General features: G+C 36.9%; 1 long non-coding RNA gene and 2 pseudogenes across 1 annotated transcript; 2 read left to right on the top strand and 1 right to left on the bottom strand.

The window, feature by feature from the left end:
• The first annotated feature begins 11,909 nt into the window (after positions 1–11,909).
• LOC125834527 (uncharacterized) lies at positions 11,910–77,644 on the top strand (annotated as a pseudogene).
• LOC125834606 (uncharacterized) lies at positions 16,157–17,987 on the top strand. The gene is made up of 4 exons (XR_007443368.1): positions 16,157–16,449; positions 16,596–16,665; positions 17,445–17,516; positions 17,824–17,987. It is a non-coding gene; the product is annotated as an uncharacterized LOC125834606 (long non-coding RNA).
• A 1,578-nt stretch (positions 77,645–79,222) lies between the features above and the next one.
• On the bottom strand, positions 79,223–82,894 carry LOC125834526 (histone H2B.3-like; annotated as a pseudogene).
• Positions 82,895–119,020: the final 36,126 nt, after the last annotated feature.

The following is a 119,020-nucleotide window of genomic DNA, read 5'->3' as shown; positions in this document are numbered from 1 at the left end:
TAAGACTCGAACCGTTCTTCGTAGTGAGTGAGATTTTACCAAGGAGATTAAAATTTCTTAAGTGTTAAGGTCACTAGATGTAGCACCTTGAGTTCCAAAAAGAATTAAATTGGAAATAGCAAAATCTGAAATTTTGCAAGTTAAGCTAAGTATGAGTTTTGGGTCGACTTCAGACGACCATAACTCATAGCTCAGGATGATTTAGGTGTACTACCAGATACCGTAGGAAAGATATTTGAATTATCTTTCCAACGCCGCTGAGTTTGCTAAGTTTCGAGGTCGGATGAGTGAGATATGACCTTTTGAAGATAGGCTGTCCAGTTAAGGAAAGTTAGCCGAAAATAAAGAGGGGTATTTTGGTCTTTTCCTTACCCAACCAGATTTAATTCGTTTTTAATAATATTTTAAGGGTCTAATCCTATTAGGTTCAGTTTTATAATCCTAAAATACGCCTAGGGTTGAGAATTCAAGAAGAGAAAAGAGGAGAAAAGAGCGTTCGTCGAGATTCTTGCATCTTGTTGCGGATTTTCGCCATGGGTTTGATCCCTAAGAGGTATGTAAGCTTCCATAGTGTTGGGTTCTTTCACCCACATGCCAATCATGATTTATTCAGCGTAATTTCGTTCTTGAAATTTAAAGATTAGAGTTTTTGATGAGTTCTTGATAAGTGTTCTTGAAGTTTCATAAAGTTTTGAAGTAAGATTCTGCTTAGGTCAACTTTAAACGACCATATCTCTTAGAATATTAAGAGTTACGTGAGCCATAACCTATCCAATTAAAGGTAATTGAATCTACTTTCCAACCCCACCAATTTCACGTCAATCCAATATCTGAGTAAAGAGTTATGACTATTTTAGTAACCAATACAGTGCTGTTACGAATTGGCCGACGGGAAAACATTAAAAAGGGTTGTTTTTTTGTTTTTTTACCTTCAATAAAACCCTAAACGAATTTCTTGACTAATAAAAGGCTCAAAACAATCAGATTTTCATCTTCACTAATGAAAATCATAATTCTTGGCCATAGAGATTTCAAAAACTAATTCAAGAATCTCAAGAAAGGTTTTCTTGATTGTTTACCTTCAAGCTGGGGTTTCAAGGCTTCTAATCAAGTTCTTCTTCAAGATTCTTCAAGAATCTTGTTCTTCTAGGTATGTAAGGCTATCATAGTGTTGGACTAGTTCATCCTCACACCCTACATCTACTTTCAGATCAGTAAAGAGTAATCTAGGATATTTTCCCTAGATTTGAGTATTCTTGAGATAAGTTAATTTTGAGTTCTTGAATTCATAATTCTTTTAAAAGTTGTATTCCTAATTATCGAATAGCTATATTGTTATTGAGATCCTTCATATCATGAATCATAACTCTTGAATTCATAATTCAAATTCAAGAGAGAGTTAAGAGTAGAGTTCAAGGAAGCCTTTGAGTTCAATTGTGAATCCTTTGAGATCAACTATCGATTTGAACTAAGTTTTGAGGAAGTAAGTCAGAGAATGAGAAGAGACACATACATGAGTTTCATAATGTTATGTAGACCTACGAGTCAAGTCGTTCATGCCCATAAATTCCGCATGAACTCCAGAAGTTGAGTATCTTTGAGAGGAGTAGTATCTTCAAGTTCTAAGTCTTGAATATTGAGTTCCTAATCCCCTTTGAGATTATATTTCTAAGCATGGGACTATTACATGTTACCCATAAAGTCTTTGAGTTGAATTGTTCATGCCCATAATTCCGCATGAATCCTATAAGTTGAGCAGTCTTGAGAAGAGAAGTATCTTTGAGTCCTTGAGTTGAGTCGTTCATGCTCATAATTCCGCACGAACCCTCTGACTTGAGCATTCTTGAAATTAGTAGTATCATTGAAGTTCTTGAGTTCCAAGTATTTGAGTTCTATCTATGGTTATTGAAAACCTTGCATTGAGTAGTTCATGTCCATAATTTGGTATGAACCATATTTTAAGAAGTCTTTTACAAACGTTTTAACTTTGTTTTAAGACTTAAGTTTTGAGTTCAGTAAAGAGTAAAGAGTAAAGTTTGAAGTCCTTTTCTTCAAAAGTATATGGGGACTAAGTATTCCCAAAGAGTTTATAAATGTTTTCACATTTAAATAAGAACGGAAACTGAGATTTCCAAAGGGCCTTCGGGCTAGTTTTCAGAAAAGAGTAATAGCTTTCTAAATGAAGCAAACAGGGAAACTGAGATTTCCAAGATAGCCTTTGAGCTATGTTTTTGAGCAATTATCTCAAATCAGCAGAAAAAAGTATGTTTTTAAAACATAAGAGCTAGTATATTTTGGGAGTAGTATTGAGCACCGATATGGGGGAGAGTTCAGACAACTCACAGCCCCCATAAACCATGTAGCTATCATGGGTAGAAAAGGGTCATACTTTTTAGATGAACCCTTTTCACATAGACTAGTGGATCCATTAGTAGTTCAGGTCCTATACCTTTGGCCGGGTATAGGATGCGCTGGCAGCGTGAGGTAGATCGTTGTATCATCACTATAGCTCTTATGTGATGGTTGTCGGTTAGAGAAACTCCCACAGAAGTTATTGTATTTTTATATACATCAGTTTATTGTATTTTTATATACATTTCAGAGTTATGTTGTATCCTTGCATACACACAGATTTGACAGCATGTTTTTAAACAGTTTGTTTCTTTATATTGCACTTGTTTTAAATTGCTTTATATTAAAATGAGTTCAATCATATTTAGTTGAGTATTCAAAGTTGAGTATCCAGAGTTGAGTATCCAGAGTCGAATATCATATCTTTGAGTCGAATATCATATCCTTGAGTTGAGTATCTAATCTCTGAGTTGAGTATCTTATCCTTGAGTACTTCTGAGTTGAGTAAGTTTGAGTAGTTTGGAGTATTCCTTGAGTTGAGTAAGATTGAAAACAGGCAAGTATGTTTCCTTTTTATCAAGTTTCAAGCTTATGTTTGTGTTTTAGAATTCCCCTTACATGCTCGTACATTCCACGTACTGAGCCATTTGGCCTGCATCTTTTCATGATGCAGACACAGGTATTCAGGACCATCAACAGGAGCTTCGTTGATACATCCGAGAGTTCGAGTTAGCTATGGTGAGCCTCCTTGGTTTCGGAGGATTTCATTTACCTTTCAGTTATATCAATTGTTAGGATGTCGTGGGTCTTGTCCCGACTTCCATCTTTATCAGTTAGAGGCTTCATAGATAGTCAGTACAGTTGAGAAGTCTGTATCATTTATTTTATTAAATGTTTTAAAGACTAAAGTTGCCTTTTTATGGCGAGTTGTATATATTTTATTATACAGAGTTTTCTTTGGACTTAAAGTTTGTATTTAAGTTTTACGAACTTTTATTTCAATTTTTAAGCTGTGTATGCTTGAATCAGTTTTCCGCTTGTAGTCAGCCAGGATGAGGGTTCGCTTGGGGACCAGCAATGGTCTTCGAGTGCCGGCCACGTCCAGGGTGTAGGCTCGGGTCGTGACAGGGATGGGACGGGACGGGGGATTTTTTATTTTTTATATACTTATTTATTTGTATTGAAATTATATGTTATTGAATAACATTTTTAGTTTATTTGATTTTTTTTTCAATAGCATTTTTAGCTAATAAATAATGCTTAAGTTTTCAAATTTCAATTTCAAACTTCAAATTTCAATTTCAAACTTCAAATTTCAAACTTCAAATTTCAAATTTCAAATTTCAAATTTCAAATTTCAAATTTCAAATTTCAAATTTCAAATTCAACTTTCAAATTTCAAATTTCAAATTCAACTTTCAAATTTCAAACTTCAATTTTCAATTTTCAATTTTGAAATTACAAATTTGAGAAGTTCAAATTTGTCTTTTAAATATTTTAAAGTAATTTAAACTTGAAATTTTGATTTTTAAATGAAGAAAAGGCCCCAAAAAAGAAGGACGTTATGTGCAATACTTTGAATTTTCCTTCTTTTTTTAATAATCTAGGTGTTAGTTGATGTATTAAAGTTCCATTTTTTAACATTTGTTCCTTATTATAAAATTTTGTAATAGCTAGTTCTCTTTTTATTATGTTCAACTATTTTCAAACAAATTAGTATATATGTAAATATGTATGAATATATTAAAATTAAAATGCAAGACAATAGTTATATAAAAAAGAATTAATAAGGCCTTCAAATTTATTCAATAAAATCTAATTGCAACTTAGAACTTAAAAGTTACAATTTACAAATATTAGTGGAGTAACTAATCTACGCAGCCACCTTCTTGGAAGGGTTCTGTTTCAATAAGTTCTCATATGTAAAACTAATATTTGTTACAAATATTAGATGAGTAACTAATTTACGCAGCCACCTTCTAGGAAGGGTTCTGTTTCAATTAGTTCTCGGATGTAATCTAATATTTGTATTTTCCTTTAAAATCCAATTCTAATTGTCGCATCATATCGACGGTAACATCCTCCGGTGTTGGCAAACTTGCTAGAAACTCTTGTGACTCTAATTCATCATCACTAGATCCAAGTACCGCATTAATCCAAGCTTCTTGTTTGGAACTTAACTTTGGCAAATTATCATTTCTCCTTTCGGCGTTGACCCAATCTCTAAATAAAACTGATATTTCCAAACTGTCTTCCGCCAATGAATGTCTATGATCGCCAAGTTGAAACCTTGCCGCACTAAAAGCAGCCTCTGATGCAACTGATGAAGCTTGAATAGCTAGAACATCACGAACCATTTTGCTTAAAATTGGAAATGCAATGCTCCGCCTCCTCCACCATGCTAATAAATCTTCATTGCCATCTTCGTCTTCCACTGTTTCTAAAGATTGATTAAGATATTCTTCAAAATCATCACGGTTAGTAGAATTAAGACCAAGAAAATCTCGCATATAACTTGAAATTCGAGCTTTACTCTGAGGATTAGAAGTTTGACCAACTTCTTGAGTATTTCCTGTAGTTCTATATTTTTCATACAAAATTTTTGCTTCTACTTTTATGCTACACTTACACAGTTGACTAGTTGGATTTATTTCCGGTGAAATTTCTAAGGTATCATAAAAAGTGTCAACAAGTCCCTGCACACCTTGTAATTTATAGTCAGGATGAAGTAAAGTAGCAGTTTAAAAAAATTGAGGAATAGGAAAAAAATATTTTAAAATTTTTTCATTCATACCTTCAATTGCAACTCTAAATTTTTCAATTTTTTTGTATTTAGAAAATTGAATTGAAATAGCACAAATATTTATTAATACTGATGAAATAGTAGGATAATAAATTCCAGAAAACATGGTTGTTGCATCATAAAAAAGTCTTAAAAATTCTAATAGTTCATTACTTTCTTCCCAATCTTCTTCACAAATTCTGTCTAATGGGTCAGCATTATGAGCATTAAACACCATTTGTATGGGTCCTCTATATTCGTAAGCAACTGAAAGCATTTCGTAAAAAGAATTTCACCTTGTTTTAATATGTCTTGGAATTTTTCTTGGTGGCAAATCACATAGTACACAACGCTCATAAAATTCCCTAATTCTAGCAGCTCTATTAGCATAAAAAATCTAGGCAACAACATATTCAATTTTCATACAACCACATTCAAATAATGAAATACCATCTTGTACAACTAAATTTAATACATGTGCAACACATCTAACATGAAAATAATTATCATCAATTGGACATAATCTAGTTTTTAACATACTAGCAGCGTTTACATTATTAGATGCATTATCTAATGCGACAGACATTACTTTATCTATAAGCATGTAATAATCTATAACACTCAAAATATTTGAAGCTAAATATGCACCAGTTTTTTTTTCTACACATTCTTTATAACTTAAGATTCTTTATTGCAAATTCCAGTTATGATCAATCCAATGTGCTGTAACAGTTAAATAATCACGTCCATTAACACTACGACCCATGTCCGAAGTTATAGACACTCTACAATCTAATATGCTAAACACACAACGAAGATATTGACAATGTTTACCTTGATATACAAAAACATCAGATTTAACAGTATTTCTTGAAAAACCTCTATAATTAGGATTATAAGTTTGTTGAATATATTCAATAAAACCGGGATGTGAAGGAAAACTATAAGGTAAACCACAAACAGAAACCATTTTAGCTAAATTTTCACGATCTCTTTCCTTATTATATTTACGTTGTGTTAGTGGACCACCGGGGTTAGAAGGATCTAATGTTCCTTGAACCATGTTAGAAGCCCCTACCGATTCATTAGCATTAATATCAAAATCATTAACTGGAATTCCTTTTTTTCTATTGGCTAATGATTTAGCTTCTTTATATTGAATCGGCACACAAGATAACAAATGTCTATTTAAGCCCCCCGTCCCACCTTGACCTCCACCTTGTTTATGTTTAAAAGGTTGCTTACATTTATTACAAATAGCAATAGAATTTTCCTTATCTAAAGTCATAAATTGCCACACAACAGAAGTTTTAGGGTGTTGATACTTCACCTTCTCCCTTGTAGGAGGTATAAGGGGTGGGCGTCTAGAATTTTGCTCCGTTGAATTTGTAGTTTCATTTGGAACATTTGTCACCGGACTAGTATGTGTATCTTCTAATTCATCTTCTCTCGAACCAACTTCTACTTCTTCACCTGAATTTTCATCAAGATAAGGATTAATATCACCATAAATTTGTTGTAAAAGTTCATGATCGAGTTGAGCATTTGAATCAATATCATAAGAAGTATCATCAACATAAGTAGAATCATTTGTATTAAATCTAACTCTAGAAGTACCACCACATTTACTCTTATTTTTTTCCTTACTACTTTTTTTAGTAAAATTAAATAATCTACTAATGCCACTTGGTTCCTTCTCTTTTCCTTTACCGGTATCTTTTTTGTTAGAACTCATATTTAATTATATGTAAAGTATAATATAAAAATAATAATAACACAAAAATTAATGACGAAAAATAAAATATAAATATTATGAAACGAATGTACCAAACGTCTGCGTTAATAGCAGACGTTATAACCGATTCTTGAAGCTTGTAGTTTGTTGTAACTTGTAATTTGGAACTCCAATATTTGATAGCAAATATGAGAATTATATATATTATGATATATAATATGAAAACTTAGAATTGAAATATATGTATTATGATATAATATGAGACTTAAATGAAATAAAATAGTGAGATTTGAGACTTAAGATTGAGAGTTGAGACTTGAAAGAATATAAAAAATAGATGAGAGAATATATGATTTTGTAAGAAATAATAAGGAATAGAGGGGTATTTATAATATTAAAAGTGGGTTTAAAGTGTATTTATAATAACTTGAGGGTTTAAAGTAAATTATTAAAAGTAGGGGTGGTAGGGGGTGTTGGTTGGGGGAAAAAACTGTCTAAATATCCGTTGCCCAACGGATAGATTTTTTTTTTTTTAAAAAAAATTGTTAGGGGATCCTGCGAACCGGCCGGTTCATCCGGGCCGGGACCGGGCCGGGTCGACGGGACCAACGGGTGAACCGGACCGGTACCGGTCCCCTAATCCCGAAGGGCCCATCCCGCTAGATTCAAACGGGACCGGGTCCGGTGAGCCGGTTCTCGGACCGGTCGCGGGCCGGGGCGGGCCGACCCGGTCCCCCTGCCACCACTACCCAAATCCCAGAGACACACCTTAACTAAACTAAGGTCATATTAACCCCTTGAACTATTTTTTTTTTGTAATTTATACACCTTTTTGACTTACGTGGCATCCAAATATATCCCACGCGCCTCAACTGTGGGAGTCACGGAGTGTGCCACATAAGCCAAAAGGTGTACAATATTATACATAAAATGAGTTCAGGGGGTACTAGGACCTTAGTTTAGTTAATGTGTGTATCTGGGATTTCGGTCATAGTCTAGGGGGTACTTGTGCCTTCTCCCATAAAAAAAAATGACATGTGTCCAATTTGTGCACTTATCACTTGCCATGTCAGCGTTTATGGTGTATTTATTTCATTTTAAATTAGTTTAGAGGGTAATAGGACCCTAGTTAAGTTTAGGCGTGTCTCTGAGATTTCAGTCATAGTCTAAGGGGTAGTTGTGTCTTATTCTTGAATTGGGGTGTTTTAACTTTTAATACAAGGACTAGAAAATGGTAATTTATTCATTTTGGGGTTGACTAGTGATTAGTTTTTGATGATTTCTTGCGCATAAACTCCTGAAACTAAGGATAAACTAGTTTTGTTGTCAATTTACTATTTTGACGTTGCATGCTTAGGGTTGACTTTTTGCGTCTGAAATAGAAGTATAACAATATGAGTCTATAGATTCATATGGTTATGTTGGTTATGTATTTGATCAGATTAGAATCACTCGGAGGCATCGTGGAAGGGTAGGTTTATAATTTGACTATTAAATATTTGATTAAGGTAAATTAAAAGAATTTCTTTGATTCTTATGAAGTGCTAGTCAGGAATAAACCAGAAATACAAAAGGAATGACACTTTAAACCTATTGAGAAAAACATTTATGAGTCCTATGTGGCATAATACACGTAGGACTCAAATTGTCATGTAGGACACGTGTGTTTATTTGTACAACTTTATACAAGTTTAAGTGTTTATTTGTACACATTCAAAATTGGAGACCATAAATATAAAATGAGATCCAGTTAAATGGTATAATTATGTATTATGCCTCGAAAAAAAAGAAGATGAAACACGAAACAAGCACTGGACTTATATTTTGAGATTGAGGTCTTCTATTCTCATTCTTCTTATTTTCTTTTGGACAACATAGTTTCAAGTAGAGTGTTCTAAAGTCATTTCACAAAATAATATCTTGTGCATGCTGATTGATTTTTTCAACACTTCTTCAGTTTTTTTTAAAAAAAAATTGGAGGCAGGAGAAGGGAATTACAAGATGAGGAAACCAAACATGTACTAACGGACCCGGCTCCCATCCAGTAACTCTTTCCTCCAGTTTCTCCAGTACCCCTTTTGATTTGTGACATGTGTGATCTAACAAAATAAATGACTAAGATTTCTTTTTCCAAATATGACTCTATACACATCTCCAATAATAGGTATAAGCGATTTGCATTAAATTAATGGAGTATTATAAATTAATAGAGTATTACATAAAAATAAATAGGTATTTACGGTGGGCATTAAATTAATGGAGTATTACATAAATTATAGTTTAAAATAATATAAAATTTAAATAAATAACATTTTTAATATTTTGACCTTAATTAAATTAATTATTTTGTATTTCCTATATCTAAATATATTTTTATAGGTATTATTCTATGCTTTTCACTTGTATAAATAAATATTAGAGTTTTGATTATTCTGAACAAAATTAATTTTCTCATTATGCTAATTTACTTCATTATAAAGTATCATTAGTTTATATACTTAATTAGTATTTCTCACTTTTTCGTATAAAAGATAATATTTATGTTTTTATGAAAAATTTGTTACATCAAATTCAAAATAACGAAGATATCATGATTCTTAATAAAGTAAAAAATATAATGAAATGATATAATATGCATTAGAAATAATTTAATTAGAATAAAAGGGAAAATTAATTATTGTTGAAAGTTGAAAAAGGGGTTTGATTTTAAAAAGAAAGTTGGATGAAAATAAATTTTGTCCATAAAATAAATGACTCAGTTTTCTAAATGAAAAACGAAAGGTTGTAGATGTCAATCAAAGTAAAGCTACTTCTTTAGATTAACAATTGGTTTTTGTCACTTTTGAGCAAAACTGTGTACACTCAATGGATGTTGTTACAAGTAATATTGGTGTTCAAACAACTACCGAAAACAAAGGGGGAACGCCAAGAGTTGAGGTTGATGCGCCATGAGTTGGTTCAGGCAAAAAAATAATGGGTTCAGGACACAAACTAATGGATACATCTGATGTTGAAGATGCTGAAAATTCTGGGCAGCATGTTTTGCAAGTTGAAACCAAGAATGCAACTAAAAATTGGACACTAGTTGCACACAAAAATTCAACTAGTAATCGGAGCCTTTCCCCGACTAGTCAAAATAATTCTCCATGTAGTGAAAAGGGTGCGACTGGAAATTTTCATGACAGTGAGAAGAGGCAAGATATTAGTAATGCCTCAAGATACCTATTATGTTCGAATAGCTTTGATGTTTTATCGAAGACTACTGGAAAACAAGTAAAGTTAACAGAGAATGACAACGATTTGATCCAAGAAAAGCAGGTCTCACCACCTACTTTGAATAGCAAATTAAGTCCAGAAGCTTCCGTATTTGTGCCTAAATATGTGATTGCAAAGAAGAATGAGTCAAGGACCTCAGTGTCAAATACAATTGATTTGGGTGAGGATTCTCTTGATGAAGATGAGGAAGACAATATGCTTGATTTGGGCGAGGATTCTCTTGATGAAGATGAGGAAGATATGTTGGACATATGCTTTGATAGAGTGGCTAGGGAAGGAGATATATCAGCTAGGCAGCAAAGAAGTGAAAGCAACAAAAGCAAAAAGAAGACACACGGAAGGCAACATAGTTGGGACGGTAAAATGATTGAGGAGTTTGTTTCAAGGTACCTACCGATGCCAGAACCATTTGACAGTAGCAATAGGTTCAACAAGATCCAATAAATCCATAAAGAAAGTATGAATTATCAAGTGTTGTTGGATAGGTTTGAAGAAGAAGACAAGAGAAAAATACTTCAAGTTACTTTGATGGGCAATCAATCTTTTTTAATTCATGCGTTTGTAATAGAAAGTTTGAGACTGATAACTCAACTTTCTTCTTGATTGGCATATTTTTACATTATTTAAGCATCCTCATTTGTAATATCATCATGAAGTGTATTACAAACTCTTTGGTGATTAGAAAATACTTAGTTCTCTCTAGCTCTTATTTTCTTCATGCTTGTTAGGTAGTAGACGTTAGGTACTTCATTAGGATTAGTAAGGTAATGCCTAACCCCCCTTGCTTGTACTTATCCCTATTGATATTTTTTATGTTTAATAAAAGGCCACTAGACACTATCTAGTGGTAAATTTGTGGGAAAAAAAAATAACTCAGTTTTTTTTTAATAATTAAATATATTATTATTGGTGAGATTCGAGAGTACATTATAAGAAAATTGAGTTTGCTTCTCTATGGAGATGTGTATAGAGTCGTATTTGGAAAAGAGAATCTTAGTCATATATTTTGTTAGATGACACATATCACCAATCAAGAGGGGTACCGGAGGAACTGGAGGAAAGAGTTATTGGAGGGGAGTCGGATCCTGTACATAGTAAAAATTTAGATAGCCAACTAACTAAGCTATTAGTTATTCTCCAATTAATTTTTTAAACGTATTGGCTTAGGGATTGTTTCTTACAAAAGGAACCAACTGATTTTGCATTATTTACACAATCTCAATACTAAAATATAATGAACCTACAAGATTTTTCCTCAACTATGATTGGTTTGTCGATTACCCCATTAATAAAAAACCCTTTATCATTATAGAAGCCATAATTCAAAGAGTTTTGTTTTATAACCATTAAACCAATAATCTATTACTGATAAATCAATAACATTTTCTTCAATTTGAATTATTGATTTTATTTCAAATTTAAACAACCTTAGTATGTGATCTGACCTAAGAATATACATAGATACCAATAACATTCGTGGCTTGCTATGGGAGATTATAATGATTGGTAGTAGAATATATATATAAAAGTAAATAATATGAGATTTTAAGCTTAAAACGTTACGAGTGAAAAAAGAGAATACAAAAACTATTAGGGGTGTCAGGGTAATTTCCTTAAATAGTAAAATGAAGCAAGTGTGATCCATCAGAATACACTTAAAAACATAATTTCCCACCCAAAAGTTGTAAACCATAACCGCCATATCTTACAGAATTTGCAGTTTGCAGTTGAGCTTCATCAGCCTTCCAAAATCCACCATTGAAGATGAGCACTCCAATTGAAGAAGTTTCTGCTCATCTAAAAGAATTCAACTACGAGGATTGGATTTCAGAGTTATCTAAACTGACGGAAATGGGTCTACAGTTTTGGCAACCAGCATTTCCCGTCAAGTAAACAACAGAGGATCTCTGACATCGAGCATCAAGTTTGTTTGTGCATCGAAGTTCTCGAATCAGTTCCTCAAGGTATGGATTATCCAGAAGAAGAAAAAAAAACTCATTCAATTTAATTTATCAAGTGAGTTTAAGTGGTACGAATTCGTGCAGAGAAGAGGGAATTAAATCATGAACGTGCAATATTCGAGTATCTAAAAGGAAGGTTTTATAATGCAATTCCTGATGTTTATAAGGAGGAAGCAGAGCGTCATCTCGTGAATGCTGTAAGTGAAAGAAGGATTGCATATTTAGTGTGTTGAATTTGCGTTTGGTTTCCTTCTTACTGTGTCTTCATTTTATCTACCAGACTCGATTAAATCCGCGTTTGCGGGATGCTTGGCATTGCCTCGGCAGTTGCTTTGTCAAGAAAGGGCATATACATAGAGCTAAAAGATGCTATCAGACTGTCCTTGAAATGGTTATAATTCGCTGCGTCTTTAGTACTTAAGTTTTCCATTATCTAAACTTCAAACGCTCCCTTCATTTAACGGATTCTTCATCTTTTATTTGATTTAGGGTGAAGAAAGTAGCATAATTTTACATAAACTTGCAGACCTTGAACTGAAGTTTGCACGAGGTGAATGTAATTCTTTTGTTTATTTCAATCCAGTTCTCATGGTCAGTGTATTTTTCCCATTATTTTTTTCTCTACAGCTGTTTTTATGGACTGGAAGCTCTGTCTTTGAAGTTCTAATTCCATCCCTAATTAGATACTTTACATATTTTTGTTAGTCTGGGATTCTGATTTTTAATTGAATATGATTTCTACAATTTTCAGTTTAGAATCTTCATTTAACAAATCAAAGCAAATGTATAATACATTTCTCCAGTCTCTTATTAAGTTAATAATAGTTACTCAGGGAGAAAATTCAGAAATCTATATTTGCTTTTTTTTCTTAATGGCTGCTGCTGATCTATTCATCTGATTGTATATCTATTTCATAGTTTCTGAAAATCCAGCCAAGCACATTGAACAAAGCATCAAATATGCCCAAAGGATGCTCGTTCTGGATGACAAGGATGGAATTTGTTTATGTAAGACTGCAAACAGAATCTAGTTAAAAGAGGAACTACTTTAAATTTTAGTCACTTACCTCTGAGATTCTCTGATATTGTGTCATAAACATTCTGTGCTTCGGCACTCTCAGCTTTGCCAATTTGCTAAATGTTTACTTGGTGTTTGTCAATGATTGTCTTCACCCTTCACATATTGTTTAGCTATAGTTAAGAAATAACAATTAAGACAGATTAAGGTGCAGAAATTATATACTTTGGTACATGGAACCATGAAGTACCATATGCGCGGTACGTGGAATTTTATAAAGTGTATGTTATACTTATGAAAACATCCAAGTGTCCTGCTTTACTATAAAGTGTATGTTATACTTAGATCTTTAACTAGTATCTGCACACAGTTTTAGATATAATAAACATTTTGATAAATCCAATTTTCAACTCCTTCACTGAACTTCATTTGGTTGGTAGATATATTAGGATGTGCACATTTCACTTCCTTTCTTCTGACTGGAGGACGGGATCACAATAATCTTCAACTGGCATTAGAGGCATACGAAAAAGCTGTAAGTAGTTCTTACAATCTTGTCTCTGTATATTTATTTCCCCTTATTTTAACATGAAATATATGTGTACAGTATTAACTCCCCGCGAACCTGGTTATTTTAGATACTTGGAAGTTTCTTATGATTTCCTACCCTATTTCAGAAAAAAATTGTTGCATCGAAGGCAAACCCACATCTTGAATACGACTGTAGCATGGTAAGTTGTTAAAAAACAACAACTGATTTTCACTTATGAACTGTTGTATCATATATAGGATCTTTCAAAACACAAGGTTCTCAATTGTTGCTAATTATCACCTCGTACTTTTATGATGGTGTTCTTAAAGAACAAGAGTTAGAAAAACTAAAAATAAAGAAAAAGAAACAAAGACAAGAGACCATGTATCAAGTTGTACACTGCACAGTGCAGCAAGGAAAGGATATAAGTTTGCAACTTCTTGTGTGGATCACAGATAGACCTTCTTTCATCATCTTAAAGGTTGCAGAGAATGCCTCTAAATAAGCTTGGCTCTCTCAGAGTTTGAATAAAACCATAAAATAGAAGCATTCTCTCATAAAATAGGACATGTACACAGGTTGTACTTGAAAGTTGAAACACACATGAGGATACAGGTTATAATATGACAAGGAAGCACTGTCAACTTTACAGAGAAAAAGAAAGTCGTACGTGAAAACAGAATCTGATAATAACTCATTGAATTAGTTACCTCTTTCTGGTAGTTAAGCATCCTGTCTGACTATTACAAGTGTTTATATAGAGAATTGAGTTTGGTACGAAAAGATCAGTAAATGACTATTACAAGATCTGCAGATATCAGTGACTTGTTGAATTGTGTTTGGTACGAAATAATCTATCTAGAAGAACAAGAGTGTATAGAGAAGTACAACTTCGAATTAGAAAAACAGTCTGATTTAAAAGAATTGGCTTCAGCAAGCTTGAAAGTTTTATGCTTAGTGAAGAAAGAACCAATAGTCTCTAAAAAACCTCACTCTTATTCATCTTCAAATTCTATGTTTGCATATATCATGATATCTTAAATATAGACTTCACTTTCCCCCTTTCTAAAATTCAATGCCATGTCGGGAAAATTTGATATTTGTTTTCTCAGGTGAATAGATATCTGGAGAACTACAAGATGTCGCTAATTGGATTTTCAGATGCTGCATCAATGAATCCTACTAGTGATGCTTTACATCAAATGAAACTGACGCTCCAGCTTCTTGACAAATTAGAAGGATTACTTCAGGTAAGATTACGACATTATGGTTATTTTATATAAAGCATCCATAAGTGATATTATAATCCATTGCATTAAGAACGCCTTAGTTGATGACATTAGAATCAAGGGAAATAAGAATGATCAAAGGTTCATTGTTTCCAGCATATATGCAAATGCAGGTCAGTGATAACTACTTACAAGAGGTATTCAAGGAGTCACACTCCCTTCAATTGCTCATCTGACCTGTCCAACTCCCAACATGTCACAGTGGAGTGGTTTGATGTGTTCACACATACCTGTCACTAGTACGGAACTCTGACCTGTTTAAACACTGATTTCATTGTCAGAGTTACCAAGGAAAGCTTTCCGTTTCCTGCTATAACATAATGTATGATGAGGTAGTCCTTTAAGATAGCTTCCGAGATAACCAGTCAATATCTACAAAGTTCTGCTCTGACAACCTTTAGGTAACAAGTACTAATGATAGCTAGGTGGGGACATATATAAACATGAAATTGGGTTTTATGGTATGACAGGAAAAATACCAAAACTTAGTCATGCTTTTCTATGATTTCTCAAAATTGTCTTAATGTGTAGGTTTGAGGCACAGCTGATGGATGAATCTTGGAATATAGCCAAACAAGTAGAGGCTAAGAAACTACGATAGGCAGAAAAGATTATGTGGAATTAAGAGTTGTTCGGATAGAAATATTCTAGTTGGTTGCTAAGTTAGCAACACTATTTGTATTAACTTGGTAACTCTACTATGGCTACCCTAGAAACCTTGGTTAAGTTTCTCCTACTCGGCGAATTTTTTTCTGAATCCTTTTCACTTACTACAACAATAGTAACATGCTCAGTGAAATCCCACTAAGTGGCGTCTAGGGAGGGTAGAGTGTACGCAGACCTTACCACTACAAATAGTTGCAAAAGGTACTCATTAAGCATTAGAAGTATCTAAAAGAAAAGGAGATGAGGTACTGACTGATGCTTGTGTCCTTAAATAGTCCAATTTAATTGTTCAATGAGTTAATTGAGCCCTTCCTGTATTGACTGAACGGTGCCTGGGGTAATATTTTAGTTGTTTCTTCTTTTTTCATTTCTTGATTTTTTTCAAGAAACAGGAAAGTTATGATGTAGTCTTTAAAATATAATGTCTTAAGATTCTCAGTTGTTAAATGCTTTCTTCTTTTAAAGGTGTTAAGACATTATGAATGAGCTTGTAAAAGATGCATTTAAATTATGTGATCCTGCTTTTCAGTGTAAGCGTAATGACAAGAATAAAGGGAAGAGTAAGGGAAAGAGTACGGAAACAAACTTGCTTGCCCTGATCGAATCACTTGCTAATATTGATCGTAAGGCTTTACATTCTTCTTAGATATTGAACTGTAAACAATGAGGTATATGATTTACCTATTTATCTATTAGTTGAGGTAATAGAGTGCTTTCTGGCAGTGAATCCTCTGTACAACAGAGCAACCATGGATCTCTGAGCTGAAGGCCCTAACAAACGGATTGCAGTTATAGCGGCAGTATGGTGCTTAGTTAAATATGAGTATAAAGCTCCAGTGTAAGTTACTTCATTTTCTTAACTGAAGGCCCTAACACACGAGTTGATCATTTTCAGCATTTCCTTTACAAGTGAAAGTTACTTGTCTGTGCAGCCCTACTTTATGCTTAAATACTTATTTCTCAATGTGTACTCTTATTCTACAGATACTATATGCTCTGTGACTCTGATGAGAATAGTTTTGTACTTATAGCGTTCGGCATACTGAAGGAAGCAGTAAGCACTACTTTATGCTGTTTTAATGTTTCTTGGTACACTTATCCATTAAGATCTTAATTCCTAGAAAAAAGTGGTCTAGTGAAGTAGAGTATCTTAGAGAAACTGAGATAAGAAAATCAACAAATTAATTTCAGGTATTGACACGTTAGTTTGCTGCTAAACTGCTGCAGCACGAAGTGCCTTAAAAATAAGCGAAGGATCTTTCCTCCCTTTTGTCACTTCCTGGATGAAAAATTAGATGAAAGGGAGGCACCTTACTTCTTTAATAAGTAGCCAAATACTAAAGATAAAAAGAGAGAATAGTAAAGTGAGTTAGCATTTCAAAAGATTTCTGTAAATTGGAATAGTTTGTTTCCTATATCATTTTATCGAACGCCATTTTTATATTGATTTTCTCATTCGTCCACACTTCAAGAAAAGAATATTTCATTTGCCGCTTCAATAATCCATAAGTGAGCCTGAATATCTCTTTGTAATGGTGATCATCTCATTCAAAATCAGTGGTGATCATCTCATTCACAATCTGATTTTCCCCACCAAATTATTATTTAGTGAATAAATGTCATATATTTGAATATTTATCCTACTTCAGATTTTCCTGATGACATATAGCCTACCATATTCCTACTAAAATGGAATAAGAAGATGAAAATAATATAAACGAAGCTTCTTTTAGGAAACACATGCTCTATGAAAAGTTGATACTGCAAGCATTTCGGATCCAACTGCCGATTAGATTTTCACATCATTACCTAACAAACTACTCTTGTTGACAGATTAAACAAGGAGATCAGGTCACAGTATTGGAGCCCATTTGCAAATTTATTGATTTTGAATGGGAAGGAAAGGTAAGCACCACATATTAGTTTATATCCCTTTATTTCAGGTATTGACTCCACCTTATAACACTTCAGGGCAGGGTGGACTTGAGCCTCTAGCAGTGGTAATTTGGTGTCAATGGTTTGGAAAAATTGACAAGTTACTACCAATAGGGAGTTAATCTGGTCACTTTTCTTGGTTGTAACTGATTGGAAGTCATTTCTTGCTATTGCTGAAGTCATGTCAATCATTTGCCTTGCTCGTGTGATTTATAATAATCTGACAGCCAAATTTTGTCACTTCTCACTAACTAATATATTGTTATTTTTACTGCAGCACTATCAATTCAAGTCTGTGCGAGTTAATCTTCTGGAATAAGTCCTTGTAAATGGAAATGCCCTGCCTCCTAATTCTGTCATTCGTGAACCAATATCATACCCATAACTGAGGGCAAAATACTCTTGTCTATTACATGCAGATGTGTGAACTTGTAATGAGATAAAATCTACCGCCCGTGAATTTTTTTTTTCAATTGACATTTGACATATTGTGTTCACTTTGTAGTGATTAGGTTTTGATTAGTGATTAATTTTGATGATTTCTTGCGCATAAGCTCCTGAAATTGTGGGTACACTAATTTCGTTGTCAGTTTACTATTTTGACCTTGCTGGCTCAGTATTGACTTTTTGAGTTTGGGATAAAAATATAACAATATGAGTGTCTATAGATTCATATGGTTACGCATTTGATCAGATTAGAATCACTAGGAGGCATCGTGGAAGGCCAGGTTGATAATTTGACTATTAAGTCTTTAATTAAGGCAAGTTGAGACTTTCTTGACTCTTATGAAGTGCTAGTCAAGAATAAACCGGAAATACAAAAGGAATGTCACTTTAAACCTATTGAGAAGAACAATGAACACCTTTCAAATATAAATACAACACCTATACCTAAATTGATTTCACTCTAGTCTATTGAGAATACAATGAGTAGAAAACTGATCACAAGGAAAACAAATGGAAAATATTTTGCATTAATTATCAAGTAATTAGCATAAAAAAAATCAAGTTTTACTAAATGCAATATAATCTACCACTTCAGATTAAGTGTTCCAAGTACCGAATGTTGAGAAGATTAATTGAAAGTAGAAAATAGCAAACATAACATTTAATCGACAATTTTTAGCAATATCTTCAAAGTACCTTAAATGAAAAAAAAAAATGATGAAACACGAAAACAAACAGTGAACTTGTTGTTTGCGATAAATTTTAATCTGATAGAAAATAAATTGCAATTACAAATAAATATGAAGAAACATAACTTTATTGATCAATATGGAGGTATAATTATGTTCCTCCCTTGATTCCTCTCTCATAAGATTTATCCATTTGAAGAGTTGTTAGTGGCGTATTTCTCGAATTCGAATTATTAATTTTGATCTAAATATTCCATGAATTTGTGGAATATTCGAGATGGCTTTTCAAGGAAATTTAGTACCCTTAATATAGGCATGAATTAGGCTATTGGAAAAATCTTAACTGGAATCGAATACTGTTGGGTTTTAAAAGGTGTGAATGGAAAATGAAGAGTTGCGACTTCTATGAAGAGTTGTGATTTTTATGAAAAGTTGCGACTTTTATGAAGAGTTGTGACTTTTATGAAGAGTTGTGACTTTTATGAAAAGTTGCGACTTTTATGAAGAGTTGTGATTATGAAAAGTTGCGACTTTTATGAAGAGTTGTGACTTTTATGAAAAGTTGTGACTTTTATGAAAAGTTGTGACTTTTATGAAATGTTGTGACCTTTCTGAAAGATTGTGACTTTTCCAAAGGTTTGTGACCTTTCTGGTAAGGCACAATAAGAATGTCACGCCCCGAGCCTACACCCTGGGCGGGACCGGCACCCGGAGACCATTTCTGGCCCCAAGCGAACCCTTGGCCTGGCTTTCTTAACTCAGCGGAAACCTCAACAGAATAACTCAATGCAATGCAATATTACAAAACAACTTAACTTAACATGAAACTCTTAACTTTTGACTTGACTTGAAACTCAATACTTAACTTGGAACTTGAGCCTTAGAATGAAGTTAAAACGTTCAATGAAGACTCTTGGAAAACCTTAAAGACTTGCTTTGACTTACTTACTTCTAAGCTTGACTTCACTTGACTTGGAAACTAACTTCACTTGAATTGGAAACTAACTTCACTTGACTTGGAAACTAACTTCACTTGACTTGTAGTTTTACTTGACTTTTGGAAGTACCTTGGAGTGTTGGAAACAACTAGGAAACATAGGTATAATACCTAGGAACATGTATGAAAAAAAAAATGGTGAATGAAAGGGAAGGATTGGTGTCCTTGGCACTAGGAGAGGTGCAACAGCCCAGCCCCTTTTTCCCCAAAAATCCGACTTTTTCCCCTTGTTTCTTTCCAATTCTAAACCCTCTCAACCTCAAGGTTTCAGCAGCAACACTTAGAATCATAAAGACCCTTATTATACAATAGATTCAACTCAAAAATCACAGCCAGAAATCTGTACTAAATCAGCAAGAACTTCAACACAACACCACTACAACTTCAACAACCAATAAATCTTCTCTTGAAATTAAAAACGAGTTGGTGTGTGGGGGTATGAACCAACCAACACTAAGGATCATTAATCTCTCAACATACAATAGATCACAACTCAAATACACAGCCCAATCCTGTCCCACAACCAACAATAACTTCAACAACACAACTAACAACATCAACCACAACTAACAACTTCAACAACAAATCCAATCTCTTCTCAAATCATAAAAACGAGCTTGGTATGTGGGGGGAAAGGATAAACCCACACTAAAGACTCACATACCTTGATAGGGATCACCCCCGACGAAAATCCACAATGATCTTGACAAATCTTGTTGATCTCCTCTTTCTTCTCTTCTTCTTCTCCTTCTTCTCTTCTTCTTCTCTTGAACCCTAACTCTTTCTCTTTCAAAATGGGACAAAATGATCCAAATATCAGCCTAATACAACAATATAAGCTCAAAAGAAATGATTTGTGAAAAGACTAAAATGCCCTTAAATTTCCGGAACGGAATCCTTGCCAACTGCCCAACTTTCAAAGATCATAACTCGCTCATACGAACTCGGAATCGAGCAAAATCAGTGGCGTTGGAAAGATCGTTCCACAAGCTTCGAAACCATAACTGGAAATACTCCTAACTCATCCTGAGCTAGGAGTTATGACTGCTCAAAGTTGGCCAAAAACTCACTGATTTCCACACTTAGCCAAATTTCCAGATTTTAAATTTTTCAAAAAAATGACTATTTCCAAATTTCAAGCTTCTTCATATTCATTTTTAAATTGTCGGATGTTACAAAGAACCTTTTCAAACTACCCTTTGTTTTCTATAAATTGAGGGATTTCCTCTCATTTTAGTTGAGCCAATATCTGGACTTCTTCTTCTACTACTACATCTAGTATTCTAAGTGTACTTTACTGCCGTTGAGTGGCTCGCTGACACCAGCGTTTTGGGTATCAATACACTGGTGATTGAGATCATTCTATCCTGGGAGGACATATTCCAAATCAAACCTCGGATACTAGAGGGGAATAATTTCCTTAAGGGGATACTGTGCATTCAGTGGGCTTGATCTTCTTTCTGTTTTTCCAGATTCTGGTATGTGTTACAGATTTTAGATTTGTGAATTAATTTATGTTCTTCTGTTCTTCACTGGTTCATTAAACTTTGGTAACTTCATGTTTCTACAAAGTTTGTTGGAATCAGTAAGATTCTTTAAACACAGATTGACAACAATTCTTCTTTAAGAAAAAATATTTCGTATATTTTTTCTAATCTGTTTCTGATTCTAGTTTCTCTACTAGTTTTAATTTTCTAGTTGTGAAAATGTTCTTAAACTTTATTGTGTCTTACCAAGTTCTTCAAAGTTTTGTTCTAAGTATCTTAGGAATACAAGATGAACAACAATCTTAAGGAAATTATTATACTGTTGGTATTTCTTGTATTCTACTGATTGAGAGAAATAGATCATGTAAGTAGAAGATTAATGCATTACTTCTCCAGAATTCGGTACTTTGTTTAGCAAGGTCGAAGTGAGAATGTACAAAATTTTTTTTCGGTGCTATTCCGGTTAAAGATTACACCAGGTAACCTTCTTATTATTTATCCAAGGAGGAAAATAGTTTCTAAGAGTTAACAAATTTGATTTTTTTATCATGTCTATCTTTGGAAAAAGATCTGCAAACCATTTGTTGTGGAATGAATTTTTCTTGGCAAATAGTGTTGCCTTTAAAATTCTTTAGTTTGCAAAATGAGAGATGCACATTTTTTTTTGATTAAATAGTATGTCAAAATGTTATAGTTGGAAGACTATTTGAAAAGAAAACATTTCTATGATAAAGAATATGTTTATTTCTGTTTGGAGACTAAAAAAAAAAAAGTTTTGTACTCAATGTGAAATTTGATTGTGTATGATTTTTGTAAGCTAAAAACTTTTGTAGTTTACTACTCTGGATAAATCAGACTATACAATTGGTTTGAAAAATATGAAAACTTCACATAATAAGTCAATGTTGTACTTTTGACTTTCTATAAACTTCATTGTTATATAGAAATAAATTATACAAAATTTTGTCTTTATTGTTAGTATTCTAAATACTAAGTGGTATGTCTATTTGTGCTAGATGGAAAAATACCAGTGACTTAGAGTTTGTGATTTTGTGCCTCTATGGAATGTACTTTGACACTATGTAAAGATTGTCAGAGAGAATTGAAGCAATATAATTCTTTTTGTAGAATAATATTTCCAAAAGAGGTTTCATAGTGCCAATGACATTTTGATAGTCTGGGAAAATATGTGGAAAAACTATTTTCAACTACATGAAAAATATTTTTGAGATCACATTTAAAATGTGGGGGTTCTTTGCTTATCATAAAGATAAAATTAGACTTGGTGTCTAATTTAATTTTGGAGCAAAAGATATGAAATTCAATGATACTTTTGTATTATGTTAGACCCACAATATTCTTAGAGTCTATTTGATATTGTGGTTATTGAGTTTCTCTATTACTAGTATATGGTGTGACTAGTATGAAGCTACCAAATTCTATATATACTTGTTCAAAATAATTGTATTCTTTTATGAAAAAGTGTCACTTAAAATGTTGTGATTTTTCATGAAAAGATATGTCTATTATAATAAAAGTATTTGCATAGACATGAATATTGGTGAATACTAATTTGTTATGTTCTGTAAAAGAAACATTTAGACTATATTGCCTTTATTGGACCTGATGAAACTTTGTTCATGGGTAGTTCTATAACAATCAAATTGAAAGTTATGAAAAGTTCCTTCTGAAAAGGACAATTGACAAGGTGATGATGACTCTAAACAATGTTTGTATCACACAAAATTGTAAGAAATAAGAACAAAATATTAGTGAGGAAAAGCTACCTCGCGGAGAGCTTTTCGAACTCAATATTTTTATTTGTTCTTACTTGCTTGAGTCAAACTGTTTGTGACATGAACACTTGGGACATGTCAATTACAAAACCTTGTAAGGAAAACTGATCAACATAGAAGTTTTGTCTAACTTGGAGTGCAATAAATAAAAATGTGAAGTTTGTGTGAAATCTAAGTATGCTAAGCATTCTTATAAATCTGTTGAAAGGAATTTTAATTCCTTAGAGTTGATTTACACTTACATTTGTGATATGAAGTCAACTCCATCTCGTGGTGGGAAAAAGTATCTCATAACTTTTATTGACAATTGCATTTGAAACGGTTATGTATATTTGCTGATGGTAAGGATGAAGCAATAGAAACGTCTAGGCAAATATAAAATTGAAGTTGAAATCAGTTGGGAAAAAGATAAGAAGTGATAGGGATGGAGAATATAAATCTCCTTTTGCAGAAATATGTTTGGAAAGTGGATTTATCCATCAAACTATTGCCCTATTCACCTCAATCTAATGGAATTGCAGAATGAAAAAAAAATCAAACTTTGGAGGAAATGATGGCTACATTACTTATAAGTTTAGGTTTACCACAAAACTTGTGTGGAGAAGCTATCCTTACAGCAAAAGGGAACAACAAAAAAAGTTATCTTTTCAGAAAGAAAGCAATAAAAAGTTTTGTTTGTTCAGGACACAATCTATTCCATGTGAGAAATGGAAAGGAAGGAAATCCAACTTGAATTATTTCAAAGTGTGGGGGTGTTTAGCCAAAGTCCAACTTCCTATTCCTAAAAGGATTAAAATAGGACCTATGACTGTGGACTGTAAAATTAGACTCGAGTAGCCTAGTGAAGGGTCAAAAAGACCTTGGAAAGAAAAAAAAAGGAGAATGTACTTAATAAAAAGATTGAGAGGTGTAGTAAATGTCAAAGAACATCTACTTCCTTCGAATATGATTTTGTAACATTTCTTGTGTCTTCTGTAGACTCATCTTTTTGGAAAGTTGGTGTCAATAATGAGATTGATTCAATCTTGAGCAACCATATTGGAAGTTAATTGACTTTCTTCCAGAAAATAAACCTTTGGGTTCAAAGTGAACCGTCAGAAGGAAAATGAAAGTTAATGGAACTATTGACAAATACAAAGCAAAACTTTTTGTCAAAGGTTGTAGACAAAAATAAGGTTTTGATTTTGTCGACACATACTCGCCAGTAACTAGAATTACATTCATTCAAATGTTAATTGCATTAGCTGCGGTATATTGTAACATCCGGCAATTTGAAATAACTATGAAGAAGCTTAGAATTGGAAATAGTCATTTTTGGAAAGAATTAAAAATCTGGAAAATTTGGTTAAGTATGGGAAAAAACTGAGTTTTTGGCCAACTTCGAATAGTCATAACTCCTAGCTCAGGATGAGTTACATGTAGTTCCAGTTATTTTTCCGAAGCTCATGGAATGATCTTTCCAACGTCGCCGAGTTTGAGCGATTCTGAGTTCGTATGAATAAGTTATGCCCTTTGGAAGTTGGGCTGTTGGCAGCGCAGTTTAGTTCGAATTTGTAAGGGTATTTTGGTCTTTTTCCTAACCAATTCTTTTGGTTATATTAGGGATTTAGTGTAACATCCGACAATTTAAAATGAATATGAAGAAGCTTGAAATTGGAAGTAGTCATTTTTGGAAAAATTCAGAATTTGGAAATTTGGCCAAGTTCAGAATCTGAAAAAGTGTGGGAAAAAGTGAGTTTTGGCCAACTTTGAGCAGCATTAAATCCTATCTTAGGATGATTTAGGAGTAGTTCCAGTTATGTTTGCGAAGCTTGTGGAATGATCTTTCCAACACCACCAAGTTTGCTTGATTTCGAGTTCGTATGAGGGAGTTATGCCCTTTGGAAGTTGGGCAGTTGACAGAGAAATCCGTCCGGAAATTTTAAGGGTATTTTGGTCTTTTCCCTAACCAATTCTTTTGGTTATATTGTTGTGTTAGACTGATTTTTAGATCAGTTTCTCCCATTTTAAAAGAGTGAGAGTTAGGGCTTGGGAGATAAGAGAGAAAGAAGAGAAGAAGAAGAGGAGAAAGGGAAGATCAAGCAAGGAGATCATCGTGGATATCGTCGGGGGTGATCCCTACTAGGTATGTGAGTTCTTAGTGTTGGGGTTGGTCCTTTCCCCCACACTCCAAACTCGTTTTTAATTTCGAAAAAGATTGGTTGTGTTGTTGAAGTTATTGGTTGTGTTGTTGAAGTTCCTTGTTGATTTGGGACATGATTTGATTGTGATTTTGCTGCTGGAACCTTTGAGGTTGAGAGGGTTTAGAGTTGGGAAGAAACAAGGGGAAAAAGTTGGATTTTTGGGGGAAAAGGGCTGGGCTGTCGCGCCAGCCAGCGCACTCCAAAAAGGGACGATGAACTTTCCCCTTGGGGCACAACGCCTGGCAGAACGCCCAGCAGGCCCCTCTGAAGTTTGAGGGTTGGCGCCCCACACCTCTTAGAGCGCTAAGGACGCTAATCCTTCCCTTTACCTTTCATTCCCCACTTTTTCATACATGTTCCTCGGTAAAGTACCTATGTTTTATAGTTGTTTCCAATACTTTAAGGTACATCTTAACATCCCAAACTCATCCATAACATGTGATCAAACACCTTGAATTCATAATCCGATTCAAGGGGAGTTAGTTTCCAAGTCAAGTGAAGTTAGAGCCAAGTTTAGAAGTTAAGTAAGTCAAAGCAAGTTTTTTTTTAAAGTTGTTCAAGAGTCTTTAGTGAACATTTTAACTTCATTTCAAGACTCAAGTTTCAAGTCAAGTAAAAGGGTATAGAGTTTCAAGTCAAGTAAAAGAGTATAGATTTTCAAGCTAAGTAAGAGTCTCAAGTTTCAAGTCGAGTAAGAGTCTCAAGTTTCAAGTTAAGTCAAGAGTTTAAAGTTGAGTTCATTTCTCAAAAGGCTATTAGGGAACTAAGTATTCCCAAAGGAGTTTATAAATGTTTTTACATTTGAGTAAGAGGGGAACCATGTTTTCCAAAAGAGCCTTTGGCTAAGTTTTGAGTAATTACCTCAACTAAAGCAAGATGTGTTTAAAGACACTTATGAGCCAAAGTATTTTTGGGAGTAGTATTGAGCACCGAATTGGGGACACGGGTTCATATTAACTCAACTATCCATAAGAACCATGCACTAACATGAGATTTCTCGGGTCATACTTTTTAGATGATCACAAAAGTTAAGCTAGTGGATCCACTTAGTAAAGTTAGCTTCCTATATCACGGCAAGGTATAGGATGGTCCTTGGGTAACGTGAGGTAAAACGTTGTATCATCACTAGGGCTCATAGTGGTGGTTGTCGGTTAAAGAACCTGCCACATAAGTTATATTACTTTTATATAAGTAAAGTTGACTCGTTATTGTTTTATAATTAACAAGCTAAGTTGTTTATACTGTTTTACAATCCTTATATATTGCATGTGTCTTATTGCTTTATATATTGAGTTCAGTTATTCATGAGTTGAACAGAGCCAAGGTAAGAGTTCATTTCTACTCTTTTTAAGCTTAAGTTGTGGTTTAGCTTTTCAACTCGCATACTCGTACATTCCATGTACTGATGCCAGTTGGCCTGCATCTTATTATGATGCAGACGCAGGTACCCAGGATCAGCATCCAGTACGCCGTTGATCTAGCTGAGCACTCCAGAGTAAGTGGTGAGCCTCCTTGCATTCCGGAGGACTCAATTTTTTTGTGTTCTTAGATTTGTTTTATTAAGGTGTTGCGGGGTCTGTCCCAACATCCATCTCAGTATTTTCGAGAGCTTCATAGACAGTTAGTCAGTTAGTTTTGAGTCTCTTATCTATGTATATATGTAAATATTCTATTTTGAGATTTGAGTTGTCTTTGTGGCCAGATTTTATAAGTTAAGTTGTTTTGTAACCTTGCATTTGCATTGAGTTATTCTGTTGGGTTAGGTTTCCGCTGAGTTAAGAAAGCCAGGCCAAGGGTTCGCTTGGGGCCAGAAATGTTCTCCGGGTGCCGGTCCCGCCCAGGGTGTAGGCTCGGGGCATGAAAAACTTTGTATCAGAGCACAGAGTTCAAGAGTCCTAGGGAGTCTATGAAGCCGTGTCTGTAGAGTCCTAGTTATCGGTGTGAAGCGCGCCACATCTATAATTGGGAGGCTGCAACATTTAGGACTATTTCTCATTTCTTTGACACTCATTTCGTGCATTAGAGTTGATCTCTTAAAAGTTTCCTTCTAATCTGTGCTTGCACGTGTTTTCAGATAATCATGCCTCCACAAAGAGTTGGCAGAGGGCGTCTTCCTAGACGTTATGTTGATGAGCAAGAGTTACCTTATGCCCCGGGAGTGCAAGATCAAGGGGAAGTTTCTAATGCCGAGTTCAGAGAGGCAATTAGAATTTTGAGTCAAGTTGTAACTAATCAGATTGGTCAACAACGGGGAGCTCGACATGAAGCAACTGACACTTCAAGGATTTGTGAGTTCTTGGGGATGAATCGTCTGAGTTTTACGGGTTCGAGCACTACTGAGGATCCAGAAAACTTCATTGAAGAGTTGAAGAAGATTTTTGATGTGATGCATGTGTCAGATACTGAGCGAGTTGAACTAGCTCCGTATCAATTGAAGGATGTTGCTAGAACTTGGTTTGACCAATGGAAATGAAGTAGAGCTGAGGATGCACCATCTGTGAGTTAGACCTATTTTGAGGAATTTTTCTTGGGGCATTTCCCCGATAATTGAAAGAGGCCAAGGTACGTGAGTTCCTCACACTTAAGCAAGAGTCTTTGAGTGTTCATGAGTACAGTCTAAAGTTCACACAACTATCCCGCTATGCTCCGGAGATGGTTGCAGACATGAGGAATAAAATGAGTTTGTTTGTTGCTGGGCTATCTCGGTTGTCGAGTAAGGAAGGTAGGGCTGCTATGCTTATTGGGGACATGATCATATCAAGGTTGATGGTCTATGTGTAGCAGGTTGAGGAGGAGAAGTTGAGGGACAGATAAAAGTTCAGAAATAAGAGAGCTAAAACCGGGAACGAGTCCGGGCAGCAGAGAGGTAATTCAAACCGTTCCTCCTTTTAGCAAAGGCAAAAGGGACCTACTCCATCATCTGCTAGAGCACCTGCACCCAGATACAGAGGTGAAGTTAATGGCCAGAATTCGAAGGACTTCAAGGCTGGACCAGCACAATCTTCGGGTAGTGTGGCATAAAGAGGCAGTTTGTTTCCTGCATGTGCTAGGTGTGGTAGAGTCTATCCAGGGAAGTGTCGTCAGGGCCAGACAGGCTGCTTTAAGTGTGGACAAGAGGGTCACTTCATGAAGGAGTGCCCTAAGAATAAGCAAGGTAGTGGAAATTTGGGCAGTAGGGCCCAATCTTCTTCAGTTGCTCCCCTAGACAGGACGACACCTAGAAGAGATACTTCTAGTACCGACGGAGGAGCAAACCGCCTTTATGCAATCACCAGTCGCCATGAGCAGGAGATTTCTCCAAATGTTGTCACTGGTATGATCAAAATCTTTGCTTTTGATGTGTATTCCTTGCTAGACCCAGGAGGAAGTTTATCTTTTGTAACTCCTTATGTTGCAAATAAGTTTGATGTTCTTCCTGAAAGACTTTGTGAACCCTTTTGTGTTTCTACACCTGTTGGGGAGTCTATTTTAGCAAAAAGAGTCTATCGTGATTGTCCCGTTTCCATCAATCACAAGAGCACCATGGCTGATTTGGTTGAGTTAGACATGGTAGATTTCGATGTCATTTTAGGTATGGATTGGCTTCATGCCTGTTATGCATCATTAGATTGTAGAACTCGAGTGGTCAAGTTTCAGTTTCCGAATGAGTCAGTCATAGAGTGGAGTATTAGTTTAGCAGTGCCTAAGGGTCGTTTCATTTTGTACCTCAAGGCAAGAAAGTTAGTTTTGAAGGGTTGTGTCTATCACTTAGTCCGAGTTCATGACTCTAGTGTTGAGATGCCTCCTTTTCAGTCAGTTCCTATAGTAAGAGAGTTTCCAGAAGTTTTTCCTGATGATCTACCCGGAATTCCTCCTGAGAGAGAAATAGAGTTCGGCATAGATCTCTGTCACGCCCCGAGCCTACACCCTGGACGTGGCTGGCACTCGAAGACCATTGCTGGCCCCCAAGCGAACCCTTGGCTTGGCTTTCTTAACTCAGCGGAAAACTCAGTGCAATGCAAGGTTTTAAAACAACCTGAATGAAATAAAATCTGGCCAAAAAGGCAACTCGAGTCTCAAAATAGAATATTTACATATATACATAGATGAGAGACTCCAAACCAACTGACTGACTGTCTATGAAGCCTCTAAAATACTGAGGTGGATGTTGGGACAGACCCCACAACATCCTAACAAAAACACAACTGGAGAGAACAAAATAGCTGAGTCCTCTGGAATGCAAAGAGGCTCAACACTGACTCTGAAGTGCTCAACTGGATCAACGGCGAATCGGATGCTGGCCCTGGGTACCTGTGTCTGCATCATAATAAGATGCAGGCCAACTGGCATCAGTACATTAAATGTACGAGTATGCAAGATGGAAAGCTAAACCACAACTCAAGCTTGAAAAGAGTACAAATGAACACTTACCTTGGCTCTATTCAACTCATGAATAACTGAACTCAATATATAAAGCAATAAGACACATACAATATATATAAAGCTTGTAAAACAGTGTAAACAACTTAGCTTTGTTAAAGATAAAACAATAACAACTCAACTTTACTTATATAAAAGTAATATAACTTTAGTGGGAGATTCTTTAATCGACAATCAACACTATGAGCCCTAGTGGTGATACAATATTTTACCTCACGTTGCTCGAGGACCATCCTATACCTTGCCGTGATATAGGAAGCTAATGATGGCTCTAACTTCACTTGACTTCCTATATCACGGCAAGGTATAGAATGGTCCTTGGGCAACGTGAAGTAAAACGTTGTATCATCACTAGGGCTCATAGTGGTGGTTGTCGGTTAAAGAACCTCCCACATATGTTATATTACTTTTATATAAGTAAAGTTGAGTTGTTATTGTTTTATCATTAACAAGCTAAGTTGTTTATACTGTTTTACAAGCCTTATATATTGCATGTGTCTTATTGCTTTATATATTGAGTTCAGTTATTCATCAGTCGAACAGAGCCAAGGTAAGAGTTCCTTTCTACTCTTTTCAAGCTTAAGTAGTGGTTTAGCTTTTCAACTCGCATACTCGTACATTCCATGTACTGATGCCAATTGGCCTGCATCTTATTATGATGTAGACGCAAGTACCCAGGATCAGCATCCAGTACGCCGTTGATCCAGCTGAGCACTCCAGAGTTAGTGGTGAGCCTCCTTGCATTCCGAAGGACTCAATTATTTTATGTTCTTAGTTTTGTTTTATTAGGGTGTTGCGGAGTCTGTCCCAACATCCATCTTAGTATTTTCGAGGCTTCATAGACAGTTATTCAGTTAGTTTTGAGTCTCTCATCTATGTATATATGTAAATATTCTATTTTGAGATTTGAGTTGTCTTTGTGGCCAGATTTTATAAGTTAAGTTGTTTTGTAACCTTGCATTTGCATTGAGTTATTCTGTTGGGTTAGGTTTCCGCTGAGTTAAGAAAGCCAGGCCAAGGGTTCGCTTGGGGCCAGAAATGGTCTCCGGGTGCCGGTCCCGCCTAGGGTGAAGGCTCGGGGCGTGACATTTAGACTGATTTTTAGATCAGTTTTCCCTTTTTAAAAGAGTGAGAGTGAGAGATGGGGTTCTTGAGAGAAGAGGAGTAGAAGATGAGACAAGAGAAGAAGAAGCAAGGATTCGTCAAGATCGTCATGTATTTCATCGGGGGTGATCCCTATTAAGGTATGTGAGTTCATAGTGTTGGGTTGGTTCATTCCCTCACACGCCAAACTCGTTTTAAATTCCGAGAAAAGTTTTATTGTGTTGTTAAAGTTTGTGGTTGTGGTTGTTGAAGTTGTGGTTTTGTTGTTGAAGTTTCTTGTTGATTTAGGACATGTTTCCGGTTGTGTTTGTGAGTTAAAATCTATTGTATGTTGAGGGGTTTATGATTCTAAGTGTTTGGGGCTGGATCCATTGAAGTTATGGAGGTTTAGAGTTGTAAAAATGAAGGAGAGAAGTCGAATTTTTGGGGAAAAGGGCTGGGGCGTCGCGCCAGCCAGCGCCCCCCAAAAGGGACTCTGAAGCCCAGCCCTTGGGGCGGCGCACCTAGCAGGGCGCCCAGTAGGCCTTCTGAAGTCTGGAGGCTGGCGCCTCGCGCCTCTCAAAGCGCCAAGGACGCCAAGTTTTCCCATTCATTCCCCACTTTTTCATACATGTTCCTTGGTAATGTATCTATGTTTTGTAGTTGTTTTCAACACTCCCAAGTACGTCTAAACGTCAAGAACTCATCCATAAACATGTGATCATATACCTTGAATCCATAATCTAATTCAAGGCGAGTTAGGATAATGTATCTATGACCTTTCGTTGCATGAAGTTATTCTGTTGAGTTAGGTTTCCGCTGAGTTAAGAAAGCCAGGCCAAGGGTTCGCCTGGGGGCCAGCAATGGTCTTCGAGTGCCGGCCACGTCCAGGGTGTAGGCTTGGGGCGTGACAAACTTAGTATCAGAGCACAGAGTTCCAGAGTCCTAGGGAGTCTATGAAGCCGTGTCTGTAGAGTCCTAGTTATCGGTGTGAAGAGCGTCACATCTATAATTAGGAGGCTGCAACATTTAGGAACTATCTCACTTCTTTCACATTTATCTCATGCGTTAGAGTTTATCTCTAAAAAGTTTCCTTCTAATTCGTGCTTGCGCATGTTTTTAGAGGATTATGCCTCCATGAAGAGCAGTCAGAGTTCGTCTAGCTATGAAGAGTGTTGAGGAACAAGAGTTACCAAATGTCCTGGAAGTGCAAACCCAAGAAGAGATCAAATATGCTGATTTTCGTAAAGCTATTCGGATGTTAAGTCAAGTTGCAACCTTCCATGTTGGGCAGAGAGATAATCGACACGAAGTGGTTGATACTTCAAGGATCCGTGAACTCTTAAGGTTGGACTCACCAAGCTTCACACGTTCAAGTATTAGTGAGAATCCGGAGAACTTCATTGAGGAGCTTAAAAGGGTATTTGATATGATGCATGTTGCGGAGTCAGAGAGGGTGGAACTAGCTGAATACCAATTGAAGGGTGTTTCTAGAGGCTGGTTCGACCAATGGAAAAAGAATAGGGCTGAGGATGCGCCAGTAGTGAGTTGGGTTGTGTTTGAGATTGTTCTTGTGGGGCGTTTCTTTCCTCGTGAGTTACGAGAGGCAAAGATAAAAGAGTTTCTCACCTTAATTCGGAATCTATGAGTGTTCATGAGTACAGTCTGAAGTTCACACAACTTTCCCGCTATGCTCCGGAGATGGTTGCGGACATGAGAAATAGAATGAGTTTTTATGTTGCTAGGTTATTTCGTCAGTCAACCAAGGAAGGCAAGGTAGCTATGCTGATAGGGGATATTGACCTAGCAAGATTTATGACAACAAGTTGAGGAGGATAAGCTGAAGGATAGAGAAGTGTTTAAGGATAAGAGGGCTAAGATAGTAGGGGACGAGTTCAGGTAGCAAAAGAATGATGCCAATCAGTTATCCCTCCCACAGAAACGGAAGGGACATGCTTCACCATCTGCTAGTGCACTTGCACTTGAGAACAAAGATGGGTATAATAGAAATTCCTATAGTTTTAGGGCTAGACTTGCCTATCCTCAAGGCAGTATGGTACCAAGGGGTAGTAAGACTCCTACATGTGCTAGGTGTGGTAGAACCCACCCAGGTAAGTGTCGTGATGGCCAGACAGGTTGTTTTAAGTATGGACAAGAGGGTCACTTCATGAAGGAGTGCCCTCAGAACAGGCAAAGTAGTGGAAATTTGAGCAATAGGGCCCAAGCATCATCAGTTGCTCCCCCAGACAGGATGGTACCTAGAGGAGCTACTTCTAGTACTGGCGGAGGAGCAAACCGCCTCTATGCAATCAACAGTCGCCATGAGCAAGATGATTCACCAGATATTGTCATTGGTATGATTCGAGTCTTTGAGTTTGCTGTTTATGCTTTGCTAGACCCCAGAGTGAGTTTATCTTTTCTTATTCCTTATGTTGCTATGAACTTTGATGTTATACCTGAGCAACGTAGTGAGCCAGTCATAGAGTGAAGTAGTAGTTTAGCAGTGCCTAAGGGTCGTTTCATTTTCGTACCTCAAGGCGAGAAAGTTAGTTTCGAAGGGTTATATCTTTCACTTAGTCCAAGTTAATGACTCTAGTGTTGAGATACCTCATTTTCAGTCAGTTCCTATAGTAAGAGAGTTTCTAGAAGTTTTTCCTGATGACCTACCTGGAATTTCTCCTGAGAGAGAAATAGATTTCGGTATAGACCTCATTCCAGATACTCGTCCTATCTCTTTTCCGCCATATAGAATGGCACCAGCAGAGTTGAAAAAGTTGAAAGAGCAGTTAAAGGGATCTAGTAGATAAGGGTTTTATTTGACTAGGTTGACTCGAAAATAGCGAAGTTTCAACGGTCCGGAGCTTGTGAGGAAAGTTTTCACGAAAGGAAAGAGAAGTTGATTACCGCCCAGTTATGATATTTGGTTCTTGAGTACATACTGGGTATCTGAATCTAAAATGGATTTGAGATCAATAGTCGAGTTTAGGCAAATCGGGGTGTAATGTGATGAGCTAGAGTTGGCTGTTGTAGTTTTTGCTTTGAAGATATGGCGTTATTGTTGTATGATTTTTATGTGGGTGTGTTCACTTAGAATGAGCTTAATCTAAAACAGAGAGAGAGTGGTTAAGGTACTCAAGGATGATGACATGAGTTTTCTTTATCACCCTGGTAAGGTTAATGTTGTTACTGATTCTTTAAGCAAGTTGTCTATGGGTAGCACCGCCCATATTGAAGAAGGAAAGAAAAGAGAGAGTTAGCAAAAGATGTGCACAGACTGGCACGCCTGGGAGTCAGACTTATAGATTCCGCAGAAGGAGGAATAGAGGTGACGAGCAGGGCCGAGTCATCACTAGTGTCAGAAGTAGAAGGTGAGAAAGACCCAGAGCCTATCTTGCTGGAATTGCGGGCAAAATGTTCGTAAGCAATAATGGCTTTTGAACAAGGGGGAGATGGTGTTTTGAGGTATCAAGGTGGATTGTGGGATTGGTTTCAAGGATAATTGAGATGATTACCTATCTCACATAGAGTTGCTTACAACAATATTTACTATTCTAGCATCCAAATGGATCCTTATGAACTCTTTATGGGAGGATATGTAGATCTCTTTTTGGATGGTTTGAAGTTAGTGAAGCAGGATTGATAGATCCAGAGTTACTTCATCAAGCTATGGAGAAGGTGAAAATGATTTAAGAAAGGTTGAAAACGGCACAGGGTCGTCAAAAAAATAAATCCTACACTAATGTTAGGAGAAGAACGTTAGAGTTTGAAGTAGAGGTTTGGGTATATTTGAAAGTTTCACCCATGAAGGGGGTTATGAGGATTGGTAAGGAAGGAAAGCTTAGTCCCCGATTTATGGGACCCTATCGCATAGTTAAGAGGATTGGCAATGTAGCTTAGTGAGAGTAATCTCATTCAAGGACGAATGTTCCCAAGGGGGAGATATTGTAACATCCGAAAATTTGAAATAACTATGAAGAAACTTAGAATTGGAAATAGTCATTTTTGGAAAGAATTAAAAATCTGGAAAATTTAGTCAAGTATGGGAAAAAAGTGAGTTTTCGGCCAACTTTGAATAGTCATAACTCCAATATCAGGATGAGTTAGGTGTAGTTCCAGTTATGTTTGCTAAGCTCGTGGAATGATCTTTTCAACGCCGCCGAGTTTGAGCGATTCCGAGTTCGTATGAGTGAGTTATGCCCTTTGGAAGTTGGGCTGTTGGCAAGCCAGTTTAGTCCGAATTTGTAAGGGTATTTTGGTCTTTTACCTAACCAATTCTTTTGGTTATATTAGGGATTTAGACTGATTTTTAGATCAGTTTTTCCCTTTTTAAAAGAGTGAGAGTGAGAGTTGGGGTTCTTGAGAGAAGGGGAGAAGAAGAGGAGAAAAGAGAAGAAGAAGGAAGGATTCGTCAAGATCGTCGTGGATTTCGTCGGGGGTGATCCCTATTAAGGTATGTGAGTTCATAGTGTTGGGTTGGTTCATTCCCCCACACGCCAAACTCGTTTTAAATTCCGAGAAAAGATTGATTGTGTTGTTAAAGTTTGTGGTTGTGGTTGTTGAAGTTGTGGTTTTGTTGTTGAAGTTTCTTGTTGATTTGGGACATGTTTTCGGTTGTGTTTGTGAGTTGAAATCTATTGTATGTTGAGGGTTTTATGATTCTAAGTGTTTGGGGCTGGATCCATTGAAGTTAAGGAGTATAAGAGTTGGAAAAATGAAGGAGAAAAGTCGAATTTTCGGATAAAAGGATTGGGGCGTCGCGCCAGCCAGCGCCCCCCCAAAAGGGGCTCTGAAGCCCAGCCCTTGGGGCGGCGCGCCTAGCAGGGTGCCCAGCAGGCCTTCTGAAGTCTGGAGGCTGGCGCCTCGCGCCTCTCAGAGCTCCAAGGACGCCAAGTTTTCCTATTTATTCCCCACTTTTTCATACATGTTCCTTGGTAGTGTACCTATGTTTTATAGTTTTTTTCAACACTCCAAAGTATGTCTAAACGTCAACAACTCATCCATAAACATGTGATCATATACCTTGAATCCATAATCCAATTCAAGGCGAGTTAGGATCAAAGTCAAGTGAAGTTAGAGTCAAGTGAAGAAGTTAAGAAGTAAGTCAAAGCAAGTCTTTAAAGTTTTTCAAGAGTCTTTGTTGAACGTTTTAACTTCATTTTAAGGCTCAAGTTTCAAGTTGAGTAAAAAGCATAGAGTTTCAAGTTAAGTAAAGAGTATAGAGTTTTAATTTAAGCCAAGAGTAAGAGTCAAGTGCATTTCTCAAAAGTTATTAGGGAACTAAGTATTTCCAAAGAAGTTTATAAATGTTTTCACATTTAAGATGAGTGGAAACTGAGATTTCCAAAAGAGTTTTGAGCAGTTTGAGTACTATCTCTTTTTGAGAAAAGATGAGTTTTGCGAAAGAGTTTCTAAAACATGATTAGTATGACAAATCGAGTATGTCATCAATGTTTAAACAGTAAGGTCTCTAGATATACCATCAATGTTTAAGCAGTATGACTTTCCCGAGTCATCAATGATCATATTAAAATATGGTTTTGATATGTTCTTTTTAGAAAGAGTTTTCAAGAGCCTTTGGGCTCAGTTTTGAGTAATTATCTCAACTAAAGAAAGATGTGTTTAAAACACTTATGAGCTAAAGTATTTTTGGGAGTAGTCTTGAGCACCGAATTGGGGGAGCGTTCAAAGAACTCACAGCCCCCATAGAACCATGTTGCCAAACATGGGATTTGACGGGTCATACTTTTTAGATGATCACGTAAAGTTAAGCTAGTGGATCCACTAAGTTAAAGTGAAAGTAAGGTCATATATCCCGGCAAGGTATAGGATGGTCCTTGGGCAACGTGAGGTAAAACGTTGTATCACTACTTAAGCATGTAGTGGTGGCTATCGGTTAGAGAAACTCCCACAGGAAAAATTGCATGGTTCCTTGAGAGGTTCTGCTTAGTATGGATAGGGGTATGGGACTTCATTCGTTCATTGCACAAGTAGACTTTGAGAGGAAGCATGGTATTTTCATGATATTATAAATATTATTTTTGATGTTATGTTTTAAATAGTTTTGAAAGATTTATATATATTGCATGTGTCTTATTGCTTTATATTGAGTTTAGTTATTCATGAGTTGAACAGAGCCAAGGTAAGTTCTCTTTTGTATCCCTTTCAAGCTTAAGTTGTTGTTAGCTGTGCAGCTCGCATACTCGTACATTCCATGTACTAATGCCAGTTGGCCTGCATCTTATTATGATGCAGACGCAGGTACCCAGGATCAGCATCCAGCACCCCGTTGATCCAGTTGAGCACTCCAGAGTTAGTGGTGAGCCTCCTTGCATTCCGGAGGAATCAATTATTTTGTTTTCTTAGTTTTGCTTGTTTAGGATGTTGCGGGGTCTGTCCCAACATCCATCTCAGTATTTTAGAGGCTTCATAGACAGTCAGACAGTCAGTCAGTTAGTATTGAGTCTCTCATCTATGTATATATGTAAATATTCTATTTGAGACTCGAGTTGCCTTTTTGGCCAGATTTTATAAGTTGGGTTGTTTTATGACCTTTCGTTGCATGAAGTTATTCTATTTAGTTAGGCTTCCGCTGAGTTAAGAAAGCCAGGCCAAGGGTTCGCTTGGGGGCCAGCAATGGTCTTCGAGTGCCGGCCACATCCAGGGTGTAGGCTCGGGGAGTGACATATATGACCTCAAAATTCATCAAATGAATTAATGTGACAACAATTTTCATAAATAGAGAATTGGAGGAAATTTACATGGAACAGCCCGAGGGTTTTGTGGTTCCTGGCAAAGAAAAAAAAGTGTGCGAACTTGTTAAGTCACTTTATGGACTAAAACAAGCACCCAAACAATGACAAGAAATTTGACCAAACTATGTTGGTAAATGGATTTAAGTATGATGGAAGTGATAAATGTGTTTACATTAAAATCACAAGGTCATTGTTTGTTTGTATATTGGTGATATGTTGATCATCAGTAGAGACACTAATGACATAAATGCTACTAAGCATATATATGCTAGAAAGCAACTTTCATATGAAAGATCGTGGAGTTGCTGATGTGATCTTAGGTATAAGAATTCTTAGAACTCCAATATGTTTAGCATTGTCACGGTCTCATTACATTGAAAAGGTACTTGACTAGTTCAAATATTTGGATTTTAATATTGTCAAGACCTCAATAATGTGAGATTTGCACTTCAAAAGAATGAAGGTGAAAGTAACTTACAATTGAATTATGCTAGAGTATTGGGAAGTATGATGTATATCAGAAAGTGTATGCGATCAGATGTAGCATGCGCTATTAATAAACTGAGTCGGTTCATGAAGAATCTCAATACAACTCATTGGATGACAATGAAAAGAGTTTTGGGGTATTTAAAACATTCTCAAAACTATGTCTTGCATTATACAAATATCCTACAGTATTGAAAGGATATAGTGATGCAAATTGGATCACCAGGATCAAATGAAGTAAAATCCATAAGTGGATATGTATTTACTCTTGGTGGAGGAGCAGTCTCTTGGAAATCTTCCAAAAAGACATGTATCGCTAGCTCTACAATGAATTCTGAGCTAGGTGCTCTAGATAAGGCTGGTGAACAAGTCGAAAGACTCCAGAATTTCTTCATAGATATTCTTTTTGGCCCAGACCTTTGGCATCAGTATGCATACACTTTGATAATCAAGATGCAAACGGTAGGGCATGGAGCATGATGTATAACGGAAAGTCTCGTCATATAAGACATAGACATGATACCGTTAGAAAACTACTCTCTAGTGGAATTACCACAATTGACTATGTAAAGTCAAAGGATAATGTGTCGGATCCACTTACAAAAAAGGCCTAACTAGAGAGAAAGTTGAAAGATCATCTAAGGGAATGGGTTTACGGCTTAGGACAAGTCATCATGGCGGTAACTCTATCTAGCAGACTGGAGATCCCAAGAGCTAGATTCAAGGAGAAAAAAAAAGTTGTGATTGACAGTTCGACATTGTCAACCAACTCAATCCATTCCCATGATGAAGACAATGCTCAGGAACAAAGATACAACATTAAGGCTTGTTAATGAGTTAATAAAGCTTAAGGTTTTTAATGATTTGCTCAGTTTGGCAGATTTGACCAAATAGTGTATTTACACGATAACACGTTTAGAAATCACCTATGTGAGTGTGAAGTGTAAGCCGCTTCAAAGAGGATGATTGTCAAAAGCCCATCTCTCTATACACTCATGAAACTAGGAGGTGTTCATGGCTGAAACGAACACAACCGTAAGAACCATAAATGGTAAAGGGTTAATTGTGTGACATATGGTTGTCTAGGTATACACCAAAGCTCGACGGTTCAAAGATATCGCATCTACTGATTGACCGAGTATATCCGACATATGTTCACTATGGAAAGTCCAAGGGGAAACCTACTTATCCAGATGCAATTAATTCTTGCTTATAAAGTACACATACTTTTCCGTTTCTTTTTCTTAGAGTCATTCCCCATTCATGCGGGGGATTGTTGGGTTTTAAAAGGTGTGAATGGAAAATGAAGAGTTGCGACTTTTATGAAAAGTTGCGACTTTTATGAAGAGTTGTGACTTTTATAAAAAGTTGCGACTTTTATGAAAAGTTGCGACTTTTATGAAAAGTTGTGACTTTTATGAAAGGTTGTGACTTTTATGAAAGGTTGTGACCTTTCTGAAAGATTGTGATTTTTCCAAAGGTTTGTGACATTTCCGGTAAGGCACAATAAGAACCTTTTCACATTACCCTTTGTTTTCTATAAATTGAGGGATTTTCTCTCATTTTAGTTGAACCAATTTCTGGACTTCTTCTTCTACTACTAAATCTAGTATTCTAAGTGTACTTTACTGCCGTTGAGTGGCTCGTTAACACCAGCGTTTTGGGTATCAATACATTGGTGATTGAGATCATTCTATCCTGGGAGGACATATTCCAAATCAAACCTCGGAGAATAATTTCCTTAAGGGGACATTGTGCATTCAGTGGGCTTGATCTTCTTTCTGTTTTTCAAGATTTTGGTATGTGTTACAGATTTTAGATTTGTGAATTAATTTATGTTCTTCTGTTCACTGGTTCATTAAACTTTGGTAACTTCGTGTTTCTGCAAAGTTTGTTGGAATCAGTAAGATTCTTTAAACACAGATTGACAACAATTCTTCTTTAAGAAAAAATATTTCGTATATTTTTTCTAATCTGTTTTTGATTCTAGTTTCTCTACTAGTTTTAATTTTCTAGTTGTGAAAATGTTCTTAAACTTTATTGGGTTTTACCAAGTTCTTCAAAGTTTTGTTCTAAGTATCTTAGGAATATAAGATGAACAACAAATACATTTGGTAGAATCCCAACTAGAATTGAACACGTCTTGCAACTTGTAGAGTCCTACAAATTTTCAATGTCTATAAAGGCCCTCTGCTTCAACGCTTGTCGGAATGTAGACTTGATGAAACTCAAAGACGAGACTTGAAGTACCGATCATTCCACCTTTGCGATGTTGTGTTTTCAGATTTGCAGATCTCATTTATGAGAGAAGAGATGAAGGGCATTTTGGTTCCACTGCACGTGCCAATTTGTTTGCAACAAATTTTAAAGTGACAGAAAATAAATTGCAATCACAAATAAAATATGAAAAAACATATATAACTTTATTGATACATATGTAAGCACAATTTTGTTTCTCCCATATGATTTATCCATGATCCATGATTCGAGGGTTGTTAGTGGAGTATTTCTTGAACGAGGATGATTGATTTTGATCTCTAGGAATATTCCATGAATTTGCGAAATATTCGAAATGTCTTTTCAAGGGAATTTAGTGCCCTTAATATAGGCATGAATTAGGGTTTAGAGCTAGTAGCCTCCAAGAATCCTAACTGAAATTGAATACATTTGATAGAATCCCAACTAGAATGAACACGTCTTGTAGAGTCCTATAATTTTTCAATGTCTACACTTGTATTTTGAGATTGAGGTCATCTATTCTCATTCTTGTTATTTTCTATATTGTTTTTAATTCTTCTAGACTACATAGTTTTCATGTAGAGTGCTCTAAAATCATTTCACTAAATAACTTGTGTATGCTGATTAATTTTTCTAGCACTTTTTTAGTTTTTAAAAAATAAAATTAGATGTCGGGAAAGGGAATTACAGGATGGGAAATCAAATTCTTATCAACAAGATAAAAATTTAGATAGTCAACTAATTGAGCTATACTAAAAATTCTCCAACTAAGAATTTGCTTGACATTACTATTGGGAGGCCAAAAACATTTTTCTTCTTTTTTGGAGGCTAAAAACAACTTATTTTGAGAAAAAGTACTTTTTGAAAAAAAAAATCAATTGGCCATCTACGGTTGGGAAGAGCTAAAAAATTTCTTAAAAAAAGCAGAAGCAGAAGTAGAAAATTATTTTTTCAAGACCAAAATATTTGTGTCATATATACATATATATTTCTCAATAGATGGCTTATATTTATTTATTTTTGTGATAAATTTTTCGTATGTAATGATTTAATTTGAGGAATGATTTTTAAATTTGTTATGCTTGATATTTTTAATTATATTTAAATCATCATACTAATATTATATCAATATTTAATTAATTTTATTTATTTATCTATAATATTGATTGAAAAAGTGAATATGCACATTTTAATTTATTAAAAATATTAATTAAAGGAGGTATCTTAACACTAGAGTCATTAACTCGGACTAAGTGATAGATACAACCTTTTAAAACCAACTTTCTTGCCTTAAGGTACGAAATTAAACGACCCTTAGGCACTGCTGAACTACTACTCCACTCTAAGACTGGCTCATTTGGAAACTGAAACTTGACCACTCAAGTTCTACAGTCTAATGATGCATAACAGGCATGAAGCCAATCCATACCTAGAATGACATCGAAATCTACCATGTCTAACTCAACCAAATCAGTCATGGTGCTCTTGTGATTGATAGAAACAGGACAATCACGATAAACTTTTTCTACTAGAATAGACTCCCCAACAGGTGTAGAAACACAAAAGGGTTCACAAAGTCTTTCAGGAAGAACCTCAAACTTATTTGCAACATAAGGAGTTACAAAAGATAAACTTGCTCTTGGGTCTAGCAAAGCATACACATCAAAAGCAAAGACTTTGATCATACCAGTGATAACATTCGGAGAATTCTCTTGCTCATGGCGACTGGTGATTGCATAAAGGCGGTTTGCTCCTCCGCCGGTACTAGAAATAGCTCCTCTAGGTGCCGTCCTGTCTGGTGGGAAGCAAATGATGAAGATTGGGCCCTACTGCCCAGATTTCCACTACCTTGCTTATTCTTAGGGCACTCCTTCATGAAGTGACCCTCTTGTCCACACTTAAAGCAACTTGTCTGGCTTTGACGACACTTCCCTGGATGGACTCTACCATACCTAGCACAGCAGGAGAAAAACTACCTCCTTGTGCCACACTTCCCGAAGACTGTGTTAGTCTAGCCTTGAAGTCCTTTGAATTCTGGCCATTAAATTCCCCTCTGAATCGGGGTGTAGGTGCTCCAGCAGATGATAGAGCAGGTCCCTTTTGCCTTTGCTGAAAGGAGAAACGGTTTGAATTACCTTTCTGCTGCCCGGACTCGCCACCGGTCTTAGCTCTCTTATTTCTGAACTCTTCTCTGTCTCTCAGCTTCTCTGCCTCAACCTGTTTCACATAGACCATCAACCTAGATATGTCCATGTCCCCAATAAGCATTGCAGCCCTACCTTCCTTACTTGACAACCGAGGTAGCCCAGTAACAAACAAGCTTATTCTATTTCTCATGTCCGCCACCATCTCCGGAGTGTAGCGGGATAGTTGTGTGAACTTCAAACTGTACTTTTGAACACTCAAAGACTCCTGCTTAAGCATGAAGAACTCACGTACCTTGGCCTCTATCAATTCTCGAGGAAAGAAATGCCCCAAGAAAGCTTCCTCAAAATAGGCCCAACTCGCAGGTGGTGCATTCTCAGCTCTGCCCTCTTTCCATTGGTCGAACCAAGTTCTAGCAACATCCTTTAATTGATATGCAGCTAGTTCAACCCGTTCAGTATCTGCCACATGCATCACATCAAAAATCCTCTTCAACTCCTCAATGAAGTTCTCTGGATCCTCAATAGTACTTGAACCCATGAAACTCGGAGGATTCATCCCCAATAACTCACGAATCCTTGAGGTGTCAGTTCCTTCATGTCGAGCTCCCCTTTGCTGACCAATTTGATTAGTTACAGTTTGACTCAGAATTCTAATTGCCTATCGGAACTCAGCATTATAAACTTCCCCTTGAGGTTGTGCTCCCGGGGCATAAGGTAACTCTTGCTCATCAACATAACGTCTAGGAAGACGCCCTCAACCAACTCTTTGGGGAGGCATGATTATCTGAAACACGCGCAAGCATGAATTAGAAAGAAACTTTTTAGAGATCAACTCTAACGTACGAGATGAGTGTGAAATAAATGAGAAATATTCCTAAATGTTGTAGCCTCCCATTTATAGATGTGGCGCGCTTCACACCGATAACTAGGACTTTACGAACACGGCTTCATAGACTCCCTAGGACTCTTGAACTTTGTGCTCTGATACCAAGTTTGTCACGCCCCGAGCCTACACCCTGGGTAGGATCGGTACCTGGAGACCATTGCTGGCCCCAAGCGAACCCTTGGCCTGACTTTCTTAACTCAGCGGAAACCTACTCGACATAATTACTCAATACAAATGCAAGGTTACAAATAACTTAACTTATAAAATCTGGCCACAAGGGCAACTCGAATCTTAAAATAGAATATTTACATATATACATAGATGAGAGACTCAAAACTAACTGATTGACTGTCTATGAAGCCTCTAAAAATACTGAGATGGATGTTGGGATAGACCTCGCAACACCGTAATAAAACAAAACTAAGAATACAAAATGATTGAGTCCTCCGGATTGCAAGGAGGCTCACCACTGACTCTGGAGTGCTCAGCTGGATCAACGATGTGCAGGATGCAGATCCGGGGTACCTGTATCTGCATCGTCATAAGATGCAGGCCAACTGGAATCAGTATATTGAATGTACGAGTATGCGAGATGGAAAGCTAAACCGCAACTTAAGCTTGAAAATAGTACAAGAGAACACTTACCATGACTCTATTCGACTTATGAATAACTGAACTCAATATATAAAGCAATAAGACACATGCAGTATATAAAGCTTGTAAAATAGTGTAAACAACTTAGCTCGTTAATGATAAAACAATAACAAACTCAACTTTACTTATATAAAAGTAATATAACTTTAGTGGGAGATTCTTTAACCGACAACCACCACTATGAGCCCTAGTGGTGATACAATGTTTTACCTTACGTTGCCCAATGACCATCCTATACTTGGCCGTGGTATAGGAAGCTATATTTACTAAGTGGGTCCACTAGCTTAAATTTCGTGATCATCTAAAAAGTATGACCCGAGAAAATCCCATTTGGCTGTATGGTTCTTATGGAGAGTTGAGTTAATATGAACTCGTGTCCCCAAGTCGGTGCTCAAGATTACTCCTAAAAATATACTTTAGCTCATAAATGTTTTAAACACATCTTTCTTTAGTTTGAGATAATTGCTCAAAAGCTAGCCCAAAGGCTCTCTTGGAAACGTTGTTCCTTTCTTACTCAAATGTAAAAACATTTAGAAACCTCTTTGGGAAATACATAGTTCCCTAATAACTTTCGAGAAATGGACTCGACTTTATGCTCTTGACTTAACTTGAAACTTAAGACTCTTCACTTTGCTTGAACTCTATACTCTTTACTCGACTTGAACTGGAACCTTAAACAAAGGTAAAACGTTTAATAACAACTCTTGAAAAGCTTTAGAGACTTACTTAGACTTACCTCTTAACTTTGCTTGACTTGACTCTAACTTCCCTTAACTTCGATCCTAACTTGCCTTGAATTGAACTATGGATTCAAGGTATATGATCACATGTTTATGGATGAATTCGGGATGTCTAAATGTAATTTAGAGTGTTGGAAACAACTAGGAAACATAGGTATAATACCTAGGAACATGCATGAGAAAGTATGAAAAGAATGCGGGAACATGGCGTCCTTGGCGCTCTGCAAGGCGCGGAGCGCCAGCCCTTGAAGCTTAGAGGGGACCTGCTGGCGCTATGCTAGCCGCCCCGCCCCAGAGGTTGGACTTCAGAGTCCCTTTTGGGGCGCGCTGGCAGGCGCGACGCGCCAGCCCCTCGCCCAGAAAATCTGACTTTTCTTCCTCTTTTTCCCAACTCTAAACCATCCTAACTTCAATAGACTTAATGCCAAACACTAAGGATCATAAAATCCCTCAACATACAAGAGCTTCAACTCAAACACACAACCAAATCATGTCCCACAACCAACAAGAACTTCAACAACACAATCAACAACATCAACAACACAAGCCAACAACTTCAACAACATATCCAATCTTTTCTCAATAATAAAAATGAGTTTGGTGTGTGGGGGAAAGGATCAACCCAACACTAAGAACTCACATACCTAGTAGGGATCACCCCCGATGATATCCACGACGGAAACTTGCTTGATCTCCTCTTCTTTCTCCTCTTCTTCTCTTCTTCTTCTCTTCTTCACTCTCAAGCCCTAGCTTTTACTCTTTTAAAATGGGACCAAATGATCCAAGAATCAGCCTAACACAACAATATAATCCCAAAAGAAATGGCTAGGGAAAAGACCAAAATGCCCTTAAAATTTCCAGACGGATTCCTTGCCAACTGCCCAACTTTCAAAGGGCATAACTCGCTCATACGAACTCGAAATTGATCAAACTCGGTGGCATTGGAAAGATCATTCCACAAGATTCACAATCATAACTGGAACTGCTCCTAAATCATCCTGATCTAGGAGTTATGACTTCTCAAAGTTGGCCAAAACTCACTAGTTTCCAACACTTAAACCAAATTTCCAGATTTTGAATTTTTTTCCAAAAATGACTATTTCCAATTTCAAGCTTGTTCATAGATATTTCTACTTACCGAATGTTACAGTAATGTTGTTACTATCTATGATCTGTAAAGATTTAATTATCTGTGTTAGAATGGCCATATATGTAAATGTGTATTACTTACCATACTTGGAGATTGTTCGCTTTTTTAAATTGTGGATTTATTAGCAAACTACTAACAGGAGTCGTGGAAAGGACGAAATCCCCTATTTTGGCAGGAGTAATTAATTGAGTTATACTTTTATGTAGTTTGAAACTTGACTCAAATATATCAACTGAGGAGATTTATACCTTGGTAAATGAATGATTTTACATCACAAAAGGCAAGCACTGGTTTGTCACTTTCAAGGCTCTGTAACATTTGACCTGCGATTTCAGCGAAATTTCCCCATAAAGTCATGACTTTTCGATCATACCTATATATGTAACAAAGAATATTTTTATGATAAATGTTTATTAACGTGAAATATTTATATATAGGATGCATAGAAAGTATATGTTACCTTTCGTTTGTAATGATTACTTCGCGTCTAATGCTTCGACCTTCTCCAGTTCGTGCTTTTACTATGAGTAAAATACACCCCCACATCTAAACAAGACAATGTGTTACAAAATACAAATTTTCTTTATGTATGGAACAAGCAATAAACATTTAGTGAAATTTACCAAACAAACTCCCATTAGTGATTTTTTCAGCTTCATCAAATGAAATAAATCCATTCGAAAATTGTTCAGTCTTAAATTGGCTTTTGTTCTCAACGACCTCTGTGTTGTTCATAAATGCTAGTTCGAGGTCCTTCTGCACATATAAGAAGTTTGGTTTAGCTCCATTTAATTTTCCATTTATAATGTAGTAACTTTGATTAAGTTGAAAAGACTTGTTCCATGCATGAACATCTTTGTTGAAAAGATTAGTTTGTATTTTTGTACCCTGTGGTAAGGACCATAATCATTAGATTCGCAAAAAAAGTCAACATATTAAGTAATGAATATAATTAAATATTAAAATAGGGTTACCTCTTCGTTGACTAATATTAGTTGCCAACGAATACCCTCATCGTTTGCATTTTTATACTCTTTTGTTAAACTCCGTCGAATGACTAATACTTTAATCACCCATTTTGTTGCATATTTCTTCAACTAGCTAATTGGTAGGCACTGGTTCTCGAGCTCTGCCAGACATGCCATTGTATAATTGTTGTCATGCCCGGAGCCTACACCCTGGACGTGTCCGGCACTCGAAGACTATTGCTGGCCCCCAAGCGAACCCTTGGCCTGGATTTCTTAACTCAGTGGAAACTTAACTTGACAACATAACACAATGCAATGAAAGGTTATAAAATAACCAACTGATAAAAATCTGGCCAAAAAGGCAACTCGAGTCCCAAAATAGAATATTCAAATATATACATAGATGAGAGACTCAAAACCAACTGACTGACTGTCTATGAAGCCACTATATCACTGAGATGGATGTTGGGACAGACCCCGCAACATTCTAATAAAACAAAACTAAGAGAACAACATAATCGAGTCCTTCGGAACACAAAGAGGCTCACCACTGACTCTGGAGTGCTCACCTGGATCAACGGCGTGCTGAATACTAACCCTTGGTACCTGTGTCTGCCTCGTCATAAGATGCAGCTCAGCTGGTATCAGTACATTGAATGTACAAGTATGCGAGCTGGAAAGATAAACAACAACTTAAGCTTGAAAAGAGTACAAATGAACTCTTACCTTGGCTCTGTTCAACTCATAAATAACTGAACTCAATATATAAAGCAATACGACACATGCAATATATAAAACTTGTAAAACAGTGTAAACAACTTAGCTTGTTAAAGATAAAACAATAAAAACTCAACTTTATTTATATAAAAGTAATATAACTTTAGTGGGAGATTCTTTAACCGACAATCACCACTATGAGCCCTACTGGTGATACAATGTTTTACCTCACGTTGCCCAAGGACCATCCTATACCTTGCCATAATATAGGAAGCTAACTTTACTAAGTGGATCCACTAGCTTAACTTTACGAGGTCATCTAAAAAGTATGAGCCGTTAAATCCCATGTTGGCGCATGGTTCTTATGGAGAGTTGAGTTAATATGAACTCGTGTCCCCAATTCGGTGCTCAAGACTACTCCCAAAAATACTTAGCTCATAAATGTTTTAAACACATCTTTCTTTATTTGAGATAATTACTCAAAACTTTGCTCGAAGGCTCACTTGGAATCGATGTTCCTTTTTCTTTAAAACTAGCCCAAAGGCTCTTTTGGAATCATAGTTCCTTTCTTACTCAAATGTAAAAACATTTAGAAACTTCTTTGGGAATACATAGTTCCCTAATACTTTTGAGAAATGAACTCAACTTTAAACTCTTGACTCTTTACTCTTTATTTGACTTGAAACTTGAGCCTTAAAATGAAGTTAAAACATTCAATAAAGACTCTTGAATAACTTTAAAAACTTGCTTGACTTGCTTCTTAACTTCCAAGCTTAACTCTTAACTTTACTTGACTTGGAAACTAACTCTCCTTGAATTGGATTTATGGATTCAAGGTGTTTGATCACATGATAGGGATGAGTTCTTGATGTTTAGACATACCTTGGTGTGTCAAAAAACACAATAAAACATAGGTACATTACCAAGGAACATGTATGGAAAAGTGGGGAAAGAATGGGAAAACTTGGCGCTCTCAGAGGCGCGGAGCGCCAGTCCAAAAACTTCAGAGGGGGCCTGTTGGCGCACTGATGGGCGAGCCGCCCCAAGGGGGAATGTTCAGAGTCCCTCTTGGGGCGCGCTGACAGGCGCGGCGCCCCACTCTTTTTTCCAGAAAAACCAACTTTTCTCTTTAGTATTTTCCAACTCTAAATCTTCTACATTTCAAAGTTTCCAGCCCCAAACACTTAAAATCATAAACCTCTCAACATACAATAGATTTAACTCAAAAACACCACCCGAACCATACACCAAACCAATAAGAACTTCAACACAACACAACTACAACTTCAACATTTACAACCAACAACTCCAACAAACATATTCAATCTTTTGTCGAAATTAAACGAGCTTGGCGTGTGGGGGAAAGAACCAACCTAACACATGAACTTACATACCTTAATAGGGATCACCCCCGAAGAAAACCACGACGATCTTTACGAAGTTTGCTTCTTCTTCTCCTTTCTCTCCTTTTCTGTCAAGAACCCTAACTCTTACTCTTTTAAAAAGGGAAAAATTATCAAAAATCAGTCTTACACCTTAATATATATCCAAAGACAAGGCTAGGGAAAAGACCTAAATACCCTTACAATTTCCGGACTGACTTCCCTTACCAATAGCACAACTTCGAAAGGGCATAACTCACTCATACGAACTCGAAATCGAGCAAACTCAGCGGCGTTGGAAAGATCATTCCATGGACTTTGCAAACATGACTGGAACTACACCTAACTCATTCTGAGCTAGGAGTTATGACTGTTCAAAGTTGTCCAAACACTCACTTTTTCCCATACTTAACCAAATTTTCCAGATTTTTAATTCTTTCCAAAAGGACTATTTCTAAGTTTGAAGCTTCTTCCTAGTCACCAACTCGTAAGATGTCACAATATCTCCCCCTTGGGAACATTCGTCCTCGAATGAGGTTACTCTTACTATGCTAAGGGTGAACATCAATTCAAACACCCCCCCATAAGCAATTCATGCAAACAAGAACAAGCAACAACATGCTCACTACAATTTAAAGAGCACTACGAAGGAAATTAGTACCTTGGTTTTCATTTCCTCCGGATTCAAAGAGATATGTGTATCACTTCTTCATGTCCTCTTCTGCTTCCTAAGTGGCTTCCTCAACAAATTGGTTCCTCCAAAGGACCTTGACTGATGCTACATCCTTTGTTCTCAACCTACGAACTTGACGGTCTAGAATCTGAACAGGAATCTCCTCATAAGATAAGCTATTATTGATCCTTACACTTACAGTCGGCAGGATCAATGAAGGATCGCCTATGCACTTTTTCAATATGGAAATATGAAATACCGGATGAACCGCTGCTAGTTCCTGCGGCAACTCCAATTCATATGCACCATTGCCAATCCTCTTGGCTATGCGGTAAGGTCCAATATATCGGGGACTAAGTTTCCCCTTCTTACCAAACCTCATAACTCCTTTCATGGGTGAAACTTTCAAATATACCCAATCATCTATTTCAAACTTTATTGCCCTTCTTCTAACATCAGTGTAGGATTTCTGGCGACTCTGTGCCGTTTTTAATCTCTCTTGAATCACTTTCACCTTCTCCATAGCTTGGTGAACTAAATCTGGTCCTATCAACCCTGCTTCACCAACTTCAAACCATCCAATAGGAGATATACATCTTCTCCCATAAAGAGCTTCGTATGAAGCCATTTGGATGTTTGAGTGATAACTGTTGTTGTAGGCAAACTCAATGAGAGGTAGGTTATCATCCCAATTACCTTTGAAATTGATCACACAAGCCCTCAACATATCCTCTAAAGTCTGAATAGTACGCTCTGCTTGCCCATCAGTCTGTGGATGAAAGGCAGTACTCAAATTCACTTTAGAACCCAAGCCTTTCTGAAAATATTTCTAGAACTGTGCAGTGAACTGTGCACCTTTATTTGAAATAATGGAGACTGGGACTCCATGAAGTCTCACCACCTCTTGAATATATAACTTGGCATAATCTTCTGCTGAATTGGTAGTCTTTACCGGTAGAAAATGGGCTGACTTTGTCATTCTGTCGACAATCACCCAAATAGAATCATGCTGTCTGCGAGACCTTGGCAACCCTATGATGAAATCCATATTGATCATCTCCCACTTCCATTCTAGAAGTTCTATCCTCTGAGCTAAACCACCAGGCCTTTGGTGCTCAACTTTCACTTGTTGGCAATTTGGACACTTAGCAACAAACTCTGCAATGCCCTTCTTCATGCCATCCCACCAATAAACTTCTCTCAAGTCACGATACATCTTTGTGGAACCTGGATGAATGCAATATCTGGAGTTGTGAGCTTCATCCATAACCCTCTCTTGGAGTTCATCTATCATAGGTACACACAATCTACCTTGATACCTCAATACTCCATCTCCCCCTATTCAAAAGCTAATACTCTTTGCTTTTGAACATTTGCCTTCAACTCAAGCAAAATGGGATCTTGATCTTGTTTCTCTTTCACTTCTAACACTAGTGATGACTTGGCCCCGTTTGTCACCGCTATAACTTCTTCTGCAGAATCCATAAGTCTGACTCCCAGGCGTGCCAGTCTGTGCACATCTTTTGCTAACTCTCTGTTCTCTTCTTCAATATGGGCGGTGCTACGCATAGACAACCCGCTTAAAGAATCAACAACAACATTAGCCTTACCTGGGTGATAAAGAATACTCAAGTCATAATCCTTGAGTAACTCTAACCACCTCCTCTGTCTGAGCTTAAGCTTTTTTTGAGTAAGCACATATTGAAGGCTCTTGTGATCAGTAAATACATTAACATGCACACCATAAAAGTAATGACGCCATATCTTCAAGGCGTACAACAGCCAACTCTAAGTCATGGGTTGGGTAGTTCTTCTCATGAACTTTCAACTGTCTGGAGGCATGAGCTATAACTTTGCCATTCTGCATCAAGACACAACCCAAACCAACTCTAGATGCATCATAATTCACCACAAAACCTTGAGAACCTTCTGGTAAAGTAAAAAATGGAGCTGTAATCAACCTCTTTTTCAATTCTTGAAAGCTTTTCTCACAAGCTTCAGACCATAGAAATTTCACTGTCTTCTGAGTCAACTTGGTCAAAGGAGATGTAATAGACGAGAACCACTCAACAAACCTTCTATAATAGCCAGCTAAACCCAAGAAACTCCTAATTTCAGTTGGAGATGTGGGTCTACGCCAATTCTGCACTGCCTCAATTTTCCGAGTATCAACTTTAATTCTATCGCCGGACACAATGTGGCCTAGAAACGCCACAGACTTAAACCAAAACTCACATTTAGAGAACTTGGCATACAACTCCTTATCTTTCAATGTCTGAAGGACTAGTCTGAGATGACTAGCGTGATCTTCTTCATTCCTTGAATAGATTAGTATGTCTTCAATGAAAACGATAACAAACACATCTAAATAAGGTTTGAAGACTCTATTCATAAGGTCCATAAAAGCAGCCGGTGCATTGGTCAACCCCAAGGACATAACTAAAAACTCAAAATGACCATATCTGGTCCTGAATGCTGTCTTTGGAATATAACATTCCCTTACTCTTAACTGGTGATAGCCTGATCTGAGGTCAATCTTCGAAAAACAGTGGCACCCTGAAGCTGATCGAAAATATCATCAATCCTCGGAAGAGGATACTTATTCTTGATGGTAACCTTGTTCAACTGGTGGTAATCTATACACATTCTAAGGGAATCATCTTTCTTCCTCACAAACAAGACTGGAGCGCCCCAAGGTGAGACACCCGGTCGAATGAAACCCTTTTCTAGGAGATCTTTCAACTGTTCTTTCAACTCCTTCAATTCTGCTGGTGCCATTCTATATGGAGGAATAGAGATAAGACGAGTATCTGGAATGAGATCTATGACGAATTCTATTTCTCTCTCAGGAGGAATTCCGGGTAGATCATTAGGAAAAACTTCTGGAAACTCTATTACTATAGGAACTGACTGAAAATGAGGTATCTCAACACTAGAGTCATTAACTCGGACTAAGTGATAGATACAACCCTTTGAAACTAACTTTCTCACCTTAAGGTACGAAATAAAACAACCTTTAGGCGCTGCTGAACTGCTACTCCACTCTATGATTGGCTCACTCAGACACTGAAACTTGACTGCTCGAGTTCTACAATCTATCGATGCATAAAAAGCATGAAGCCAATCCATACCTAGAATGACATTGAAATCTACCATGTCTAACTCAACCAAATCAGCCATGGTGCTCTTGTGATTGATGGAAACAGGACAATCACGATAAACTCTTTCTGCTAGAATAGACTCCCCAACAGGTGTAGAAACACAAAAGGGTTCACAAAGTCTTTCAGGAAGAACATCAAACTTATTTGCAACATAAGGAGTTACAAAGCATAAACTTGCTCCTGGGTCTAGCAAATCATACACATCAACAGCAAAGACTTTGATCATACCAGTGATAACATTCAGACAGTTCTCTTGCTCGAAGCGACTGGTGACTGCATAGAGGCAATTTGCTCCTCCACCGATACTAGAAGTAGCTCCTCTAGGTGCCATCCTGTCTGGTGGGACAACTGAAGAAAATTGGGCCCTACTGCCCAGATTTCCACTACCTTGCTTATTCTTTGGGCACTCCTTCATAAAATGACCCTCTTGTCCACGCTTAAAGCAACCCGTTTGGCCCTGACGACATTTCCCTGGATGGACTCTAGCACATGCAAGAACCCGGTTTCTTCCTTGTGCCATACTATTCTGAGACTGCGCAGGTCCAACTCTGAAGTTCTGCGAATTTTATCCAGTGAACTCACTTTTATTTCTGGGTACAGGTGCACTAGCAAATGATGGAACAGGTCCCCTTTGCCTTTGTTGAAAGGACGGACGGTTCGCATTACCTTTCTACTGCCCGGACTCATTACCGGTCTTAGCTCTCTTATTTCTGAACTATTCTCAATCCCTCAGCTTTTCTTCTTCAACTTGCTGTACATAGGCCATCAACCTTGATATGTCTATGTCCCCGATAAGCATTGCAGCCCTACCTTCTTTACTCGACAATCGAGACAGTCCAGCAACAAACAAACTCATTTTACTCATCATGTCCGCAACCATCTCCGGAGCATAACAGGAGAGTTGTGTGAACTTCAGACTGTACTCAATAACACTCAAAGACTCCTGCTTAAGCGTGAGGAACTCACGTACCTTGGCCTCTTTCAATTCTTGAGGAAAGAAATGCCCTAAGAAAGCTTTCTTAAAACAGGCCTAACTCGCAGGTGGTGCATTCTCGACTCTGCCCCCTTTCCATTGGTCGAACCAAGTTCTAGCAACATCTTTCAATTGATACGCAGCTAGTTCAACCCGCTCAGTATCTGCCACATGCATCACATCAAAAATCTTCTTCAACTCCTCAATGAAGTTCTCTGGCTCCTCAGTAGAGCTTGAACCCATGAAACTTGGAGGATTCATCCCCATGAACTCATGAATCCTAGAAGTGTCAGCTACTTCCTGTCGAACTCCCTTTTGCTGACCAATCTGATTTGTTATAGCTTGACTCAGAATTCTAATTGCCTCTCTGAACTCGGCATTAGAAACTTTCCCTTGTGGTTGCACTCCCGGGGCATAAGGTAACTCTTGCTCATCAACATAACGTCTAGGAAGACGCCTTTTGCCAACTCTTCGTGGAGGCATGGCTATCTGAAACACGTGCAGGCATGAATTAGAAAGAAACTTCTTAGAGATCAACTCTAACGCACGAGATGAGTGTGAAAGAAATGAGAAATCTTTCTAAATGTTGTAGCCTCCCAATTATAGATGTGGCGCGCTTCACACCGATAACTAGGACTCTACAGACACGGCTACATAGACTCCCTAGGACTCTTAAACTCTGCTCTGATACCAAGTTTGTCACACCCCAAGCCTACACCCTGGACGTGGCCAGCACTCGAAGACCATTGCAGGCCCCCAAGCGAACCCTTGGCCTGACTTTCTAAACTCAGTGGAAACTTAACTCGACAGCATATCTCAATGCAATGAAAGGTTATAAAATAACCAACTAATAAAAATCTGGCCAAAAAGGCAATTCGAGTCCTAAAATAGAATATTTACATATATACATAGATGAGAGACTCAAAACCAATTGACTGACTGTCTATGAAGCCTCTATATCACTGAGATGGATATTGGGACAGACCCCGCAACATCCTAATAAAACAAAACTAAGAGAACAACATAATCGAGTCCTCCAGAACACAAAGAGGCTCACCACTGACTCTGGAGTGCTCACCTGGATCAACGGTGTGCTGAATACTGACCCTGGGTACTTGTGTCTGCATCGTCATAAGATGCAGGCCAACTGGCATCAGTACATTGAATGTACAAGTATGCGAACTGGAAAGCTAAACCACAACTTAAGCTTGAAAGGAGTACAAAGGAATTCTTACCTTGGCTCTGTTCAACTCATGAATAACTGAACTCAATATATAAAACAATACGACACATGCAATATATAAAGCTTGTAAAACATTGTAAATAACTTAGTTTGTTAAAGATAAAACAATAACAACTCAGTTTTACTTATATAAAAGTAATATAGCTTTAGTGGGAGATTCTTTAACCGACAATCACCACTATGAGCCCTAGAGGTGATACAATATTTTACCTCACATTGCCCAAGGACCATCCTATACCTTGCCGTGATATAGAAAGCTAACTTTACTAAGTGGATCCACTAGCTTAACTTTACGTGGTCATCTAAAAAGTATGAGCCGTTAAATCCCATGTTGGCGCATGGTTCTTATGGAGAGTTGAGTTAATATGAACTCGTGTCCCCAATTCGGTGCTCAAGACTACTCCCAAAAATACTTAGCTCATAAGTGTTTTAAACACATCTTTCTTTATTTGAGATACTCACTCAAAACTTTGCCCGAAGGCTCACTTGGAATCGATGTTCCTTTTTCTTTAAAACTAGCCCAAAGGCTCTTTTGGAATCATAGTTCCTTTCTTACTCAAATGTAAAAACATTTAGAAACTTCTTTGGGAATACATAGTTCCCTAATACTTTTGAGAAATTAACTCAACTTTAAACTCTTGACTCTTTACTTGACTTGAAACTTGAGCCTTAAAATGAAGTTAAAACATTCAATAAAGACTCTTTGAATAACTTTAAAAACTTGTTTGACTTGCTTCTTAACTTCCAAGCTTAACTCTTAACTTTACTTGACTTGGAAACTAACTCTCCTCGAATTGGATTTATGGATTCAAGGTGTATGATCACATGATAGGGATGAGTTCTTGACGTTTAGACATACCTTGGATTGTCAAAAACAACTATAAAACATAGGTACTATACCAAGGAACATGTATGGAAAAGTGGGGAAGGAATGGGAAAACTTGGGTCTCTAAGAGGCGCGGAGCGCCAGACCAAAAACTTCAGAGGGGGCCTGCTGGTGCACTGATGGGCTCGCCGCCCCAAGGGGGAAAGTTCAGAGCCCCTTTTGGGGCGCGCTGACAGGCGCGACACCCCACCTTTTTCCTCGAAAACCGACTTTTCTCCTTAGTTTTCTCCAACTCTAAACCTTCTACACTTCAAAGTTTCCAGCCCCAAACACTTAAAATCATAAACCTCTCAACATACAATAGATTCAACTCAAAAACACCACCCGAACCATACACCAAACCAACAAGAACTTCAACACAACACAACTACAACTTCAACAATTACAACCAACAACTCCAACAAACATATTCAATCTTTCTCGAAATTAAACGAGCTTGGCGTGTGGGGGAAAGAACCAACCCAACACTATGAACTCACATACCTTAATAGGGATCACCCCCGAAGAAAACCACGACGATCTTTACGAAGTTTACTTCTTCTTCTCCTTTCTCTCCTTTTCTGTCAAGAACCTTAACTCTTACTCTTTTAAAAAGGGAAAAACTGATCAAAAATAAGTCTTACACCTTAATATATATCCAAAGACAAGGCTAGGGAAAAGACCAAATACCCTTACAATTTCCGGACTGACTTCCCTTACCAACAGCCCAACTTTGAAAGGGCATAACTCACTCATACGAACTCGAAATCGAGCAAACTCAGCGGCGTTAGAAAGATCATTCCACGGAATTTGCAAACATGACTGGAACTACACCTAAATCATCCTGATCTAGGATTTATGACTGTTCAAAATTGGCCAAAAACTCACTTTTTCCCATACTTAACCAAATTTTCCAGATTTTTAATTCTTTCCAAAATGACTATTTCCAAGTTTTAAGCTTCTTCCTAGGCACCAACTTGCAAGATGTCACAATTGTAATAGCTAGGATGTACTAATACAATATATATTTGTGACATAAATGCTATTTATTTTTATATAATTAGTGTTCTTTTGGTCTAACAATAAAGATGCTCAAGAATACAATATTCACCAAGCATAAACTAATTCTTCTTTTTTAATTTTAAAAGCGAGCAACTTCAACTAACAATAGTATAAATATCACATTAATTGAAGAAAGTTAATCCAAGGTGGAGAAATGTTACCAATTTTGGTGTTGCCGAAAGCAAGAAACCTGTTAAAAGTAGTAGAACATGAAGAGATCATAAACATAATTTCAAAGAGAAGTAAATCAATAAAAATGTAATAAATTATTATAACGGAAGTATTGCAAATGTATCGCCTTCAAAACGGAAAAGGCCTTGGCGGACAAGATGTTGACATGTTATGGCAATAGCTTTATTTTGTAACAACTTAACTGGACGCAAATGTTATATTTTCTACTACAACATATATCAATAGCAGTATTGCTAATAGTAGTTTATTTAATTAGACATTTGGAGATTATGTATTTCTTAATGTAAGGTATAGATTTGTTGTGTTAAAATAATATCTTTTTGGAATTCTGTATGTTTCTATTTTCTGGATAGATTTTTGGGTTAGATAAGAATGTATGAAGGCTAAATTCCCTATATAGTTTAATTGTTATGTTAATAAAGGTGTCTTTGTTGCTGATTTTCACTCAAACTCAGGCTGGCAAATAAATTTCCGAGGAAGCTAAATGATTGGTAGGTATAGGATTTTTTCCAATTGCTTCAGCAGCTGGAATCAGTGTAAAACTTTCCTAATGTAAGGTATAGAATTGTTGTGCTAAAATAATCTGATCATTTTCTTCTTGAATTAGGATTTTTTCTAGACTCGAAGAGAACATGCCATTTATATAATGACTTGCTCTTTCTGACTCTGTTAGGAATTTTAGTGTCCCTTGACTTTATCCCACCTCATTGATCACTACGCTATACCTTTGGACGAGCCTCTAAGAAACAATTGACAAGTGCAACCAATACTTTAATTGAGTGCTCTTTCTGACTCTGTTAGGAATTTTGGTGTCCCTTGACTTTATCTCACTTCATTGATCACTACGCTATACCTTTGGACGAGCCTCTAAGAAACAATTGACAAGTGCAACCAATAGTTTAATTGAGTATTCATGCAGGTGTTTCTGTTTCTGTTTCTCAAGTATATGACAGTTAAAAATTGTTACCTGCAATAGTGTACGCTATCACTAAACTTCAAAGTAATGCAGGCTAGAAGGATAAGTTCTTATGTTTTTATTGTTTGTGACCACCAGAAGCAGCACTGTTACTGTCAGGTTTTGGAACTGTTGGTAAATGTTTGGGCGTATGACAGTGCCCAGCAGATAGTTTACATTAATCTTTACTCAGGTGCGGGGGAAGAGCAGCACTCAGTTGAGCATCAAAAAGGATATATGTAGGCAAAGTACTTCAACATGACATTGTTAAAGAGTATGGATGAAGACTTGGCAGAAGCTGCTGATGTCAATTACCATCCATATGAAACATGGTTGTGGCCATTAACGGAAGACATATATTGTCTAGGGATATATGAAAGGGAGAGAGAGGAGAGATACAGGCAAAAAATAGACAAGAAGAGAAAGACAAGAGCCACGTTTAATAGTAAAATACTATGGTAGCAGTAAGAAAACAACCCGTCAATCTACTTTCATATAAGACCATCTAAAAGCTATCAAGTAAAAGTGATCGCAATGTGCGAGAAAACTAAGGGTGTAAATATATTTTCGATTAGCATCAAAACAGAGCAAAAGCAAAGCGATCATATAAGACCGTCTAAAAGCTATCAAGTAAAACGTTTTGCAATGTGCGAGGAAACTAAGGGTGTAAATATATTTTCGGTTAGCAGCAAAACAAAGCAGAAGCAAAGCGTCAAGGTCAGGAAAGTAGATTAACATTAATTAAGAAAGCGCCCTCGCCTATTGTCCCCTACAGTGTTTAAAAACCACAAAACAACATTTAACAGAAGTTAATGATTAAAAGTAAAAAAAAAAAAACAGTCGAGAAGTAAAAGGAACTGAAGACTGCATAAACTCCAATATATGTTTCCCATCACGGGTTGGTCATATCATCCTGGATAAAACTTTCAATGATAGGACATGTCACGGCCGGGATTGAATATAGTCGGCCATTCAGGGCAAAGTAGAACGGGACAACTGGAATCATATTTGAGGTAGCTTTTAACAACCACCTGTTTTTGCATTGCAAATTAACTTCACAGATCGGTCACTATTTCTAAGTCCTGCAGAAACAAACTAGTCTATGCCAGAACATATTGTTGATTTATTGAGTTGTTGGATTAGGAGGGGTGGGAGCAAAAGCCAAAATAAATAGTGGAAAGTAATCCCAGCATGCATATGGTGGACACTGTGGAGAGAGAGGAATTAGAGATGTTCTGCGGATAGGTTTAGTTCCATTCATAAAGTTAAATAGATTGTATTATATCCCTTTTATTTTGTTGTAAAGAGGAATGTATAGATGAAGTTGAACAGATAGTAGATCTTTTAGGGTCCTTGTAATATTTTCTCCTAGTTTGTAATTCTCTCTTGGTTGCCAGCATGTCCTTAATGCTAAGGAATACGACGTTACCAAATTTTTTTCAAAATATATAAATTGTTGCAGAGAAGGAAGACAAAAGGAGGAAGAATGAAGAGGAAAGTAGGTTCTATAAATCTACCAAGAGCTTCTTAGAGATTACTCCTCAGTCTCACAGAAAGGTTGCTTAAGCTTAATAACGTTCAGGATGCAACAAAGTAAACTCAGTTTGGTTACCTATTATCTACTATCTTATTTGTTAGTGCACATTACATGGACCAATATCATCTATCAAATGTCAATTCAGAGCCCATAAATATGTTGTTTTTACATTGGATGTGAATCCATTTATGAGTGTCCTTGATAAATTTATCAACTTCCTTTTCATCCTAGTTCAGCTATTATTAAAGGTTTTTGATGTCTATCCAGAATCGAATGTTATCATTTTGCTTCTCAACCAAGAGAGTTGGTTAGATGTAAAACTCATCTAATGATCTGTTGATATTGTGGGGCATGCGAAACTAAAAGCTATCAAGTAAAAGTGATCATAATGTGCTAGTTCATATAAGAACATCTAAAAGCTATCAAGCAAACCTAATCACAATGTGCGAGGAAACTAAGGGTGTACATATATTTTCAATTAGCAGCAAAACAGAGCAAAAGAAAAGCGTCAAGGTCAGGAAAGTAGATTAACCTTAAGAAAGCGCCCTCGCCTATTGTCCCCTACAGCAAAGTAAAACATCTGCAGTGTATAAAAACCACAAAACAACATTTACCTGATATGATAATGATGAATTTCATTCAGGCACAAAAAAGAGAAACAGATTAATGGAGACATTTATACAGATGAGTGGAGTATCTGAAAAGGTTTTGGAAGAAGGGATAATTTAAGTAATGGAACTTGAGTGTTGCAGAAGGGAACACGACTGTTACAGCGTTCGCGAGGGACGTTGAACAGGAGGTATACATTTCTGAAGAATTAAATTAGGGCTGACAGCAAATTTAATTTATAATAAATTAATATTTAACTAATATTTTTAATAAATTAATATTTAAATAATAGTGTAGGGTTAAAACGGTAAATCAACTTTGGGGTTAGGAGGTTCCACTTATAATAATATATGATAAAGCATCCACAAGTCATAGTATAATTCATTGCATTAAGAACGGCTTGGTTGATGACATTAGAATCATAAGGGAAGTGAGTATGATCAAAGGTGCATTGTTTCCAGCAAATATACAAAGTGCAGGCCAGTGATAACTACTTACAAGAGGTATTCAAGGAGTCACATTCCCTGCAATTGCACATCTAACATGTCCAACTCCCAACATGGCACAGTGGAGTGCTTTGATGTATTCACAAATACTTGTCACTAGTATGGAACTCTAATTAATCACTAATTTCATCATCAGAGTTACCAAGGAAAGTTTTCTGTTTCCTGCTATAATATAATGTATGATGAGGTTGTCAATTTTGCTGAATGAGTTCTCTCAAATAAGAGTTCTTCCATTAAATAGAAAGAATTTTGATTTACATGCCTAAAAATCTGCTATATATCCCTAAATATATGTTACTCCTAATTGTAATATCTCTGAAAATATGCTACATTAATCTATGCTATCTCCTATCATCTTTACACAAATATTTAGAGTTATAACATAGATATGTACAGATATTTAGAATCTGTCCAATCATGCTAACATCCCCCCTCAAATTGATGCCGGTGGATCAAAAAGCATCAATTTGCCTACCAGAAACTGATGATGTTGTCGTGCCATAGACTTTGTAAACACATCAGCTATTTGAAGATCACTGGATACATGTGGAAGAGTAATGACTCTCTTATCTACAGCTTCTCTGATATAATGACAATCCACTTCAATGTGTTTGGTCCTTTCATGATAAACTGGATTAGTAGCAATCTGAATAGCACTTGTGTTGTCAGCGTGGAGAAGAGTGGGATTAGATTGAGGAAATCCAATTTCTGCAAGTAAACCGCGAAGCCAAACAATCTCAGAGAAAGCAGTAGACAATGCTCGATATTCAGATTCGGTGGAAGATTTTGATACACGATATTGCTTCTTGCTCTTCCAAGATATCAAGGAATCTCCAAGAAACATGCACCAACCCATGACAGAGCGACGAGTATCAGGGCATCCAACCCAATCAAAACCACTAAATGCATAGCTGAATCTCAGAACCACTAGGAAAGAATAATCCACGAGTAAATGTTCCCAAGAGATATAGAATGATGCGACGGACAGCCACCAAATGTAGATGACGTGGAGCCTGCATAAATTGACTCACTTCTTGAACTGCAAAAGAGATATCAGGCCGAGTAATAGTAAGATAATTTAGGCTCCCAACTAATTGTCGATACAAAGTTGGATCAGGAAGAAGATCTACTTCCGCACTGCAGTACTTTACATTCAATTCCAATGGAGTATTTACAGAGGAAGATTCTTGAAGACCAGCCAAGGCAATCAAGTCCTGAGTATATTTGTGTTGGTTCAAGAACACGCCTAAAGAATTATAATGAACTTCTAACCCCAAAAAGTATGTACGAATACGAAAATCTTTCATATGAAAAGAATCCTTAAGCTGCAGCTGGAGGCTAGTGATTAGTGAAAAATCAGTTCATGTGATAAAAATGTCATCTACATACACCAAAAAAAGAACACAACCTGCAGATGTTTTTCAAAGAACAAAGACGAATCATATTTTCCCTGCTCAAAAGAGAATTGAAGCAAAGTAGACTGAAACTTGTCAAACCAAGCTCTTGGAGCTTGTTTTAATCCATGTAAAGACCGCTTAAACTTGCATACATCTGATGTAGGTGATGAGAACAAACCAGGTGGGGGTTTCATATAAATATCTTCTTTTAGATCACCATGAATAAAAGCATTTTTTGACATCCATTTGATGAAGAGGCCAATTTAGTGATGCAGCAATGGCAATAATAGTTCGCATCGTATTCATTTTTGCTTAGGTGCAAAAGTCTCTTCATAGTTTACACCATACTCCTGTTTGTTGCCAAGGACCACCAATCGAGCTTTGTACCGATCAAGAGTTCCATCAGAATTAAGTTTAATTGAATAAACCCATTTACATCCAATTGGACGGACATTTGGAGGACAAGGAACACTGTCCCATGTGTTATTTTCTTTAAGAGCCAAAAGTTCCTCCTCCATTGCTTTTTGCCAACATTCAAGCTTGGAAGCTTGTGAGTAACCTGTTGGAATAGAGATGGTGGATAAAGTTTAAGAAAAACCATATCGTTTAGGAGTTTGAGACACTCTAGTTGATCGCCGAGGAGGCTCAAAAGGAGCAGACTTTGAAGAAATCTTAGATTCTGGTTGTGGAGCAGTCTCAGGTGGTGGATCTGTTTCGGGATGGGGTAAAGTTGGCCGACGTCGTTCATACACAAATCCTGGTTTGAACCGCTTAGAAGACAATGACAAATCCTCAAAAGTAGGAAGAAGAGGAGAAACAGAAGATGACTCAACATGAGTAGGAAAGAAATACTGATTCTCAAAGAAAATAACATTTCTAGAAACACGAAATTTGTTAGAACTTGGACCATAGCAAATAAAACCTTTCTGTGAAGTACTATAGCCCATAAAAGCACATTTAATAGACTGAACAGAGAGTTTATTGCTTGAAAAGGAGACAGATGCACAAAACAAACACAACCAAACGTATGAAAACTATGATAGCTGGGATGCTTATGAAAAAAATGATAATATGGAGACTCAAGATTTAACACTTCAGATGGATGTCTATTAATCAAATAGACAGCGGTAAACAAAACTTCAACTGAATATTTAGATGGAATAGAGGACTCAATCAATGCTCAGCAACCCAATTTTGTTGTGGCATATATGGGCAAAAGCGTTGTGATACAATTCCTTTCTCAAGTAAGAAATTATTGAATTCATGAGACATATATTCTCCACCAGAATCAGATCTTAATATTTTGATGCATGTGGAAAATTGAGTCTCAACGTAAGCCAAAAATTTCTTGAATATGGAAAACACTTCAGATTTAGATCGAAGAAAATACACCCATGCAAACCGACTATAGTCATCTATAAATGTCACAAAATACTTGAAATGAGCATGAGAAATAACTGGTGAAATCCCCCAAACATCACTATGAATTACATCAAAACACTTTGCAGTACGACTACCAAAATTAGGAAAAAGAAGAGTTTTACTTTTGCCTAATTTACAAGTAGAACAATCAAAGGAAGCAACTGAAAATTAATTTTTATTTCCCACTAAACCAGAATTGGACAAATGAGACAACACAATAGAATCTGGATGTCTTAGACGTTTATGCCAAACCTCATTCTTAGTAGTGGTAGAAGCAAGATCTAGAACACGAGGAATAGAAAAGTGTATAGGAAATAATCTTCCAACTTTAGGCCCCTTCGCAATTATCGTCCCCGACACCTGATCCTGCACAAGGCAACCATTACGAGAAAAATTCACATCACAATTGTTATCTACCAACTGGCCAACTGAAATAAGACTAGTGGAGAGCTTTGGTGGTACAAAAACATTATTGAAATTTTCAGTAATATCCCCAACCTTGGTAATGGGTAAATTACAACCATTGGCAATGTCAGCCCCGAGCTTACACCCTGGATATGGCCGGCACTCGAAGACCATTGCTGGCCCCCAAGTGAACCCTTGGCATGGCTTTCTTAGCTCAGCGGAAACTTAACTCAACAGCATAACTCAATGCAATGAAAGGTTATAAAACAACCAACTAATTAAAATCTAGCCAAAAAGGCAACTGGAGTCTCAAAATAGAATATTATATATATACATAGATGAAAGACTCAAAACTAACTGACTGACTGTCTGTGAAGCCTCTATAATACTGAGATGGATGTTGGGACAGACCCCGCAACATCCTAATAAAACAAAACTAAGAGAAGAAAACAACCGAGTCCTTCGGAAAGCAAGGAGGCTCACCACTGACTCTGGAGTGCTCAACTGGATCAATGGCGTGCTGGATGCTGATCCTGGGTACCTGGGTCTGCATCATAATAAGATGCACGCCAACTGGCATCAGTACATGGAATGTACGAGTATGTGAGCTGGAAAGCTAAACCACAACTTAAGCTTGAAAAGAGTGCAAGAGAACACTTACCTTGGCTTTATTCGACTCATTAATAACTGAACTCAATATATAAAGCAATAAGACACATGCAATATATAAAGGCTGTAAAACAATGTAAACAACTTAGCTCGTTAATGATAAAACAATAACAAACTCAACTTTACTTATATAAAAGTAATATAACTTTAGTGGGAGATTCTTTAACCGACAACCACCACTATGAGCCATAGTGGAGATACAACGTTTTACCTCACGTTGCCCAAGGACCATCCTATAGCTTGCCATGAAATAGGACCTAACTTTAACTTAGTGGATCCACTAGCTTAATCTTACGTGGTCATCTAAAAGGAATGACCCGTCAAATCCCACGTTGGCGCATGGTTCTTATCGAGAGTTGAGTTAACATGAACTCGTGTCCCCAATTCGGTGCTCAATACTACTCCCAAAAATACTTTGGCTTATAAGTGTCTTTAAACACATCTTGCTTTAGTTGAGGTAATTACTCAAAACTTAGCCCAAAGGCTCTTTTGGAAAACATGGTTCCCCTTTTACTCAAATGTAAAAACATTTATAAACTTCTTTGGGAATACTTAGTTCCCTAATAGCTTTTGAGAAATGAACTCAATTTTAAACTCTTGACTTAACTTTAAACTCGATACTCTTTACTTGAGTTGAAACTCTAACCTTAAAACGAAGTCAAAACGTTCAATGAAGACTCTTGAACAACTTTGAAAACTTGCTTTGACTTACTTCTTTAACTTCTAGACTTAACCCTTAACTTCACTTTGACTTGATCCTAACTCGCCTTGAATTGGATTACGGATTCAAGGTATATGATCACACGTTTATGCATGACTCCTTGACGTTTAGAAGTACTTTGGAGTGTTGGAAACAACTAGGAAACATAGGTACAATACCAAGAACATGCATGAGAAAGGGTGAAATGAATGGGGAAACTTGGCATCCTTGGCGCACTGCAAGGCGTGGAGAGCCAGCCCTCAAAGCTCAGAAGGACTGCTGGGGCGCACTGCAAGGCGCGGCGCCCCAAGGTAGAAAACTCAGAAGCTCTTTTGGGGCGCGCTGGCAGGTGCGACGCGCCACCCCTTTCCCAGAAAACTCGACTTTTCTTCTTCATTTTTCCAACTCTAAACCTCCTTAACTTCATTGGTTCCAGCCCCAAACACTTAGAATCATAAACCCCTCAACATACAATAGATCTCAACTCAAAAACACAACTGGAAACAAGTCCCAAATCAACAAGAACTTTAACACAATCACAACCAACAACTTCATCTGTATCAACCAACAACTTCAACAAACATAATCAATCTTTTCTCGAAATTGAACGATTTTGGCGTGTGGGGGGAAGAACCAAACCAACACTATGAACTCACATACCTAGTAGGGTTCACCCCCGACGATATCCACGACGATCTTTGACGAAACCTTGCTTTATCTTCTCTTTCTCCTCTTCTTCTCCTCTTCTTCTCCTCTTCACTCTCAAACCCTTACTTTCACTCTTTAAAATGGGACAAAATGATCAAAAAAATCAGTCTAACACAACAATATAACAAAAAGAATTGGTTAGGGAAAAGACCAAAATACCCTTAAAATTTTTTGGACTAATTTCCCTGCCAATTGCCCAACTTCCAAAGGGCATAACTCACTCATACAAACTCGAAATCGAGTAAACTCGGTGGCGTTGGAAAGATCATTCCACGAGCTTCGCAACCAATTTTGGAACTACACCTAAGTCATCCTGAGCTAGGAGTTATTACTGCTCAAATTTGGCCAAAAACTCATTTTTTTCCCATACTTAAGCAAATTTTCCAGATTTTGAATTCCTTCCAAAAATGATTATTTCCAATTCTAAGCCTCTTCATAGTTATTTCAAATTGTCGGATGTTACAATATCTCCCCCTTGGGAACATTCGTCCTCGAATGAGATTACGCTTACTAGGCTAAGGGTGTAACATCAACTCAAACACCCAACAAGCAACCATGCAAACATACAACAACCACAACATGCTCATTATAATTAAAAGAGCACTAAGAAGGAACTTAGTACCTTAATCTGCATTTCCCCTGGATTCAAAGAGATGTGAATATCTCTTCTTCATGTCTTCTTCGGCTTCCGAAGTAGCTTCCTCAACAAATTGGTTCCTCCAAAGGACCTTGACTGATGCTACATCTTTCGTTCTCAGCCTACGAACTTGCCGATCTATAATCTAAATAGGAATCTCCTCATAAGATAAGTTATCCTTGATCCTAATACTTTCAGTTGGCAGGATCAATGAAGGATCGCCTATGCACTTCTTCAACATAGAGATATGAAATACTGGATGAATCGCTGCTAGTTCCTATGGTAACTCCAACTCATAAGCAACATTGCCAATCCTCTTGGCTATGCGGTAAGGTCCAATATACCGGGGACTAAGTTTCCCCTTCTTACCAAACCTCATAACCCCCTTTATGGGTGAAACCTTCAAATATACCCAATCATCTATTTCAACTCTAACACTTTTCTCCTTACATCAGTGTAGGATTTTTGATGACTCTGTGCCGTTTTTAACCTTTCTTGAATCACCTTCACCTTCTCCATAGCTTGGTGAACTAAATCTTGTCCTATCAACCCTGCTTCACCAACTTCAAACCATAAAATAGGAGATCCTCATCTTCTCCCATAAAGAGCTTCATATGGAGCCATCTGGATGCTGGAGTGATAACTGTTGTTGTAGGCAAACTCAATGAGAGGTAGGTGATCATCCCAATTACCTTTGAAATTGATCACACAATCCCTCAACATATCTTCAAAGTCTGAATAGTGCACTCTGCTTACCCATCAGTCTGAGGATGAAAGGCAGTACTTAAGTTCACATTTGAACCCAAGCCTTTTTGAAAAGATTTCCAGAACTATGCAGTAAACTGTGCACGTCTATCTGAAATAATGGAGATTGGGACTCCATGAATCTCACACCACTTGAATATATAACTTGGCTAATCTTCTGCTGAATTGGTAGTCTTTATGGTAGAAAATGAGCTGATTTGTCATTCTATCGACAATCACCCAAATAGAATCATGTTGTCTGCGAGACCTTGGCAACCCTATGATGAAATCCATATTGATCATCTCCCACTTCCATTCCGGAAGTTCTATCCTCTGAGCCAAACCACCGGGCCTTTGGTGCTCGACTTTCACTTGTTGGCAATTTGGACACTTAGCAACAAATTCAGCAATGCCTTTCTTCATGCTATTCCACCAATAAACTTCTCTCAAATAACGATACATCTTTGTGGAACCTGGATGAATGGAATATCTAAGCTATGAGCTTTCTCCATAATTCTCTCTTGAAGTCCATCTACCATAGGTACACACAATCTACCTTGAAATCTCAACACACCATCTCCCCCTTGTTCAAAAGCTAATACTCTTTGCTTTTGAACATTTGCCTCTAACTCAAGCAAAATGGGATCTTGATCTTGTTTCCCTTTCACTTCTAACACTAGTGATGACTCGGCCACGTTCGTCACCGTTATTACTCCTTCTGCGGAATCTACAAGTCTGACTCCAGGCATGCCAGTCTGTGCACATCTTTTGCTAATCTCTCTTTCCTTCTTCAATATGGGCGGTGCTACCCATAGACAACCTACTTAAAGAATCAGCAACAACATTAGCTTATCTGGGTGGTAAAGAATACTCAGGTCATAATCCTTGAGTAACTCTAACCACCTCCTTTGTCTGAGATTAAGCTCTTTCTGAGTAAGCACATATTAAAGGCTCTTGTGATCAGTAAATACATCAACATGCACACCATACAAGTAATGACGCCATATCTTTAAAGCAAATACTACAGCAGCTAACTCCAAGTCCTGGGTTGGGTAATTCTTCTCATGAACCTTCAACTGTCTAGAGGCATAACCTATAACCTTGCCATTCTGCATTAAGACACAACCAAACTAATTCTAGATGCATCACAATACACCACAAAACCTTGAGTACCTACTGGTAAGGTCAAAACTGGAGCAGAAATCAACCTCTTTTTCAATTCCTGAAAGCTTTTCTCACAAGCTTCAGACCATTGAAATTTCACTATCTTCTGAGTCAACTTTGTCAAAGGAAATGCAATAGACGAGAACCCCTCAACAAACCTTCTATAATAGCCAGCTAATCCCAAGAAACTCCTAATTTAGTTGGAGATGTGGGTCTAGGCCAATTCTGCACTACCTCAATTTTTCGAGTATCAACTTTAATTCCATCACTGGACACAATGTGGCCTAGGAACGCCACAGACTTAAGCCAAAACTCACACTTAGAGAACTTGTCATACAACTCCTTATCTTTTAAAGTCTGAAGAACTATTCTGAGATGGCTAGCATGATCTTCTTCATTCCTTGAATAGATTAGTATGTCATTAATAAAGACAATAAAAACCTATCTAAATAAGGTTTAAAGACTCTATTCATCAAGTCTATGAAAGTTGCCGGTGCATTGGTCAAACCAAAGACATGACTAAAAACTCATAATGACCGATCTGGTTCTGAAAGTGTCTTTGGAATATCACATTCCCTTACTCTTAACTGGTGATAGCCTGATCTGAGGTAATCTTTGAAAAACAGTGGCACCCTGAAGCTGATCGAAAAGATCATCAATCCTAGGAAGAGGGTACTTATTCTTGATGGTAACCTTATTCAACTGGCGTAGTCTATACACATTCTAAGGGAACCATCCTTCTTTCTCACAAAAAAGACTGGAGCGCCCCAAGGCAGACACTTGGTCGAATGAAACCCTTATCTAGGAGATATTTCAACTGCTCTTTCAACTCTATTGGGGCCATTCTATATGGTGGAATAGAGATAGGAGAGTATCTGGAATGAGATCTATGCTGAACTCTATTTCTCTCTCAGGAGGAATTCCGGATAGATCATCAGGAAAAACTTCTGGAAACTCTCTTACTATAGGAACTGACTGAAAATGAGGTATCTCAACTTAGAGTCATGAACTCGGACTAAGTGATAACACAACCCTTCGAAACTAACTTTCTTGCCTTAAGGTACGAAATGAAATGACCCTTAGGCACTGCTAAACTACTACTCCACCTATGACTGGCTCATTCGGAAACTGAAACTTGACCACTCGAGTTCTACAATCTATCGATGCATAACAGGCAGAAGCCAATCTATACCTAAAATGACATCGAAATCTACCATGTCTAACTCAACCAAATCACCCATGGTGCTCTTGTGATTGATAGAAACAGGACAATCACGATAAACTCTTTCTGCTAGAATAGACTCTCCAACAGGTGTAGAAACACAAAAGGGTTCACAAAGTCTTTCAGGAAGAACATCAAACTTATTTGCAACATAAGGAGTTACAAAAGATAAACTTGCTCCTGGGTCTAGCAAATCATACACATCAAAAGCAAAGACTTTGATATACTAGTGACAACATTTGGAGAATTATCTTGCTCATGGCGACTGGTGATTGCATAGAGGCGGTTTGCTCCTCCGCCGGTACTAGAAGTAGCTCCTCTAGGTGCCATCCTGTCTGGGGGAGCAACTGAAGAAGATTGGGCCCTACTGCCCAAATTTCCACTAACTTGCTTATTCTTAGGGCACTCCTTCATGAAGTGACCCTCCTGCCCACACTTAAAACAACCTGTCTGGCCATCACGACATTTACCGGGGTGGGTTCTACCACACCTAGCATATGCAGGAATCGAACTACCTCCTTGTGCCACACTACCCGAAGACTGTGCTGGTCTAGCCTTGAAATCCTTCGAATTCTGCCATTAAATTCACCACTGTATCTGGGTACAGGTGCTCTAGCAGATGACGGAGCAAGTCCCTTTTGCCTTTGCTGAAAGGAGGAACGGTCTGAATTACCTTTCTGCTGCCCGGACTCGCTACCGGTCTTAGCTCTCTTATTTCTGAACTCTTCTCTGTCCCTCAGCTTCTCTTCCTCAACCTGCTGCACATGACCATCAACCTTGATATGTTATGTTCCCGATAAGCATTGCAGCCCTACCTTCCTTACTTGACAACCGAGACAGCCCAGCAACAAACAAACTCATTTATTCCTCATGTCCGCAACCATCTCCGGAGCATAGCAGGATAGTTGTGTGAACTTCAGATTGTACTCATGAACACTCAAAGACTCCTTCTTAAGTGTGAGGAACTCACGTACCTTGGCCTCTCTCAATTCTTGAGGAAAGAAACGCCCCAAGAAAGCTTCCTCAAAACCGGCCCAACTCGCAGGTGGTGCATTCTCAGCTCTGCCCCTTTTCCACTGGTCGAACCACGTTCTAGCAACATCCTTCAATTGATACGCAGCTAGTTCAACCAACTCAGTATCGGCCACATGCATCACATCAAAAATCTTCTTCAACTCCTCAATGAAGTTCTCTGGATCCTTAGTAGTGCTTGAACCCATGAAACTCGGAGGATTCATCCCCAAGAACTCACGAATCCTAGAACTGTCAGCTCCTTCATGTCAAGTTCCCCTTTGCTGACCAATCTAATTAGTTACAGGTTGACTCAGAATTCTAATTGCCTCTCTGAACTCGACATTAGAAATGTCCCTTTGATGTTGCACTCTCGGTGCATAAGGTAACTCTTGCTCATCAACATAACGTCTAGGAAGACGCCCTCTGCCAACTCTTCGTGGAGGCATGATTATCTGAAAACATGCGCAAGCACGGATTAGAAAGAAATTTTTTAGAGATCAACTCTAACGCACGAGATGTGTGTGAAAGAAATGAGAAATCTTTCTAAATGTTGTAGCCCCCAATTATAGATGTGGCGCGCTTCACACCGATAACTAGGACTCTACAGACACGGCTTCATAGACTCCCTAGGACTCTTGAACTCTGTGCTCTAATACCAAGTTGTCACACCCCGAGCTTACACCCTGGACGTGGCCGGCACTCGAAGACCATTGCTAGCCCCAAGGAACCCTTGGCCTTGCTTTCTTAACTCAGCGGAAACTTAATTCAAAAGCATAACTCAATGCAATGAAAGGTTATAAAACAACCAACTAATAAAAATCTGGCCAAAAAGGCAACTCGAGTCTCAAAATAGAATATTATATATATACATAGATGAGAAACTCAAAACTAACTGACTGACTGTCTATGAAGCCTTTATAATATTGAGATGTATGTTGGGACAGACCCCGCAACATCCTAATAAAACAAAACTAAGAGAACAAAACAACCAAGTCCTCTGGAAAGCGAGGAGGCTCACCACTGACTCTGGAGTGCTCAACTGGATCAACGACGTGCTGGATGTTGATCCTGGGTACCTGCGTCTGCATCATAATAAGATGCAGGCCAACTGGCATCAGTATGTGAAATGTACGAGTATGAGAGATGGAAAGCTAAACCACAACTTAAGCTTGAAAAGAGTGCAAGAGAACACTTACCTTGGCTCTATTCGACTCCTGAATAACTGAACTCAATATATAAAGCAATAAGACACATGCAATATATAAAGCTTGTAAAACAATGTAAACAACTTAGCTTGTTAATGATAAAACAATAACAAACTCAACTTTACTTATATAAAAGTAATATAACTTTAGTGGGAGATTCTTTAACCGACAACCACCACTATGGGCCCTAGTGGCGATATAACGTTTTACCTCACGTTGCCCAAGGACCATTCTATACCTTGTCGTAATATATGACCTTACTTTAACTTAGTGGATCCACTAGCTTAATCTTACGTGGTCATCTAAAAAGAATGACCCGTCGAATCCCATGTTGGCGCATGGTTCTTATGGAGAGTTGAGTTAATATGAACTCGTGTCCCCAATTCGGTGCTCAATACTACTCCCAAAAATACTTTGGCTCCTAAGTGTCTTTAAACACATATTGCTTTAGTTTAGGTAATTACTCAAAACTTAGCCCAAAGGCTCTTTTTGAAAACATGGTTCCCCTCTTACTCAAATGTAAAAACATTTATAAACTTCTTTGGGAATACTTAGTTCCCTAATAGCTTTTGAGAAATGAACTCAACTTTAAACTCTTGACTTAACTTAAAACTCGATACTCTTTACTTGAGTTGAAACTCGAACCCTAAAACGAAGTCAAAACGTTCAATGAAGACTCTTGAACAACTTTGAAAATTTGCTTTGACTTACTTCTTTAACTTCTAGACTTAACCCTTAACTTCACTTTGACTTAATCCTAACTCGCCTTGAATTGGATTACGGATTCAAGGTATATGATCACACGTTTATGGATGACTCCTTGACGTTTAAAAGTACTTTGGAGTGTTGGAAACAACTAGGAAACATAGGTACAATACCAAGGAACATGCATGAGAAAGGGTGAAATGAATGGGGAAACTTGGCGTCCTTGGCGCTCTGCAAGGCGTGGAGCGCCAGCCCTCAAAGCTCAGAAGGACTGCTGGGGCGCATTGCTAGGTGCGGCGCCCCAAAGGAGAAAACTCAGAAGCTCTTTTGAGGCGCGCTAGTAGGCGCGACGCGCCACCCCTTTCCCCAGAAAACTCGACTTTTCTTCTTCATTTTTCCAACTCTAAACCTCCTTAACTTCATTGGTTCCAGCCCCAAACACTTAGAATCATAAACCCCTCAACATACAATAGATCTCAACTCAAAAACACGACCGGAAACAAGAACTTCAACACAATCACAACCAACAACTTCAACAAATACAACCAACAACTTCAACAAACATAATCAATCTTTTCTCGAAATTGAACGAGTTTGGCGTGTGGGGGAAAGAACCAAACCAACACTATGAAATCACATACCTAGTAGGGATCAACCCCAACGATATCCACGACGATCTTTGACGAAACCTTGCTTGATCTTCTCTTTCTCCTCTTCTTCTCCTCTTCTTCTCCTCTTCACTCTCAAACCCTTACTTTCACTCTGTAAAATGGGACAAACTGATCAAAAAAATCAGTCTAACACAACAATATAACAAAAAGAATTGGTTCGGGAAAAGACCAAAATACCCTTAAAATATTTCGGACTAATTTCCCTGCCAACTGCGCAACTTCCAAAGGGCATAACTCACTCATAACAAACTCGGAATTGAGTAAACTCGGTGGCGTTGGAAAGATCATTCCACGAGCTTCGCAACCAAAACTGGAACTACACATAACTCATTCTGAGCTATGAGTTATGACTGCTCAAATTTGGCCAAAAACTCATTTTTTCCCATACTTGACCAAATTTTCCAGATTTTGAATTCCTTCCAAAAATGACTATTTCCAATTCTAAGCCTCTTCATAGTTATTTCAAATTTTCGGATGTTACAGGCAACTTGAATTTGTGTTGGACCATTATACTCACGGATGTTTTTGACTATATTAGTTGAGTTGGTCATATGATTGGAAGCGCCAAAATCAACATGCCAAAATTTAGATATTACCTCATTACCTTGCAGCCCGAAAGCTGAAAATGCTGACAAGATCATTTGTTGTACCATTTCAGGAGTAAGAACTTGTCCTACTGAAGACGAGTTATCTGTAGTTGAACCATTTATCCCAACTTGAAAAGCATTTGCCCTACGGTTTTGAGGATGTGTGGGACACTCTTTGATAATGTGTCCTTGTTGTTTACAATAATTATAGAACTTCTTGCCACAATTTCTAGCAATATGACCATATTTCTTGCAACTGTAGCATTTAGTTCTAGCTATATCCATGCCCTTTCCTTTCCCTTGAGCTGCAAATGCGACAGTGACAACATTTCCTTGATGGAAAGCATTTTGTGTGAAGAGACGATGCTCTTCACGAAGTAATTCCCTAAAACAGACATCCAACGAGGGAGATGGATCACGGTTCATCAAGTTGGAGTGAACATTTTCAAAATCAGATCTTAATTTCATCAAAAATTGATCTCACTTGCTTTGTTCATGAACTCCTTGAATGATGGAGAGAGATTCAAAAGATATTTTAGCATAAACGATATCGGCAAATTCAGCCCATAAGTTCTGAAATCCAAAGAAATAATCTTGAACAGAGAGACCTCCTTGAGAATACATAGCAATTTCATGCTCTAACTAAAAGCGCCTTGCGCTATGGCCTTGGTTGTAAACCTTTAGTAAATAATCCCACATGGCCTTTGTTGTCTTGTATGGCCTGAGATTAAGAACAATAAAAGGGTCAATTGACCCTAAAATCCATGTCATCACCCAAGCATATTTAACCTTCCATTGACCGAGCTTTGTAGGATCAGTAGGAGTAGGATCGCTTCCATCTATATGTTTCCATAATTCTTTTCTAGTGACAAATAGTTGGAATTGAAATTCCTAGGCAGAGTAATTTTTTCCTGTGAAATGAACATGGAAGGACTCAAACTGATATGACGCTATGTTCTTGACAAGTTAAGGAAGATAGAAATGTAATGACACAAAATAACCAGAATGACCAAGACTAAGAATCCAAGATGCCTAAAATTCCAATATACTTAGGACTTACTGTTGACTAAAAAACAGTAAGTAGAACCAAAACTTTCAAAAAAAAATTCTGAAAGAAACCACAGATGAAAGACACTAAGAATCAAAGCACTGAAAAAGGCTCTAATACCATGTCAATTTTGCTGAATGAGTTCTCTCAAATGAGAGTTCTTCCATTAAATAGAAATTTTTTTGATTTACATGCCTAAAAATCTGCTATATATCTCTAAATATATGTTATTCCTAATTGTAATATCTCTGAAAATATTCTACATTAATCTATGCTATCTCCTATCATCATTACACAGATATTTAGAGTTATAACATAGATACGTACAGATATTTAGAATCTGTCCAATCATGCTAACAGAGGTAGTCCTTTTAGATGGTTTTGGAGATAACCATTCATTATCTACAAAGTTCTGCTCTGACAACCTTTAGGTAACAAGTACTAAAGATAGCTAGGAAGGACGGATATAACATGAAATTTGGTTTTATGGTATGACAGAAAAAAGCATCAAAAGATAGTCATGCTTTTCTATGATTTCTAAAATTGTCTTAATGTGTAGGTTTGAGGTGCAGTTGATTGAGTGATTCTCGGAATATTGCCAAACAAGTAGAGGCTAGGAAACTGCAATAGGAAGCTAAGATTATGTGAAATTAAGAGTTGTTTGGATAGAAATATTCAAGTTGGGTGTCTAAGTAATATTGTACTATGGCAACCCCAAAAAGCTTTGTAAAGATTCTCCTACTAGGCGAAATTTTTTTCTGAATCCTTTTCACTTACTACAGCAAGAACAACAACATGCTCAGTGGAATCCCACTAAGTGGGATCTGGGGAGGGTAGAGTGTACAGACCTTACCACTACAAATAGTTGCGAAAGGTACTCATGCACAATAAAGAAAAGGAGATGAGGTACTGACTATATCTTGTGTCCTTCAAATAGTCCAATTTATTTGTTCAATGAGTTAACTGAGCAGGAGCATAGCCCTGTATTGACTGAATGGTGCATGGGGTAACATTTTAATTGTTTCTTCTTCTTTCATTTCTTGAATTTTTTCAAGGAACAGGAAAGTTATGATAAATAATGCCTTAAGATTCTCAGTTGTTAAATACTTTCTTCTTTTGAATTCTTTTAAGACATTATGAATGAGATTGTGAAGTGCATTTGAATTATGTGATCCTGCTTTTCAGGGTAAGCATAAAGACAAGAGTAAGGGGAAGAATAAGGGAAAGAGTAAGGAAAAGAGTACGGAAACAAGCTTGTCTTCCCTGATCCAATCACTTGCTAATATTGATTGTAAGGCTCATTCTTTTTAGATATTTAACTGTAAACAATGAGGTATATGATTCAGCTATTTATCTACTAGTTGAGGTAATAGAGTGCTTTCTGGCAGTGAATCCTTCATACAACAGAGCAACCGTGGATCTCTTAACTGAAGGCCTTAACAAACGGATTGAGGTTATAGCAGCTGTACGGTGCTTCATTAAATGAGTATAAAGCTCCAGTGTAAGTTACTTCATCTTGGAGGAACCCACACGAGTTGATCAGTATCAGCATTTCCTTTAAAAGTGAAAGTCATACTTGTCTATGCAGCCCTACTTTATGCTTAAATACTTATTTCTCAATGTGTACACTTATTCTACAGATACTATATGCTCTGTGACTCTGAAGAGAACAGTTTTGTACTTACAGTGTTCGGCATACAGAAGGAAGCAGTAAGCACTACTTTATGATGTTTAATTGTTTCTTGGAACATTTATCCATTAAGATCTTACTTCCTAGAAAAAATGGTCTAGTGAAGTACAGTATCTAAGAGAAACCGAGATAAGAAAATCAAACAAATAAATTTCAGATATTGACAGGTTAGTCTGCTGCTAAACTGCTGCAGCACTACATGCCTAAAAAATAAGCGAAGGATCTTTCCTCTCCAACTACTGCTGTTAAGGATCTTTGTTAAATAAGAAGATGAAAATAACATACACGAAGCTTCTTTTAGGAAACGCATGCTCTATGAAAAGTTGATACTGCAAGGACAAAAAGAAACAAAAAGGAAAAGAAGTGAAAAATGACATAGGAACTAGATTTTCACATCATTACTTAACAAACTACTCTATTTGACAGATTAAACAAGGAGATCAGGTCACACTATTGGATCCCATTTGCAAATTTGTTGATTTTGAAATGGAAGGAAAGGTAAACTCGTTATAGTATCTGTGGTATTTCAGATGCAATGCTATTCCAAATATCATTTTTCTTTCTATATCACGTTTTTTTTTTCCTGTAAGCACCACATATTAGATCTGTTCTATTAGTTTATATCCCTTTATTTTGTGTATCGACTCCACCTTATAACACATCAAGGCAGGATGCACTTGAGCCTCTAGCAGTGGTAATTTGGTGTCAATAGTATGGTAAAATTGACAAGTTACTACCAATAGGGAGTTAATCTGCCCTTTTCTTGGTTATAACTGATTGGAAGCAGAAGGGTCTTCCTTAAACAGAAAGATGAAGTCATTTCTTGCTATATCTGAATTAAATAGCACCAACAAGTTTCCAAATGAATTAAGGTGGCTACTTTTAGCATGTGAGTAATTGGATGAAAAGTGATATCTCAATCATTTGCCTTGCTCGTGTGATTTATAATAATCTGCCAGCCAAATTTTGTCACTCCTCACTAATATATTATTATTTTTACTGCAGCGCTATCAATTCAAGTCTGTGCGAGTTAATCTTCTGGAACAAGTCCTTGTAAATGGAAATTCCCTGCCTCCTAGTTCTGCCATGCGTGACTCAATTACACATAACTGAGGGTAAAATACTCGTCTATTACGTGCAGGTGTGGGAACATGAAATGAGAGAAACTGTACTGGCAGTGTATTTTTTTTTTCAATCTGACAATGCCATTTCCTTCAGATGATATATTTCTTTGATATTTGACATAGATGACTAGTATAAAGTGTTCACTTTGTAGTTCTTCCGTCAAATCCTCTTCAGTTTGTAGTATTGTCCTGCTATGTCTTGCACTACTGTCTTTTAACTGAAACTAAAAAAGAATTATACTTGTTCTGTCTAACTCAAAGACATCGATCTGCAAGGATAAAATATAAGAACTTTTACAAAGGGGAAAAAGCTTTTACAAAAAGTTGGAATTGATTAATGAACTTGTATCATTCAAACATTTGGACTATTTCTACCTTCTAATGCGAATTTGACAAATGAGTATAACAACTTGTGAAAAAAATGAGTCAATAACATATCTCCAATAAATCAGAAGAAAAAACACAACACATTAATTGTAGTGATCATTCACATAAATTGATACTTTATTATTTCAAATTTATATTCTTATACATAGGACTCGATATACGAAAATATGTTGAATTACGAAAAATACCCCTAAAACTGAATGACCATTTTGTTGCTTTTGTTATTAATTTAACTGGTCACATCCACCATTTTTAACAGCTAATAATTCAATAGTCACTTGTTGTCGCAACAGAATTTTAACATTGGAAGAAAGAAAAGGGGAACAAAAAAGTTTGACAGGGAGCTAACCAGGAATTAAGATGTTGGCTGCTTCCTTGAAGGAATAAAGGATAGCATTTTTGACTAATTTTGCACTGAAATAAACCATCTCAGCACGGGTTTCATCATCCGTCATGTACTCAACAAGTTTTTCGATACCTTTAACTCTAACGATTCGTCCATTTTTCTAACAGCCTCTGTGCTGTAATCATAAGAAATTTCACGTACTTTCTTCACTGTTTCTTTGCCGAAATTCATCAAGCTCCAAATTCACATTTTCCCGCGCCCTTGCTTACAGGAGGGAGCACAGCTTACAGGTTCAATACGGATTCCTGTTTTCCCTTCATTCGTAGAAGGAATTTTTTGCATGGCTTTTAACATTTGGGTTCAATAACATTCTCTCGAACTGAACTGTTTCTCGGAATTTTGCATCATTAGTTAGTATTATTACCCAGGTAGGCACAATACCAAACTATTTCTAAACTTTTAATTAATGCCTAATTTATTTATAATCCTAAGTTCCTAATTGAAATTGGGAATTTGGCTATGTGGATATATAGCCTTTAAACCATACCAAACAAATTATAAATATTTTGTTAGCTTCCGGATAGTTTTAAATTTCCTGTTTCATGATGGTAGGTTGTCGTAGTATTAGCCTTATGTATACTATTACTATCTCTGTAATACTTATTAATTATCATTTGTTTTTTCACCATAGTTTTTCCTTTTCATAACTATCATCTCCAGTTGAGCCAACAATCCTCTATTTATAACTTTTTAGCAGCTTTGTCATTTTTTTTTTTTGTACCCTTGCATGTAAAAATTATAGCATATATCACTTATCAAGAGTAGCATCAAGTTCATCAAATCTATTTTAGATTCAATTTTTCTGTTCCTTACATCTCCAAAACGCTAACTGAAATCATAAACCCAACAGAAAAATCAATACAAAACTAACACATATCTAAGAGATAGTGAATTTGGTAACCGCCTTGGTACCCTCAGAGACGGCATGCTTAGCCAATTCACCGGGAAGGACCAATCGGGCAGCAGACTGAATCTCCCGAGAAGTGATGGTGGGCTTTTTGTTGTACCTAGCAAGCCTAGAAGATTCCTAAGCAAGCTTCTCAAAGATATCATTGATGAAGCTGTTCATGATACCCATGGACTTGCTTGAAATCCCTATATATGGATGAACCTGTGTTAGATCGAGAAAGATTTTGATAATTGACAAATAGAGGAACAGATGAAAGGAACTGGTTACGCTGACATGTTCCTTTCAGACCCAATCTGACTGGGATAAGGAGAACATCAACCACGCGAATTAGAAGTTATAAAGCGGTGAAAGAGTTGCTTTTTCGACAAGAAACCAGTGCTAAAAGGTTTCCTTTCATAAATAAATCCTTATGAAGTAGGAAGCATAAGCAAAGAAGGAAGTATAATGACGTGAATGTGGTTTCAAATCTGGAATGAAGTAGAAAGCATGATCAGATGATCGAGGAAATCAAGTTCAAGTCAAATAAGGAGAACAAAGAAGATAGTCGAGTTCAACTTGAAGAAGGAAGACTGTGAGGAGTTCAAATCTATAAATAGGGAAATATTTTTGTCGGAGAAAATTGCGCACTTACATAGAGAGAAGATCAAAACACGATCAAGAGTTTGAGAGAGTTTTGAGATTTACTTGGGGAGTGTTGCGAGTTTGTGAGGAAAAAGTTGTAAGATTGTAGTTAAGAGTTCTAATTACAATCAAGTGTGTGTGTAGGATTCGTCTAACAAGTTTGAGAAACTTGACAGACGGCATAAGACTTAAACCTGGGGGTTTTTGTCTTGGGTATCTAAGAATTAGAGTTTATAATTTCTTAGCTAGGAATTAGAGTTTATAATTCCTTAGTACCTAGGTGTGTAATCTTTGTGTTGTTTGGAGTTGAGATAAATAATACAAAGTTGTGAACTAATTATTATTTTACGAAATAAATTACTAGAACTCACAAACTGTAAATAACAAGTAGTTAGTACGTGTTCCTTTACAAAATAAAGGGGATCATAATTCCAACAATTGGTATCAGAGCAGGTTATCTTTGTATAGTCTAATAACTCAAGATAAGATTACTATGAATTCTGCCCCTCCTCTTGGACACAGTGAAGGTCAATACATCAACATACCACCACTATTCAATGGACATTAATACGCATGGTGGAAGGCGAGAATGGAAGATTTTATACAAGCCCATGACTATGAATTATGGATGAGAGTTACTGATGGTCCTCTATTCCTATGATGAAGGATTATGAAGGGAAAGTCATTCCAAAGCCCAAGGCTCAATATGGAGAAGCTGATTATAGAATGCTCGCAAAGAATGCTAAAGCTAAGTGCATCCTTGTATGTGGACTTGGATCTGACGAGTTCAATCGCATCTCTAGTTGTACTACAACGAAACAAATTTGGGACACACTAGTCAATGCACATGAAGGAACTCCCCAAGTAAGAAAATTTATAATTGCTAGACTAGAATATGAAGCATTTAAGATGGAGAGTGGTGAATCACTTCAAGATATGATTACTAGATTCACTACTATTGTGAATAAGCTGGTGTCTTTGGGAAAGATATATACTACTGGGGAACAAGTGGATAAAGTGCTGAAGACTCTACCTAAGTCGTGGGAGATCAAGATCACTGCAATTAGAGAAGCAAATGATTTGACAACCATTCATAAGAAATCTAAAGACTTATGAGATGAATGTTGATAACACAAAAATGAGTAAAAGAAGCAAATATATGATTTTTTTCTTTCAAGGCAACTGAGAGTGATGAATCTGATCTAGATGATGAGGACATAGTCATGATCAACAAAAATTCAGCATTTTCCAGAGATCTAAGGTATGTGCACTACAATTATTCATAATTAAATATATAATCAATGCACGTGTACCTGTTCCTTCCACTTGTCCCAAAAGATATATTCATGTCCTCAACACTACTAAACAAACATTTTCTAAAAAAGCCTATTTAAAGCCTTATTCTTGTGTGTCTCTACAATTCACACTCTTCTCTTCCATAAACTTCTTAACCAAGAAATCCTCTTTTTCTAAAATTGCGGAATAAGTGTTCTTCAAGAAACATGTCTATGCTTGATTAATTACAATTTATGTTTCTTAATGACATTCTTGGAGATTCTAAGTGTGATGGTCTATCTGATTTCAGCACCTTGAAGATACAGATCTTGTAGGTCTCGATTGACTTCTTCGACCTCTTCTTTTTCTTGTCTCCGGCGGCAGCTCTGCGGGTTTCTTCTCTACCTTTGGTGCCATCGAAGGGAATTTCAGAAATCAGTAAGAAATGGAGGGCTTTTGAGTTTAAATTGTGTGAAATGAAAGAGATGAAGAGATTTATTATATATGAGTCAGGGCTAGCTGTTCATCGGTTACTTTTGGATGACGCGGATCGTGAGCTTGAAGTTTGAACCGTTAGATGTCATAATCAATCAACGGTGTAGATTAAAGTTGAATTCCTTTTTAATTACTCCATTTATTTCATATTAAGTGAATTATTGAATTTTGTTTCCATGTTCAAAATACTCCTTTTATTTCAAAGTAAGTGAATCATTAGACTTTTTTCATAGTTCAAAATAAGTAAATGGTTAAAAATTGAAAAGAATTATTTAAAAAATGTTCCATTTTGCTCCTCATTTATATTTTCTCATATTTATGATTTTATTTTAAATTATTTATATTTAAGAAAAATGATCAAAAATACCTTTAAATTATTAGAAATTGAGCAAACATACTCTCTATTTGATTTTGGGTGCAAAATTACCCTCACCGTTACACCAATAGGCTCAAAAATACCCTCGGCTAACGGAAAAGTGAGAAAAAGGAATTTAGAAAAGTTTTAAAATAAGAAAAGATTGACTTCTTCTTTGGGAAAATTGCGCAGAATAGCATATTTAACCTATATTAGGTACTCTAGCTACAGTTTAAGAAAATTGTAGTTCGCAGCTAAAGTTTCCCCAATTCTTGGTATTCACCTGATTTGTATAATTAGCCTGATTTTCTATAAATCCATAATTTGATTGTATAAATCTAGAATTTTGTATATGTTTACTCTAGTTATTTGCATACGATTTATGAAAAGTTCCTAATAAATTACCGTATTTGTATATTGGCAAGCGAAATGTACAAATGGAGTTCTGAAAAATTTCTAAATGTTCAAATACAAAAATTGTATATATATACCCTATTTGTATATTCGCAAGTGAAATATACAAACAGACAGAAATATACAAACCGCAGTCTACATAGCAAACAAAACTGTAGCTATGAAACACAATTATCAAAATTATAGCTATAGAACCTTATTATGTCTATTATATTTGCTATTTCAGAAATTTTCTCCTCTTCTTTTTCTTGCCTCCTCTTTTTCCTTCTTCTCCAAAAATACCTTGATACCTTTTCTTTTCTTGCCCCTTGATTCAAATCAATATAATAGAAAACCTTAAAAAAATTATCTTTCTTCACACAAAAATCTAACCCATTTTCCACCTGTAAAACTTGTTGTATCAAAAATGTTATTTTTTCTCAAAGCAAATATATCAAGAAATTGCATGATTTTTCCATGTACGTACGAGCTAAAATACTAAATTCAAATTATGCCATCTCATTGCCAAGTAGAGCAAATATATATCAAGCAAAGGATATGTAGAAATTTTGAGTATTATTGTCAAAAAGTCTAAATCGATTACTGATTAATTCTATCGCTTCTACACAAAATTGAGTTAGAATTTTAGTATACCCAAATTAAACTGATCAGCTCGACATATACACTTGCACTAATTGTTCTAGTAGGAAAGTTTTTGTACGGGTAGAGTTAGGTGGGATTTGTGGGTTTGAACGAATCCAGTAGTTTTTCATAGATTATGTAATTATACTAGAAAATTAAATAAATATATATGTATATTAATTCGTGAAGACCTAACAAAATTGAGTGACACCTTAATGGTGAGGAAGTGGTCATGAAAAAGCTTTTCATGCTAGAGTTATGGGTTTGAATCCCACTATAAACATGCTAGTTTTCTCGGCTAAATATCCTACATAGAGATGGCAATTGGGCAAGGCGGGATGGGTTTAAGGCTATGCAGGGTGGAGAGGGTTTAAGGTTGTGCGGGATGGGTTAACGTGGTTTTTTTAAAACTAATGCGAGGCAGGTTGCAGTTATATGTGATTGAGTTCAAATTTAATTTCAACTTTTTACATTTAATAATTAGAGTGATAGAGCATTATTTATTAAGATAATTTCTTTAAAGCTACTAACATATTCGAGATAGTAAATGAAAATGGTTCAATAAAAAATAAAATACAATTTCTCACATGTTTCCAATTGACCTCTAAGAAACAAATTTTTAAGTCACTATTCTATTAAATTGTAACATCCGACAATTTGAAATAACTATGAAGAGGCTTAGAATTGGAATTTAATCATTTTTGGAAGGAATTAAAAAATCTGGAAAATTTGGCCAAGTATTGAAAATAATGAATTTTTGGCCAACTTTGAACAGTTATAACTCCTAGATCAGGATGATCTAGGTGTAGTTCCAGTTATGTTTGCAAATTTCGTGGATTGGTCTTTCCAACGCCACCGAGTTTGCTCAATTCCGAGTTCATGTGAGTGAGTTATACCCTTCAGAAGTTGGGCAGTTGGCAGGGAAGTCTGTCCGGAAATTTGTAAGGGTATTTTGGTCTTTTACCTAGCCTTTTCTTTTGGATATATATGAGTGTGTTAGACTGATTTTGATCAGTTTTCCTCATTTTAAAGAGTGAGAGTAAAGGTTTGTGAGTGAAAAGAAGAAGACGAGGAGAAAGAAAAGATCAAGCAAGGTTTCGCCATGGATCGTCGTGGATATCGTCGGGGGTGATCCCTATTAGCTATGTGAGTTCATAGTGTTGGGTTGGTCCTTTCCCCCACACACCAAGCTCGCTTTATCTTCAAGAAAAGATTGGTTGTGTTGTTGATGTTGTTGGTTGTGTTATTGATGTTGTTGATGGTGTTGTTGAAGTTCTTGTTGATTTGAGACATGATTTGGTTGTGTTTTTGAGTTGAATCTCTAGTATGTTGAGGGATTTTATGATCCTTAGTGTTTGGGGTTCAAACCATTGAAGGTAAGGGAGGTTTAGAGTTGGAAAAATGGAGAAAAGTCAAGTTTTCGGGGAAAAGGGCTGGGGCATCGCGCCAGCCAGCGCGCCCCAAAAGGGACTCTGAGGTCCAGCCCTTGGGGCGGCACCCCTAGCAGAGCCCCAACCAGACCCTTCTGACCTTTGAGGTCTGGCGCTCCGCGCCTCTCAGAGCGCCAAGTCTTCCCATTCCTTCCCCACTTTTTCATACATCCATGTTCCTAGGTATTGTACCTATGTTTCATAGTTGTTTCCAACACTCCAAGGTACGTTTAAATGTCAAGAACTCGTCCATAACATGTGATCAAACACCTTGAATTCATAATTCCAATTCAAGGAGAGTTAGTTTCCAAGTCAAGTGAAGTTAAGAGTTGAGTTTAGAAGTTCAAGAAAGGAGTCAAAGCAAGTCTCTAAAGCTTTTCAAGAGTCTATGTTGAACGTTTTAACTTCATTTTAAGTCTCAAGTTTCAAGTCTAGTAAAGAGTAAAGAGTCGAGAGTTTCAAGTTGAGTAAAGTGTATAAAGTTAAGTTCATTTCTCAAGAGTTATTAGAGAACTATGTATTCCCAAAGAAGTGTCTAAATGTTTTTACAATTGAGTAGGGAACTATGATTCCAATAGAGCCTTTGGGCTAATTTTCAAGAAAAAGGAACATCGTTTCCAAGTGAGCCTTTGGGCTAAGTTTTGAGTAATTATCTCAACTAAAGAAAGATGTGTTTAAAACACTTATGAGCTAAAGTATTTTTGGGAGTAGTCTTGAGCACCGAATTGGGGACACGAGTTCATATTAACTAAACTCTCCATAAGAACCATGTAACCAACATGGGATTTAATGGGTCATACTTTTTAGATGATCACGTAAATTTAAGCTAGTGGATCCACTTGGTAAAGTTACCTTCCTATATCACAACAAGGTATAGGATGGTCCTTGGGCAACATGAGGTAAAACGTTGTATCACCACTTAGTCTCATAGTGGTGGTGGTTGGTTAGATAATCTCCCACAAAAGTTATATTACTTTTATATAAGTAAAGTTGAGTTGTTATTGTTTTATCAATAACGAGGTAAGTTGTTTACACTATTTTTACAAGCTTTATATATTGCATGTATCTTATTGCTTTATATATTGACTTCAGTTATTCATGAGTTGAATAGAGCCAAGGTAAGAGTTCATTTGTACTCTTTTCAAGCTTATGTTGTGGTTTAGCTTTCCAGCTCGCATACTCGTACATTCAGTGTACTAATGCCAGTTGGCCTGCATCTTATGACGATGCAGACGCAGGTACCCAGGGTCAGCATCCAGCACATCGTTGATCCAGCTGAACACTCCAGAGTCAGTGGTGAGCCTCTTTGTGTTCCGGAGGACTTGGTTATGTTGTTCTCTTAGTTTTGTTTTATTAGGATGTTGCAGGTTCTGTCCCAACATCCATCTCAGTATTATAGAGGCTTCATAGACAGTCAGTCAGTTAGTTTTGAGTCTCTCATATATGTATATATGTAAATATTCTATTTTGACACTTGAGTTGCCTTTTTGGCTAGATTCTTATCAGTTGGGTTGTTTTAAAACCTTGCACTTCATGGAGTTATTCTGTGGAGTTAGGTTTTCGCTGAGTTAAGAAAGCCAGGCCAAGGGTTCGCTCGAGGGCCAGTAATGGTTTTCGAGTGCCGGCCACGTCCAGGGTGTAGGCTCGGGGCGTGACAAACTTGGTATCAGAGCACAGAGTTCAAGAGTCTTAGGGAGTCTATGAAGCCGTGTCTGTAGAGTCCTAGTTATCGGTGTGAAGCGCGCAACATCTATAATTGGGAGGCTGTAACATTTAGGATGAATTCTCATTTCTTTCACACTCATCTCATGCGTTAGAGTTGATCTCTAAAAAGTTTCTTTCTAATTCATGCTTGCGCGTGTTTCAGATAGTTATGCCTTCTCGAAGAGTTGGCAGAGAGCGTCTTCCTAGATGTTATGTTGATGAGCAAGAGTTACCTTATGCCCTGGGAGTGCAACCACAAGAGGAAGTTTCTAATGCCGAGTTCAGAGAGGCAATTAGAATTCTGAGTCAAGCAGTAACTACTCAAATTGGTCAGCAAAGGGGAGCTCGACAGGAAGGAGCTGACACTTCAAGGATTCGTGAGTTCTTGGGGATGAATCCTCCAAATTTTATGGGTTCGAGCACTACTGAGGATCCAGAAAACTTCATTGAGGAGCTGAAAAAGATTTCTGATGTGATGCATGTGGCAGATACTGAGCGGGTTGAACTAGTTGCGTATCAATTGAAGGATGTTACTAGAACTTAGTTCGATCAGTGGAAAGGGGGCAGAGCTGAGAATGCACCACTTGCGAGTTGGGCTTGTTTTGAGGAAGCTTTCTTGGGGAGTTTCTTTCCCCGAGAATTGAAAGAGTCCAAGGTACGTGAGTTCCTCACACTTAAGCAAGAGTGTTTGAGTGTTCAAGAGTACAATCCGAAGTTCACACAACTATCCCGCTATGCTTCGGAGATTGTTACGAACATGAGGAGTAGAATGAGTTTGTTTGTAGCTGGACTGTCTCGGTTGTCGAGTAAGGAAGGTAGGGCTGCAATGCTTATCGAGGACATGGACATATCAAGGTTAATGGTCTATGTACAACAGGTTGAGGAAGACAAGCTGAGGGACAGGGAAGAGTTCAAAAGTAAGAGAGCCAAGACCGGTAATGAGTTCGGGTAGCAGAAAGTTAATGTGAATCGTCCGTCCTTTCAACAAAGGCAAAGAGGACTACTCTTCATCTGTTAGTGTACCTGCACCCAGAAATAAAAGTGAGTACACTGGGCAGAATTCGCAGAACTTCAGAGTTTGACCTGCACAGTCTCAGAATAGTATAACACAAGGAAGTAACCGGGTTCTCGCATGTGCTAGGTGTGGTAGAGTTCATCTAGGGAAGTGTCGTCAAGGCCATATGAGTTGCTTTAAGTGTGGACAAGAGGGTCACTTTATGAAGGAGTGCCCAAAGAATAAGGAAGGTAGAGGAAATCTGGGCAATAGGGCCCAATCTGCATCAGTTGCTCCCCCAGATAGGGCGGCACCTAGAGGAGCTACTTCTAGTACCAGTGGAGGAGCAAACCGCCTCTATGCAATCACCAGTCGCCATGAGCAAGAGAACTCTCCAAATGTTGTCACTGGTATGATCAAAGTCTTTGTTTTTGACGTGTATGCTTTGCTAGACCAGGAGCAAGTTTATCTTTTGTAACTCCTTATGTTGCAAATAAGTTTGATGTTCTTCCTGAAAGACTTTGTGAACCCTTTTGTGTTTCTACACCAGTAGGGGAGTCTATTCTAGCAGAAAGAGTCTATCGTGATTGTCCTATTTCCGTCAATCACAAGAGCACCATGGCTGATTTGGTTGAGTTAGACATGGTAGATTTCTATGTCATTCTAGGTATGGATTGGCTTCATGCTTGTTATGCATCGATAGATTGTAGAACTCGAGCAGTCAAGTTTCAGTTTCCGAATGAGCCAGTTATAGAGTAGAGTTGTAGTTCAGCAGGGCCTAAGGGTCGTTTCATTTCGTACCTTAAGGGGAGAAAGTTAGTTTCAAAGGGTTGTATCTATCACTTAGTCCGAGTTATTGACTCTAGTATTGAGATACCTCCTTTGCAGTCAGTTCCTATAGTAAGAGAGTTTCCAGAAGTTTTTCCTGATGATCTACCCGAAATTTCTCATGAGAGAGAAATAGAGTTCGACATAGATCTCATTCCAAATACTCATCATATCTCTATTCCGCCATATAGAATGGCACCAACAGAGTTGAAAGAGCAATTGAAAGATCTCCTAGGAAAGGGTTTCATTTGACCGAGTGTCTCACCTTGGGGTGCTCCGTTCTTGTTTGTGAGAAAGAAAGATGGTTCCCCTAGGATGTGTATGGATTACCGCCAGTTGAATAAGGTTACCATCAAGAATAAGTACCCTCTTTCGAGGATTGATGATCTTTTCGATCAGCTTCAAGGTGACACTTGTTTTTCGAAGATTGACCTCAGATCAGGCTATCACCAGTTAAGAGTAAGGGAATGTGATATTCCAAAGACAGCATTCAGGACTCGATATGGTCATTACGAGTTCTTGGTCATGTCTTTTGGTTTGACCAATGCACCGGCAGCTTTCATGGACTTGATGAATAGAGTCTTCAAACCTTATTTAGATATGTTTGTTATCGTCTTCATTGATGACATACTAATTTATTCAAGGAATGAAGAAGATCATGCTAGTCATCTCAAAATAGTTCTTCAGACTTTGAAAGATAAGGAGTTGTATGCCAAGTTCTCTAAGTGTGAGTTTTGGCTTGAGTCGGTGGCATTCCTAGGCCACATTGTATCTAGTGATGGAGTTAAAGTTGATACTCGGAAAATTGAGGCAGTGCAGAATTGGCCTAGACCCACATCTCCAACTGAAATTAGGAGTTTATTAGGTTTAGCTGGCTATTATAGAAGGTTTGTTGAGGGGTTCTCGTCTATTGCATCTCCTTTGACAAAGTTAACTCAGAAGACAGTGAAATTTCAATGGTCTGAAGCTTGTGAAAAAAGCTTTCAGGAATTGAAAAAGAGGTTGATTTCTGCTCCAGTTTTGACTTTACCAGAAGGTACTCAAGGTTTTGTGGTGTGTCTTAATGCAGAATGGCAAAGTTATAGCTTATGCCTCCAAAAAGTTGAAAGTTCATGAGAAGAACTACCCAACCCATGACTTAGAGCTGGCGTCTGTAGTGTTCGCCTTGAAAATATGGCGTCATTACTTGTATGGTGTGCATGTTGATGTATTTACTGATCACAAGAGTCTTCAATATGTGCTTACTCAGAAAGAGCTTAATCTCAGACATAGGAGGTGGTTAGAATTACTTAAGGACTATGACCTGAGTATTCTTTATCACCCAGGTAAGGCTAATGTTGATGCTGACTCTTTGAGCAGGTTGTCTATGGGTAGCACCGCCCATATTGAAGAAGGAAAGAGAGAGTTAGCAAAAGATGGCCACAGACTAGTATTCCTAGGAGTCAGACTTACAGATTCCGCAGAAGGAGGAATAGCGGTGGAAAATGGGACCGAGTCATCCTTAGTGTCAGAAGTGAAAGAGAAACAAGACCAAGATCCCATTTTGCCTGAGTTGAAGGCAAATGTTCAAAAGCAAAGAGTATTAGCTTTTGAACAAGGGGGAGATGGTGTTTTGAGATTTCAGGGTAGATTGTGTGTACCCATAGTAGATGGACTCCAAGAGAGAATTATGGAGGAAGCTCATAGCTCCAGATATTCCATTCATCCGGGTTCCACAAAGATGTATCGTGACTTGAGAGAAGTTTATTGGTGGAATGGCATGAAGAAGGACATTGCCGAGTTTGTTGCTAAGTGTCCAAATTGCCAACAAGTGAAGGTCGAGCACCAAAGGCCCGGTGGTTTGGCCCAGAGGATAGAACTTCTGAAATGGAAGTGGGAGATTACCAATATGGATTTCATCACAGGATTTCCAAGGTCTCGCAGACAGCATGATTCTATTTGGGTAATTGTCGACAGAATGACAAAGTCAGCTCATTTTCTACCGGTAAAGACTACCCTTTCAGCAGAAGATTATGCCAAGTTGTATATTCAAGAGATAGTGAGACTTCATGGAGTCTCAATCTCTATTATTTCAGATAGAGGTGCACAGGTTACTGCACAGTTCTGGAAATCTTTTCAAAAAGGCTTGGGTTCAAAGGTGAACTTAAGTACTGCCTTTCATCCTCAGACTGATGGGCAAGCCGAGCGCACTATTTAGACTTTAGAAGATATGTTGAGGGCTTGTGTGATCGATTTCAAAGGTAATTGGGATGATCACCTACCTCTCATTAAGTTTGCCTACAACAATAGTTATCACTTCAGCATCCAGATGTCTCTATATGAAGCTCTTTATGGGAGAAGATGTAGATCTCTTATTGGATGGTTTGAAGTTGGTGAAGCAGGGTTGATAGGACCAGATTTAGTTCACTAAGCGATTGGAGAAGGTGAAAGTTATTCAAGAGAGGTTGAAAACGGCACAGAGTCGCCAGAAATCCTACACTAATGCTAGGAGAAGGGCGTTAGAGTTTGAATTAAATGATTGGGTATATTTGAAGGTTTTCACCCACGAAAGGGGTTGTGAGGTTTGGTAAGAAGGGGAAACTTAGTCCCCGGTATATTGGACCTTACCGCATAGCCAAGAGGATTGGCAATGTTGCTTATGAGTTGGAGTTACCGCAGGAACTAGCAGTGGTTCATCCGGTATTTCATATCTCTATGTTGAAAAAGTGCATAGGTGATCCTTCATTGATCCTGCCTACTGAAAATATCTAGATCATAGATAGCTTATCTTATAAGGAGATTCCTATACAGATTTTAGATCGTCAAGTTCGTAGGCTAAGAACGAAAGATGTAGCATCAGTCAAGGTCCTTTGGAGGAACCAATTTGTTGAGGAAGCTACTTGGGAAGCCAAAGAGGACATAAAGAAGAGATATCCACGTCTCTTTGAATCCGGAGGAAATGTAGATTAAGGTACTAATTTCCTTCTAGTGCTCTTTAAATTATAATGTGCATGTTGTTGTTGTTGTGTTTGCATGGGTGCTTGTTGGGTGTTTGAATTTGATGTTCCACCCTTAGCGTAGTAAGAGTAATCTCATTCGAGGACAAATGTTCCCAAGGGGGAGATATTGTAACATCCGACAATTTGAAATAACTATGAAGAGGCTTAGAATTGGAATTTAATCATTTTTGGAAGGAATTAAAAAATCTGGAAAATTTGGTTAAGTATGGAAAATAATGAATTTTTGGCCAACTTTGAATAGTTATAACTCCTAGCTCAGGATGATCTAGGTGTAGTTCCAGTTATGTTTGCAAAGTTCGTGGATTGGCAAAACCAACGCTGCCGAGTTTGCTCAATTCCGAGTTTATGTCAGTGAGTTATGCCCTTCAGAAATTGGGCAGTTGGCAGGGAAGTCTATCTGGAAATCTGTAAGGGTATTTTGGTCTTTTCCCTAGCCTTTTCTTTTGGATATATATGAGTGTGTTAGACTGATTTTGATGAGTTTTCCTCATTTTAAAGAGTGAGAGTAAAGATTTGTGAGTGAAAAGAAGAAGAAGAGGAGAAAGAGATGATCAAGCAAGGTTTCGCCATAGATCATCGTGGATATCGTCGGGGGTGATCCCTATTAGTTATGTGAGTTCATAGTGTTGGGTTGGTCCTTTCCCCCACACACCAAGCTCGTTTTATCTTCAACATAAGATTGGTTGTGTTGTTGATGTTGTTGGTTGTGTTGTTGATGTTATTGATTGTGTTGTTGAAGTTCCTGTTGATTTGAGACATGATTTGGTTGTGTTTTTGAGTTGAATCTCTAGTATGTTGAGGGATTTTATGATCCTTAGTGTTTGGGGTTGAACTCATTGAAGGTAAGGGAGGTTTAGAGTTGGAAAAATGAAGGAGAAAAGTCAAGTTTACGGGGAAAAGGGCTGGGGCATCGCACCAGCCAGCGCGCCCCAAAAGGGACTCTGAGGTCCAGCCCTTGGGGCGGCGCCCCTAGCAGAGCCCCAACCAGACCTTTCTGACCTTTGAGGTCTGGTGCTCCACGCCTCTCAGAGCGCCAAGTCTTCCCATTCCTTCCCCACTTTTACATGCATGTTCCTAGGTATTGTACCTATGTTTCATAGTTGTTTCCAACACTCCAAGGTACGTTTAAACGTCAAGACCTCGTCCATAACATGTGATCAAACACCTTGAATTCATAATTCCAATTCAAGGAGAGTTAGTTTCCAAGTCAAGTGAAGTTAAGAGTTGAGTTTAGAAGTTCAAGAAGGGAGTCAAAGCAAGTTTCTAAATCTTTTCAAGAGTCTATGTTAAACGTTTTTAACTTCATTTTAAGGCTCAAGCTTCAAGTCAAGTAAAGAGTAAAGAGTCAAGAGTTTCAAGTTGAGTAAAGAGTATAAAGTTGAGTTCATTTCTCAAGGGTTATTAGGGAACTATGTATTCCCAAAGAAGTGTCTAAATGTTTTTACATTTGAGTAAGAAAGGAACTATGATTCCAAAAGAGCCTTTGGGCTAGTTTTCAAGAAAAAGGAACATCGTTTCCAAGTGAGCCTTTGGGCTATGTTTTGAGTAGTTATCTCAACTAAAGAAAGATGTGTTTAAAACACTTATGAGCTAAAGTATTTTTAAGAGTAGTATTGAGCACCGAATTGGGGACACGAGTTCATATTAACTAAACTCTCCATAAGAACCATGTAGCCAACATGGGATTTAACGGGTCATACTTTTTAGATGATCACGTAAAGTTAAGCTAGTGGATCCACTTGGTAAAGTTAGCTTCCTATATCACGGCAAGGTATAGGATGTTCCTTGGGCAACGTGAGGTAAAACCTTATATCACCACTTATTCTCATAGTGGTGGTTGTAGGTTAGAGAATCTCCCACAAAAGTTATATTACATTTATATAAGTAAAGTTGAGTTGTTATTGTTTTATCATTAACGAGCTAAGTTGTTTACACTGTTTTTACAAGCTTTATATATTGCATGTATCTTATTGCTTTATATATTGAGTTCAGTTATTCATGAGTTGAACAGAGCCAAGGTAAGAGTTCATTAATTTGTACTTTTTTCAAGCTTAAGTTGTGGTTTAGCTTTCCAGCTCGCACACTCGTACATTCAGTGTACTGATGCCAGTTGGCCTGCATCTTATGACGTTGCAGACGCAGGTACCTAGGGTCAGCATCCAGTACGCCGTTGATCCAGCTGAGCACTCCAGAGTCAGTGGTGAGCCTCTTTATGTTCCGGAGGACTTAATTATGTTGTTCTCTTAGTTTTGTTTTATTAGGATGTTGCGGGGTCTGTCCCAACATCCATCTCAGTATCATAGAGGCTTCATAGACAGTCAGCCAGTTTGTTTTGAGTCTCTCATATATGTATATATGTAAATATTATATTTTGAGACTTGAGTTGCCTTTTTGGCTAGATTCTTATCAGTTGGGCTGTTTTAAAACCTTGCATTTCATAGAGTTATTCTGTTGAGTTAGGCTTTCGCTGAGTTAAGAAAGCCAGGCCAAGGGTTCGCTCGAGGGCCAGCAATGGTCTTCGAGTGCCGGCCACGTCTAGGGTGTAGGCTCGGGCCGTGACATAAATTAATATAACTTAATGAAAAAATGAATTTATTTTTATGAATTTTATTTTTAGTATCAAACTTCACTAAAAAAAATATTTAAAAAGTTGTGCGGGGCGGGGTGAGATATGGGTTTAAAATGAAAAAAAGTTATTATGCGGAGCAAGGCAGAACAAATTAAGAATTTTACGGATTAAGCTCAACCCGCCCCGGCCCCACCCCACACCGCCTTATTTTCCTCCCTAAATTCCTACCTGCAATTAGTTCATGTTGACTTTTAAGTACTCCCTCCGTTCCTTTTTATATGTCATTCCTTTTTATAAATAGTTGGACCACAATACTGGTCGTTTTATAAAATTTATGCATAAATTACCATATTCTGCCTATTATACCCTTGATAGAGTAGTTAATTATTCTTGTCATTTATTAATAAAGTTGACTTAAAAAACATTAAATAAGTGTAGAAGAATAAAGTTACATCATTTCTTAATGCAAACGCAAAGTAAAAATGTGACATATTAAAAAGGATGGAGGAAGTAACTTATATGCGGCTATATATGTGTTGCCACTTGTTAGAAGAATAATACTTGAAGGTTGAAGCTCTTTAAACTAGACAAACAAAGTCAACACTTGCTTAGACTAGTTTGTTTTGCAATATTGATAAGAAGTGACTTTATCTCTACAAAAATAATTTTTAGCGGCAATAAATATATACATTAATACAGAGTGTTAATATATTTATTGGCATTAGTTAATTATATTTACAAGCTTTTGGTGATATCTATGAAGAGCCCAAAAAACTTGAAGCTCAAATGAGAATTTTGGAAGAGAATAGTGTGACTAATAACTCTGAAGAGAATAGGGAAGAACTATCTAGACTCAGAACTATTTTCACTAACTTCCTTAGACTTCAAGACTCTATTATTAGGAAGAAGGTGAGGATCAAATGGCTTGAGAAAGGGGACTCCAACACTGCTTACTTCAACAATATCATAAAAGACAGGAGGAGAAAGCTCAATATTCAGAAAATTATGGATGATCATGATAATTGGCTAGAAGGAAATGATAACATTACTGAAGGGGCTGTGAGATACTACCAAAAGCTTTTCACACACGACTTAACTAATACATATTTTGGTCCTATTAATCTTCTCTGCAGGTGCATTACAGATGAGCATAATGTCAAACTTATTTCGCCCCCTACCATGCTGGAATTGAAAGAGTCTGTCTTCTCTATAGACCCTGACAGTTCCCAGGACCAGATGGCCTAAGCGGACACTTCTACCAAAGCACTTGGAATATCATTGTTGCAGATCTCCATAAAGCTGTCTCTGCTTTCTTTTCAAGTGACATCCTTCCTAAATTTTACACTCACACATGTTTAGTCCTTATTCCTAAGGTTGATCATCCTCAATCCTTCTCAGATTTGAGGCCTATAAGCTTATGTAATGTTTCTAGTAAAATTATCTCTAAGATCCTTAACAATAGGTTGGCTTCTATCCTCCCTAGAATCATCTCCAAAAGCAAAGTGGTTTTGTTAAAGGTAGATCTATCACTGAAAATATTATTTTGGCTCAAGAGATCATTAGTGATATTGGTAAGCCTAACAGAGGGCGCAATGTAGTTATGAAACTTGATATGACGAAAGCCTATGACAGAATTTCTTGGACTTTCCTTTGCTTAGCTCTCAGGAAATTGGGATTCTCAAAAAATTGGGTGGACATCATCTATAACTTCCTGTCTAATAATTGGTATTCCGTAGTTATAAATGGTAGTAGACATGGCTTTTTCCACTCTTCTAGGGGCTTAAGATAAGGTGACCCCTTGTCCCCTTCCCTATTCATTATGAGTGCTGAACTTATTTCTCAGATGCTTAAAAACTTGTATAACCTTCCTAATTACAAAGGTTTCTATGCTCATAATAACTCTCCTAGGGTTAGTCATCTAACTTTGCTGATGACACTATTATCTTTCGTAATAGTAGTAAAAACTCTATCCAACTGATTATTGACACTCTTAGCAGGTATGAGAAGATTTTGGGGCAGCTCATCAACAAGAACAAAAGTAGCCTCTCCCTAAAATCCAAAGTCAGCCTCTCTGTCATTAATAGAACGAAAAGATACACTGGCATGAGATTTCAAAAATTCCCCATCAGATACATGGGATGCCCTCTGATCACTGGTAAAAAGAAACTAGCGTATTACTCTGACATTGTCAATAAAGTGACTAGCAAAGTTAGAGGATGGCATACAAAGTTTCTTTCCACCGGTGGAAGAGCTACCCTTATTAGACATGTTCTCATGGCCATCCATACTCATATCCTGAGCGCTATTAACCCTCCAAAGGGCACACTTGAGCTTATTGAGAAAATCTTTGCTAGGTTTTTTTGGTTCGGAAATGAAGCCGGTGGTAAGCATCATTGGATTGCTTGGGATACCTTGAGCTACCCTTACAATGAAGGTGGAGCTAACTTCAGGAAAATCTCGGACATATGTTGAGCCTTTAAGTCAAAACAGTGGTGGAACTTAAGAACCACCACATCTCTTTAGGGAGATTACATGAAATCCAAATACTTGCATACCCACCACCCTGTGAAAGCTAAATGGATCTCAGGCAACTCACAAGGCGGGAAAGCTATGTGTGAAGCCAAATCAGATACGGAGAATCACATTTCTTGGAAAATTGGTAGAGGAGAGATAGATTTTTGGTTTGACAATTGGTCAAGCTTAGGACCTCATTATTTACTTCAAACCTATATTGAAGGAAATATTTTGATCAAGCTTAACACAGTTTATAACAATAGTGTTTGGAATTGGAACTCTATTCAGGGAGATCTTTCTGAAGATGTAAAAAATAAGATTACGAGCTTGGGAATTTCTCTAGACAACAATGTGGATGATACAACAATTTGGAGGGAGTCTAATAATGATCTCTTCACTCTTCACTCAGCTTGGAATATTATAAGAAATAAAAGATCTTCCAACATTGCTACTAGTAAGTTTGGAATTGTGCCATCCCCTTTAAGATGTGTTTCCTTACTTGGAGAGATATTTATAATAGACTCTCGACGGAGGATCAAGTGGCAAAAATAGGCATCAACATTGAGTCTGGATGCTACTGTTGTGTGAATATCCCTGATAACAACATATGGAAACTGTCGATCATCTTTTCTGCAAAGGGAACCTTGCAAAAAATATTTGTCGAAGTATTGTGAACTCTTTGGGTGTGAGACTGATCCAGAATTCTCTAAAACTTCTTTTACTCAACTGGTGGAACCCTCATACCAATAACCTCATAGCGTCCTTCATTATCCAAGCCCTCCCCCTATACTTTGTTGGGAAATTTGGAAGACGAGATGTGCTAACAAGTTTGAGAAAGTTAAGCCCTCGCCTTACAGAACTAATGTTAATATCTTATTCACTCTTTTGCAGATCACGAGAAGGAAGTTTGGAAAAGCAAATATAGGGGAGACGTGGCGAAGTCTTTCCAACATTTTTTATGTCAATATTCACCAACATATCAGCAATCCCATTAAATGGATTAAACCTCCTGCTAGGACTTTTAAACTCAATAGTGATGGTAGCTAGCTAGCTGCCTTCAAGGTTCTTGCGGAGGAGGAAGACTGATTCGAGACTCTTTTGGTCATACTATCTTTGCCTACTCTATCAATCTAGGGCCTGGCACAAGCAACATGGCTGAAGCAGCAACCTTACTATATGGCCTTAAATGGTGTGCGTATAAAGGTCTCACAAATGTCTGGGGGGAAAACTGATTCTCTGCTCCTGGTAAATTTCTCCAATAAAGAATGGAGACCTTCCTACAGAATCAAACATATGATCCAAGAAATTATGAAAATAGTTAAAGATCATGGATATCACATAAGTCATTGTTGTAGAGAAGCAAATAAACCTGCCAAAAAACTTGCATCTCTTAGCCATGGCGCAGGGAGATCCATGTCTTCAACTCCTTCTCCTCTCTCCCTAAATAGGTTAGGGGTCTTATCAACATGGATAGGTGGGAGTTCCCATCTTTTAGAATGAACCCAGTAAAGCCTTCTTATCTGGTCTACGAGCCTCCATAGCTTAAGCATAGCATCTCATGTACAGCTAAACTCCACAATAACTTGGACTTTTTTGGTGTTACGTATTAGTAGAGCTTGTTTATAGTACCTCTACACTTTGATCATGTAAAAGTTTGGGATGCCAAACTCAAAGTTGTAATTTTTTCCCTCATCAATGATCAAATTTGATTTTTTTTAAAAAAAAAATAAAAAAATCCAATGTCACTATGAATTTAGGGACATTTTAAAAAATAATAATTACCGCTGAAAATACATATTTAGCGACAATTAATTAATGACTTTTTTGATGTAATGCTTATATACAAATTCATTTACTTGACAACGTAAAATTTCATCATCCCACTCCACACATTAGTTAATGGCTGTTTTTAAAAAAAAATTATTTTAGTTCGATCTGATTTAAGAGGTAAAGAAAGGAACAAAGAAGAAGAAGAGGTAGGAAATAAGTGGTAGCGGACAAAATGAGAGAGGAATCTTGGAAAGAAAATTGGGAGGGGCATGTGGAAAGAAAGAGTCAACTTTTTCTTATTTTAAAGGGAAAAGTGTTAAAATTACCCCTCAACTTTATTTTATTGGTTGACTATGCTTTTACCCTAAAATGATGGTATTCCTATCCTTGTTGTTACTAGGGGCATGTGGAAAGAAAGAGTCAACTTTTTCTTATTTTAAGGGGAAAAGGGTTAAAAATATCCCTCAACTTTATTTTATTGGTTGACTATGCTTTTACCGCTAAAATGATGTTATTCCTATCCTTGTCGTTACTAGGGGCATGTGGAAAGAAAGAGTCAACTTTTTATTATTTTAAAGGGAAAGGGTTAAAAATACCCCTCAACTTTATTTTATTGGTTGACTATGTTTTTACCGCTAAAATGATGTAATTCCTATCCTTGTCGTTACTAATTTCATTATTTGTGTCCCTCAATTGGATGGAAAGCCACAAATCAATTAAAATTACTCAATTTTACTTAAATTATTCAATTTTAACCCGATCCGACCCACTTAATCATATAACCCTTTTTTTTTTACCAAAATCAACTTTGGTTTCCACCACCAACACCTCCACTTAAACCACCACCAAAGCCACCACCCACTCCGAGATCTCCTCTGCCGCCGTAACCGAAACCACCACCTCTCCTACTACTCTACCTCATCCAAGTCAACAGGCACAAACCATTCCAGATTGATTGTATAGTAAATTGATTGTATTATATCTTTAAAGATGGTAGAATATATAATTTACTATGTTTGATAGAGAGAAATCAGGCATGGTATCAGAGTCAGGTCCTTTCTCGTTTGGGATTCCGATCCACGCTCCAATCAGGCATGAGCATGAAGAGGGTGGTGTTAGAGTGGGTAAAAGTCTCACATTGATTGGGAATTGGACTGATGGTCTCCTTATATGGACTTGGACAATCCTCCCTCATGAGCTAGCTTTTTGGGTTGAGTTAGGCCGATGATAACGACATGGATAGAATAGATTATATGAAGGCTTTAGAGGAGCTTGATGGAGACCAAATAAAGACATATAATGTGTTGAAGGTCCATCGAAATTAAGAGGATGGAGAAAAATTATATGTGCAAGTGATCATCTCTTAAATCCAAGAATTCACAAAAGAAGACGACCAAACAAGGCCCTTATCTAATTAAGGATAAAATTGTCAAAGGAATGTCTTCTTTATTTCATTTAATTGTTTTATCATTCTTCAAGACTTAGATTATGAACATTATGATGAATTGAATATTTGAAAGCTTGAAACTTGTAGTTTCTAGGTGCAGCCTAGCATTAGTGTAGTTCATAGTTGGAAATTGTAGTTGAGTGATTAGGGTGAATTTCCGTTATTGTTTGTGTTAACTTTTTCTAGCTTAATCAATTATTTACCCTGTTTGCAGATTCAATTTGGTTTTTCTCATTTTTTATTGAGTTCAGGTTATTGTTGTTTGATCGAATTCAATTGAGAGGTGAAAGTATAAAGTCCTTTGTTGCTCATAAATTCGATTAGATTTTGATAATTTCACATATGTTTTCTTATTTCTATAAATTCACTCATTGATTCTTATCATTAGGTATCAAAGCCTAGGTTTAGATTTGTTCCAACAAATCTAGTCTTGGTTTGCAAATTTTTTTTTTTAAAACGAAAGGTCTAAAAATCGTCCCAAAAATATCCATACTTCACCATCCCCTCCCTCCCCCCCCCCCCCCAAAAAAAAATAATTTGATATTATTTTATTTTAAAAAATAAAAATTCTATCTCATCCTATTTAACCCTCCGCTCCAAATTTATTTATTTATTTTTTACATTTTTCTCATTTTGTGTTTGATATGTACATATATTTTTAGGATTTTTATCTACTTGTGTACCAAATACAACATAAATAAAAAATTTATTTTAAAAAAAGTCTTGCGGCGGCAAGTAAAAAATATTTTCGATATATCTAACACAAAACGAGAAAAAAAATTGGAAGCAGAAGGTTAGGTGGAGTGGGTAGATTTTTTTTTTTTTTAAATAAAATAATATCTAAATTAGTATTTGTAGGGGAGCGGGGAGATGAAAAAAATTAAATACTTTTATAAAAGAAATCTAAACAACAAAAATTGGGTGGGGTGAGGGCGCCGGGGGGGGGGGGGGGGGGGGGTGTACGGTGAGAGGAAGTGATAGTGGAGTAAGAAAAATATTTTACATTTTATTTTATAAAAAAATACTTATGTTGGGATAATAATTTTTTAATCTTTAATTTTAACTAATACTAATAATTTATTTAATTTTTTTCAAGGTGAAATGTTTTGTGCATGTGGAGTGTGATGTGACAATTTTTTAAAAATAAAAGAGAGAATGTATTACACACACCATGGTGAGAGTGTTATAAAAGAGAAAAATATGTTTCTCAAACTAATAAGTGATCGTTTAGGTATGAAATTCACACTCTCAATAGTTTAGGTATATATGAAACTAAAATAAAAGGATAGTTTAGATGTGTTTTTGACACTTATCTCTAATATAAATAAATATGCATGCAAGTATTGACACCTCTTGAAACAAGTTGAATGTTTAGTCTATTGGTTAAGGGGTTGCGAAATTTCCATGAAATTGTGTGTTCAAATCGTACTAGCTTCATTATGAATTTTTTTCCTACAACCTTTTAGTCTTCTCGAACTATCGAATCCTCATTATTATCTATTTTCCCATATTTTAAACTTTTTATTCAAACAAGTCAAATCTAAAGTAGGTTTTAATGTTTGCAACTATTAAAAATCGATTAATACGAAAGAGTTAATAAGATATATTCCGTAAAAACCATTTTTTTAAGTCAAGTCGTCTCTTCTCACTTCTTCCACTTACCGATGGAGCTGTCATAATAGACTTTGCACGTTGGGATAGTCCAACCTAACGCATGATCTGATAATGTTTGATGTAAACTCTTACAACTCATCTATGAATGAGACTCTTTAGCCCAATCAAATCAAGCCAATTGACCCGCGAAAGCCAGGGTGGGTCCATCAAATTCCAAAGTCCATGTGAGCTTGATCTTGATGGATTGGGTCGATCCATATTAGCTTTGTCCACCGGTGACCACCGCCACACACTCCCTCCTATTTTTCTTGTCATCCATTGTAGTGAACACCAACAATTTTGCCTTCTTTCTCCTCATCATTTCTTTTTCATGGTGTCTTTCTCTTTCACTTAAATGAAAAAATATCTATCTTCTCTAGATAATCAGACGCCTGCTTCGATTCCCATCCATCTTTAGATACATTTTTGCATTATCCTTGGAATATTTTTCAAAAAAGATGAGAGATGAGAAAAATAATAATCATTATCGGAGTAGATATATTTTTATCACGTTTATCAATTTTTCGATACTCTTTTATTTATGCGTTTTATAATTACTTTGTAATAACTAAATATGTGTAAGAAAATTGTGTGTACATGCACTATACAGTGCGTATATATTAAATATACATTTATTTTATCCAAATTAGTATACATAAATATGAGCATGAAAAATCGTAGTGGGCTAGTGGCTATGCTATATATATATATATATATATATAGTCCCTTTTTTCTCTCATATCATCTTTTATGTTATTTTCCATGCATGTTAAAATTTCATTGACATTTAGATCTAGCCGAAAAAATTAATTTTGGCAACGATTTATCTTCAATGGAACCAAGGAGACAATGAATTGTTGAGAGCATCATTGGAGAAGACAAGGAGGACAAGAAGGGTTACGGTGGTGGTGGGGTGTGCACCAAAAAAGATTGGGAAAAGGGATTTTGGTGCTACTTTCTGGGTGGTGATTATTTTTTGGTTGTTGGAGCTACTGGTAGTCTCCGATGATGGTCTAGTTATGGGCATTCATTGGAGAAGAAAAGGGTTGCCATGCATTGAAAAGTTGTATTAAATATAAATGATAGTTCTAATACAATTAATATTCAATATTATACATTGACGTTATTGATTCGATTATTATTATTTCAACAAATATAATATATTTCTAACGTAAATTAATAGTGGTAGTCTCCGACGATGGTCCGATGGTGATGATTTACTGAAAAAGAAGAGGCAGTGAAGCTCTGAAAATGTGTATTAAATATAAACGATAGTTATAATACAATTGAAATTCAAAGTTATACATTACTATAAATTTGATAGTTATTATTCCAGAACAAATATAATACATTTCTAACAATGTAAACTAATTTAAATAGTATCGAAATGTTTGAAATTCACATACAATATGTTTGTATTAAAAATGTTTTAATACAAAATATTCATAATACAATTTTCATCCTGTCCCTTAACACAAAATTCTATGCACACATAGTTGATTTAATACCTTTTTAATACAACATATGCACGATGCCTAAGTTCTGTTGCCCAAACCTTTTTAATACACACCTGATTTAATACCTTTTTAACAACCTGATTTAATTAATACCTTTTAATACAAAATTATCTATAATACATGTTTCATTCATCTTGTGCCTTTACACAAAATTCTGCCCACAAACTTTTTTAACACAACCGATTTAATACCATTTTAATACAAAATGTCTAATACAGATTTAGTATATCTGTCCCTTAACTCAAAGCAGAAATTGTCCTTAATACCCAAATTCTATGCACAAACCTTTTTAACACATAGCTAATTTAATACACTATACAAAATATGCTATGAATATAACTTAGCTGGAGGACCTATGTGAGAAGATGTCAAATTACATTTGGGACCCTAGGAAGATTCCCATATATATAAGAGGGAAATACTCAATTAGGGTTATGCTATGAGCTTGTCTCTTATTTCTTAGTTTTTTAGATTAATCTGGAACCTCCCTACATTCTTCCTTTTTATTTCTACTTCTTCCGTTGAAAGGATTGGTTACTAGTTTGAGAATGATGAACTCTTATAATTGTACGTGTAATTCCAATTATCCATTTGAATACAATATGAGTTCATTACATAATATTCATAAGACCTAAGTACTAATGCACAAACCATTTTTAACATATAGCCGATTTAATACCTTTTTAATGCAAAATATTCATAAGACCTAAGTTCTAATGCACAATTTTTTTAACACATAGCTGATTTAATACCTTTTTATTAAAAAAATATCCATAAGACCTAAGTTTTAATGCACAAACTTTTTTAAGGCATAGCTGATTTAATACCGATTTAAAACTACAAATATCCCTAATGCATTTTTCATTCATCTTGTGGCTTAACACAAAATTCTACGCACAGACCTTTTTAACACATAGATGATTTAATACATTTTTAATGCAACATATTCATAAGACCTAAGTTCTAATGCACAAACCTTTTTAACACATACCTGATTTAATATCATTTTAAAATTCACATATAATACTTATAATATATTTGTATTTAAAATGTTTTAGTTATATATTAGGTGAAGTTCAGAAAAATTGTATTAAAGTTGTATCAAAACTGTATCAAATATGACCAATCGATGGTCTGGTGGTAGTGCTTTACCGAAAAGAAGAGGTGCAGCTCTGAAAAATCTGTATTAAAGTTGTATTAAAATTGTATAAATATAAACAATAGTTATAATACAATTTGAATTCGATATTATACATTACTATAAATTCGATAGTTATTATTCCAGAATAAATATAATACATTTTTAAAATGTACACTAATTTAAGTAGTATCGAAATGTTTGTACTAAAAATGTTTTAGTTATATATTCACCACGTGTATTGAAATGTGTCTATAATATCCTATATATAGGAAAATATTGGATTCAAAATGTATTACAATTGTGTGTATTTTTTTCTCTTTTTAGTGATGTTGTATTATATCCAAATTTCAAATATTATTTTAATATAATTAGAATTATTATTTTTAAGATATGTTAAAAATGTATTGCTATATTTTAAAAATGAATTGGCAAATTATTTTAAAGATCTGTTAATATTATTTTTAATGTATTATGTAATACATTTTGAATATTCAAATAAATACATTGGGCTTGTGTTAAGATAATGAGGACTGCTAAGATATGCGCACTTGCGGACTGCTAGTAACTAACAGCTAGTTCCCTTTAGGTTGATGCTATTTGTGATAAAAAGAAAGGAACGCTAATATGTATAAGAGTAAAATATATGTTATAATTCGTGAATAATGCTATATAATATATTAGTTATGTAAATTACCCAATTAAATTCAAGCAATAGCCAATCATGTACAAGAAGTTGAGAACTATCATAATAATAGAGATAAGTGTCAAAAACACATCTAAATTATCCTTTTTTAGTTTCATACCTAAACTATTGAGAGTGTTAGTTTCACATCTAAACTATCACTTTTTAGTTTGAGAAACACACCTCTCTCTTTCATTACACTCTCTTCATGATGTGTGTACTACGCTCTCTCTTTTATTTTAAAAAAAATTATCATATCACACTCCTGAATAAAGATTTCACATTGGCAAAAATTAAATAAATTATTAGTATTAGTTAAAATTAAAGATTAAAGAATTTTTTGGTAATTAAAAATTTTATTTACCAAAGTGAACGTTACAAAATTGGATAAAAAAAAACAGCAAACTTGGATATACATGCTCCAAGACTTGCTGAAACATCACACTTTATCTATCAGCCTTCTCTCACAACTTCTATCCTAAGGGTACTCATTGAGTTCTCGAAGTGTGCTGCCTATCTTCCTATAATGGGATCCTCTTCCATGTATATCTCTAATGAAATGATGTGTCTAATCATGAACTCCTCATTTCTCTGTTTGGACTGAAAGATTATGTTGTTGCGCTCTAGCCACACATGATAGATCGTCCCTGCCAGAACCATCCTATACTCCTTGGCTTTGCTGGTGTTGTTCTTCATATGTGTTGTTGCCCATTGTATTTCTTCATGCCATTTCCCTCCTGTACGTTGTATTCCTTGCCAAGCTAGCAGCTTCTTCCATATTCCAGCAGTTAACATGCATGAAAAAAGAGGTGATCGATATCCTCATCCTCCACTTGACATAAGGGACATGTCAAATTAGATGTTACTCCCCATTTTGCCATTCTATCTTTCGTTGACAACCTCCTATTTAGAGCTAAATACAATATGAACAGCCACTTTGGTGCACCATAGTTGGACCATATTTTCTGAACTCCACTTTCTCCCTATCTCCTCTCATCTTTTCATAAACCTTCTTAATAGAGTACTGTTCCATTTGATATAAACTATGCTCATTGTAGCCAGCAACTTGAAGATGTTTATGAGCTTTAAGAATTCTTTGTACCAGCCATGAAGCTTGATTTGCTTGGATGCCCCAAATTCCTCTTTGTTCATAGTAACTATGTATCCATTCCACCCATAATTTGTCTTTTTTCTTATAGAGATTCCATAGTAACTTCCCAATAGCTGCATTATTCCAGATAAACACATCTAGGAAATTCAAACCTCCACTTGCTTTGGGCCAACATAGCTTTTCCCGGGATATTAATGCTTTCTTTGATGCCTCCACACTACTTGTCCACAAAAACTTTCTACATATACTCTCAATAGCATGTATGATCTTCTTAGGAAGTGCAAAGATTTGTGCCCAAAAGGTTTGTATAGAAAACAAGACACTCTTCACCAATTGAGCTCTGCCAGCATATGAGAGGAATTTATTTGTCCAACAAGTGACTTTATTCAGCATTTTGTCAATAAGGGGTTTACATTGAACAATAGACACTCTCTTTGTACTCAAGGGGACTCCCAAGCACCTGAATGGGAGCTCTCCTTTCACAAATTGGAGTTCCTGTAGTATTTGCTCTTTCTCATTCTGTTTTATCCCTCCAAAATAAACACAACTTTTGTCCACATTTGCCACCAACCCTGATGCATTGAAAAAAACCATAAAGCACTTATATAAGCTTCTTACAGACTTGATATCACCCCTACAGAACATCAGTAAATCATCTGTAAAACTCAACTAAATAATTCTCTATTTCTTACACCTTGGATGGAAATGGAACTCGGGATTTGTATGTAGACTTGTTTAAGTCCTGGTGAGATAATCCATAGCCAATACAAATAGAAAAGGGGACATGGGGTCCCCTTGTCTAGCCCCTCTCTGAGCTTTAAATGGTTTTGTTGTTCTTCCATTAACCTGAAATGAATAGGATACTGTGGTGACACGTTGCATTATCCACTTGATCACTTTAGTTCATATAATATTTGCTCAAGAAAACTCCATTCAATTGAGGCATAGGCTTTCTTCATATCAACTTTTATCATGCATCTCTTGGAAATACCTTTCCTATTATACCCTTTCACTAGCTCATGGCTAAAAATAATATTGTCATTTATAGCTCTCCCCGGCACAAAAGCTGATTGATTAGGATCAACTAAAGAACTCATCACCTTCTGCAACCTTATAGTAATCACTTTTGAAATGATCTTGTACAATGTTGTGCAACATGAAATAGGTTTATACTCACCAATTTTAGTTGGATTGGCAATCTTGGGAATAAGAGTCACGACTGTAAGTTAATAGGCTGGTACATGTATCCTGTGTCAAAAAACTTCAAAACTGCATTCATGATGTTCTCTTCGACCACTGTCCAAGCCTTCTTAAAGAAGAAAGCATTGAAACCATCAATTCTCGGTGCCTTCATATCATGTATACTTTTGAGTGCAAATTCCACCTCCTCTCTTGTTACTCTAGCTACTAATAATAATTGTTGTTCTCTATTAAGGGCCTTACCATTCTTCATAGTCTGAGCATTCACACTAGGCAACATCTGGACAGCCTTACCAAGAAAATTTTTATAGAATGTACTCACCTCCAGCTCAATTTCTTCCTGTGTCTGGGCTGTATTACCATCTGAATTCATGAGTCTTATGATTGTGTTTTGAGCCACCCTATTCTTCATGTGTGCATAAAAGTAAGCAGTATTTGCATTACCTAACCTCAAATTCTGGATTTTTGTTGCATTGCACTTTCTTCAATCATGTTCCATTTCTCTAATTGGATTTGTAGTTCCTTTTCATGTTGTCTATATTGAGCTACTGCAGATGGATCCCTCGTTATCTCTTGTATATGCTGCAATTTTCCCCTAATGTCCTTTACAGTATTTCTCACTCCTATAAATTCTCTGCTATTAAGTTGCTTAAGGTTTGCTTTCACTTTCTTGAGCTTAAATCATACTTCTTTCAGATCCCTTATATGTCCACCTCTCCATGCTTCCTTCACCTTTGATAAGAAATCTGGATGAGCAACAATACAATTGAGAAATTTGAAAGCCTTGTGATTACCTCTTATATTACTATCTAGCTCCAGACTCAATGGAGCTGGTTGCATAACACTAATCTCTACTTGGTTCATATTCAACATCCATTCTGCATTCACTATTGCTCTATCAATCTTACTGCATATGCATCCATTTGACCAAGTATACTCTCTTCCTATTACCTTCAATTTTGTCATACCAGTATAAATCATAAACTCATTAAAGTCTTTAATTTCCATCTCCTGAACTAGATTGCCATTAATTCTATCAGCACTCGTTAACACTGCATTGAAATCACCCATACAGATCAAAGGTTCTTGTGTATTGACTACCTTTTGCTTTAAATATTCCCATAATTGTAATCTATCATGAATAATATGTAATCCATAAACCACCACCAGACAAAACTTCATGTTATTCCTTTGCACTGCCACCCTGCTTTGTATATATTGGTCTGACTTACTCAGAATTAAAGAATCAATCACCTGAGGATCCCACATTAGCCATATTCTACCCTTATCAGTATATTCATAATTTGCTTCCCATTTCCATCCTTGTGCTATTTTTTGTGTGATCTTTGCTGCTAAGTGTTCCTTTACTTTATGTTCTAAAATTGCCATAACTCCAACATTATTCTCCTTCATAAACAATTGAATTCCTTTTGTTTATGAAGTTTATTTATTCCCCTTGTGTTCCATGTGACCAGCTTCATGTAACCATTTCTATTAACCTTCCTCCAGACCCTTCTCCTCCACCCTCTATTACACTTGTTGAATCCTGTTTCATGCTTACTAATGCTCTAAAGCCATTTGTCATCCTCATCTCTAGTGCATTTGTCTGTGTAACTGAGCTTCATATAGCTATTATTCTTGGAGATACTTGTTGCCATGTTGCTGCCTCTTCACTTGCTTGTTCCTTCCCCTTATCTTTTCCTCCATTTATTACTTGTGGGACTACTGCCCCATTAGTAGTATCTTGCTTTTGAACCCATTTATTGACCAGCTTAGGAGCTACTTTATATCGAGGACCCTCTTTTGTAGTACATTTGTGTCCTACTTGCATACATTTAGGACAATATTCTGGAATCCATTCATACTTCACCTCTTGTTCAAAACCTTTCCAATTTGGATCTTCCACCTTGAGTTTCTTTGGCAATTCTCTTGCTACATCCATTTCGACTAGCACTTTTGCAAAAGAAATCCTCTCAACCATAGTAGTGCATTCATCAGCATATAATGGAACCCCTAACCCACTACTAATGTTATTTTTAAGACAACAAAGATGCCTGATGAATGGAGGTGGAGTACAATGGTTCCGTTGTATAAAAACAAAGGTGATATCCAAAACCGTAACAACTACAGGGGTATCCAACTGCTAAGCCATACTATGAAGATTTGGGAAAGAGTGGTGGAGATGAGGGTGAGAAGAGGGGTGTCCATTTCTGAGAATCAGTTTGGATTCATGCCGGGACGATCGACTACCGAAGCCATTCATCTTATGCGAAGACTGGTAGAAAAATATAGAGAAAAGAAGAGAGACCTACATAGGGTGTTTATTGACCTTGAAAAGGCCTATGACAAAGTACCGAGGAATGTCCTCTGGAGGTGCTTGGAGGCTAAAGGTGTCCTGATGATTTATATTAGGGCGATAAAGGACATGTACAATGGAGCCAAGACTTGGGTTAGAACGGTTGGAGGAGACTCGGAACATTTCCCAGTTGAGATGGGGCTGCATCAGGGATCAGTCCTTAGCCCTTTTCTATTTTCTTTGGTGATGGATGATTTGACGCGATCTATTCAGGAGAAGGTCCCATGGTGTATGTTATTTGCGGATGACATAGTACTAATTGATGAGATGCGGGATAGAGTTAATGCGAGGTTGGAGGTATGGAGACAAACACTGGAGTCTAAAGGGTTCAGGTTGAGTAGGACCAAAACAAAATATTTGGGGTGCAAATTCAGTGATGCGTTGGATGAGGCAGATGGGGAAGTGAGACTTGACACACAAATCATTCCTAAGAAAGAAAGTTTTAAGTATCTTGGGTCTGTAATCCAAGGAAGTAGAGACATAGACGATGATGTCACACATTGCATTGGGGTTGCTTGGATGAAATGGAGGCTTGCCTCTGGAGTCTTGTGTGATAAGAAAGTTCCACCTAAACTTAAAGGTAAGTTCTACAGAGTGGTAGTTAGACCGGCCTTGTTGTATGGAGCGGAGTGTTGGCCAGTCAAGAAATCACATGTTCAAAAAATGCATGTTGCGGAGATGAGGATGTTAAGATGGATGTGTGGGCACACTAGGAGCGATAAGATTATGAATGAGGTTATCCAGGAGAAGGTGGGAGTGGCCTATGTGGTGGACAAGCCGAGGGAAGCGAGACTGAGATGGTTTGGGCATGTGAAGAGACGGTGCGCAAACGCCCCAGTGAGGAGGAGCGAGGGGCTGGTTGTAGAGGGTACACGGAAGGGTAGAGGTAGGCCTAAGAAGTATTGGGGAGATGTGATTAGACAGGACTTGGCTCAGCGTCACATTACCGAGGACATGACTCTAGATAGAAAGGAGTGGAGGTCGCGTATTAAGGTTGAAGGTTAGTAGGGTTAGCGTGTTGTCTTTCCTTGAGAGGGTATGGGTTGGTAGCGTTTGTAGTAGTCCTAGCCTTACACTTGTAGTTTTTGTCTGTGATACCTATAGCCATATGTTGTTTACTGCGTTTCACCTCTCACAGTATTTTCTGGATGTTATTGTCTCCTTTGTTGATTATACACTATTTTTCTTATTGGATGTTATGTTCTATATACTGTTTCCTTTTCTTTTACTTGGATTTGACGTACTTGAGCTGAGGGTCCTTCGAAAACAGCCTCTCTACCTCCACGATATAGTGATAAGGTCTGCGTACACTCTACCCTCCCCAGACCCCACTTAGTGGGATTTCACTGGGTATGTTGTTGTTGTTGTTTGAATCCATACTCCAGCAGTTCAACGACAGGTTGGGGTATTTCACCTAAATTGGCACTGTCTGCAACACCTCCTTATTGAAGTTAAAATCAACACTCCAAACTTTAACTATAATGGGTTTATTATTGAGCATATGGGGCAGAATACAACACTTCATTCCTGTCATCCAAGCTAGAAAACCTAACTAAGAAGTAGCCATCATTATGGTAATACACTTCAGGTTTACTAATTGTATTCACCTACAGTGCAATATGCCTCTCAATTGCAACAATTGTTGGTGAATCCCCTACCATATAGAGGACACAAGTTTGCTTCCATTCTGTTGTTACTTTATCTACTTCTTATTTCTTCAATTCAATGACCTGTTCTTTATTCCTCATTACTGGATTAACGTAGCTCATGCTGACATCCTATTTGAGTTGAAAAAATTCACCCACTTCTTAGCTGGTTCAACATTCATGTCTAGTTTCCTCTGTGTATCACCTCCTATCTCATTTCCTTGTATCACTCCTGGTAATTTCCCACTAATTTCAGCAGGAATTTTACTCCCCACATTACCTTCAGGCTTGTCTACTTCCTTACTGTTTGGTGTTGCTCCCCTTGATGGTAGAGACGGTCACTGTTCCATTGAATCCCTCCCCTGGGTCAACTCTTTTTCCTGTAAATTTCCTAGATCTGTAGCCTCCATTCTTGCTGGTGTCACCACCTGCTTTGTTGTGTCCTTCTTCTTCCTCCCTCTCGCCATTCCAGCCAGTAGTTCACGTTAGCAAGTCACACTATCGTGCACCTCAAGAGAGAAAAAAAAAGATAGTATTACTTTTAATTAGAGGTTTTGAATTAAAAGATTACAGAATTATTATCTTTTAAAAATATAATGTAAAATATTTTTCTTACCCACTCCATCATTTCCTCTTCACCGTAACCCTCCTCCCCCCCCCCCCAATTTTCTAGTTTTTTTTTTGTTTAAATTTCTTTTATAAAAGTATTTAATTCTTTTCTTTTATATATATATTATTTTATTTTCTTTTTAAAAAAAATTCTACCCCACTTCATCTATCCCTCCGTTTTTTTTTTTTCTCGTTTTGTGTTAGATATATACATACATTTTTAGGAAAGTATTTTTTTTATTTGCTGCAAGACTTTTCTTAAATAATAATTTTTTTATTTATGTTATGTTATATCTGGTACACTAGTAGAAAAAATAATCCTAAAAATATATGTACACATCTAACGAGAAAAATGTAAAAAAAAAATTAAAAAATTAGGAGAGGAGAATTAGATAAGGTTGGGTAGAATTTTATTTTTTGGGGGGAATGAGTGGGTGGTGGGGGGGGGGGGGGGGCTAAAGTATGATTTTTAAAAAAATATTTTATAAAAGAAATTTTAAAAAAATAAAGGGCAGGGGATTGTCCGCACGTGGCCAGGGGAGGGGGGAGGGGGGGAGAGTGTGGTAAGAAATTATTTTTTTAAAAAAATTACTTTATAATTTTTTTTGGGATAATAATACTTTAATATTTAATTTTTAATTAATACTAATAGTTTATTATTTATTTTTTGTCAAGATGGAATATTTTTATTTATGTGGAATGTCATGTGTCAAGATTTTTGCAAATAATAGAGATAGTGTATTACACACACCACACTGAGGTGTGTTTCTCAAATTAAAAGTGATAGTTTAGGTATAAAACTCACACTTCCAATAGTTTAGGTATGAAACTCAAAAAAAGAGATAGTTTATGTGTGTTTTTGAGATTTATCTCTAATAAATATTTAAATAATTTTTCCTTATAAAAGTATTTTAATAGTAAACGTACATTACTACTTATAATTTTTTATGAGTTTACACAAATTAGTCAAACACAATTATGTATGGATCAAATACTACTTCTTTATGGAAATCTCATTCCCACCATCAAGTTTCACACCATTCAGTTTCCAACAAACATTGGACCCCAATGTTTAAGGGAGGAGGGACAATCAAGTTTCACACCATTCACTTTCCAACAAGCATTGGACATTTAAAACATGGGGAGTTTGGACACTCATTAGGGTTGTTGGCCCCAATATTTATTGGTTAATAACTTATATCACTTTATTGATGTTTGATGGGTCTTGACTTATTGTTTAATTTTGTTTTGTATAATAATTCAAGCTAAGGGACCATATTTAAAAAAGTATTATTTGTGATTCTCACGCATTGGCTAGAGTATTGACGGACAAAAATTTAGAAAGACAATGTGACATCGTTTATATAAATATATTTATACTTCATATTCATTTCAAAATCAAGACAAAATCAATTAATTATACCTCTTACATAGTTTTCTTGAAGACTACCAACTCTTTTTTATTATGAGGTTAGAGGTATTAGTACTTCTTGAAGTTGTTAGTTTTGTTTATTTTTAGGTGTTTATTAGACGGAAGGAGTACATTTAAAACTAGCTTTGGAGTTTATCATTCCCTCCTTCCCAATTTATGGTGTATTGGAGTTTAAAGGAATAAATAAAGAATTTTGAAATTTATGTTTGAAAATTATTTTAGATATTTATGATTATAAATCACCACATTAAAGGTAAATAGGAATTTAAAATCAAATTTATTTTAAAATATTAAAAAGTTGCATTCCTATTTCAGCAGACTAAAATGGGAGTGTTTCATATAAATAAGGATAGATGATATATTACTTTTCACAATCTTTTGTAGAAAAAAAAACATTTTCATGCTAACAGAAAGCATTTGGATAGTTTTGACTTTTGTTGGATTAAAAAAATTATGAGTGTCGCAGGAGCAGGGTGGATCTAGGGCGTAGGGAGGGTGTTCACTTGAACCTCCTTAATATTTTATGTATATATAGAGATTATGAATTCCATTAACACAGCTACAAAAACGGTTCTTAGAATAAAAAGAGGTAAAAATAATATAAGAGTACTGCATACTGGCCAGATTTGCACTGGCAGTGACATTAGGAGTTGATGCTCCAATTCCTTCTTGAACAGGTCGGAACATTTGAATCAATTGGTCACACTGTGTCTCAAAGAAATCTTGTCCAGAATTAAGATTAAAAACTGCATGAGCATCAAGCCCTATAGTGTTATCCTACTCTCCAATAGCACTGTTGATAGATTAGTTAGGAAAAACTCCCTTCCTAATCTTATAAACTTATAATAAGCAGGATAGCCCACCAATTTATAGCATTCTTCCTTAACAAGACCTGATTTTTTGCAATACTTACAAAATTGCTCGAATTTCCTAGCAGCAGCCTTAATGTTTTGAGCAACATTCCTGTATTTCCTTGTTTGACTAGATTCATTGAACATTGTTCAGTACTGCAAAAAGAAAAAGATTCAATACCAAGAGTATGTTGAGCATGTACCTCCCTTTGTGACTCTTCATGGAGAACATTAGAATAGGCATGTGTAACGATCGGCTTCCGTCGTTATAGAAATGCCATCGGGGAAAAGTTTTGGGCCGGAAAACATTTTCGTAGTAACTTGGAATTTCTCAACCTAGTCCAGATTTGAACGAAATCGGAGTCAGTGAGGTCTAGAGAAATCTGGTAACAATTGGGAGATCTAATTATGACTTTGATCATATGAATATATAGCTAAGACGTTAAGGAACCCGTACGACTTTACGGAATTGAATTCGGGCGAATAGAACTCCCGAAATCGATCTTAGCATGAGAGGGTAGTTTCTGAGTGACATGGGATGAAAGTGTGTTGTGAAATGGGGGTTTGGAAATTCTTTATTTAGCTCTCTGTTCCGTGCAAGCCTCTATGGCAGGATTTTGTGCCGCTAAGGTCGACCCGTTGTAGCGGGGTGAGGACCGCTGTGGCGGGACAATCATGATTTATGTAGGAAATAAACTCCGAAAACATTTTATTCTGCACTTTTCGACTTTGAGAGCTAGGAGACGACCCCAATCAAGTTCTTGACCATTTTTCACCATTCTTAAGGCTAAAGGTAAGGTTTTCACTCTCCGAATCCGTTTTTCGATCCGTAGAACTTAGTTTCGTGGGTAATTATTGTTGGGGAAGGGTTTTGGAACTGTTTGGATGGTGGGAAAAGCCCTAATTTTGGATATTGGGATCATGGGTTTGATCTAGGATTGATAGTGTTGACTTTAATCCGGGTAATTAGACATTGTTTATATATTCTCGTGCTATTATGATTATTTGTAGACCAAGAACAAGAGGAAAGAATCCGAAAAGGGAAGGATCAAGTTTCTTAGGGGATTCAAGCTTTGTTTGAGGTAGGTGATGGTTGTGATTTCATGTTTTGTGATGTATGTTTGTTCTTGCTTCATTATAATACATGTATGTATGCAAATGTTGTATTATTGATCACACTAATTGTAAATGAGGATAGATGAATGATGATTGCCATGAATCATGACTTGATTGTATGATTTTGATAATATACTTGTGATTGTGATTATGGCTTGTTGAATGGATCGTGTGTTGCATTCCAACACACTAACTGGGATCGACTGCCACGTACGACATAAATATTGGAACGGGTGTCACGATCCAACACGCTAACTTGGAACGGGTACCACGTACCGGTACACTAACAGTTTGGGTGTGGGCTCCATGAGAGGACCATTGACTTGACATAACTATATATCTTGAGAATTGTGAAATTGCACGTTGTTCGAAAATGATATTGATATTGTATATGTTCGGTGTATGCATGTTATTGTTATATTGTAATGGCTTATGTATGTTGCACTTAGTGAGATAGCTGTGTGATCCTACTAGTACACGGTGATTGTGTACTGATAATGCACTTGCTCTTTCTTTGTTGAGTACAGGGCATTTTCAAACAACTATTGACAGACCTTGTTTAGAATATCAGTGATCGTTCGAATTCAAGGGTGAGCCAGTTCTTTCGGGCTGCCATGAGTTCTCTTTCTGTTTATGTCCGCATTTTCGGACTTAGACTAGTTCCTTAGATTTTTTATGTTTAGTATGGGGTTGTACCCCTTCTTGTTTAGACTTATGGATGAGCCTTAAATGTTTTGGTACATTGACTTTCAGGTTCTAGGAGTTATTCCGCATTGTTTTGGTTGTTAGACTTTTGTTTGGAGTTTATGGGAACTCCCTATTTCTTTTCCTTAGCATTTAAACCTGCTTTCGTATCTTTAAATGCCTTAGTATTTTAGTTGAGTTGTTAGTTTGGGTTGTAGTAACGGTTCTCCCACCGGAGGGTTAGTGTGGGTGCCAATCACGACGGTCTGGGTCGTGACAACATGTGCAGTCGAATGAAGTGGTTTCATCATAAGAATGTTACCTCGGATACCAATGTAGACATCACTGAGAGCTATTAAAAATTGAATAAGTTATTGATCCTCATTCATATTAACATTGTGTATTTTTACTCCGCAATCACAATCACAACGATATATCATAAAGGTATTGAGAAATTCTCTTAAGTTTAGTCAAATAAACTGCACTATCTGAAGTCTCTTGACTAATATTGTTGATATCTCATTGCAGTTAAAACACCCTAGCACCATCTGCTTGTCCATAGCGTTCCTCAAGCTCAGTCCACTTATCTTTCACAGTTTGAAAGTAAATCACTCTCTGAGATGTCTCTGCTAAGGGAGTTTATAAGCCACACAATCACCATATCATCTTTTCCAATGATCAGGCAAGGATGAACTTGGATAGCTTTACAACCTCCAGTGATAAAAACCTAGCTTATGCTTAACTGAGAGAGAGATCAAAACACCTATCCACCATTGCCATTTTCAGTACCATCAAAAGTGACATTGAGCAAATTCATACCAGGGTTATTTGATGGAGCAAGGTAATACAAACAAATACAAACAAACAACTAGAACATCACATAAATTGTCATTAAAGTCATCCTCTTTGCAGTAAATATATGAACTATACTTGATTGTTAGAAATAAATGGTTGACTACTCGTTAATTAGTGGAGGGAGAGATACTGATAGGGTTGAAGATTGGGGAAAGTTGATGATGGAGAACATATTTGATTGTTATTAAAATGTTAATTGTGAAATTTAAATGGAAAGACAATTCATTAATCCTAAATTTAAGAGATGTGAGTATTTAATTGTATCTTTCAATAATATATGGTATAAAATATTAAAAGTGGCAATATATGTAATTGTTTGAAAGTAGAGTTAAAATGAATATATATAATAGTGATGTATGTCTAATGTCACGCCCCGAGACTACCCCGAGACGTGGACACGGGACCTAGGATCACAAGTGATACCAAGCTAACCCTACTAGCCTAATCATGAGCATACTGAAGATAATAAACTGATGCGGAAGCTAAATCATAAATAAAAATAAAAAGATGGGGAATACCCATATGCTATAACTGAGATAAATGATAACTGATGAGTTTAATACAAATATGATATTAACTCAATACTAAGCTGAATCTAACTATGTCTGAAAATTGCCTCTAACTGACTAGAAATGCTGGGACAGGCTTTAGCTAAATCTAGCAAACCTGAAACTAAAGGACTAAAAATAATATTGAAAAGAGACTCATGACTATTGTCCTCGGAGAATGAGGACTCATCACTAATTCTACTGAAATGGAGATCGGAAACCGATCTAAACGTGATCTGGATGCTGAGAACCTGAACCTACATCACAAAAAGATGTAGCGCACGTATGCGTCAGTACTTGAAAATACTGAGCATGCAGGATAGAATACAGCTAAAATAACATATAACTGAATAAAGCTAATAAGCAATGACATAATCTGAACGTGATATAGATACTGAATGCTGAGATAACTGAATGCAGTGACCAATTTATAACATGCTGAAACTTAATACTGGATATACTGATAAATGGTCAATGCAATAGGATCTGACTGCACTGTGGGAGCTACTAATAACCGATAATAAAATCACATAAGCTAAATGTGGAGTCCGATGTATATGCCCCATCGAGAGGACCCAATATACCCTGCCAGAGATATAGAGGCATGCTAGCGTGATCACTGAAATGATGCCCACAGAAGGACTTACAACCTACGTCACTAGTAGTTTTAGGACTATTTGGGTACACTGAACCCTAGTCCAACTCGGTATTATACTACTCCCAATGGATTAAGTAATTAACACATTACGACTGAATTTATGTAAGTTACTGGATAGCTCGAGCTAAACATGCAACCTGAGAATGCAACAATTAAACTGATATTGATGCATTAATAAATGAGGCATGTATAACTGAACAAATGAAATATCTGACCTAGCATGTGTAATTCAATAACTAAAGAAATACATAACTAGGGTTCTGGAATTCATGCAATAAATTGAATATTAACATACTAATCTGATTTGGATCATTCTAACAGCTAAGAATCCAATAATTCTAACATTCAAGAAACCCTAGGTCTAGTCATAATAAGAGAATCAAGGAACTGACTGAAAACTAGGGACCTAATGGGTAAAAGGAACCCACTAGTGAAATCCCACATACCTGGTGACGAATTTCATGGATAAATCCTTTGATTTCTGGGCAGGAACTGAAGAATACTTGATGCGTTCTTGAACTAGGGTTCTTGACTTCTTTCTCCTCTTAGCGTTCTAATTTTCTAAGTTTTGATTAATGATTTGACTTAGGTAAGTTCAAGTTATGTTTCTAGGCTTAAACTGACTAAAACCTCATAGTTTAGGGTCTAAACGACGTAGCTTAGGGGTCCAACGAAATAGGAAAAGACTAAATGACCCCTAACTTAACTGCTGTCAGAGTGATCGAATGACGGTCCGTGCTGCTCGGCCATTGTTTGCATCAAAGGCTGGCTAAAGGGGGCCTTGATCAACAAACACAGACCCTGGACCGTGGTCTGACCTGCGGACCATGGGTTTGTCCGTGGGTCGAGACTTAGCCGATTTCTGAGCTGGGTTTGGGAGGGGTTGCAGTGGTGAACCACAGACTACCAGCATGGGCCGTGGTCTGACCTAGGGTCCGTGGATGGCAACCGTGGGTTGCACCTACAACTTCTCAAAATCTGCATTTTGGTCTATCTAGGATACGGGGTGTTACATTATCTACCCCTTGAGAACATTCGTCCTCGAATAAAGACTAAACTAGCTGAAATAGAGGGAAATGGTTGCATTCCCCACCACTAAACACTGAGAATTGAATTTCTGACTGAACTGAGTTCCAAGAACATGCAAATACGTTAAAAATGCAAGTACAAACTGAAGGAACATGATACTAAGATTGAATATGCGCATGAATGACTGAAAAACTAAAGAGGAACTATTACCTCAAGCTAGAATGGAATCGGAAGGAAAAAGGTGAGGATACTTGGCTTTCATTGCCGCTTATGCTTCCCAAGTAGCTCCATCTACAGACTAACTCCTCCACCAAACCTTGACTGAAGCGACTTCTTTGTTTCTCAACCTTCTAACTTGACGATCAAAAATCTCAACTGATACATCATCATAATAAAGGCTATCTTTTACAGCCACAGTCTCTAATGGCACTACGGATGCTGGATCACCCACACACTTCTTCAAAAGTGAAATGTGAAAGACTGGATGCACTGTTGCCAAAGCTGCTGGCAACTCTAACTCAGAAGCCACTTTACTAAT

The sequence above is a fragment of the Solanum verrucosum genome, unplaced genomic scaffold (genome assembly GCF_900185275.1).
Source record: "Solanum verrucosum unplaced genomic scaffold, falcon-dt-bn FXZP01000287.1, whole genome shotgun sequence".
Taxonomy (NCBI): Eukaryota; Viridiplantae; Streptophyta; class Magnoliopsida; order Solanales; family Solanaceae; genus Solanum; species Solanum verrucosum.
Note: the sequence above shows the minus strand (reverse complement) of the source record. Positions and strands in the feature narration are given on the sequence as shown.